Source organism: Suncus etruscus, chromosome 5, assembly GCF_024139225.1.
Source record: "Suncus etruscus isolate mSunEtr1 chromosome 5, mSunEtr1.pri.cur, whole genome shotgun sequence".
Classification (NCBI taxonomy): domain Eukaryota; kingdom Metazoa; phylum Chordata; class Mammalia; order Eulipotyphla; family Soricidae; genus Suncus; species Suncus etruscus.
In genome coordinates, this window is record NC_064852.1 from 12,975,276 (window position 1) to 13,097,171 (window position 121,896).

The window sequence follows — 121,896 nt, forward strand, 5'->3', positions numbered from 1 at the left end:
TGTCAGGAATCTTGTAAGAAGTTGTATTTCCTTTCTTGCTTTGTCGAAAAGCTCAAAGGCATATTAGAGGCTATTTTTAACAAGTGTATTGAGTCTCTTACTAGACTCTGGCTTCATTGTAGTTTTCTGCCTTTCATTTTATCCTGATCTTAATTTTTATTTTATTTTATTTTATTTTGTAAATTGCCATAGTATCTTTTCTACAGCAAGGTGACATCTGCTGAAATAAATGATCCAAAAATGGATTCTGAAGGTCTTTATGAAGCTCTGTGATCTGCACCCTGTCATAAAACATGCACTTAATAACAGAAAAAGAGTTTGTTAGGAGAGGTGCTAGAGAGAAAGCACAGCGGGTAGGATGCTTGCCTTCCATGTGGCTAACCCAGGTTCAATGCCTGGCATCCCATATGGTCCCTTGAGCCCATCAGGAGCAATTTCTAAGAGCAGAGCCAGGAGCCTGGGCATCATAGGTTGTGACCCAAAAACTTTAAAAAGTTTGTTAGGAGAATTGGCCTTGTCCCTGGAACCTGGTCAATGACCGAGAGCAGGAGACACCACCTGGAGCTCATCATCAGAGCCACCAGATGCAAGAAGTGGCACTCCCTACGGCGCTCAGACAAGGAATTCAGAAGTGAACCCTGTACCCCGCCTCACATGGTGACAGAGGGATTATGTTCACGTTTGCTATCTTCTGGATGGAGAGTGGAGGTGGTGGTGAAAAAAGAAAGCGCCTATCTATAATTAGGCACCCCCCTGAAGCAGCACTTGCCCTTCTCCCAGGCTGTAAAATAAAAATATAAAAATATAGCCACAAGTTGGGTGAGATTGCCCCAGGCACCATGTTTCTAATTCCTCATGTGGACAGGTCTGATGAAGCAGGGTAGTGGCAGAGAAACAATTCACCAAGCAGTCAGAAAAGTAATTGGAGTTAGTCTGCTTTACTTCATGGCCTCTCTCTGCCATGTCCTGCCTATCTGACATGTGCTTTCTCTAGAGCCCAAAGCCAGAGCCTTTAGTATCCAGAACCCCACCCGCCAGGGTGTGGGGAGGTCCTATAATCCAGATGGGTTTATACATACCAAAGAAGAGGTGAGGGGGGTCTGGAGTGGTGGCACAAGTGGTAGGACGTTTGGCTTGCACGCACTAGCCTAGGACGGACTGTGGTTCGCTCCTCCAATGTCCCATATGGTCCCCCAGGCCAGGAGAGATTTCTGAGCGCAGCCAGGAGTAACCCCTGAGGGTCATTGAGTGTGGCACCTCCCAAAAAAGGAGGTTAGGGAAAAAGGAAATTGGGGGAAGGGTTACATTTCCAGCTTTTCTGTTTTAAACAAAAAAAAAAAAATGAGAAAAGTTACAAAACGTTTATTCTACTCTTCTCCACTGTTATCTTCAGGCTGGAACCTCAGATCAGAACTCAAAGCATCAAAGTTTAAATTGTATACATCATTCTCAAAACAGTCAACTTTTTCCATATCTTATACATATCACTATTTTTTTCCTAGACTTCTCTGAACATAAACATTAGAACCTTTCTGCAGATACACATATATAGTTTGAAAATAAATTGCTAAACATTCTTTTTTTTTTTTGGTTTTTGGTTTTTGGGCCACATCCAGCGGTGCTCAGGGGTTACTCTTGGCTGTCTGCTCAGAAATAGCTCCTGGCAGGCACGGGGGACCATATGGGACACCGGGATTCGAACCAACCACCTTTGGTCCTGGATCAGCTGCTTGCATGGCAAACGCCTCTGTGCTATATCTCCGGGCCCTGCTAAACATTCTTACAATGAGCACTGTTAATAAGAGTCTATAGTATCCAGTTCCTTTTCCAGCCATGTCTGTGGACAAAGACATTAGAACATTTTTTGCAAACATAATTTGAGAATAAATCGCTACATAATAATACGCAATGAACACCATAGCAACTGGGGAAACATTCTCTAGAATAGCTGGGAATTTGTTTAAACTCTAACAACATATGCATTTCGCTAGAAGTGTGCAAATTAATATAAAGCCACAAAAGTTAGAGACAAATTTTTTGACTGATGCAAATAGGGTCAAGAGATTAACCTAAGAGAAAGTTACAAGGGGTTCTAAGAGCAGCTTATCTCTGATGGGTTTTGGCTGGGCTCAGATCCTCCATCTTCTGTGGTGGCTGCTGGGATCTCCTCGATAAACTGCTGCAGGTCAGGGGGCCGTGGTCCTGGCAAAAAGCACCTCCAGTAGAAGAAAGATGGTAGATATTGGCATCTGGGGCACTGCCCAGAGATTTCAGCTTTTTCCCCTTCACTGCCTGCTTCTCTGCATTTGTGCTATTTCCTTCCTGTACCATCAGTAGATGGTATATATTCTTTTTGTTTTGTTTTGTTTTGGGGTCACACCCAGCAGCGCTCAGGGGCTACTCCTGGCTCCATGCTCAGAAATCTCCCCCAGCAGACTCAGGGGACCATATGGGATGCAGGGATGCGAACCTCCATCCTTCTGCATTCAAAGCAACTGCCCTAACGCTGTGTTATCTCTCTGGCTCCATGATGGTATATTCTTTGTTCATTTCATCAAAATAGTTTGATTTCAAGAAGGAATGTTATAACCTGTTGGCTGTAAGCACAAGCTTAAAACAGTGCTAGAGGGACTGGAGAGATAGCATGGAGGTAAGGCATTTACCTTTCATGCGGAAGGTCATCGGTTCGAATCCCAGCATCCCATATGGTCCCCCGTGCCTGTCAGGAGCAATTTCTGAGCACAGAGCCAGGAACAACCCCTGAGCACTGCCGGGTGTGACCCAAAAACCACCAAAAAAAAAAAAAAAAAAAAAAAAAACCCAGTGCTAGAATTGGACCCAGGGCTCACACGTGTAAGTCAGTACATTGAGGCAGAGCCATTTCCCCCGTCTGGGAATTCATCACTGCTACTTTGCTATTTTACAGCATTTCTTTTTCGTTGTGATGATGAAAGCGGAGCTCACACTCAGGCATGTGGGGTGGGGCTGTCTCATGCTGACAAGTCAGGTGTTCTCCTAACTAAGTCCCATCCCTCAGCTCCTGAAAAATACTGTTTGGGTATCTGAGCAAGTTACATCTCTGGCATCCCGAATCCCAAGCACCACTAATAATAATTCCTTAGAGCAGAGCCAGGAGTAAGTCTTTTTTTTTTTTTTTTTTTTTTTTTTTTTTTTTGGTTTTTGGGCCACACCCGTTTGATGCTCAGGGGTTACTCCTGGCTATGTGCTCAGAAATCGCCCCTGGCTTGGGGGGACCATATGGGACGCCGGGGGATCGAACCGCGGTCCGTTCCTTGGTAGCGCTTACAAGGCAGACACCTTATCTCTAGCGCCACCTTCCCGGCCCCAGGAGTAAGTCTTAAGAACTGTTGGGTTTGGGGCTGAGAGATAGCATGGCTGTAGGGCATTTGCCTTGCAAGCAGCTGATCCAGGACAGATGGTGGTTCAAATCCCTGCATCCTATATGGTCCCCAGAGCCTGCCAGGAGTGATTTCTGAACACAGAGCCAGGAGTAATCCCCAGGTGTGACCCTAAAACAAAACAAAACAAAACAAAACAAAAAAATTTCTGGGTGTGGCCCCAAAATAAAAGACTGTTTTGGTGCTGTTTTGGTGTTCTGGTCCCTAGAAAGTGCTCGCAGAAAGAACACAACCATAAACAGAAAGCCAGAGAGCACAAATGCTTGATGGACAACAAGGTGGCACTGTGACAAGTTGCAGGCCTGACACACTGCAGGGCTGAGGCCACATAGTGACCCCTGTGTTAGGAAAAATCAGCAAAGGTCTGGGTTGAAAGGGGGCTGGCAGGAGCCCATGTGGTCAGAAGGTCCTTCCAAGGAGCCCAACATACAGACATACTCACACTCACATATGAGGTCCTACATGTGCACAGTGGCCAGAGGCTGCAGAGTCCTGAAAAGTGCAGCCCGGCTGCATCTCCCAGACTCTTCCCAGCTTCCTCAGCAGCCTTCAGAGCCAGCCTGCGACTATGGAGAGCTTAAGGCTACCAAAGGCTCAGGAAGGCCATGGAGGCCAGCTCCCAACCTTTCTCCAGGTCAGAGTGAAGGGCCTACCATCCTTACGTCTCAGTCAGAGCTTTTCAGATGCAATTTCCAGGGGCCGGAGCAGTGGCACAAGTGGTAGGGCCTTTATCTTAAACGTGCTATCCTAGGATGGACCACTGTTCGATCCCCTGGCATCCCATATGGTCCCCCAAACCAGGAGCAATTTCTGAGCGCATAGTCAGGAGTAACCCCTGAGCGTCACCAGATGTGACCCAAAAAGCAAAAATAAGCAAAAGAAAAACAATCAAATGGGACTTCCAATCCTAAATCTCACCTTGGCTGGAGATACAGGGAGGAAGAAATAGTATCAACTCTCCAGGGGCCCAGAGAGACAATATAGGTGCTTAGATCACCAGATTTGCAAGCATGTGGTCCTGAGTTCAAATCCTGGTGTTGCCTCATGCTCTGAGAGCTGACCTGGAGGCTCTGCTGTCAGTGATCCTGGCTCTACTACAACCCTGCAGCCGGGGATGCATGAGACAAAGAGGTATGATCAGAGCAAGCATGAAAACTAAAAAAACAGGTGCAGGAGGCCACAGAGATAGTACTGGAGGGCAGGGCACCTGCTACCCCAAATGATCCCTCGAGACCACCAGAAGTGATTCCTGAGCACAGAGCCAGGAGTAAGCCTAGGTATCACTGAGTATAACCTAAAAACTAGAGGGGAGGGGCCGGAGTGGTGGTGCAGTGGTAGGGTGTTTGCCTTGCATGTGGTCAATCCAGGATGTACCTTGGTTCAATTCCAGGCATCCCATATGGTCCCCCAAGCCAGGAGCAATTTCTGAGTACATACCCAGTAGTAAGTCCTGAGCATCAGTGGGTGTGGCCCAAAAACAAAACAAAAAGACCAGAGGGAAAAAGCTAGTAGTGAGTCCCACAGAAAAGAGAGTATGGCAAGAACCCCTGGTTAACACCACAAGCAGAACACTGCTACAGTGTGACCCCCGGGAGTACATGCACAAGTTCCTTGCAGCTGGAGGTTGTATCTCCCCACCCCATTTCCCAGTAAGCTCCACAGCCGGCAAGTGTGTAAAGTGCTCCTGGTGCATCCTTACACCAGGACATCAACAAGAAAAGGCAGAGGGGACCAGAATTACACACAGGATGATCCTACTGGTCTGTGGTACATAAAATAACCAGAAAAGGAGATGTACGGTATACAAGGGGGGAACCATGATCACCCTTGATCCCAAGAAGAAGAATAGAGAGGGAGAGAATTAGAAGGGGTGTAGCAAGAAAGGGAAGGGCAGCGGCTTACTTGGCCTCTTGACACCTCCATATTTTTCAATATTGACATCTAGTAGGAATGAACCAAAGTAGATGTGAAAATATCCTAGAAGCTACATAAGCTCAATAAACAAAACTGACAGCATCAAACTCAGCTAGCAACAAACAGCTTAGTAAACCTTCAGACAATGACATAAGACCCCATAGCACGATATGACAATTTTCACAAATTTTCTTTTAATGAAGTTTTTTTTTTTTGGGGGGGGGTTCACACCTGGCAGTGCTCAGAAGTTACTCCTGGCTCTGCGCTCAAGAATCCCGGCATCCCATATGGTTCCCCAAGCCTGCCAGGAGCAATTTCTGAGCACAGAGCAGGAGTAATCCCTGAGCCCCACCGGGTATGACCCCCCAAATTAAGTGATTTATTTTTTTAAAAAGTGGAGGGAAAGTAACAGGGGGCAGGGCTCCAGGGCTCAGGTATGCTGGTGTTGTAGAGGCTTGGCCTCACTCTATATCCAAACCCATAGTCAACAATGCTAAAAGCAGGAGATCCCAAACCACAACAGCCAGACTTTAAAATGTGCCTGTCAGGGGCTGGAATTATAGCACAGTGTGTAGGGCGTTTTCTGGCACATGACTAACAGAGTTGGATCCCAGGATCTCAGGTGATCCCCTGAGCCCACCAGGAGAGATCCCTGAGTGCAGAGCCAGAAGTCCTGAATAACACAGGTTGTGGCTCAAAATCAACAATCAAAGGAACAAAATGGGGGGAGCCGAGTAATAGCACAGCAAGGAGGGTGTTTGCCTGGCACGTGTCCTACCTGGGTTCAATTCCACGGCACCCCATATGGTCCCCTGAGTCTGCCAGGAATGATTCCTGAGTGCAGAGCCAGGATAACCCCTGAGCACCACTGGATGTGGCCAAAAAGAAAAAAAGAAAAAGAAAGAAAAATAGGGGCCAGAGCAGTGGTGCAAACAGTAAGTTGTCTCCCTTGCACACGCTAGCCTAGGACGGACTACAGTTTTATTCCCCGGCCTCCCATATGGTCCCCGAGCCAAAAGCAATTTCTGAGTGTATAGCTAGGAGTAACCCATGAGCATCACCGGGTGTCCCCCCCCAAATAAATAAATATAAAATAAAATAAAATGTGTCTGTCAATAAGGCAGGCTGGAAATAGGGAGGGAACTTAGGGACACTAATGGAAGGAAGTTGACAGCGATGGTGGGACTGGCACTGGAACACAGCATTCCTGAAACTCAGCTATGAATAACTTTATCGTTATTTGTAAATCACAATGCCTTCATAATAAACAATTTAAAAATTATCATAACCACTCACAAGATTCCCACATGTGCTCCAGGCCCACATCGCGCGGGGTCTCTCTGGCGGCATTTCCAGAATCCTCCCAGGGACTGTCGTAGTCCATATTTTGTACACAAATAAACAGACGCGTGGGTGCAACCTCACCCAGTCACCCAGCCAGCAGTGGCCAAGCCGGGGCGGCATCCTCTAAGAATGCCACGTTGACCTCCACCCCCAGAGGACCACCAGAAAGGGGCAGAGCGATAGCACAGTGAGGAGGGCATGTGTCTTGCATGTGGGCAACCTGGCTTTGACCCCCAGCATCCCATATTGTACCACAAAGCTGCCAGGAGTGATCCCTGAGTGCAGAGCCAGCAATAACCCCTGAGCACTACAGGATGTGAAAAAAAGAAACATTCACTGCAGAGATTGAAGAGCCGCCGCCCTGAGCCACAGCACCCAGGCACCACAGTACCTGGGGCGAGGACTGAGATGTATGGGGCCAGAGAGATAGGACAATGGGTAGGGCAATTGCCTTTCACAAAGTTCACTGAGTTCGATCCTGGCATCCCATAAAAAAAAAACTTCAGAGAGGGGGGCCCGGAGAGATAGCACAGCGGTGTTTGCCTTGCAAGCAGCCGATCCAGGACCAAAGGTGGTTGGTTCGAATCCCGGTGTCCCATATGGTCCCCCGTGCCTGCCAGGAGCTATTTCTGAGCAGACAGCCAGGAGTCACCCCTGAGCAACGCTGGGTGTGGCCCAAAAACCAAACCAAAACAAAACAAAACAAAACAAAAAAACTTCAGAGAGGGGCCAGAGTGATAGCACAGAAGTAGAGCATTTGCCTTGCATGCAGCCACTCCAGGACGAACGGTGGTTCGAATCCCGGCGTCCCATATGGTCCCCCGTGCCTGCCAGGAGCAACTTCTGAGTGCAGAGCCAGGAGTAACCCCTGAGCGCCGCTGGGTGTGATGCAAACAAACAAAAAATTTTAGAGATGCCAGAAAAATAGTACAATGAGTTTGGACATTTACGTTGCATGTAATGTACCCAGGTTTGAGCCACACACACACACACACACACACACACACACACACACACACATGTGATCTACCACATATGCCAGGAGTGAACCCTGGGTGCAGAGCCAGAAGCAAGTCGTGAGCATGGCCAGGTGTGGCCCCAAAACAAACAAACAAAAAAAAGCTTTTAGGAGACTGTGTCAAGAGAAAAGTCCCCTGCCCTCCCTTCCTGCCACTCAGAGCACCCTGGGCTGATGGGGCACATCTCTCAAACACCAACTTAGCCCCAGGAAAGCATCCTCTGCCAGGCTACCTAGAAACCAAGGCAGCGTCAGCCTGGCGAGCAGCTCTTCTCCCAGCCAGACACGGGGTTTCATGGGCACAGAGCACAAAGACTGCCTCAGCCCCCGAGCCGTGCCCAGCTGCTGCCATCTCCGACCCACGCTGTCTGACCTCTGCCCACACTTGGAGCCAGTCCCTCGACCCCCCACATTCCAGTAAGGACCCCCGGAGGCAGGAACAGACGGGGCTTTCAGGAAGTCGGCCAGCTGATGGGGGGGTGAATTATTTGCAAACACGATCTGCCAGGAGCACAGGGTGGCATTTCACGTGCCAGAGGTTGGCTGGCCCTGCCCTGCCCCTGGCAGCTTGGCTCCAGGGCCCTCATTCCAGATGGGCAAAGGACAGAACTTTATTCTGTTCCCTGGCAAGAGGCTGCCACTTGCACCATCCCAGCCCCACCCTCTCTTCCATCTCCACCCTGGGACCAGTGCTTGGCTTCTCTAGGGCCCAAAAACACCAGAGGGGAATCAGGAGGAAGACTCAAGAACTCGTGTCCCAGAACTTTGTAAGCCAGGAGTGTCACCAAGAGGGATAGTCATTGCCACCAGCACATGGCCCTTCCTTGCTTGTGCACCTGATGGATGTCTGCAGGTGTCTAGGGCCAGGAGCCTGGAGCCCAGACAGCCTTAGTGAGAATTCCTTAAGATTCCCTGGCCTTGGGGCGGAAAAATAGCATGGAGGTAGGGTATTTGCCTTGCATGCAGAAGGACGGTGGTTCAAATCCCAGTATCCCATATGGTTCCCTGAGCCTGCCAGGAATGATTTCTGAGCATAGAGCCAGGAGGAACCCCTGAGTGCTGCCGGGTGTGACCCAAAAACCAAAAAGAGAGAGAGAGAGAGAGAGAGAGAGAGAGAGAGAGAGAGAGATTCCCTTGTTATTATTATTTGCCTTGCACACAGCCAACCCAGGACGGACCTCGATTCAATTCTCGGCATCCCGTATGGTCCCCAAGCCTGTCAGACACAATTTCTGAAAGCAGAGCCAGGAGTAACCCCTGAGCACCACCAGGTTGACTCTAACCACCCCCCCCCAAGTAAAGATCCCTGGTCTCCATGTCCCCGTCAATAAAGTAGAGTGACAGCCATAATATTCCTGCAATATTGTGAGGTCCAAGAAATGAGGCCTAGGGGCCAGAGAGGCAGCACAGCAGTAGAGCGTTTGCCTTGCATTCAGCCTATTCAGGTGAGATGGTGATTCGATTCCTGGCATCTCAAATGGTCCCCTGAGCTTGCCAGGAGTGATTTCTGAGCTCAGAGCCAAGAGGAAGCCCTGAGCGCGAAGGAAGGAAAGAAGGAAGGAAGGAAGGAAGGAAGGAAGGAAGGAAGGAAGGAAGGAAGGAAGGAAGGAAGGAAGGAAGGAAGGAAGGAAGGAAGGAAGGAAGGAAGGAAAATAGGAAGGAAGGAAGGAAGGAAGGAAGGAAGGAAGGAAGGAAGGAAGGAAGGAAGGAAGGAAGGAAGGAAGGAAGGAAGGAAGGAAGAAGGGAAGGAAGGAAGGAAGAAAGAAAGAAAGAAAGAAAGAAAGAAAGAAAGAAAGAAAGAAAGAAAAGAAAGAAAGAAGAAAGAAGAAAGAAGAAAGAAAGAAAGAAAGAAAAAGAAAGAAAGAAAAGAAAGAAAGAAAAAAAAAAAAAAGAAAGAAAGAAAGAAAGAAAGAAAAGAAAGAAAGAAAGAAAGAAAGAAAGAAAGAAAGAGAAAGAAAGAAAAAAAAAGAAAGAAAGAAAGAAAGAAAGAAAGAAGAAAAGAAAGAAAGAAAAAGAAGAAAAGAAAGAAAGAGAAGAAGAAAAAAGAAAAAGAAAGAAAAGAAAGAAGAAGGAGAAAGAAAGAAGAGGAAGAAAGAAAGAAAGAAGAAAAAAAGAAAGAAAGAAAGAAAGAAGAGGAAGAAAGAAAGAAGAAGAAAAGAAAGAAAGAAAGAAAGAAAGAAAGAAAGAAAGAAAGAAGAAAGAAGAAAAAGAAGAAAGAAAGAAAGAAGAGAAGAAAGAAAGAAAGAAAGAGAAAGAAAGAAAAAGAAGAAAGAAAGAAAGAAGAAGAGAAAGAAAGAGAAGAAGAAAGAAAGAAAGAAGGAAGAAAGAAGAAAAGAAAGAAAAAGAAAGAAAGAAAGAAAGAAAGAAAGAAAGAAAGAAAGAAAGAAAAGAAGAAAGAAAGAAAGAAAGAAAGAAAAGAAAGAAGAAAGAAAGAAAGAAGAAAGAAAGAAAGAAAGAAGAAAGAAAGAAAGAAAGAAAGAAAGAAAAAGAAAGAGAAGAAAGAAAAAAGAAAGAAAGAAGAAAAAGAAAGAAAGAAAGAAGAAAAAAGATAAAGAAGAAGAAGAAGAAGAATAAGAAGAAAGAAAGAAAAAGAAAGAAAAAAAGAAAGAGAAAGAAAAGAAAGAAAGAAAGAAAGAAAGAAAGAAGAAAGAAAGAAAAGAAAGAAAGAAAGAAAAGAAAAGAAAGAAAGAAAGAAAGAAAGAAAAGAAGAAAGAAAGAAAGAAAGAAAAAAGAAAGAAGAGAAGAAAGAAAAGAAAGAAAAAAAGAAAGAAAGAAAGAAAGAGAAAGAAGAAAGAAAAAAGAAAGAAGAAAGAAAGAAAGAAAGAAGAAAGAAAGAAAGAAAGAAAGAAAGAAAGAAAGAAAGAAAGAAAGAAAAAGAAACGAGGCCTTTCAAGGAAATGCAAAGGCTCTGCAAAGGGGACCATGGATATTCCTAGTCTGGCTGTCACCAGATGTGAGCACAAGGAGGTCAGCTAGCAATAGAGACTTGCCTTGTGAATGTGTGATATCCTAGACTATATCCTTCATTCCACCCAAAAAATAAACGGACTAGAACGTCATCTCTAATATGACCAGAGCCTCAGGATGGGGGCAGGTGCAAATGAATGGTTAGTAAAGACCATGTCCTCAAACCTGATGGCAGAGAGAGCCAAGGTAAACATTTCCTGGGATCAGGCCCAGAGTGGGGGAGTGAGCAACGAGAGACAGATTAGCATTGCCCGCCAGGAGATACTCAGTTAAGGCAATGGAGGGCTGGAGAAAGTATTAGTGAGGGGGACACTTGCCTTACATGCAGCCAAACCTGGTTTGAAACCAGCCCCACGTATGGTCTCCCAGCACTGCCAGGAACAATCCCTGAGCCAGGATCATACACAGCCAGGAGCTAGTACTGAGCACCACCAGGCGTGGCCCTAAAATAAAAAGGGCAATGCTTTTGGTTTTGGGGTTGTTATTTTTGTCTGTTTTTGGTTTTTGGATCACACCTGGCAGCGCTCAGAAATCGCTCCAGGCAGGCTCGGGGGACCATATGGGATGCTGGAAATCGAACCACCGTCCTTCTGCATGCAAGGCAAATGCCTTATCTCCATGCTATCTCTTCAGCCCCAACGAATTTAGTCGGGGACGAATATAATTCCCCGAGCCCACCAGGAGCAATTTCTGAGCATAGAGCCAGGAGTAACCCCTGAGCGCTGCTGGGTGTGACCCAAAACCAAAAAAAAAAAAAAAAAGTTTTCTATAAAAATGTGGGATGGGGGCCTGGAGAGATGGTGCAGCGGTAGAGCGTTTGCCTTTCATGTAGCTGATCTAGGACAGACGTGGGCTCAATACCCGGCATCCCATATGGCCCCCTAAGCCAGGAGTGATTTCTGAGCACATAGCCAGGAATAACCCCTGAGCATCACCATTTTTGGATGTGGCCCAAAACAACAACAACAAAATGTGGGATGGGTACAGAGTGATAGCATAGTGGGTAGAGCATTTGCCTTGAATGTGGCTGACCCAGGTTCAATCCCTTGCATCTCATATGGTTCATATGGCCTGCCTGGAGTGATTTCTAAGCATAGAGTCAGGAGTAACCCTGAGTGCTGGGTGTGGTCCAAAAAGCAAAAACCAAAAAAAAAAAAAAAAAAGAAAGGAAATAAAAGAAATGTGGGAAACTGTTGACAAATCCAAAATAAGGATGACGCCAGTGACTCAGCAGAGCACCTTGGGAATTCTGGTGCCCAATCAAATAGCATTTTCCCCCAGTGGAAAAAGAAGATAAATCTTGGGAAAACTTGGACAAGTAGATACCCCCAGGCTACCAAGTGCCTCTAGGCACACAGATCATACCATAATTACTTCTGCTGTCTGTCTCTGGGCCCACACCCATTTAATTTTTTGATTTGTTTTGTTTGGGGGCCACACCCAGAGACACTCAAGGGTTACTCCTGGCTATGTGCTCAGAAAGTGCTCCTGGCTTAGGGGATCATAAGGGATGCCAGGGGATAGAACCAAGGTCCATCTTAGGTCAGACGCATGCAAGGCAGATGCCTTACCTCTTACACCGCTCTGGCCCCAAACTCCTTTAATTTATATTTGAGACCCAAGAGTCTAGGGTAAGCTTACTCCCTTTTGGGGAGTAACAAATGCCCTCCATAGGCAGAGAAATAGTTCAATGGGCAGAAGCATATGCTTTTCATGTGGAGGTCCAGTGTCAGCTCCTGGTACTACAGAGCACTATCAAGAGTGGGTCTGGGCCATAAAAAAATTAAAATAAATAAATAAATAAGTGGGTCTGAAAATTTCATGACTTCATCTCTCCTGATGGCTGCATTATATTCCATTATGTTTATGTACCATCATTTCTTTAGCCATTCATCTGTTGAAGGGCATCTTGATTGTTTCCAGAGTCTGGCTATTGTAAATAGTACTGCAATTAATATAGGTGTGAGGAAGGGATTTTTGTATTTCGTTTTAGTGTTCCTAGGGTATATCCCTAGACTGAGTAAAATAAGTCAGAGGGAGAGAGACACACACAAAATAGTCTGACTTATCTATGGATTTTAAGAAAAATAAAAGACATTATTGTAATAATGCCCAGAGATGAAGGCCAGAAGGACTGGCTCATGATATGAAGCTTGCTCACATCACAGAGGAAGAGTGCAGTTAGAACACTAACAACTACCATGACAATATTTTTTTTTTTTTTGGTTTTTGGGCCACACTCCTGGTTGTCTACTCAGAAATAGCTCCTGGCAGGCACGGAGGACCATATGGGACACCGGGATTCGAATCAACCACCTTTGGTCCTGGATCGGCTGCTTGCAAGGCAAACGCCACTGTGCTATCCATCCGGGCCCTACCATGACAATATTAATGAATTAATGAATTAATGAATTAATGCCTGTGTCAAATGCTGGCAGGGGTTGTGGGTGGAAGGATATGGGGTGAATTGATGGTGGGAATGTTGCACTGGTGAAGGAGGGCATTCTTTTTGTGACTAAAACCCAACTACAGTCATGTGTGTAGTCACGGTGTTTAAATAAAGATAAAAACATTTTTTTTAAAAAGTTAATTTGAGCCCAGAATCAGCAGAAGTTGCTCAGCATCAACAGATATGTCCCCCAAATAAAAAAGTGGCCCAGTTGATGATTGGGGGAGACTAAGGGATGTTGAGGATCAAAACCAGATGGGTCACATACAAGGCAAATGCCCTATTTCTTGGAGTCTAGCTTTCGCCCCACAAGTATAAATTTTATAAAGTCCAGGAATTGAATGATCACTTCTCATGTTCCTTACACATATAATGGGGCCGGCGAGATAGCATGGAGTTAAAGCGTTTGCCTTGCATGCAGAAGGACGGTGGTTCGAATCCCAGCATCCCATATGGTCCCCCGTGCCTGCCAGGGGCGATTTTTGAGCTTAGAGCCAGGAGTAACCCCTGAGTGCTACCAGGTGTGACTCAAAAAAACAAAACAAAACAAAAACAACTAACACAGTTTACTGCAATATGAATCTTCCTATCTGGAAGGGTTTGTATATCCACTGAAGCTCTTCCCATATATCTTCTTTCCAGTCTTTTTTTTTTTTTTTTTTTTTTTTTTTTGGTTTTTGGGTCACACCCGGCAGCGCTCAGGGGTTACTCCTGGCTCCAAACTCAGAAATCACTCCTGGCAGGCTCGGGGGACCATATGGGATGCCGGGATTCGAACCAATGACCTTCTGCATGAAAGGCAAACTCCTTACTTTCCCGTGCTATCTCTCCGTCCCCTTTCTTTCCAGTCTTGATGTTCTTTTTTTGGGGGGAAGGGTTGGGTCAGACCCAGCAATGCTCAGAGGTTGCTCCTGGCTCTGGGCTCAGAATTACTACTGGTTCTGGGGACCAAAGCACCATCCATCCTGGATCGGCTGCGAGCAAGGCAAACGCCCACGGCTGTGCTATCTCTCAGATCCTAGTCTTGATATTCTTAAAACAATAAATAGTAAGCAAAGTGCTGCTTGAAAAAAAAAAATGGCTCACAGAGCCAAGTGCTCATCTTCTGGGCAAGGCTCAGTTGACTAGGCAGAAAGAAAGCAGCTGGGAGGAATCAAATTTCCCAAATCTTTCCCTGGGCAGGTGGGTCCATTTCCAGCGATGTGCTGAGCATCCCTTACATTAGATCCTGGATCATTATTTTACAAAACAAGATCTTTGATTCCTGTGTTTGAACCAAGAAAACGTCATTCTCAACTCTGGGGTGAGGAGGGGCTCTGGATGCTCAGCGTCTACTCCCCACCTTGTATCTTTCCTTTCCAGCTGTCTCCCCTGACCACACCTCAGGAGTCCCTCCCAGGGCGTTTGCCCATCTCTATTTCTCTTTCTGTGATTGGTCTGACTTTGTCACAAAGGTCCAAGAGGCTATGATGGATTCGGGATGAAAAGTGAAGTGAAAAGGTAAACTTTGGATCAGGGAGATTAATCAGGGAGCTGGAATGAGATTTTGCATGCAGAAGGCTTGTGTTTGATCCCCAGCATCACATGGACCACCAAGCACTGCCATGAGTGACCCTCAAGCAAGGACCCAGGAACATTCCCCAGATACCACCAGTTGTAGCACAAAAGAAAAAAAACAAGGGAGCTGAAGTGATAGCACAGCAAGTTGGGCATTTGCCTTGCATGTAGCCAACCTGGGTTCGATCCCCGGCATCCCATATGATTCCCTGGACCTGCCAGGAGTGATTCCTGAGTACAAAGCCAGGAGTAACCCATGTAAGCTACTGAGTAAGGCCCCAAACCAAAAAATAAAATAAAATAAAGTCTTAGAATGAAGAAAAATTTGGAGCCGGCGAGGTGGCGCTAGAGGCAAGGTGTCTGCCTTGCAAGCGCTAGCCAAGGAAGGACCATGGTTCGATCCCCCGGCGTCCCATATGGTCCCCCCAAGCCAGGGGTAATTTCTGAGCACTTAGCCAGGAGTAACCCCTGAGCATCAAATGAGTGTGGCCCTAAAAAACAAACAAACAAAAAAGAATAAAGAAAAATTCGCACAAAAAAGAAAAGACACTAATTTTTGTATTTTGTTTTTGTTTTGTTTTCTTCAAACACAGGAATTTGAAGAATGGGAAATGGCTTCTCAGTTGGAATTGATTCCTGGGGCAGTCACTGAACATCGCCTGGGTGTGTCCCGGGGACTGGGTGGATGGAGACAGGCTGAGCAGCTGGGGAGCGGGTCATGCAGTCATCTTATTTTCCCGAGTCTTGCAGGGCAGTGGAACTTCATCATTTGCTCATTCCTTCCTTCGCTGATCTCTGTCTCCTGACCTACCCCTCCAGAGTGTGGGGAAGAGAGACAGACAGCTGGGATCTCCTGGTACCAGAGGAATAGAGATCATGAGAACTTTCCCTCTGAACTATGCTGGGTGCTCTATGATGATTCTGCTTGGGAAGGTGCATATCTGGCAGTGCTCTGGGCTGACTTTTTTTTTTTTTTGCATTGTTATTTTTTGGCTTTTTTTTTTAATTATTTTAAATAATATTTTTATTTAATCACCATGATTACTAACATGATTGCAGTTGTGTTTCGGTCATAAAAAGAACACCACCCGGGCCTGGAGAGATAGCACAGCGGTGTTTGCCTTGCAAGCAGCCGATCCAGGACCCAAGGTGGTTGGTTCGAATCCCGGTGTCCCATATGGCCCCCCGTGCCTGCCAGGAGCTATTTCTGAGCAGACAGCCAGGAGTAACCCCTGAGCACCGCTGGGTGTGGCCCAAAAACCAAAAACCAAAAAAAAAAAAAAAAAAAAAAGAACACCACCCCACTTCACCAGGCAATATTCCCACCACCATCTGGGCTTACTTTTGATTCTATGTTCAGGAATGACTCCTGGTTACACTCAGGGGACCATGCAGGGGACTGGACTGAGCCCAGGTTGACTTCATGCACAGCAGGCATGCTCCCTGGGATATTCTCTCTCTCTCTCTCTCTCTCTCTCTCTCTGTCTCTCTCTGTCTCTCTGTCTCTCTGTCTCTCTCTGTCTCTCTCTGTCTCTCTCTGTCTCTCTCTGTCTCTCTCTCTCTGTCTCTCTCTCTCTCTCTCTCTCTCTCTCTCTCTCTCAATGTTGGATGCATTAATGAGGACTGAGGGAGGGGAGTCCCTCCCTCATTTTCAACACAATGATTCCAAGACTCAGGTTGTGCCCCGGATAGACTGGGCTGGAGATGGGTGGGGGTTGCACTGAGCATTGAGGGCAGAGCCCCATCGTGAGTTCAGCTGCTTCTGAACATAGGAAAGGTAGAGGGCTGGAGAGTTTTTGAGGGGCTAAATTGTGTCCCCTCAAAAGTCCTCTTTTGAGACCTAGGACATAGCTGTAGTAGAGCATTCGCTTCAAAGGTTTAAGACTGGTGGCCAAAGTGATAGCACAGTGGTAGGGTGTTTGCCCTGCATGTGGCCAACCTGGGACGGACCTGGATTCGATCCCCCGGCATCCCACATGGTGTCCCCCGCCCCAAGCCAGGAGCGATTTCTGAGCGCATAGCCAGGAGTAACCCCTGAGTGCCACCGGGTGTGACCCCAAAACAAACAAACAAAACAAAAACAAATGTTTAAGACCTGGCTTTGGATCATGGGGACACCTCATCCCACTGAAAATAATCCTTGTATGCTTAAATCCAGCCCCCAGTGCCTGCAGTGGGACTGCTCTGGGAGGAGGGTCCTTACTGAATTTTGATTTGTTTTGTTTTGTTTTGTTTTGCAAGCGATTTTGTTGCTGAAACCACAACTCGTGGATTGTGTTACAGCAGCTTGAGAAAGGACTGAGAGGAGTGGAGAAACGTGGGGGCTGATGAGATGTGGGAACAGAGGAACAGAAAGGAGAGCACTCACTTCTGACTAAGACAGACGCAGGAGGTAGGCAGGTGTGGGGATTACAATGAGGACTGTGATTGTTCTGTCATTAGTGTGGAGACCACACTCCGTGACTACCAGGCAGTACCAGGGATTGAATTTAAGAGCTCAAACGTGCCAGGCATGTGTGTTTTACTACTTAAGCCATGTCCCTGGTCACCCAACAGTTGCCTGTGTCTCCTGGCTCCCCCGTCAACCCCGCATGGAGATTGCTGAGGACTGGAACTATAGTGCAGAGGAGAGGGCACTTGCCTCGCACATTGCCAACCTGACTTCCGTCCAAGCATCCCCTATGGTCCCTGAGCACCACCAGGAATGATCCCTGAGCATAGAGTCAGTGTCTGTAGGGATGGCCCCAAAACAAATAAAAAATGCTGATTCCCAGCCCCACCTTCAGCCACTCCCACCTCTTGCATCTGGACTGGAAGGCCCCTAGCATGACCACAGCTTCACCAGGTGCCTGAGCGTGCCAGTGCCACGTATGAGTGACAGAGACTGTCATACCCAGTCTGACGCATCCTGGGTGGAGTCATGCAGCTGGTGATCACCTCAGAGTGAGGAAGTGGATGTAAAGGACCCAGAAAACAATCTGGTCTCCAGGATATACAGCTGGCACACCCGCTGGCCTGCTGGAATAATCCAACGTCTGGGGCTGGAGAGATAGCATGGAGGTAAGGCGTTTGCCTTGCATGCAGAAGGACAGTGGTTTGAATCCTGGCATTTCATATGATTCCCCAAGCCTGCCAGGAGCGACTTCTGAGCGTAGAGCCAGGAGGAACCCCTGAGTGCTGCTGAATGTGAATCAAAAACCAAAAAATAAAAAAAAATCCAAAGTCTTTATCCTGGGAGAGCCAGACTGCTCACGGTCCCAGGCTGCCTCTCCACACTCGAGAGCTGAAGCATCTTGGTCTGGGAATAAAATTGGATGCACAGGGATCTTGTGCTGGGGTGCCATACCCAGCTATGTTCATGTGATCCAGAATTAGTGCTTGAAGGTCATTCAGGACATTGGGTGGTACCAGGGATTGAGTTGGACCTTTAGCATGCAAAGCACTCACCAGCCCATCAGGTTACTTCTCTGGTCCTGAAGCCCATACTATTTTTTTTATTTAATTTTTATTAACACACCATGATTGGAACCAGAGAGATAGCACAGCGGTAGAGTGTTTTTGCCTTGCATGTGGCCGACCAGGGAGGGACTCGGTTCGATTCCCGGCATCCCATTTGGTCCCCCGAGCCTGCCAGGGCCAATTTCTGAGCACAGAGCCAGGAGTAACCCCCGAGTGCTGCTGAATGTGGCCCAAAAACCAATCAATCAATCAATCAATAACTAAATAAAGTAAAAAAGAGAGAGAGAGAGGGCCCGGAGAGATAGCACAGCGGTGTTTGCCTTGCAAGCAGCCCATTCAGGACCAAAGGTGGTTGGTTCGAATCCCGGTGTCCCATATGGTCCCCCGTGCCTGCCAGGAGCTATTTCTGAGCAGACAGCCAGGAGTAACCCCTGAGCAACGCCGGGTGTGGCCCAAAAACCAAAAAAAAAGAGAGAGAGAGAGAGAGAGAGAGAGAGAGAGAGAGAGAGAGAAGACACCATGATTTACAAAGTTATTCATAACAGAGTTGTTTCAGGCATACAATGTTCTAACATCAATCACACCTCCAATATACACCAATATTGCCAGGTTCCCTCCCACTCAAAGTCTCCCTCTTTGTATTTATATTTTATAAATATAACATATTTTAAAACATATAAGCATTTTATTTATTTCATATTTATTTATGTCATATTACTTGTTCCAACAAAACTTATAAGGAATTATTACAAAACTGGGGCCAGAGTAGTGGCACAGTGGTAGGGTGTTTGCTTTGCATGCATCTGACCTAGGACGAACTACAGTTTGATCCCCAGCGCCCCATATGGTCCCCCGAGCCAGGAGCAATTTCTGAGCAAATAGTCAGGAGTAACCCCTAAGCGTCACTGGGTGACCCAAAAACCAAAAAAATAAAGGAATAATTATAAAATTAGTTGATAAACATCAATTTGTAATTGTTGATTTTAATCTATATAAATTAAAAAAAATCAAAGCATTGAGGCCAGAGTGAGCACAGCGATAGGGCATTTGCCTTGAATGCTCATGCTGCTGATCCAGGTGGACCCGAGTTCAATCCCCTGCATCCTATATGGTCCCCTGAGCCTGCCAGGAATGATTTCTGACCACAGAGCCAGGAGTAACCTCTGAGCACCATTCGATGTGGCCCAAGCCCCCGCCAAAAAGCATTAATACAATATAGCATACTACCTATTCTCATTTACATAACTAAGTTTTCACTCTGGTTTCTAATGATATTGCATTAAATTTTATTTTGCACTTGAATCTTATTATGGCATTTACCATGATTTTCTTATCATAAATAAAACTTTCTAAAAATTCTGTGCTTTGGGCTAGTAGTGATAGTACAATGGGTAGAGCACTTGCCTTTCACAAGGGTAAATTGGGTTTGATACCAGCACCCCACATGTTCTCCCATGCCTTGCAGGAGTGATCCCTAAGTATAGAGTGAGGAGTAAGCCCTAGCCACTGCTGATTGTGATCCAAAACAAAGAAAAAAAATCAAAATCCTTTTTGGGTCCAAACCAAGTGTGCTCAGGGGTTATTCTTGGGTCTGCACTCAGGAAATACTGCTGGTGATGCTCAGGGGCTATATGGGATGCCAAGGACCAAGCCAAGGTTGGTTTAATGCAAAGCAAATGCCTCCTGCCTAACCTACTATTTCTCCAGTCCCGATCATACAACTATATTGCTTATTTTTTTGGTTTTGGGTCCATGCCCAATTGTGCTCAGGGTTTACTCCTGGCTCTGTGCTCAGTGAGCACTCCTGGCAGGGTTCAGAGTTGCCAGAATCAAACCCAGCCCCCTGTGTTAGTAATATTTTAGTTTATATGAAATAGGCAAAACTTAAACATGTAAAGTTTATGGGACCAGAGAGATAGCATGTAGGTAAGGCTTTTGCCTTGCATACAGAAGGATGGTGGTTTGAATCCTGGCATCCTGAGCCTGCCCGGGGCGATTTCTGAGCATAGAGCCAGGAGTAACCCCTGAGCACTGCTGGTGTGACCTAAAAACAAAAACAAAAAAAAGGGCCCGGAGAGATAGCACAGCGGTGTTTGCCTTGCAAGCAGCCGATCCAGGACCAAAGGTGGTTGTTTCGAATCCCTGGACCAAAGGTGGTTGGTTCGAATCCCGGTGTCCCATATGGTCCCCCGTGCCTGCCAGGAGCTATTTCTGAGCAGACAGCCAGGAGGAACCCCTGAGCACCACTGGGTGTGACCCAAAAACCAACCAAAAAAAAAAAAAAAACAGGGCCCGGAGAGATAGCACAGCGGTGTTTGCCTTGCAAGCAGCTGATCCAGGACCAAAAGTGGTTGGTTCGAATCCGGTGTCCCATATGGTCCCCCGTGCCTGCCAGGAGCTATTTCTGAGCAGAGAGCCAGGAGTAACCCCTGAGCACCGCCGGGTGTGGCCCAAAAACAAAACAAAACAAAAACAAAAACAAAAAAAATGTAAAATTTAGTAAGATTGAAGAGGATTAGGGCTGGAGCAATAGCACAGCAGTAGGGTGTTTGCCTTGCACACAGTTGACCTGGGTTTGATCCCAGCATCCTATATGGTCTCCTGAGCCTGCAGGGGTGATTTCTGAGCACAGAGCCAAGAGAAACCCCTGAGCACCACCAGGTGTGGCCCTCCAAAAATAAAAGATTGGGGCCCGGAGAGATAGCACAGCGGCGTTTGCCTTGCAAGCAGCCGACCCAGGACCAAAAGGTGGTTGGTTCGAATCCCGGTGTCCCATATGGTCCCCCGTGCCTGCCAGGAGCTATTTCTGAGCAGACAGCCAGGAGTAACCCCTGAGCAATGCCGGGTGTGGCCCCAAAATCAAAAAAAAAAAAAAAAAAAAAGATTGAAGAGAACTAGAAAAAATTCAAATGAGAAAATGTGAACAAGCCTATAAAAGTAAAAGTTTTATTCTAAGAAAAAGAATATTAATTTTGGGCCCGGAGAGATAACACATCGGTGTTTGCCTTGCAAGCAGCCGATCCAGGACCAAAGGTGGTTGGTTCGAATCCGGTGTCCCATATGGTCCCCCGTGCCTGCCAGGAGCTATTTCTGAGCAGACAGCCAGGAGTTACCCCTGAGCACCGCCGGGTGTGACCAAAAAAAAAAAAAGAAGATTAATTTTATATCCAAAAATATTACATCACAGGAGTCCTTTCTTTTTTTTTTCTTTTTTTTTTTTTTTTTGGTTTTTGGGCCACACCCGGCGGTGCTCAGGGGTTACTCCTGGTTGTCTGCTCAGAAATAGCTCCTGGCAGGCACGGGGGACCATATGGGACACCGGGATTCGAACCAACCACCTTTGGTCCTGGATCGGCTGCTTGCAAGGCAAACGCCGCTGTGCTATCTCTCCGGGCCCAGGAGTCCTTTCTTTTAAGGGCTCATATTATAGGTTTGACTCCACATGTCCTTTAAAACGGATTTGAGTGGGGCTGGGGAGATGGAGCAGGGGTCAATAGCATATGACTTGCACGCCAAGATGCAAAGCTGGGTCCCCAGCACTATTCAGCACCTCCAGACCTCGATTCCTTCCCCAGAACTCCTGGGAATAATCAGTAGGTCCCTGAGCACCAGTGACTGTCCGCACCACTTGGCTTAAGCAGAGTTGCATGGCCCACGCAGCCTGGCTGGCTGAGAATCAAGTATCCCAAGCAGTACAAAGATGGGGAGACCCCATCTCAACAAAACGGCTTCAGGTGGTCCACGTGGGCTTGCCAGCAGAGCATAGTTACAGCATGGTTACACGGTTACACTGAGAGGTGAACTCGGAACATGTTTTCCTAAGTTCCATGCTGAAGAAGTTTGTTTATTATTTTTATAGAGGATGTTGCAAGCCTCATCTGCTAAAAATATTGAAGTGTAAGAACTTGGAAGCCTTGTGGGCCGGAAACAGTAATGACTACAAATGTCTGCCAAGTTCTGGGCCATCTGGGGAACCCAGGCCCTTAGGGACCCCCCACGCCCTCAGGAGTTCAGGCCAAAGCCACTTCCTCCAACTCGCCCGCTGAGTGCTGTCAGCTCCCCGCAATCCTGGAGCCATCCCAGGGGACAGCCAGAGGGAGCCGAGACGAAGCCTCCTGGACTAGAGGGTTGCAGAGAAACCAAACCAAGGTTAGAACTCAATAACTGGGGGGCCAGTGAGATAGCAGAGTGGTAGAGCGTTTGCCTTGCCACAGCTGACCCAGGATTGACCTGGGTTCAATTCCTGGCATCCCATAGGGTCCCCTGATCCTGCCAAGAGTCATTTCTGAGCACAGAGCCAGGAGTAACCTCTGAGCTCTGCAGGTTGGGGCCCAAAATACAAAACAAAACAAACAAACAAAAGAACTCAATAACTCCTGGCCTCTGCGCTGTCCTCACCACCCACCAAGACTTAGGCCTCAGGGGCTATCAGAGTGACACAGGAAGGATACAGCCTTGGGTACCTGGCAAAATTAGGTGCCCAAGAAATGTGTGGTGAAGCTCAAACTATCTCTGAAGAGCACCCCTACACGACCCCAGCCTCAGTTTCCCCATCTGTGAAATGCAAAGAATAGAGTGATCTATGAACTGCTGCCCAGAGTCCCATGGGCACAAACCCTGGCAATCAGGAGCGACCTCCTATGTCATCAGCAATCAATTCTCTGACCCCAAAGCCCTGTGCACAGCTCAGAATGAGAAAGTGGCCTGAGAAGGGTCCAAGGCTGAGTTACTGAGTCAGGAAAAGACACAGCTGTGCCACAGAGCCATGCCCTGAGATCCCAAGACACTGGGAGTCCTTGGATAAATGTCCCTGGTAGGCAGCTGACCCCATGAGGGGCCGGGGGCAAGGGAGCCTGTGGGTGTAGGACTTCGTGTGGCAACACCTAGGAGGGCTCCTTGCCCTTTTATTTTATTTTATTTTTGGCTTTTGGGTCACACCCTGCAGCGTTCAGGGTTTACTCTTGGCTCTACACTCAGAAATTGCTCCTGGCAGGCTCGGGTGACCATATGGGATGCCAGGTAAATGCCTTACCTCCATACTATCTCTCCGGCCCTATGTTTGTACCATTTTCAAGGCAAATGCCCTACCACTGTGCTGTTGCTGCAGCTCCTTCCTTCCTCCCTCCATCCCTTCCTTCCTTCCTTCCTTCCTTCCTTCCTTCCTTCCTTCCTTCCTTCCTTCCTTCCTTCCTTCCTCCCTTCCTTTGTTTTTGGGCCACATCCAGTGGCACTCAGGGGTTACTCCTGGCTCTACACTCAGAAATCACTCCTGGCAGGCTTAGGAGACCATATGGGATGCCAGGGATCGAACCTGGGTTCATCCTGAGTCAGCCTTGTGCAAGGCAAATACCCTGGCACTGTGCTATTGCTCTGGCCCCAATGGGTTTTGCACATATGAGACTCTGGGTTCATTCTGGCTCCAAGACAATAAAACAAATGAAAAATAATAAATAATAAACATGGGGCCTGAGCAATAGCGCAGCAGTAGGGCGCTGACCTAGAACAGACTGCGGTTTGATCCTCCCACGTCCCATATGGTCCCTCAAGTAAGGAGTGAGTTCTGAGCGCAGAGCCAGGAGTAACCCCTGAGAATCATTGGGTGTGGCTCAAAAAACAAAAACAAAACAATAATAATAATAATAATAATAATAATAATAATAATAATGATAATGATAAACAACTGACTTCCAGGGGCCAGAGAAATAGCACAGCAGTGGGACATTTGCCTTGCATGCAGCTGATCCAGGACAGACGTTGGTTTGAATCCTGGCATCCCACATGGTCCCCCAAGCCTGCCAGGAGCGATTTCTGAGTGCAGAGCCAGGAGTAACCCTTGAGCACCACCAGGTTTGACCCCAAAACAAACAAACAAAAAATAACAAAAAAAAAAATAAACTGACTTCCAGTACACCTAAATTTAGCTACACAGTGCAGAAGGCACTAAATTATGCGCTAAAATAGTGAACTTCCCTGGGGCCCGGAGATATAGCACAGCGGCGTTTGCCTTGCAAGCAGCCGATCCAGGACCAAAGGTGGTTGGTTCGAATCCCAGTGTCCCATATGGTCCCCCGTGCCTGCCAGGAGCTATTTCTGAGCAGACAGCCAAGAGTTACCCCTGAGCAACACTGGGTGTGGCCCAAAAACAAAATATATGTATACCAAATGGGGAGAAGATAGCATGGAGACAAGGCGTGCATGCAGAAGGACGGTGGTTCGAATCCCAGCATCCCATATGGTCCCCTGAGCCTGCCAGGAGCAATTTCTGAGCGTAGAGCCAGGAGTAATCCCTGAGCACTGCTGGGTGTGACCCAAAAACCAATAAATAAAATTATATATATACCAAAGGGATGTAGTTCAAGGGGTGAAGCAAATACAGAGCACACTGAAGACCATGGAGTCTATTCCTGCACCATTTGCTCCCATTTGTGCCGTGTGTGTAGAATAGGACAGCAAGTAAGGCGCTTTGCTTTACACGTGTGATTCCCAACATCCCATATGCTCCCCTGAGCTCCGCCAGGAGTGGTCACTGAATGCAGAGCTGGGAATAAGCCCTGAACACTGCCAGGTATGAACCCAGAACTAAAAGCAAAATGCAAAAAAAGATTAAAAAACAGGGGCCAGAGGGATAGCACAACAATAGGGTGTTTGCCTTGCAAGAAGCTGACCTAGGACAAACCCTGGTTCAATCCCAGGCATCCCATATGGTCCCCCGAGCCTGCCAGGAGCAATTTCTGAGTGCAAAGCCAGGAGTAACCCCTGAGTGACACCGGGTTAACCCAAAAATAAAAAAATAAAAAACAAAAGAACATCAGATGGATGGGAAGATGAGAAGTACAATGGGTAGGGTGTTTGCTGTTCATAAAATCAACTCTGACCCAATCCCAGCACCATATATGGCCCTCCAGGCACAGCAGAGAGACCACCAAGCACAGAACTGGGAATAAGCCCTGAGCACAGCTGGGTGTAACCAAAAAACAAAAAAAGATTTAAAAAAATTAAAGGATGGAAAAAGCTATACTGTGCAAACAATCAACCAAAGGAAACCCACAGAGCTGTGTCAATAGCAGGAAAAATAAGGTCCACATTATTACAAGCCTAAAGAAAATGTTTTATAAAGACTAGGCTTGACTTGTCAGGAAAATTCATAATATTGCGATTATGTGTGTTTATAAAGGAACCTCAAAATACAGAACAATACAAGGAAAAATAATAAAGAGATACAAGGGAGAGAGAGAAACAGTAATCTTAACAGGAGATTAGACCATGTTTTCCTGCTACTTCAAAGGGAAAGGCAGGGACGAATTCTCATGAGAGTCAAGGAAATAAGACTGAGCCACTGGAATGATAGCATAGTGGGAAGGGTGTTTGCCTTTCACATGGCCAAATGGGGTTTGATCCCTGGCATCCTGTATGGTCCCAGCCAGAAACGATTTGGGGGGGGGGGTTGGGTCACACCCAGCGACGCTCAGGGGTTAATCCTGGCTCTGCACTCAGAAATCATCCCTGGCAGGCTCGGGGGACCATATGGGATGCGGGGATTCAAACCACCTTTCGGCTGCATGCAAGGCAAACACCCTACTGCTGTGCTAGCTCTCCAGCCCCAGAAATGATTCTTTAGCATTGCAAGGTGTTGCCCCACCAAAACAAAACAAAGCAAAGTGAAACAGGACAAATCCTGATCAAATAGACTCTTCTAGAACCCTGGGACCCACACTTGGAGAATGCACAACTTTTGCAAGGATAGTGCAGTAGCTACAAAGAATGATTAATAATAGAGGCCAGAGCAATAGCACAGCGGTAGGGCATTTGCCTTGCAAGGGGTCAATCCAGCAAGGAAAACTTCTAGTTTGATTCCCAGTATCCCATATGGTCCCCCGATTCCCTGAGAAATTGCCAGGAGCCATTTCTGAGGGCAGAGTCAGGAATAACCCCTGAGCACAGCCAGGTGTGACCCCAAAAAACAAAAACTAAAAAAAAAAAAAAATCACAAACGAAACCTTAAAGCCCCAGATGGAGCTCCTAAAAAATCCTGCACTTTTGGGAATTAGAAAGTACAGTTCAGGGCCCGGAGAGATAGCACAGTGGCGTTTGCCTTGCAAGCAGCCGATCCAGGACCAAAGGTGGTTGGTTCAAATCCCGGTGTCCCATATGATCCCCCATGCTTGCCAGGAGCTATTTCTGAGCAGACAGCCAGGAGTAACCCCTGAGCACCGCCGGGTGTGGCCCAAAAACAAAAACAAAACAAAACAAAAGAAAGTACAGTTCAGGGGTCAGAGAGATAGCATAGAGGTAGCCTTGCATGCAGAAGGATGGTGGTTCAAATCCCGGCATCCCATATGGTCCCCCAAGCCAGCCAGGAGTGATTTCTGAGCTTAGAGCCAGGAGTAACCCCTGAGCACCGCTGGGTGTGGCCCAAAAAAAAAAATAAAATAAAAGTATACTTCAAAGATGAAATAAGATGAAAAAGTCAAAAGAGAGGGCTCTACTTAGGCCCTGAGGAGAAGGGGACAGTTTTCCCTGTCTGTGGGCCTGTTGCTTCATGCTCCTGAAGCTCTTCTTTGCAAGCATGTCCTAAGCTCCTGTTGTGTGTCTGCACTGCTCTGGGCTGTTGTCTGGGCCCCCAAGGTGATGCTGGGGGCTACCAGGGCTGCATCAGGCTCTGCTCTGGGGTCCATACAGTGATGGGGACAGAACCCAGCATGTTATGCAGCCAGACATGTGTGTCTCTCTGAATACCATCTCTCCACCCCATCTTCACCTGGGCAGAGCTTCAGTCATTTCCAAGGTCATGCAGCCCCTCAGTTCTTCCCTCTCTGGCCTAGAGGAAGAGGACCAGGTTGAAGGTCCCTTAAGGGGGTTAGTGAGCAGCTGAGCCCAGGAAGTCCCAAGTGGCTGAGGTTTGGCCATAAACCTCAGTACAGGGCCGGAGAGATAGCACAGCGGTAGGGCGTTTGCCTTGCATGTGGCCTACCCAGGAGGGATCTGGTTCGATTCCTGGCACCCATATCATCCCCCAGCCTGCCAGGGGTGATTTCTGAATACAGAGCCAGGAGTAACCCCTGAGCGCTGCTGGGTGTGGCCCAACAACCAACCAATCAATCAATCAATCAATAAAAATAAAGTTTAAAAAAAGAAAAGGAAAGAAACCTCAGTACAGCCCCGGCTCGGAGGAGCGCAGCCAGGTCACTCAAAGCTACAACTCCCTCCTTGACTGCCCCAGCTGCTCCCTCTTCCTGTTTGGAGTTCCTGTGGGTGGGCAGTGGGCAGAGTCCTGCTGGTGTATGTGGCACAGATGGGACAGCTGGGAGGCCAGGTGACAGAGGGGCCAGACTAGTGGCAGCTCCTGTGAGTCAGACATGGGCAGCTGCTGCTCTGTGCATGCTGCATGCTGCATGGTGCATCCCACAACTGCAGCTGCCCGCATTCTTCTCTCCCAGGCCTCGACATTATCCTCCAGTGCACAGCAGCACTGTCATGTGTGTGGTGCAGGGTCAGGCCCAAGAGGGAGGCCGGAGACCCCCTGCACAAGCCCACAGGATCTTATGAACCCCTGGAACCCGGCCCTCCTCCCCAGTCACAGGATCTGGGTGATACTTTACTCCCTGAAGACTCTCCATCATCCTTCACTAGTGGATCCAGGACCCCAAGCTCTCCACTTCTTCTGTCCACGATCCAGACATCCTAGGAAATTAGAGACTCATTCTCGGGGAGAATTTCCCCCACCTGATAGCTGTGATCCCCACTTCCTGCCACCTCCTCACCCTCCCTTTATTCAGGGGCCCAGTGCCCAGAATCAGGCTCTGCAACTTCACCCCTGCCCATGGCAATACCCTGCAGGGCTTAGGGGCCGGAGGGCAGGAGCTGGTCAGAACCAAGGGGAGGAATGCCAGAATGAAGGAGAGTTGGGTAGAGTGCAGGCGGCATGGACATCACCACTGGAACTCTGGGTTCTGCCCCTCTTTCTCTCAGGGTGAACTGCCCTCCTGGGCCACCTCTCAGAGTCCAGCAGGGCCCCTCGTTCCCAGGAGTAGGAGGTAGGGCCACCACATGCTGGACTGACTTTCCTAGATGCCCAGGACCTGGCCAGGCCTGCCTCTTCTTCCCCATAGGCCAGGCACTCAGCTCCTCAGCCCTTCTTTTTTTTTTTTTTTTTTTTTTGGGGGGGGGGGGTTAGGCCATACCCAGTGACGCTCAGGGGTTACTCCTGGCTATGTGCACAGAAATTGCTCCTGTCTCAGGGAACCATATGGGACACTAGGGATTGAACCGAAGTCTGTACTGGATCAGCTGTGTGAATGGCAAACGCCCAGTGCCACGCTATCGCTCTGACCCTCTCCCCAGCCCTTCTCTTAGGCCCTAGCAGTTGTGACAGTGCTGGTGGGGCGAGCAGGTGCTGCCTCAGAGGCTGGATCCAGAGGGGAAAGTTGCTCACCTGGGGGCCTTGGACAAGGACCTCTAGACTTTCCCTTTTTTGTTTTCTTTTTTTGGTTTTTGGGCCACACCCGGTAGCGCTCAGGGGTTCCTCCTGACTCTATGCTCAGAAATCGCTCCTGGCAGGCTCAGGGGACCATATGGAATGCTGGAATTCGAACCACTGACCTTCTGCATGAAAGGCAAACGCCTTACCTCCATGCTATCTCTCCAGTTTCGACTTTCCCATTTTTATTTTGAGAACACAAGCACTGCTGGCTTTTTCTGGACACCCTCCCCCATTTTACCCAAGCAAGCACCTACCATATGCCTCTCCCAGCTGGATTGAGAGGTCTCTAGAGCTGGCCCTGGGAACCAGGGAAAACGGGTCACAGGGGCCTCACTTTAGCCAGCTTGGGCTTGAGTCCAAGCCCTGCCTCTTCCTGAGATGGTGCTGGCCTGGAGCCAGTGAGACCTCAGAAGCCAGGGAGAAGGGAAGTAGCACCAGACCCACTCTTGAGAAAGGGAGAGTCTGGCAGCCTAGCTCAGTATCGATGGCTGTGCGATGCTGGCCAGATCTTCAGAATGCTCCGGAAAGGAAGGGCTGAACAGGAACTGGGTCACCCCCAAGTGGGGGCAACTGTGCCCTATTCAGACACGAATGCCTGGCTTCTCTAAGACATGAAAGTTTCTCTTCTATGGGCCAGAGCATTGGTGCAGTGGTAGGGTGTTTGCCTTGAACGGTTTGATCTCCCAGCATCCCGTATGGTCCCCCGAGCCAGGAGCAATTTCCAAGCGCATAGCCAGGAGTAACCCTGAGTATCACTGGTGTGGCTCCAAAACAAAAAGACAACAAAAACATACAAACAGGGGCCGGAGAGATAGCATGGAGGTAAGGCGTTTGCCTTTCATGCAGGAGGTCATCGGTTCGAATTCTGGTGTCCCATATGGTCCCCCGTGCCTGCCAGGAGCAATTTCTGAGCCTGGAGCCAGGAATAACTCCTGAGCACTGCCGGGTGTGACCCAAAAACCACAAAAAACAAACAAACAAAAAACAAAAAATTTAGAAAGTTTCTCTTCTAGGAGTGAGAAGTAGCTAGGGGTAGAATTAAAAAGATGGGAGTTCAGGGGCCAGAGAGATAGCATGGAGGTAAGGCGTTTGCCTTTCATGCAGAAGGTCATCGGTTCAGGAATTCCCGGCATCCCATATGGTCCCCGGTGCCTGCCAGGAGCAATTTCTGAGCATGGAGCTAGGAGTAACCCCTGAGCACTGCCGGGTGTGACCCAAAAGCCACCAAAAAAAAAAAAAAAGATGGGAGTTCAGGGGTTGGAGCAATAGCACAGCAGGTAAGGCATTTATTTGCCTTGCATACAGCTGACCCAGGTTAGATCTCTGACATCTCATATAGTCCTCTGAACCTATCAGGAGTAACTCCTGAGTGCCACCGGTGTGGCACAAAAAAAGGGGGGTCGGGGCCGGGAAGGTGGCGCTAGAGGTAAGGTGTCTGCCTTGCAAGCGCTAGCACAGGACGAACCGTGGTTCGATCCCCCGGCTTCCCATATGGCCCCCCCAAGCCAGGAGCGATTTCTGAGCACATAGCCAGGAGTAACCCTTGAGTGTCCAACGGGTGTGGCCCAAAAAACCAAAAAAAAGAAAGGGGGTCATATTGTGATTTTTGAGAGACATGTGTATCAAGTTGGCCCTTGGATCAAGCTCCAGCAGCTCCAGGAAGTATCAAGGTCTTTCTTTTTTGTTTGTTGTTGTTGTTGTTGTTGTTGTTGTTTTGGGTCACACCCAGCAGCGCTCAGGAGTTACTCCTGACTCTATGCTCAGAAATTGCTCCTGGCAGGTTTGGGGGACCATATAGGATGCCAGGATTCGAACCACCAACCTTCTGCATGCAAGGAAAATGCCCTACCTCCATGCTATCTCTCTGGCCCCATCATGGTCTTTCTTACACTCGATATGGGTAGCATCCCCAAGATTGCAGCTGATGGTGGCTGTTAAGGACTGAAATAAGCCCTTAAGTGAGAGCTGAACTCTGACCCCAACCCAGAAAACCCCTTAGGGCAGGGAAGAGTGCCCTTATTTTGATTTCCCCCAACCCCCTCATCCAAATCTTAGATCAGGGGCTAGAGAGATGGCTTAATAGACCGAGAGCAGGAGGCCTGGGTTCAGTCCCCAGCACAACGTGGTCCTTGAATACCACTGGAAATGACATCCTTCTATCCCTTACATAAGCCTGGTATAGCCCCTGAGCATCACTGAGTGTGGTCCTCAAACTCAAGTAAGTCCAAGAATGTCTGGCCTCTTATTCAGAAGTAGATATTTACTTGATTGCAGATACTGGGTGTTTCTTGGGGTTGTAGCCCATGAATGAATTTATTGCCCACTCTGGAGCCCACCAGCCTGCAGTATGCCTCAATAATGAGCTTTCATGTTTGTGTCATGTAAAAGCTGCTTCTTGGGGAGTATGTGGACAAGATGGCTCTCTAGGTTCGAGTCTGCCAACTTCTGGTCTGCTGGATGGCGCCATGCAACTTTTTCTTTCTTTTTATTTCACTTATTTTATATTATTATTATTATAATTATTATTATTATTATTATTATTATTTGTTTTGGGGTACATCCAGAGTCATTCAGCACTTACCCCTGGCTCTGCACTCAGAAATTACTCCTGGAAGGTTTGGGGGACCATATGGAATGGCTGACATACCTGACATTGAACCCAGGATGGCCACATGCAAGGAAAACACCCTACCCACTGTGCTATTGCTCCAGCCCTCAACTTTGTTTTTGTGTGTGTGTGTGTGTGTGTGTGTGTGTGTGTGTGTGTATGTGGTGCTCAGGGGCTACTTCTAGCTCTGCATTCAGAAATCAGTTCTGGCAGGCCACGGGACCATACAGGATGCTGGGGATCAAACCTGGGTCAGTCCCTAGTCAGCCACATGGAAGACAAACACCCTACCTGCAGTGCTATTGCTCCAGCCCCACAGCCCACAACTCTCTTTAGTGTTCAGATTGATGGGGTCTCCAGAGGCAATGGGATTGGACCACCTTCATTGTAGAATTCCCGTGCCCTGATATGGCTCCCCAATTCAGAGGCACAACTGGTTTGGCACCAACATGGAGGCCCTGGCTTCATGAACAGAGAGGGTGAGCCCAGGTGCCAAGTGGAATTCCAGTCTTACCCAGACTGCTAGTCAAGATGCCCAGCTAGCAAACACGTGACCAAAGTGGTCATTCTTCCTCCACAAGAACTCGGGGTGCCCAGGCACTCCTTGGGGTGTGCATACAGTTTCTTGATTTTCCATGGGCAGGCAGTGAAGCCAATCTTGACCATCTGAGTACCCTCAGCTCTTTCTCATAGGGTCCCAATCATTCTTTCTTTTCCTTCCTTCCTTCCTTCCTTCCTTCCTTCCTTCCTTCCTTCCTTCCTTCCTTCCTTCCTTCCTTCCTTCCTTCCTTCCTTCCTTCTCTCTTTCTTTTACTTTTTTTTTTTGGTTTTTGGGCCCACCCAGCGGTGCTCAGGGGTTACTCCTGGCTGTCTGCTCAGAAATAGTTCCTGGCAGGCACGGGGGACCATATGGGACACCGGGATTCGAACCAACCACCTTTGGTCCTGGATCGGCTGCTTGCAAGGCAAACGCCGCTGTGCTATCTCTCCGGGCCCTTCTCTTTCTTTCTTTTTTCTTTCTCTTTCTTTCTCTTTTTCTTTCTTCTTTCTCTCTTTCTCTCTCTTTCCCCCCTCTTTTTTTTCTTTTCTTTTCTTTTTTTTTTTTTTTGCTTTCTGAGCCACACCCGGTGGCTCTCAGTTGCTACTCCTGGCTCTTTGCTCAGAAATAGCTCCTGGCAGGCTGAGGGAACCATATGGGATGCCAGGAATTGAACCCGGGTCGGTCCCATGCAAGGCAAAAGCCTTACTGCTGTGCTATCTCTCTGGTGCCTTTCTTTTTTTTCTTTCTTCTTTCTTTTCTTTCTTCTTTTCTTTCTTTTCTTCTTTCTTTCCTTCCTTCCTTCCTTCCTTCCTTCCTTCCTTCCTTCCTTCCTTCCTTCCTTCCTTCCTTCCTTCCTTCCTTCCTTCCTTCCTTCCTTCCTTTCTTTTTGGTTTTTGGGCCACACCCAGTAACGCTCAGGGGTTACTCCTGGCTATGTGCTCAGAAGTTGCTCCTGGCTTGGGGGACCATATGGGACACCGGGGGATCGAACCGCGGTCCGTCCAAGGTTAGCGCAGGCAAAGCAGGCACCTTACCTTTAGCGCCACCGCCCGGCCCCTCTTTCTTTCTTTCTTTCTTTCTTTCTTTCTTTTTTCTTTCTTTCTTTCTTTCTTTCTTTCTTTCTTTCTTTCTTTCTTTCTTTCTTTCTTTCTTTCTTTCTTTCTTTCTTTCTTTCTTTCTTTCTTTCTTTTTCTTTCTTTCTTTCTTTCTTTCTTTCTTCCATTCTTTCTTTCTCTTTCTTTCTTCCTTCTTTCTTTCTTCCTTCCTTTCTTTCTTCCTTTCTTTTTTTTTTTTTGGGGGGGTCACACCCGGCAGTGCTCAGGGGTTATTCCTGGCTCCGTGCTCAGAAATTGCTCCTGGCAGGCACAGGGGACCATATGGGACGCCGGGATTCGAACCGATGACCTTCTGCATGAAAGGCAAACGCCTTACCTCCATGCTATCTCTCCGGCCCCCCCTTCTTTTCTTTCTCTTTCTCTCTCTCTTTCTTTTTCTTTCTTCTTTCTTTCTTTCTTCCTTTCTTCCTTCCTTCCTTCCTTTCTTTCTTTCTTTCTTTCTTTCTTCCTTCCTTCCTTCCTTCCTTCCTTCCTTCCTTCCTTTCTCTCTCTCTCTCTCTCTCTCTCTCTCTCTTTCTTTCTTTCTTTCTTTCTTTCTTTCTTTCTTTCTTTCTTTCTTTCTTTCTTTCTTTCTTTCTTTCTTTCAGTTTTTGGGCCACACCCGGCATTGCTCAGGGGTCACTCCTGGCTGTCTGCTCAGAAATAGCTCCTGGCAGGCACAGGGGACCATATGGGACACCGGGATTCAAACCAACCACCTTTGGTCCTGGATCGGCTGCTTGCAAGGCAAACGCCGCTGTGCTATCTCTCCGGGCCCTCTTTCTTAACTCTTTCTTTCTTTCTTTCTTTCTTTCTTTCTTTCTTTCTTTCTTTCTTTCTTTCTTTCTTTCTTTCTTTCTTTCTTTCTTTCTTTCTTTCTTCCTTCCTTCCTTCCTTCCTTCCTCTCTCTCTCTCTCTCTCTCTCTCTTTCTTTCTTTCTTTCTTTCTTTCTTTCTTTCTTTCTTTCTTTCTTTCTTTCTTTCTTTCTTTCTTTCTTTCTTTCAGTTTTTGGGCCACACCCGGCATTGCTCAGGGGTCACTCCTGGCTGTCTGCTCAGAAATAGCTCCTGGCAGGCACAGGGGACCATATGGGACACCGGGATTCAAACCAACCACCTTTGGTCCTGGATCGGCTGCTTGCAAGGCAAACGCCGCTGTGCTATCTCTCCGGGCCCTCTTTCTTAACTCTTTCTTTCTTTCTTTCTTTCTTTCTTTCTTTCTTTCTTTCTTTCTTTCTTTCTTTCTTTCTTTCTTTCTTTCTTTTCTTTCTTCTTTCTTTCTTTCTTTCTTTCTTTTTCCTTTCTTTTTCCTTTCTTTCATAGTATTTGGGATGAATCCCAAGTACTTACAAACAAGACACGAGAGCACAAGTCTGATTACTGTCATTTTTTCTTCTGCTCCATTCTGACACCGGTGGTTTCTGCTGTGAGTTTGGCTGCAGGGAGGCACTCATTGCATTCTTCCTCCACACCCATTTTTGGGACCCTGTCCTCACCCTACTAGATGCATGTAGGTGGATGTCAATCAGGGAGATTCATTGGGGCCTCTGTGCTGGGCTCTGGACTCAGTCCTTCTCCCCTGGCTGGTGGACTTCAGTTTTCATAATTTAGCCTGAGAACACACACGCTCTGCTCAGGAAATTTGCAGCTGCCATGGGGGCAGAATCCACACTTTGTTACTCGACACCGACTCACAGTGCTTTCAAGATTAGACAGCTGGGTGGGATCCAAACAGATGACATTTAACCCACCCAGCTTTTGCGTGTTCCCGAAGCCTGCATTGTGCTAGTGGCAGAAGGAAAGGGCCAGCTAGTGGGGCGGCATCCATGGGAAAAAGCTCTCACTGCAAACCCAATGAGTCACTGGAATAATGTGACTGTTGTCAACACAATGTCTCTAAGAAGGCGGGTTGAGGGACTGGGTTTGAGTTTTGAGGAAAAGGAATGACAGGATCTTATTTTGGAGTGGGGGGATTTGGCCACATTTGGCAGTGCTCAAGAGTGACCCCTGGTGGTGCTTGCCGGATCATTTGCGGTGCTGGGGACTGAACCAGTGTCAGCCACTTGCAAAGCAAGTGACTAACCAGAGGCTCAGGCCCCTCCTCTCCTCTCCTCTCTAAAGTGACTGTGCACCAGTGGCAGTTTCCCAGGGAACCAAGGGGCCTGGGAGGCAGCCAGGGCCCAGAGTAATAGATGCCCACAGGAGAGCATGATATTGGGCAAGGAGCATTGCCTCTGCCCGGACCACCCTACTCCTCCATAGGCATCTGTAGGAAGAAACAGGCCGCTGAGGATTTTCTTAGGGGAACTAGCACTGGCTCCCACAATCCCATGAGTAGAGGCTGAGCCTAGGAAGCAGGTCCCAGTCCCCATTCTTCTTTAAAAACTTATTGGGGTGCTGGAGAGATAGCATGGAGGTAGGGCATTTGACTTGCATGCAGAAAGACGGTGGTTTGAATCCTGGCATCCCATATGGTCCCCTGAGCCTGCCAGGAGCGATTTCTGAGCATAGAGCCAGGAGTAACACCTGGGAGCTGCTGCCAGATGTGATCCAAAAAAACAAACAAAATAAATAAAAGAAAACTTATTGGAAGCTTGGTGGGTCCATCTCTCCTGAGAGGAAACCCAGGTTTAGGGGCCAGGTGGCCCAACCAAGTTGGATTAAGTTAGTAATTGTCAGAACCTGGGTCTAATCCCCCGCTCCCGTACCACCACTTCCCCATTTCTGAGGCAGGAGCTCTTAGTCTGGGGCGAGACCCCTGAAGTCCACTCTCCTGCCAGAATTTTTTTGGTTTGTTTTTGGGTCACACTCGGCAGTACTCAGGGGTTACTCCTGGCTCTACACTCAGAAATCACTCCTGGCAGTTTCAGGGGACCATATAGGATACCTGGATTCGAACCACCGTCCTTCTGCATGCAAGGCAAACGCCCTACCTTCATGCTATCTCTCTGGCCCCACCTGCCAGGATTTTGAGCTAGATGAGAAGCAGCAGGCTGAGGGGTGCAAAAACAAACACAAGAATGAAGAAGAAGGTGGCAGACAGGCCCTGAGACTGCAGAAAGGGAAATAGGGGCATGATGTGGCAGGGGTGGGTGTGATGCTCTGGCCTCTGAGGACCCTGGAAATCTCAGGGGTGGTGTTCAATGGCCTCTTCCCCCACCCCAGTCTTGGAGTCAGCAGAAAGGCTGCAAATCCAGCTGGCCTCTTCTAAACAAGGAGTCACTGGGTTGTGGGCCCCAGTCTCATAGGTGCTAGGGGTACTGTTGGGCAGAGTGCTTTGGGTCTGTGGGACAGACAGGTGGCTGGGGACAATGCCAAGAGAGGGCATGGTCTGGGGGATGAAAACAGGGAAGGGGCGAATGCCAGGGGAGCCGTGTCTTGGAGGTGGTGAATCAGTCTGAAAGCTCATCTCAGAGGCCCTGGAATGGGGGAGTGGCCTTTTCAAAGCCACCATTGTTACCCCCTCGGCTGTCCAACTTTCTGGACTTAAAATAGAGCCCAGTCTAGTAGATCTCGTGAGAAGAGTTCTGGCCAAGGAACTGGGGGAAGAGTGTGAGTCACTGCTGAGAACCCTTAAGTTAGAAGCTCCCAAAACCCAGCTGTACCTGCCCCTCCCCCAGAAGCCCCTGGAGATGTGGGATGCAGTGAGGAGCCGAAGGGGAGTATCTCTGCTCTTGTCCCAACAGTCTTGGAGGGCATAGAAGACAAGCCCAACCCTGGGCCCTGAGCCACAGTTTTCTCAGATATGTCAGGAGCTATTCCAGGGGCCACTTAGAATTTGTCACTTGCCTTAATACTAGCCCCAAGGTAACATGGGATGAGCCCCAATGTTTTGCCTTTTTCCCCCACACCCAGAGGTGTTCAGGGCTTACTTCTGGCTCTGTGCTCAATGGAACATAATGGGGGGCTAGAGCAATAAAGCTGTGGTAAGGCGTTTGCTTATGTAGCCAACACAGGATGGACTCTGGTTCAAATTCCGACATCTCATATGGTTCCCCATGCCTGCCAGGAGCGACTTCTGAGCACAGAGCCAAGAGTAACTCCTGAACGCTGCAGGGTATGAAAATTAAAGGAACATATGGGGTGCCAGGAATGGAACTCATTCTGCTATGGGCAAGTTCTATCTCTGGTTGAAGCCCTCTTCCTTCCCCACTGACTAAAGGAATTTGGACAAATGATGCCTTCACCTTTTAGGACTTGTGTTTTTCCATCTGTAAAATAGATATTAAAACCAAGATCTACTCGTCCCATTTTATCTTCCTCTCTCTATCATCTTCTTTTGGGGGGGCCATATCCGAGGTGCAGGGTTGCTAACCATGTGGGTTCTTCCCAGCCCTCCCCACAATGCTGCATCAGCTTCTCAGGCTCCCTCTGTGGCCTCCATCACATCTCAAGGCTCAGGTGGTGCTGCCATGACATTTAACAGACCCCGTTATTCTATCGATACACCCAGCTGTGCTCAGGGCTCACTCCTGATGGGGTTCTGGGGACCAGATGGGTGCTGAGATGGACTCCAGGCCCGAAGCATGCATCCAAGGCAAGCTTCCTACTCGCTGCACAATTTGCTCCAGCCTAAGCCACCCCTCCACTAATCCTCTCTCTCTATTTATTTATTTATTTATTTATTTATTATTTTTGGGTCACACCGGGCTGCACTCAGGGTTTACTCCTGGCTCTATGCTCAGAAATCACTCCTGGCAGGCTCGGAAGACCATATGGAATGCTGGGATTCGAACCGGCAAGGCAAATGTCTTACCTCCATAATATCTCTCCGACCCCTATTTATTTTTTTGGTTTTTCTGTTTGTTTGTTTGTTTGTTTTTGGGTCACACCCAGCAGTGCTCAGGGGTTCCTCCTGGCTCTACTCAGAAATAGCTCCTGGCAGGCTCGGGGGACCATATGGGATGCTGGGATTTGAATCACCGTCCTTCTGCGTCCAAGGCAAATGCCCTATCTCCATGCTAGCTTTCTGGCCCCAGACTGGACCGTTTCTGCACGCTCCTCAGGAAGTTTTAGGGGAGCCTTTACAACAGGAGGTGCTGTGCTCGGTGGAACCATGCAGTAACAGCCTTTCGCCTTTGTGCAGAGGCTCCCTAAGCCTTGCGTGCATCCCTTGCATGCTTGGGCCCAGCAGGCCGAAAGTGGGGCTATTGCGTCCCCTAGCGACCACCGCGCGCTTGGGCTCCAGGATGCTGCGTGTCCTGCATCCGGTTGCCATGGAGACCACTGGTACACAAGGCCTGCTGCCGGGTGCGGGGACCGCGGCGGCCTAGGAGGGGGCCCTGGGCCTGCGACCCATGAACATCGGGGCCCCCGGGGGCCTGGCCGTGGAGAAGGTGAAGGTCTTCGGCAGGCACAGCGGGGAGGTGAGACTAGGCTGGGGTCCCAGATCAGCCGGAATGGTGGGGTTCCCTGCACCCTAGGTTCGAAGCTCTGGTTCCAGCGAGCTCTCGAGGACCCTGAAGGCTTCCCGGAAAGTTTCATCTCGAAGTAAACCCAAAATGTCTTTTTTTAGTTACTTTTTGAATTTGTATTTTTTTGGTTACCAGGCAACCACAGGCAGTGCAAGAGGGAGCATATGAAATACTGGGAATCAAACTGTGTGCAACTCCATTGCAAGCCCCAAATCTAGGGAATGGGCAGTGGGGGGGGGGGACCAACAGTACCCTGCTTGGTGCTGCTCCTGTGCGCTCTGCTCTCCTCCCAGGTCAACTCCTCAGCCTTCTCTCCTAACGGAGACACGCTGCTCACCGCCTCCGAGGACGGCTGTGTGTATGGCTGGGCCACGCAGAGTGGGAAGCTGCTCTGGAAACTGGACGGCCACACAGGTGAAGTGCCTGGAGGCAGGAGATGGCTTCTTGCAATAGGCTGACCAGTTACCACCCTTCAAGCTAGTCCTCTTAGGTGCCACAGGCAGGACTCGGCTCCTTAGGACCTGGGGTCCTCCTGACCTGCACCATTTGACCACCGTGAACTTTTTGGGTGGTTGGCTTTGGCCTGAATTGGTCACTTTTAAGACTGTTAAGTCTTTAGGAGTCCGAGATCCAGGGGGCACCTTATGCCTGTGAAGGACCTTCCCTGCTTCCTTCTAACTCCTGAGGGTGGCTGGCCCTCTGCCTGTAAGAGCAGAACCTTCTTGCTCACAGTGGCTTCTCCCACCCATGCTTAGGGATCGAATTCAGGGTCTGCTATGAGCCAGTTTTTTTCCCAACAGTGCTCAGGGATTACTCCTGGCTCTACACTCAGAAATCGCTCCTGGCAAGCTCGGGAGACCATATGAGATGTCGTTCTTCGGCATGCTCTCAGGCCCCAAGCCAAGTTTTTTCCTGCTTTCAAGTGCAATTCAGTTAACTAGCAGTTACACTAGTCCCAGAATGCTTTTTACTTTTCAGGGCTGTATTCCCAAGGCCCCCTTTTTTCCTGCCTCTGGCAGCCCCATATTCCCCTAAGCATAGGTTTAATTAATTGCCATGCTGCAGGAAAATTCCAAAGACCTAGCTATGGGGTAAGGATCACCTGAGATAAATCACAGAACTCTGGGCCTGAGGTATGGAAGCAGGCTAGGACCCTAGATTGGGCTGTCAAATTTCTGGGAGATGCATGTATGACTGGGTCTTTATTTTCCCAATGGGTAAGTATTGCTGTTTCAGGTGTGGCTAGGGTGTATTGAGAAGGTAGGGTGCTATACCAGACAATGCTCTGCTCTCTGACCTGCTTCAGGTCCTGTGAAGTTTTGCCGCTTCTCCCCTGATGGTCACCTTTTTGCCTCTACCTCCGGTGACCGGACCATCCGCCTGTGGGACACAGCTGAAGCCAAGTGCCTAAGAGTCCTAGAGGGTGAGTGGGCTGGGAGCTGAACCATCAGGCCTGGGTCTCTAAGATGGACTGCTACTTATCACCTCCTGTCCCTGCAGGTCACCAGCGCAGCGTGGAGACAGTCAGCTTCAGCCCAGACTCAAAGCAGCTGGCATCAGGTGGTTGGGACAAGCGGGTGACCCTCTGGGAGGTACAGGTATACTGAGGGGGGCTGAGAGCAAGCCCTACTGCACCCCACCCCATGCCCACTCCTGGCATCTCAGGGCACTCTCCTCCAGTCTGGCCAGGTGCTGCGACACTTGCTAGGGCACAGAGACTCCATCCGGAGCAGTGACTTTGCACCGAGCTCGAACCATTTGGTAAGTCTCACACCTCAGTTGGGGGAACAGCAGGTCTTGGGCTGAGTGGCCCAGGCTCACAATCCCAACCCACAGGCCACAGGTGCTTGGGACTCAACCATCTGCGTCTGGGACCTGAGAGCCCTAAGAGCCATTGCTCAAGAGCTTGAGGGTCACCACGGCAACATCAGCTGCCTTAACTACTCCCCCTCCAGCCTCCTGGTGAGCAGGGGCTGGTGTGGGGCCAAGACTGCTGAGGTGACAGGCCACTAGGGGGCAGACCTTGCCCAGGATCACATCCAGTGGCTTCATTCTCTCCATTCAGGCTTCAGGCTCCTGGGACAGGACCGTCTCCATCTGGAAAACTTCCACCCCACGTCCATCTGTTCAGCTCAAGGGCCACATCTCCTGGGTGACCAGTGTAGCTTTCTCCCCTGATGGGCTGCAGCTGGCCAGCGCAGACTCCCATAAGGTAAGCCCCCACCCCTGCAAATTCCTATACCAGACTCGGGTATGGGCAAGGCCCATGCCACCTATGACTGGTGGCAAATGGAGTTTTCCATCAAGTAACAAGAACCAGGCCCCATCCCCACTCTTGCTTACAGGTCAAAATCTGGGATTGCAACACAGGAAAGTGCCTTGACACAATAAAGGTAAGGCTGGCTGCAATGTCCTAAGACACAGCGGGAAGAAGGGCTGCAAGGTACGCAGTCCAGGCACCCAATGCCTGCTTTTATCCAGGCAGTGCTGGATGTGGCTCATGCCTTTGCCTTCACCCCAAACGGGAAAATCCTAGTGTCCGGGTCTGTCGATGGCTGATCAGGCAAAGCCCCATCCCACCAAGTACTGGGCCGTTCCAGGCCACCAGCCCCAAGCGACCATCAGGGAACCTGAGACTCCCCTGACCAAGACACCCCAAACCCACAGCAACATCTTCAACACAGGCCGACACCTAAAGAACCAGTCAATTGCTTTATTGTCGCCGGCTCAGGCCTTCACCGCGTACTTGCGCAGTGGATACAGCCGCTCCTTGCGCTGCTGTTTCTTGGTCTTCAGTCTCTCCTCATGCTTGTTGAGGCGGCGGCGCATGGCCCGAGTCTTCTTGGGCCGCAAGTCGAGGGGCTTGTACTTCTTACCCTAGGGAGAGAACAAGGGGACGCTAAGGCTGAGAAGACTTCCAGGGAGGGGTAGGAAAGCTGACCAAGGCACACTGAACTGGGGTGTGCACCCTCAGCAACAGGGCCCTACCAAAGGCATTGCAGCGTTGCCTGTCTCCAACCTGACTCCCAGTGTCACCAGAGCCCTGTGGCTCCACAAGCAACTCCCCCGGTGTTGCTTGTGATGTTTCCACTTAACAGCTCAAAGGAGAGCACAGCCCCATTTCTTTTTCTTTTTGGGCCACACCCGGCGGTGCTCAGGGGTTACTCCTGGCTGTCTGCTCAGAAATAGCTCCTGGCAGGCACGGGGGACCATATGGGACACCGGGATTCAAACCAGCCACCTTTGGTCCTGGATTGGCTGCTTGCAAGGCAAACTCCACTGTGCTATCTCTCCGTAGCTTGCCTTGGCACCAACCCCATGGCTTAACAGTGAGTGGTCACCTCCTCCTCCACTATTCTCTCCTACATGGACCAAGGTAGCAGCCGTGGTCATGCAAGGCCCCAGGAGCCGCCAGGCTAGGGGACCTACTCCTGCTCAGGAGTGCCCAGCACAGTGACTCATGGGTGCTTCTAGGAGAAAAGGGGACTCAGGAAGGTCCCACACAATCAGTCAATACCCTCAAAACCATATATAGAAAAGTAAACACCAAAACCCTGAGAGTCAACACAGCCTGAAGCAGAGGCAAGTTTAGGGGTATCTTGCCTCCCTTGCAAGACCCTAATTTTGTCCCTGGGCAACACATATCCAAGCATGGCCAGAAGCAACCTCCCAGGAGCCAGAGAGGTGGTGCTAGCGGTTAGGTCCGAGTCCCAGATGGTCTCCCCAAGCCAGGGGAGATTTCTGAGTGCATAGCCAGGAGTAATCCCTGTGACCTAACACCCCCTAAAATAACAAGCAACCTCTTAAGAGCTGGGAGTAGCCCTATGAAGCACCAAGTGTCCTCCCCCCATAATTAAATGAAAAAAAAAAAAAAAAAAAAAAAAAGGCCTGGGTAGCACAGCAGCGTTTGCCTTGCAAGCAGCCAATCCAGGACCAAAGGTGGTTGGTTCGAATTCCGGTGTCCCATATGGTCCCCCTGTGCCGGCCAGGAGCTATTTCTGAGCAGACAGCCAGGAGTGACCCCTGAGCAATGCCGGGTGTGGCCCAAAAACCAAAAAACCAAAAAGAAAAAAGAAAAAGGTGTGAATGGAGGTACAGCAGGTATGAGACTTGTCTTGCATGTGGGCAACTCAGGCTTAACATCCAGCACTGCCAGGAGTCAGTCCTGAATGCAAAGCCAGGAGTAAACCCTTAGCATAGCTGGATGTGGCTCCAAAACAAAGCAGCAGGAAATAGGCCAGAGCTGATAGCACAGTGGGTAGGAGACCTGAGCAACCCAAGGTGTGACCTGTGAACAACCACCCAACTCCCTCCAAAACCAAGAGGGTTGGGGGTGAATAACTCTCTTGGGAAATCTGTGCAGGATCTGATTCAACCAACTGCAAGTCCTAAAAGACAGAGGCCCAAAGTAGCAGCCACCTCTGTGCTCCACGGGCCTCCTTTTCCAAGACTAGCCTGACTTGAGACCTTAGGAGTCTGCTCCCAACATGCAACCACTTCCTTGTAATAATCCTCCTAGCTGTCATGCTTCTGCTTGAACCCCAATCACTTTCTGGGAGAAGTATATACCCAGTCCTGCAAGTGAGGCAGGTGCTTCAACTTGTCTTAGACTGGTAGCTGGAGTGATGGCACCCTGGGGAGGGCATTTGCCTTGTATGTGGCTGACCCAGGTTTAATCTCTGCCATCCCATATGGCCTGAGCCTGCCAGGAGTGCTACCACCGGTGGTCCTGAGGAATGCACAGTAGGGCATTTGCTTTCAGGTACTCTATATGGTCCCTAAGCACTATCTGGACTAATTCCGGAGTGTCCCAAAATAAAAACAAAGAGATTGAAGGGCTAGAAAGACACTAAGAGCTGGTATGGCGCTAGTCTTGCACACAGGTAATCTGAATTCAATCTCCAGCACCCCATATGGCTTTCTGAACACTGCCAAGTATAATTCTTGAGTCCTGATACAAGAGTAACCCCTGAGTATCAGCAGATGACCCACTCAATCCAAAATTAATAGACTGGAGAGCTGGAGTAATAGCACAAAGGGTAGGGCATTTGTCTCGATGCAGTACATGCCCTGATCATACACTGCAAGACAGAACTCATGTTTGATCCCTAGTGCTTGATTCTCTCTCCAGAGCTCCACCATGAGTGATCCCTCTTGAATGTAGGACAGGGAGTAAGCCCCAAGTCCAGGTGGATGACATCGAAATATAAATTTTTAAGTCCTAGGATAAAGAACAAAACACCTGAGAAAATCATCCTGTAGCTGTCAATCTGGTCCTGATTTACCCTTACCATTCCTTGCCAATTTCAAACCTACACTGGGCTATAAATTTGGTCCTAAGTCTGAGGCCCTCCTTAAAAAAAAAAAAAAAGTTGTCAGGTGCTCAGCAATGCTAATAGAACAAAACAAAAACACTAATCCTCAGTACACTCAGGTTGGAGTCTGGGCTGAAAACTCCATTGTTCAGCCAGACCTCACCCCATTGATGTCTTACTGTGGCTTGAGAAAACACCCCAAACCTATGATGAAAAGCCAAAATCGACCCACACATCAAATAGGTGAAACTCCTTGTGCCCAAATAAAGACTGGAACATTACGCCCTTTATCCAGACCCTTACTGAAGACATACCTTGTAGAATTTTCTGAGATTCTCCTTCTGAGTTTGGTTAATGACGGTGAGCACACGGGCGATAGATTTGCGAACAACTCGGCTACGAAACAAGAGATACCAGGCAAGATGAGTAAGACACACACAGAATAGGGGGGACTGATTCCTAGGAGTGAGGAATGAGGGCTCAGGAAACACCTCCACCCCAAAGGAGATATATGTTGTAGGCTGGGCATATGTAAACTTGCAAGTTGAATAAAGGTACCCAGTCGGGAATTCTGAAGGTTGACTCAGTAACAGGCTGGTAAAGACAGTTGTGGGAAGCATGTATTGCCTACATGTTCTCCAACACAGCAGTAAAGAGCCTGTTTTATGTAGAGTAGAAGATGGAGAAGAGGTTAAAAAAACCCAGACGGTAGGACATGGGGTCAGGGAAGCAACTAAATGCTAGAGCACTTGCTGGGCATGTAGAAAGCCCTGGGTTTGAATCCTATCACCACCACCATCACCACTGTAAGCAGGTGTAGCTTGATGCAAACACCTGATCAGGCCTTCTAGAAAAGAACAAAGCAGCCTGGGTCCTCAGGGGCTACTTTTTCTCCTGAGAATGAAATCAGGTCAAAGAACATAGCGTTGGAAACAGGTGTTTTAAAAGAAACAGGGGGTGCACACAAATAGAGCACAAAACCCAACAGGGTTAGATTCCCCAGCATCCCATAGGGTGCCACAGCTCCCGCAGGAGTGGATTCTTGGATGCAGAGCCAAAGAATAAAGATCCAGGAGTGGGAGCCACAGCCTCGCACGCGGAGGACCAGGGTTCGATCCCCAAGCGTCCCATGTGGTCCCCCAGGCCTGGCAGGAGTGATTCCTGAGCGCAGATAGGTGTGCATACTGCCAGATGTGTCCCCAAGACCCAAACCCAACCCAGAACACCCATATAGTGGGCACCACGTGGAGGTGGCACCCAGAAGGGATCAGCAAGCGCAGGCCCTTCCCAGCGGGGCGAGAGGGATCGTCGGAAAGAGGGGGCCCGACCCCCCGAGCACCCAGGCCCCGGGTGCTGTCACTGCCACTCACATCTTGGAGAGCTTGGAGGCGGCGCCGCCGGTGACTTTGGCGACGCGCAGCTGCGACAGCTCCACCTTGAGGTCGTCCAGCTGCTTGAGCAGCTCCTCCTTCTTCTTGCCGCGCAGGTCCCGGGCCTTGATCTTGGCCTGCGCGCGGCAAAGTCTCAGCGGGGCACCGGTCCCACCCCAGCCCTGGGGACCCTGAGCCCGGTCGAGGGAGAAGGCAGCACCGGCCCGGCAGGCAGGGTCCGCCGCGAGACGGGTAGCCCGAGCACCCCGAGTTCTTTAGGCTGGAAGGGACGGCGGCGCCGGGAAACTTCGGGCGCGCACAGCAAGAGGGGTCCCCTGGGCTCACCCCGCGCTCCCCATCCCGGCGCGCGAGCCCGACTAGAAGGCGGATGGACCCCGATTCCCCGCACGCACTCACCATGTCGGTTCGAGTTGCCGCCGCCGCCGAAGCCTGCGCCGAGAGAAAGAGGAAGGGGCGGGGTTGACCTCCAGCGATTACCTCCGGTGAGGGCGGAGCAGCCAATAGGAACGCGAAGCGCATCTTGGTCCCGCCCCTTCCAGTCTCGTCTCTTCTCGCGAGAAAAGTCTGGGGCCCGCCCGCCCGCTTTGCTCCGCCCAGGGATGTCTTCTGGTCTCCTTGTTGGTCCTGGTGTGACTCTGGCTCGCGGTTCCCTTGGCTCCTTCTACCCGGGCTCAGGAGACCTTAGGTGGCTGCAGGGAGCTCCCAGGGCTCTTATCCAAGAGTCCTAGCGAGGGTCTGAACATACCCGTTATTCCTGCCTTCATTCATTCATTCATTAATTTATTCATTCATGCCACAGATCTGATCGCAGTGGCTGAGAGGGGCCAGGATATCTAGTTCCAGGAGAGCGGGGAGAGGTGGGATCAGACTTCTGTAATTATTACCCTGGGCCGGGTTTGATTTTTTTCAGTGAAGCAAAATCATATTTATTGAAACAAAATGATTAGCATCATTAAAATGGCAATACTTGGGCCCGGAGAGATAGCACAGCGGTGTTTACCTTGCAAGCAGCTGATGCAGGACCAAAGGTAGTTGGTTCGAATCCCGGTGTCCCACATGGTCCCCCGTGCCTGCCAGGAGCTATTTCTGAGCAGACAGCCAGGAGTAACCCCTGAGCATCGCCGGGTGTGGCCCCCCCAAAAAATGGCAATACTCTCCCCCAAAGCATTGTACAGATTTAATGCAACCCCTCTCAGGATGCCCATGACCTTCTTCACCAAAGTGCATCAAACTCCTGAAATAAATGCCCCACTGATAGCTAAAGCAACCCTTAGGGAAAAGATGGGAGGCATCACTTTTCCAAACTTTAAATTGTATTACAAAGTAATAGACATTAAATCAGCACCCCAAAAAATTTCTTAGAGAAGAGAGAACACAGTTTCTCCAGAGTGGAAAAGCCAGTGCAGACTTTTTTTTTTTTTTTTTTTGGGGGGGTTACATCTGGTGACACTCAGGGGTTACTCCTGCTTTGTGCTCAGAAATCGCCCCTGGCAGACTCAGGGGACCATATAGGATGCCGGGATTCGAACCACTGTCCATCCTGGGTTGGCTGCATGCAAGGCAACGCCCTACGGCTGTACTATCTCTCTAGCCCCTAATGCAGACTTAAATCCTTGCTCTGTTTCCTGGTGCTAGCTGAGACTTTTGGCAAATCTCTTCCCCTACTCAAGTCTATTTTCTCATAAATGTCCTAGTTCAGTGGAGGCATTTATTAGACTTTGGAAGCTCAATACTGATGTATAATGATTGTTCAAAGTACCATCTTTTCCAGGGGAAAAGAGGACCAGTGGTTGGGACTGGAGAGAGATATGGTAGTCAGTAGGGTGCTTGCCTTGCTCTGGAGAATGGACCTCTCCCTGGAGCTACTTATAATCTCCAGAGCTCTGGTAGGAGTGGTCTCAGAGTAAGAACCAAGAATAGCTCCTGAACATTGCCAGATATGGCCCCAAACAGAAAAGAAAACAAACACGAATTTTATGAGAGTCATGGATGTAAATAAATGACCTATAGTGGATTTGACCCCAGGCATTGCATGGTCCCCTGAGTACCACTGGGAAGGATAGCCCTATCCAACCCAAAACACCAACTCAGCAGCATATCCTGATCACTGTGGTCTGGCTCAAGCTTCACCCACCAAGAAAAGAAAGGAGTTGGAGACTTGAGAATTGAATGGAAAGCCACATACCTAAGGTGTTACAGGCTCAGAGAGTGGGACTTGGAAATTTATATTCAGCAAAACACTGTCTTGAACCTAAAACAACAAAAAACATGAAGACCCATTTCAGGAGACCCAGAAAATCTACTGAGATGCAGAATTCCAGGCCAGAGCATGGTTGGACTTTCAGGGAGAAGAGGCTCCTTTGCTGGAATTAAGGGCATGCTAAGAATATTCAGGGACCAGAGCTAGAGAACAGCAGTGGGGAGGTTTATTTGTATGTTTGATCCCCCATATCGTATATGATATCCTGAACCCACCAGGAGTGACCCCCTTTGCACTGCTGAGTAAGGCCCCAAACAAAAAACATCCCAGGAATATCAAAAGAAGGGAAATGGAGAGAGTCAGTATAGTGGTAGGGTACTTGCCTTGCATGCTGCCAACCCGAATTGGATCCCCATCATCCCATATAGTTCCTGAGCACCACCAGGAGTAACTCCTGAGTACAGAAGCTCTGAACATCACTGGGTGTGGCCCATAGGATAAAAAAAAAAATCACCTTCAAGCTCTCCAAACTCTTTAAGCAACAGATTTTGGCATGTAGTAGGGAGTGGGGACAGTTTGGGAAAACAGTTTAAGTTGGCGATGGAAAAGGTACACATGCCTTATCTCTGTCTGTGGTATGTTTCCTTTTTCTCATGCTATAGCCTCTTTGGCCCTTATCTGCCTGAGATCTGAACTCTCTTACTTTCCAATCCATTTTCTCATTCTGGGGAAATGGTCTGCATGATCCTGCTTGAGATGAATGTTTTTTGCTCTTTCCACTCTGGAGAAGCCCCTGTTCCCTAGAGGACAGATATCTTATTTTCCAAATTATTCATCTTCTACAATTCTTTTCAGTGAATGAAATGAAACCAATGATGGACGTGGAAAGCCCGGATTAAATTTAGGACTGATTGGGCCCGAGAGATAGCACTGCAGTAGGACATTTGCCTTGCAAGCGGCTGACCCAAGACCAATGGTGGTTTGAGGGGCCAGAGCAGTGGCGCAAGCAATAGGGCATTTGCCTTGCATGTGCTAACCTAGAATGGACTGCAGTTCGATCCTCTGGCATCCCATATGGTTCCTCAAGCCAGGAGCAATTTCTGAGCGCATAGCCAGGAGTAACCCCTGAGCGTCACCGAGTGTGACCCAAAAACAAACCAAAAAAAAAAAGGGGAGGTGCTGGAGAGATGGTATGGAGGTAGGACATTTGCCTTGCATGCAGAAGGACGATGTTTCGAATCCCGGCATCCCATATGGTCCCCAAGCCTGCCAGGAGCAATTTCTGAGCAGAGAGCCAGGAGAAACCCCTGAGCACCGCTGGGTATGCCCCCCTCAAAAACAAAAAACAAAAAAATTTAGCACTACTTTCTAGTAAAAAACAGTTTTGCACTGGAGTATGAAGCAGCAAGAAATCGAGAGGGTCCAATCGAGAGGGTCCTTCTCTTTGATTAAGGGGGTCCAGGGCTTTCCTGCATCTGCCATGCTTGACTGGTTCCCCTGAACCACGTCGCATGGACTTGGGGTGTTTTCTGGGATCCTCAGCGCTGGAGTTCACCCAAGGACAAAAAAAAAAAAAAAAAAAAAAAAAAGCAGTTTTGGGGTCAGAGAGAAAGTATAAGTTGGGTAAGGTGTTTGTCTTGCATGTGGCTGGCCCGGGTTCAATCCTTGGCATCCCATATGGTCTCTGCCAGGAGTGACCCCTGAATGCAGAGCCAGGAGTAATCCCTGAAAACACAGCCAGGTGTAGCCTTTCCCCAAAAGAATCCTTGCTCCTGCCTAGGTTCCAGGCTTCTCAAGGCATCAGGTGACAGGGATCATGTCCCTTGTCAGGCAGAGCAAGTGGAACTCAGGTGGTTTGACCACCTCATGGGGCTGCTGAGACACGAGGTCTGTAGATGTCAGATGCTCAGACGTGTTACAACAGTCCTTGGTTTTCTCAAGCACCCCATGTGAGTGAGGCCAGAAAAGAGGGGAGTAGTAGATTCCCTTCATCTCTTTCCTATCTACTTCACATAAGCTATCCTGATGGTAGGACAGGGGTGGTCCTCAGGCCTTCCAACCTGGCACTTTCATTGCTGATTCAAGAAATTAGGATTGTTAGTCACTCCTTTGCAATTAAAGCCCAGTTAAAACTTGTGGGGAGCCTTGTTGGATGCTGGTTAAAGCCCTTTGCCCTCATTAGCAGGTGTCAAATTGGATGGCTTACTCCAGTGTCCCAAGCTTTCTGTGCAACCTCTTTTTAGTTCCATTACACAGGGTCAAAATATTTGTGTGCTTTGTCCGAGTCCATCTAGACGCTCTCTAGGGGGGAAAGCCAGGGCCAACTCCTAATTTTACTTAATTTCAAGGCCAAGTACATGGCCTCTATATGAATGAATTGTACCAGACCATGAAGAGGGAGGCTTCTAGGAAATGAGGGATATGGGGAAGAGTAACAGGTTTTTTTTTTGTTGTTGTTTGCTTGTTTTTGGGCCCACTCAGTGATGCTCAGGGTTTACTCCTGGCTATGCACTCAGAAATTGCTCATGGCTCGGGGGACCATATGGGACTCCAGGGATAGAACCTAGGCTGATCCATCCTGGGTCAGCCACATGCAAGGCAAAATGCGTTACTACTGTGCTATTGCTCCGGCCCCAGAGAAACAGTATTTTTGACATATTTTTCTCCCATGGAAGTTGACTGGTGCACAGGGTTTTTGTTATCACATTTGCCTTGGCTGACCCAGGTTCGATTCCCATCATCCCATATGGTTCCTTGAGCCTGCCAGAAATAATTTCTGAGTGCAGAACCAGGAGTAACCCGAGTACCGCCAGTGTGGCCTCCAAACCAAACCAAACTAAAATCAAATGTGCCTGTTAGAACTAAAGATGGGAAGGATTGTGCATTATATTCTCTGTGCATGAGGTCAGCTATGACTTGCTTACGTGCCACATCTAGTCCCACCTGTAAATTTGGCAGCCTGTCTTCAAAATGGACCAAGCCTCTTTCCATCTTCTTTAATGACCTGAACTCTAACACTGGCAGTCACCTGGATCATTGGTGTTCCCTCCCAAATCATTTGTTTTGCTTTTTGGTCCCAGAGTTTAGAAAGCCCTGGACCCTGCAATTGCTCTGCTCAGAATTTCTGAGCCAGTCCATTTCATGGTGACTGCGCCCCTTCCTCAGCTCACAATCCTAGAGCACTTCCTCATGTATCTCACAGATATGGTCTTCGTTTACTTGGAGCTTTCGTTTAGTTTTTTCCTTCAGGATTTTGTTCAGTGTCACCTCTTCAGAAACTCTCCTGCGAACTATTTTAAGGCACTTCCAGGCCCTGCAAGACTTTAACCCTCAGTGCTCGCTTCGGCAGCACATATACTAAAACTGGAATGAAACAGAGAAGATTAGCATGGCCCCTGTGCAAGGATGATATGCAAATTCCTGAAGTGTTTCCATATATTTTTTAAAAAATTCCCCTCATTACTTGGACCCTCCAGACTCAGAACACAGAAGCCCCAACATAAAATTATTTATTTTATTTTGGTTTTTGGGCCACACCCGGCAGTGCTCAGGGCTTACTCCTGGCTCTGTGCTCAGAAATTGCTCCTGACAGGCTCGGGGGACCATATGGGATGCCATAATTCAAACCATTGTCTGTCCTGGGTTGGCCGCATGCTAGGCAGACTCCCTATTGTTGTGCTATTTCTCTGGGCCCTGTATTTTAAATTTTTTTTGCATGTTTTGGTCACATCTAATGCAGTGGCAAGTATCAAGCCCAGAGCTCCCATATGAGGCCCAATTCTTTGAGTCATCTCCCAAACCTAGCCTTTATTTAAAAAGGCCCTTATTGGGTTTATTTTTGGCCACACCTGGCAGTGCTCAGGGTGTACTCCTAACTGCTCAGGAATCAATCATTGTGGTGCCAAGGGGTCAAAATTGGGGTGTGGATTGGGTGCCATGAGCTAGGCAAGTACTCTACCAGAAGCCATTACTACCTCTCCAGCCCCTAAAAAAATGATACTTTTACGTGAAAACAAAGACCCCTTTCCATCTGAGGTTAAGATCCATAAACAGAACCCTTCAAACAGTAGCCCTGGAACCGGAGTCCTTGACTCTGCCACACTGTGCTTGGTAGCTGATGGCTCACACCCTATCCTTGCCCTTGTGACTCAGGGAGTTAGTTCATTTCCGACCAAGACCTGCCTCTCCAATTGGATAGGCTGACTTCCTAAGCTGCAGGACCTTGCCCTTCCTGCTGCTAGGGTGGTGGCTTATCTCCCCTTCCCTGCACCCCCAAAAGGACCACACCCTAGCCTAGGCCATCAGGTGCTCTTGTCTGCTTTCTTCATGCACGCAAGTGAACCAACCTTCCTCCCTCCTTCCTTTCATTTCTGGGGTCACATCCAGAGGCGCTCAGGGGTTACTTCTGGCATCCTTCTTCCTTCCATTTTTGGGGTTACAGGGAGAGGAGGGGGACAAAACTCTTGCAAATGACTGAGCTGGTCCAATTCCTAAAGTCCAGCATGGTCCCTTGAAATCTGATGGGTTCATTTCTGAGAGCACTAAACCCTGAGCACCACTCATGAGGCTCCATGACCCCCTTCTGCAGTCTCCACAATCTCCATTCCACACAAGATCATGAGGTTGGACCCCGCAGGCTTTTGCACGCAGAGGGGAGGCCTTGGTTTCACCCCTGGGAAGCGAGCGCAGAGCCAGGAGCAGGCAGGCCCTGAGCATCCATCTCCATCCTCCCAAATCGGCCTCCCAGCCAGCCCCTTAAGGACACATGGGGCTTGGACCCCAAGGACTCAGGACCTCCCGCCTCTCCTCCTCATCCCTTCGGGCCAAAAACTATCCCGAGTAGCACACGAGACTAGGGAACGAGGAGGCGCTCGCTCAGGACTCGGAGTCTCCCTTAGCCGCGACCTCGCCCACTGCCACTTCCGCTTCCGGCGCTGACCGGAAGTGGGCGTGGCGACGCTGCGGCTGCTTCTGCGCCTGCGCGCGGAGGCGAGGCGGCGGTGGGTTGGGGCTCATTCACGAGGCCTCCTCCCGCTCAGGGGTGGGAGTCGCCCTTTGCCGCAGCGCAGCCCCGCCCACTGTCACTTCCGCTTCCGGTGCTGATCGGAAGTAGGCGTAGCGAGTGCTGCTGCGCCTGCGCGCGGAGGCGGTGTGGGCGGAGCTTAGCGCGCATCCCGCCCCCGAGCAGCCCCGAGCGGAGCCGAAGCGGAGCGCGGAGGAGAGGCGGACGGACGGACGGACGGGCGGCCGCCGAGCCCCCGCCATGGCCCGCAACACGCTGTCGTCACGCTTCCGCCGCGTGGACATCGACGAGTTCGACGAGAACAAGTTCGTGGACGAGCAGGAGGAGGCGTCGGCGGCCGCGCAGGCGGCGGGGGAGCCGGGCCCGGACCCCGGCGAGGTGGACGGGCTCCTGCGGCAATATCCTTGGCGGAGTCGGCGCCGGAGTCGGAGTCGGAACCGGGTCGGAACCAGAGCCGGAACCGGAGCAGGCCCAGGCCCGGTTCTCCCTTTCCCTGCCCATTCCCTCCCCTCAGCCCTGCCTCCGGCCCTGACACCCCCAGGCCAGGCCCCAGACCCCCTTTAGGGTCTCCCCGCAACCCCCCAGACCCAGTGCGGTCCCGGGTTCGGGCCGAACCTCCACCGAACCGAACCTCGGAGGACCCCAGGCCCCGGGGCCGCCCCCCGAGCTCCCTGATCACCCCCTGGGCCACCGCACCCCCGCCTGCCAGGCACGGGAACAGGTTCATTCCTGATCCTGGGGGCCCCCCTGGAAGGAAGCAGCTTGGCAAAGGGGACCCCAAGACCTGAGGGGTCAGGGCCGACCCTCATGGCCCTTCCCTGTCACCCTTCAGCTGCCCCTGACTCCCCTCTTGGCTTTCCATCACCTCTAGAAGGTTTAAACAGGTCCTACAAGTTGGGCCTGGCTTCTTGGGGGGGGGGCACTGCCTTCCTAGTCTTTCTAGTCCTCCACCTTGTTGTTGGACTCCTGGGCTGGAAGGGCTGGCCACCCCAAGTCTAGTAGTAGTTAGTTAGTTAGTTAGTTAGTTAGTTAGTTAGTTAAAGAGCTGAGAAAAATCCAGCTCTAAGTAGGGAAGGAAAGGCCTGCCTGTCCCTGGGAGTAGCAGTGGTGTTGGTGGCTGCAGAAAAGGATGAGCCTTTGGGGGGAGAAGAGGCTTAAAAATAGTGAGGCGACTGTCACAAGTTAGAGGTGTCTGTGACTCTGACTGTCACAGCCTCCCTTCAGGAAACCGACCTCGCAGGAAGAAGGCATTTTTCCTGATGACCTACCAGACCGAGAAGGCAGGAAGCAGCATGCCCTTCCTTCCTCCCTTCCTCACCAGCCAGCTCGGTGTCAATCAGTTTCTGGGGTTGAGTCAGCTCTGCCCGAGGGGTCATGGAGGGCTTGGGTGGGGGGACCCTCCTTTCGTGGGGTCAGGAGCTGACTTGGGTGGAACAGTAGTAGGTGGGGAGTCTGGGTTTCCTCTCCTCAGTGTCCCCCTGCCATGCTTCCCTTAGGTGGAGAAGCACCCCCCGAAGAGGCATTTGGGTTCAGTACATGGGGCATGGCTGAAGGGCATCATCTATTAGGGGCTCCTCCAGGTTTCTCAAAGGTGCCAGGGACTCGGTTGCCATGGGGAGTGCAGGTACCTCTTGGGATTGGGGGATGGCAGGTGAACAGGTGAGAGCTGCAGCGGTGGCAGCAAATGTGGGGCCCAGGGGGAGGAGCAGGGTGCTGAGACTCTCCCCACCATTGCCAGGCTTGGATTTGATCCCACAGATGTTGGCCCCACAGGCTCCTGAGTCCAGGGGCAGCGGGTGAGGAAGGGGTTGTTGGAAGGGGGGTTGATTTGAAGGGGGAAGGGGACCCCCTCCTAGTGCCTTGGAGGGAAATGAGTCACCTGGTGGCTGGCCTAGAGAAAATGTCTGGGCCTCACTCACAGATCATGTACTTGAAGCCCATTTCATTGTTTTTACTAAGAATAATTCTTTTATTTTGGAGGGGAAGGAGGTCACAGCTGACAGTGCTCAGGGTTTATTCCTAGCTCTGCACTCAGGAATCTCCTGGTGGTACTTAGGGAACTGTTTTGTGAGGCGGAGATCCAACCTGATGGCTTCGTGCAGGGCAAGAACCTTCCCCTGTTCTGTCACTCCAGCCCCTCCACAATAGTCCTTGTCACAAGGAGTGGGGTGCAGAAAGGCTTGGGAGCACGTGGCCTGGGGTCTGAGACTTGTCGCCGCCTCAAGTTTTGGTTCTGTGTGTCCTCACTGAAGTAGCTGCTAATAATTCTGCTGCAGAGGGTTGGAGTCATTTCGCATCCCTCCTCCCCAGAGGAAATCTCGCAGAGTTTGGAGATAGTTCTGTTCTGTCTTCAACGTGGGTGCTGCTGAAAACGAGTGGGGAGAAACCAGGGAGGCAGTACAGAAGTGTCTGGTCTGAAATGTGAGTGGTTTTGTGGCCGAGAAACCCTGATTTGGCTGGAGAAGGTCACCTCGCTACACAGTCTGCTTTTTGAAAGGCTCTGCAGTCCGCTTGCCATACTGCCTGATGGGGGGCCACCCTGTTAGCATTTGTGCTAATGGGTGGGGTTACCTTCCTCTAATGCCCTGAGAAGGCTCCAAGCAGTGGCCGCTGCCCTGAGCAGCGCTCTTGGCCCCTGGTGAGGGTGCGTGGCTCTGCTGATTGCAGCTGGGTCTCACATTATCTCGATCTGGAGATAGACGTTGCGGGTGGCTGATGCCAGGCTAGGAGAAGGTCCCAGACGAAAGCAAGAGGCAGTGGGCTGCTTCTCTAGTGGGCAGGTGAGGCTGTGGTCGGTACCGTCGGCTCTACCCACAGCGGAACCTTGGGTACCACTTCTATTTTTGTTCTATTTTTGAAGCCCTTTGGTTGAAGCCACTGTTTGAGACGAGGAAATGAAAGTTGGATGACGTAACTCGGTTTAAAATAGGTGGCACCTTTGGGGACTAACCCAGATTGTAACGTTTTAGAACTCAGTCAAGAATGGCAGTGAGGGCCCGGAGAGATAGCACAGCGGTGTTTGCCTTGCAAGCAGCCGATCCAGGACCAAAGGTGGTTGGTTCGAATCCCGGTGTCCCATATGGTCCCCCATGCCTGCCAGGAGCGATTTCTGAGCAGACAGCCAGGAGTAACCCCTGAGCATCGCTGGGTGTGGCCCAAAAACCAAAAAAAAAAAAAAAAAAAAAAAAAGAATGACAGTGAAACCTGGTGTGTGTGTGTGTGGAGGGGGCAAGCGGGGAGGGTTGCATCAGCTCAGGAAGCTTTTAGGTACTTGCATTCCCCTACTGAAAGTGGCGCGGGGCTCCCTGCCTGGCATGGGTAGGATGTGGTGGATTGACAGCACCGTCACTTCTTTAGGAGTCAAACAGAAAAGGAGAACATTGGAGGCAAGTCGGGATGCCTCTTTGCCCTCATCTCCTGGGGAGACTGAAGATGCCATCTGAGCTGCGGGCTTCATGAGGCAGGGGGTGTCCAGCAGGTGTGGGCAGGCCCGGTTTGGTTTTGCTTCTAGCTACCTGTGGGGCCACACGGGTTTGTTGTTGCCTTCCAGGGGTGAAGAGGTGACGGGAAGAGGGACTTGCAGGCGAGACAGGGGTGCCCTCCGCTCTCTATGCCTCAGGAGAGCAGGTGACCCGCTCACCAGACTCGCCCACCTGAAGCTGGCAGTGGGGCGGTGGTGTGGGGGAGGTGGAGTGGGTCGGGAGCATCCAACCGCTTTCGAGCCAAGCCGTCCTTAACCAGTGGCGATGCACAGGGGACATGCTCCGGGCATTCCACGCGGCCCTGCGGAACTCTCCCATCAACACCAAGAATCAAGCTGTGAAGGTAACGGGGTCGGGTGGCCTGTGTCAACCAGTGTGGCGGCAGCTGCTGCTTCTTGCCACCAGTGACCGGCTGCCAAGGCAGTGAGTTGGCACTGGGCAGCGCTTCTGCCAAAGCCATTGAAGCTGTCAGTGTGGACAGTCACAGCTCCTAAGGAACCCGCTGCTTCCCCCAGGCCTCAGGGTGAGAATCTGCCAGGCCCTTGGCAGTGGATCCAGATCTAGGGATGAGCTGGCCTGGGGGACTCAGCATGCGAGTCCTGGGCTATTGAATAGACTCGCTGTGCGGCAGGATTTTCTGCCTTCAGAGTCGAGGGGAGGGCTGGGGTGATGGTGCAAAGGGCTGAGGACATGTTTTGTGTGCAGAGAGAGGGTCTGTTTTTTGTTTGTTTGTTTGTTTGGTGTTTGGGTCACACCAAATGGCAGTGCTCAGGGCTTACTCCTGGCTTAGGCTAGGAGTCACTCTGGCTAGGCTCTGGGGGATGGATGCTAGGACCCAAGGAAAGTGTCCTAACCACTGTGCTATCTCTGGCTCCTGTCAGGTGGGGGCTGGGCTTGATTTCTAGCAGTGCATGGTCCTCCAGCACCCCCACTAAACAGAATATAGGATAGAGACGCCTCCAGCTATACAGACTGCTTCTAGGCTGCAACCTCTGTGAAAATTGCAATTTTTGTTCTATAGTATCTTTTTTTGGTAATATTTGGGGGGGGGCGTCATACCTGGTGGTGCTCAGGGGCTATTCCTGGCTTTTTGCTCAGAAGTCACTCCTGGCAGGCTCGGGGACCAAATGGGATGCCAGGATTCGGACTGGGGTCCATCCTTTGTTGTCCATATGCAAGGCAAATGCTTTACTGCTGTGCTATCGCTCTGGCTTCTGTAGTATTTCTTGATGGAATTGCTGACTGTGCCCCAAATGTGGAAGAGAATGGCCTTTCATTTTGGGTATGAATTACAGATGTGGCCACATACCAGTCAGTCAGCCTGACTTTGTTTTATATATACATACATATATATTTTTAATTATTTTGTGTATGTATATGTGTGTCTGTGTGGAGGAGGGCAGGAAGGAGTTGTGCTACATCAGGCAGTGCTCAGGGGTCACTCCTGGCCAGGCTCTGGGTAATTAAATGTGATGCTGGGAATCAAACTAGGGTTGGCCACATGCAAGGCAAGTGTCCTGCTAACTGCGTTGGAATCTCTCTCACCTCCTAATTTCTTTTTCTCAAAAATGTCCCCACCGTTGTGCTTTACTTACTGATGCTGAGTCTTGCGAAAGGGCTGGACATAGGCACTGTGTGCAGGAGGTTTCACTGTACTGCAGGTTCCCTGAGCACTACTGGGCGTCAGTGCTCCCCCCTATATAAAAAGCATTGGGGGCAGGAGTGACAGTACACTGTTGGGCTTCTGCCTTGAATGTGGCTGACGCAGGTTCTATCCCTGACATCTCATCTCATGTGGTCCTCTGAGCCTACCAGGAGTGATCCTTGAGTGCAGAGCAGGAGTAACTTAGCCCTCAGTGCCACATGTGTGGCCCCAAACAAATAACATAAAAAGGGTATTGGTGGGGCTGGAGAGATAGTACAGCACTAAGGCATTTGGCTTGCATGCAGAAGGACGGTGGTTTGAATCCCAGCATCCCATATGGTCCCCTGAACCTTCCAGGGGTGATTTCTGAGCCTAGAGCCATGAGTAATCCCTGAGCACTGCCGGGTGTGACCCCCCCCCCCCAAAAAAAAAAAGGTATTGGTACTGCTTTCCCTTCTCACCAAATCATCTGTTTTACCAGAATAACTAGCAATAATAAGGGAGACTTTCAAGTTTAAATCAGGAAGAATGTTGGCTTGATCTTTTGGATGTTGATTTTGAAATTGAGCAGTATCTCTACCGACCACTTGGCTGGTTATGTTGGGGATATGGAGAGACTTAGGGCCAGTGGTTTAGTTGTAGGTCTGAGGAGGTGGAACTGTGATGAGAGGCCCTTAGGGTTCTTTCTGGAGGACCATGTGATTTGGAGTGTCGGCTCTGTATCCCTGCTGTGGTGTTATGTACCCGCCTGGCCTGACTGGGCTTCATCCCTTCTCTTATCCATAGGAGCGAGCCCAGGGCGTGGTGCTAAAGGTGCTTACCAATTTTAAGAGCAGCGAGATCGAGCAGGCTGTGCAGTCCCTGGACAGAAATGGCATCGACCTGTTAATGAAGTACATTTATAAAGGGTTTGAGAAGCCCACAGAAAATAGCAGTGCAGTGTTACTCCAGTGGCACGAAAAGGTACGTGATGTGCTCGCTGCACCCGGGCTCAGACAGGCTTGCGAGTGGGGACGTAGACTGCTGATGGTTTGTAAGGGCGCCGTGGAGGCCAAGGTAAGTGGCAGGGAGGCTGGAAAGTCAAGCTTCATAGTTCAAGTTATTTTTTTTTATTTTTTTGGTTTTTGGGCCACACCCAGCGGTGCTCAGGGGTTACTCCTGGCTGTCTGCTCAGAAATAGCTCCTGGCAGGCACGGGGGACCATATGGGACACCGGGATTCGAACCAACCACCTTTGGTCCTGGATCGGCTGCTTGCAAGGCAAACGCCACTGTGCTATCTCTCTGGGCCCTCAAGTTATTTTTTTTAATACTACTTTGAATTGATGCTGGTGTTGATGAATTGATGCCATGTACAGGGGGCTAGTGACACTGCTCTTTAACAGGCCACTAATAAGGCCAGAAGCAGAAGCCGTGCCTGTTCCTTATGTGGCTTGTCTCACGAGTATGGCGTTTCCTCAACCAGGGTCCTGTGACACTACCAGAAGGGTGCTGCCTTTAAAGGAGACTGGGTAGTAGTAGCCTTTTTTCCTTTTATTTTGGTTCTTGGGTCACACCCTGGCTCTGCACTGGGAAATCGCTCCTGGCAGGCTCGGGGACCATATGGGATGCCAGGGATCGACCCTGATTGGAAGCATGCAAGGCAAACACCCTGTCGCTGTGCTATCACTCCAGCCCCCTGGGTAGCCTTTTGGAAAGGCTTTGACTTTTTAAGGGCCTGGTCCCCTGACTGAGGGGTCAGCCACTGGGCAGCCTTGTCCTTGCTGGTGGGTCTGCACTCTGCCCTGTCAGCTTGGGCTGCTGGTTTGCTCCAGGAAACAGAGCAAGCGTTCTGCATGGGGGTTGCCCAGTAACTAGACCCTCTGGCTCCTTAAAGACAAGGCGTTTGTCCTGGTTGGTATCTGGAGGTAGTTTTAATGGACCAGTGCCTGCAGACTGGAAACGGGAATTGGTAGGATGGAAAGTTAGGGCTCTGGTGTGCTTGGTGAGAAGCCCTGTCTTGGGGCCGGAGAGATAGCATGGAGGTAAGGTTTTTGCCTTGCATGCAGAAAGTCAGTGGTTCAAATCCCGGCATCCCATATGGTCCCCTGTGCCTACCAGGAGCGATTTCAGAGCATAGAGCCAGGAGTAACCCCCCCCCCAAAAAAAAATAAAAGAGAATTCCTGTCTTGTGGCCTCACCATCAGCAGATGTGGGAGCCATCTCTCAGACAGGATACTATCCTGGAACAGGGCCACCTCTGGAGTCCTCTGGCAAGGACCCTTTTCCAGAGGGCCGGTGATAAAGCGGGACCTTCCTTGCTCAAGGAGGACAAGGTCCCCCCTCTCCCAGGCTGGCCCGGTCTCATTTGACTTTGCTTCTCCTGCCCTACAGGCATTAGCAGTAGGAGGACTAGGATCCATTATAAGAGTTCTTACTGCAAGAAAGACTGTTTAAAGAACCAAAAGACTCATGTTACCTGGAGAAGAAGTTTCGATGCAGAGGCTGGTGAAGAAGGGACTGACAACTGACCGTCTTCCCAGGAACTCCTAATCCGTCTTTCAGGACATGCATCTGCTGAAGTGTTTCATTTTTAAGGTGGAGGGAGAAATTGTGTTTCTTAACCCTTTACAAGACCCGATAGTTTATGCCTTTGTCCGTGAGTCCGGCAGAACTGACCTTGTGACTGACGGAGCGATGGCCGGCGCTGATCAGGGGTACCTGCGTGCACTGCCGATTGAAAGGGGAGTGGGAAGAGCTGGGCTGGCACAGAGCCAAGGGCTGTGGGAGCGGGGGAGCTTGCTCTTTGGTAGTGAAGAAACTCTGGAGGGTTTTCTCTACTGTGTCCTGGCTTCCAGAGAAGGCGGGGCTCTCTTGGGTTCATTGTAAAGTGCCTGCTGCATCAATAAAGCTCTTGGCTTACTAGTTCATGCATGCATCGTGTTTGTGTCATGTATGCATGAAGCGGACAGTGAATGGGATGATGAGAGGTCAGTGGAAAATCAGGAGTGGGTGGGCATGTGTCTCCAGGAGCCAGTGTTGCCCGGGGTGTGGCTCAGTGGCAGAACATCTCATTTGCCCTCCGTGTGAGGCCCTGAGTTGGAGCCAGCACCGCCCAAATATGTACCTCCAGAGGCCACACCCACTGAGACCCTTAACACTAAAAGGACCGAAAGCTCACTTGTTGGTGGCAACCAGTTTGTTCTCTGGAACCGACATGCTCTTGGCTTCAGCTCCTAGAGCTGCTGATTTACCCCAGCTCAGTCTGGGCTAATCCCTTCTGAAAGACACATATAACTTTTTTTTTTTTTGGTTTTTGGGCCACACCCATTGATGCTCCTGGCTATGTGCTCAAAAATCACTCCTGGCTTGGGGGACCCTGTTGAATGCTGGGGAATCGAACTGTGGTCCATCCTAGGTTAGGATGCACAAGACAAATGCCCTACCACCTTTGCTACTGCTCCAGCCCCAAGACATGAATAATTCTTGAAGTTAGCCTTGAGTTAAGAGCTGGGCTAGAGAGCGTGCAGTGGGCCAGGTGCTTGCTTTGTCTGTGAGAGGCCCACCCAGGTTCAATCCTGTGGCACTGTGTGGTCCTCTGAGCACTGCTGGCATGACCCGAGAACAAAAGACAGTTCTAAAATTAACACGTGAATTTAGCGCACCAAGCTATCAAGTAAAATCCACTGTAGCTGCATCTGGATTGAAGAGCTTTAATCAAAAAGTTATTGCACCACAAATGAGTTTCTACAGTAGATATAGATAGTACATTTCTATGTACAACTGGGAAATCAAGGTCAGACGCCGTGGGAAGTTATATACCGCCACAAAATGCTTTATACAAGTAAAAGTGCATTCAATTACTTCAAATATTTATTCCACGCTTCCTCTTAAAGCTGAAGGAAATTCACCATGCAGGAAGAAAGCCTAATCAGCATGACTCCTCCCTAAGCAAGTAAGTCTTAGTGGGGGCCGTAGGAGTGTCTGAAACCAGCTCAGTGGCCACAAAGGCGGTGGCTGGAGCTGTGCTATGTTGCTGTGCCTTTGCCAAGCTCTGAATTCTGAAGCTCTTCGGGTCTGTCCTGGAAGGCGGAAGTCCTGATTTATAAAAGTCCACCTTACTGTCCAAAGAACAGAACTGTTCAGAAGACACCTTACTGTCCAAAGAACACGAACCCATGAGGAAACGAAAACTAGTGTTCTAAACGCAGACAAAGCTGCAGGGAGGGACCGTGGGAGGAGGTAGGTCACTGATGTTTGAGCCCTAAGCATAACTGAGATATATCACTTATGTCATGGGGTAACTGACAATACATTTAGGAGCTCTAGCTATTAACTCCGTTTCTTATTTAACCATGAAACGTATAAATATAAATAAAATGGTTTCCCTTTAGGTTTGAAACGATGACTTATCCAGGGCAAGCACATTCATTTCCCCTCATAATGAACAGACATTTGGCTTCATAATCCCACTTTCTGCAGCTGGACCCATATATGTATACAGGGAAGCCGGGGGATCGAACTGAGGTCCGTCCTAGGTTAGTACGTGCAAGGCAAATGCCCTACCGCTTGTGCCACTGCTCCGGCCTCGTGTCATTGGAAGTATATTGAGGTTGAAGCTCCATGTTCAAGGGAGAGTGCACCTAATGTCTTGGTCAAGGCTAGGGGGAAGGACAGCACTCTTCTGAACAGCAGGTGTGATTGGCATTTCTCCAGGTTAAAACACAGAATCAAGAGCAAAGCAAATGAAAAACCACAGAGTTCAGCAAAATTACAAAGGGCACTGGCATCCCCATCCCAGAAAATATTTCCTCTTGATGCTCTGAATTTCCTTTAAGAAAACCAGTTAATTTTATAATACAGAAGACATTTATAATAGTGAACAACTTCAGCTATAAAAAAATAGTTTAAAATGGTTTACCAGCAACCTATCCAAGACAAGGACATTCAGTAAAAAGGCATTTGAGTGTATTTGGTACCATTAGAGTTTTTACACATCTACTTTTCTTCCATAAAATGGGCTTCTGTCAGGGAATTGCATATTCAGGAGTCCAGGCTGGTCCCAGAGTACCAGCGAGATGGACAATACCGAAGGTCTCGGTGGTTGGGGAAGTAAAGGTCAAAGACTATTTTCTTGATAGGAAAAGTTAAGAAGCCTCTTCTACCTCAGCAGAAGCCAAGCATGCTCCTGGGGAGGGATCAGAAAAGCAGCCTGCGTCAAGCAGGTCCTTCGTGGCCTCAGCAGGTCTGGCTGCTGCGCTCCCTTCCCAAGGCTGTTGGGTCACGCCCAGCTTCACAGTAGCTGGCAGCAGGGCTGTGGCTCCTCTGACAGCTGCTGATGGCTTCCGCTTTAATGCTTTAATTGCCAACGTAAGATCAGTGGACTTGGGTGTGAGGGGCCTTGGCCAGTGCTGGAATCTTAACAGCATTGTGGAAATGAGCGGTGTGGCAGGTCCCCACAAGGTGATTAGAATGACACAGGAGACCCACTACCGCCTGAAGTGTCTTAACAGCCTACAGGGAAGGGGCCTCAGGTCTTGTAAACAATGTTTAGACGCTTGTACAAAATACTGCAGCTTCAGTGATAAAAACCCACCCTGCCTGCTGTGTTAGTGTTCTTCCAACAGAAAGTGTCCAGGGAGCCCCTTCCTGGGCTGGCTCCCCTAGGACCACGGGATCCGAGGGCTGGAGATGGATGGCCGAACACTGCCCTTGGGAGCCGGCTTGGACCCGAACCAGGACATCTGGGTTTGAAAGAGAAGAGACCGTGAGTGGGAAATCAAATCCAGGGAAGGGCAGCAGAAAGGATCCCCCCAACCTGGGCTGCCCACTCCTGACCTCCCCCTCAACCCTCCTGGAGATGAGAGGGCAGGTGAAGCCAAGGCCACCAGGGAGAAGCACTGACAGGAACAAGGTAGTGGAACTGGAGGTCATTTTACTGATAACATTTTCCCATTTCTTTTTTTGGGGGTGATCATGGTGGTGGTTTGGTCAATTCCCAGTAGTGCACAGAGTTTAAACCTGACTGCATTCAGGAATTATTCCTGGAAGTACTTGACGGACCGTATGGGATGCCAGGGATTGAATCCGGGTCGCCAAGTACAAGGCAAATGCCCTCCTATCACTGTGCTATCACTCTAGCCCTTTTCCTATTCTTTTTTTGTTTGTTTTTTGGGCCACACCATGTGATGCTCAGGGGTTACTCCTGGCTATGTGCTCAGAAATCACTCCTAGCTCAGGGGACCATATGGGACACCGGGGATTGAATCGTGGTCCATCCTGGGTCAGGCACGTGCAAGGCAAACACTCTACTTCTGTGCTATTTATCGCTCCGGCCTCACTTTTCCTATTCTTTTTTTTTTTTTTCGTTTTTTTTGGGTCTCACCCAGCAATGCTCAGGGGTTACTCCTGGCTCCATGCTCAGAAGTTGCTCCTGGAAAGCTCAGGGGACCATATGGGACGCCGGGATTAGAACCGATGACCTTCTGCATGAAAGGCAAACGCCTTACCTCCATGCTATCTCTCCGGCCCCACTTTTCCTATTCTTTAATGCAAATAGTTCCTGAATGCTTTTTTCATCATAATGGTACTGAACAAAGCATATCATCTCTGGTCTCTGAATATTTTTCTTGGTTTCCAGTGGTCCTCAAACTATGGCCCACGGGCCACATATTGTATTTGTATCTGTTTTATTTCTTCATTGCAAAATAAGATATATGCAGTGTGCATAAGAATTCGTTCATAAGTTTTGTTTTTACTATAGTCAGACCCTCCAGTGGTCTGAGGGACAGTGAACTGGCCCCCTGTTTAAAAAGTTTGAGGACCCCTGCATACTATGCCAATTGCTGAATAATTTTATTACTAAAATCTTTTTTTTTTGTTCCACACCAGGAGGCACTTACGGGTTACTCCTGACTCTGCACTCAGAAATCACTTCTGGCAGGCTCAGGGGACCATATGGAATGCCGGGAATAGAACCCAAGTCTGTCCTGGGTTGGCTGTGTGCAAGGCAAACACCCTATCATTGTACTATCATCCCGGCCCCTAAAAGTTTTTTTTTAAGTCTGGCTCAAGCTGAAACTGCTGACTAAGCAGGACCAGCAAAAGCATTGGAAAACAAGGCTCGGGAGTCAAGTTCACTATAGACCCTCTGCAGTAGAGGCTGTACAAAGCAGCCCTTTGTCAATGCTGCTGCCGGCCAATGAAACATCATATGGCTGCACTGGGCACAGTGCTCAGGACCTACCTTGTACTCCAAAGTCTCCTTGAGCATGTTCTCTTCCTCCTGTGAGAAGTTCAGCAACACTGACACAGCTTTTATAAGCTGGAAGGCCTGCAACACAGAGGTTAGGCTGCTAGGGGCCTGTGCAGGAAGCGGAGCTGACTCCTTCCCACCTGTCAGGGAGACCCTGCTGCAGGTCTTGGTGGATGGGAACAGCAGGAGGAGCAAAGCACAAGTGCTGGGTCACTGTGCCCTGGGCCTTAGCGGCAGCGCTTACCCACATCCACTCACTCACAAGGCCTCACTTCCCGCCGCTCCATCCGTGAGGTCGGTGAGAGAAGGGGATACGCTTAAGGCAAGTCAGAATATGGGAGGGCAAGAGGCAGACTTGAGCAAGGAAGGCCCAACTAGTTCCCGAGCTCCTTACCTCGGATTCGCGACAGGACATGAACTTTAAAACCACGTGCTTCAGGTACTCGAAGTTGATCTCCCGAGCGTCGGTCAGGTCAGCGGCACCGGTCACTGCGGGGGCCAGGCTGGGCAACTCGGCGCTCGGCTTCTCCCGGACTTCAAAGAGCTCGTTGTCAGGTCGAATTTTCTGGAAAGCCAACAGAAATACTCTGCTTAGATCCTTCAAGGCAGGTCCAGCTGCCTCCCGGGGGACAGGTTGGAAGGGATCCTGTCGAACCCCTGCCACAGAAGTACCAGAGATCGAGAAAGGCTTGGCCCTTTCCTGTGTCTCTGCTGGGGTGCCAGTACCCAAGTCCGGGTGTGTGACCTGGCACTCCGCCAGCTTCATGAACCTTGGAAAATGGACAGGTCGGAGCAGGCAAGGACAGGCCCAAGGTCAAGGCCGCTTTAAAGCTTGTTCATGCTGCAAAGCCATCGCCTCCCCCTGCCCCTGCATTCACCCTGGAGGAAGGGACCTAGGGCAAGTGGGGGAGCCCCACACTCACCAGCTCCTTCTGCAGCGTCTTCCGGAGTTCCAGCATCCTCTGTTGCATCTGTTTTATGGTCTGAGACAAATCCCCACCCCCCAAAAGGAGCTGTTCATGAACGGTACATTTAACTACACACATGAGGGTCTCTGTTGTTCAGGGATCACTTTTGGTGGGGTATTGGGGTTTGGGTACTGGGGATTGGACCTGGGATGGCTGTGTCCAAGACAAGAGCACTACTCTAGCTCCTGAGATTCACTTTTTTTTTTTTTTTTTTGTGGTTTTTGGGTCACACCCGGCAGTGCTCAGGGGTTTTTCCTGGCTCCGTGCTCAGAAATTGCTCCTGGCATGCACGGGGGACCATATGGGACGCCGGGATTCGAACCGATGACCTTCTGCATGAAAGGTAAATGCCTTACCTCCATGCTATCTCTCCGGCCCCCTGAGATTCACTTTTTTTTTTTTTTTTTTTGGTTTTTGGGCCACACCCGGCGGTGCTCAGGGGTTACTCCTGGCTGTCTGCTCAGAAATAGCTCCTGGCAGGCACAGGAGACCATATGGGACACCGGGATTCGAACCAACCACCTTTGGTCCTGGATGGGCTGCTTGCAAGGCAAACGCCGCTGTGCTATCTCTCCGGGCCCGAGATTCACTTTTATGTATATTTATTTTCGGGTTTGGGCCACATCTGGTGATGCTCATGGTTTACTATTGACTCTGCACTCAGGAATCAAACCAGGGTAAGATGTGTGCAAGGCAAGTGCCCCATACCCACTGTCCTATCTTTCTAACCCCTAGGTTCACTCTTTTTTTTTTTTTTTTTGCGCCACACCTGGAAGGTTCAGAGATTGTTCCTGGCTCAGCTCTCACAAATCACTCCAGGTTAGGGCTGGAGTGATAGAACCATGGGTAAAGCATTTACCTCGCACACAGTGGACCCACTTTCTATCTCCAGCATCCCATATGGTTCCCCAAGCACCCCCAAGAATGACTCTTGAAAGGCAGAACCAGGAGTTACTTCTAAGTATTGCGGGTTGTGGCCCCAAACCAAAACCAAACAAAAATCACTCCTGGGTCAACTATATGCGAGCAAGTACCCTACTCCTATACTATACTATTTCTGCCCTAGATTTACTTTTATTTATTTTTGGTTTTGGAGCCATACCCGGTGATGCTGAGGGGTTACTCGTGGCTATGCACTCAGAAACCACTCCTGGCTTGGGGGACCATCTGGGATGCTGGGGGATAGAATTGCAGTCCGTTCTAGGCTAGGGTACACAAGGCAGACAGATGCCTTACCCCCTGCACCACCGCATGGCCCTCCTAGGTTTACTTTTAAATACATATCAGTGAGCCTTTAAGCACTTCTTTTTTGTGTGTGTTTGTTTTGGGGCCACACCCAGAGGTGGGTCACTCCTGGCTCTGTGTTCAGAAATTGCCCCTGGCAGGCACAGGGGACCATATGTAATGCTGGGAATCAGGCAGTACTGTTGTGCCTGGCCCACCTTAAAGCACTTCTAGGTCAAAGGCCACATGGCCTCTCTCTAGGCCTATAGCAAAGGGGAAGCACTTTTTTTTTTTTTTCATATTTTTAAGCCAGATGCTGCATATACCCCTAAAAGCACATCTGTTCCTTTAATCTTGTCTCATTTGATCTTCTAAGCTTGTTCATGAATTGATTCTACAAATGCCTACTGAATCCCTCACTAAGCAACGCATCCTTGTCCCATGAGGCTGAGGAAGATGGAGACAAACTACTGGCAACTGGCAACCCCTCCCTCCACACAGATGGGCATTTGGGCTAAAGCAATAGGATAGCAGGGAGGTCCTGTGCCTTGCAAGGATCAATCCGGGTTTAATTCTTAGCATACCATAAGGTATGAGCACCACCGGGAGTAATTCCTGAATGCAGAGCAGGAGTAAGCTCTGCGCACTGCCAGGTGTGACCTCAAAACAAAATAATTAGTTCTTGACAGAAGCTTCACTGGCCACATGAAGTGAGGATGACTGAGGGAAGGGCCCAGTTGGTGTACGCAGGTACAAAAGTCCAGGGGCTGGGGTAGTCATAGGGCAGACACGCGTGCATGCGTGTGTGTGCGTGTATATTTGTCTTATACATGGTTGAACTGAGCTCAACCCCTGGCACTCCATTTGATCCCTAAGTCCCCCCAACAAGTAAATGTTCCAGAGAAGAACAGGCCCTAATGGGGAGCAAAGTCCTCAGTATGGAGGAAGTCTCAAGCTTCTCAGACACAGGAGGGGATGGGAGCCAAACCCGCTGGTGCACAGGGGATCTAGGGTCTTGGGGTGCCAGGGATCAAAAGCATGTATTCAGGGCACAGGAAGGGTGCTGAGAGGCAGCACAGGAATCGAGGGTGCCCCTCTGTGAGGGAAGGAACAAGAGGGAGACAGGGCAGGAGGCCACACCTTGTTCTTCTCCCGGAGCTGTTGCTCCAAGTCCCACTTCTCCTGCTGGAGCTGCCTGAGGTCTGTGTCACCCAGCTCGCCGTTGGGTATTCCTGCTGCTGGGAGTTGGTCCCCGGGGTCCTGCAGGGCCTCTGAGGTCACCTGCCCGGAGGGTTGGAAAGGTGAGCAGGGCACCGACAGCTCTGTGAGCTTCACACACCTCAGTCTGTTAAGTGTTCCCACTTTTAGGGAAGCAAAAGCCCCCAGACCAGGACCCATGTAAGCTGTCCTGGCTGGGCCTCAGTACCCCTCCCTCGCAGTGCTTCCCGAGGGACCTACCTGCGGTGCCACCCCCTGCTCCTGAGCTGGTAGCCCCAGCAGGTCGTCCTGGGCCTCCTCCGCCCGAAGGCTCTGCAAGGCCTCCAGCTCATCCTGTAGCCTGCGCATCTGCAGCAGGGCTTCGTCGTGACCTGGCCAGGCAGGGACACACATGAGCTCTGAGCCTCCATATCCGCTGTGCCCGCTGCTGTGCCTGCTGCCCCGCCCTTCACCTTGCTGCAGCTGCAGGAGCTCCTGTTCCGTCCTGAGCGCTGCTTCTGTCTTCTCCTGCAGACTCTGCTCCTTCTCACTGACAGCAGCCGTCAGGTGAGCCACCTTAGAGAACAAGGTGAGAGGAAGTTGGCGGCAGCTCCCTAGGAACCTGTGGTCTGTGAGGGCTGTCTGAGGTACAGGACCAAAGTCAAGTGCCAACTCTCTGGAGAGGTGGATCTGACACCGAGAGTCCTTAAAGGCAGGTTTTTTGTTTGTTTTTTGGGTCACACCTGGCAGCGCTCAGGGGTTACTTCTGTCTCTGTGCTCAGAAATTGTTCCTGGCAGGCACCAGGGAACCATATGGGATGCTGAGATTTGAACCACCGTCCATCCTGGATCGGCTGTGTGCAAGGCAAATGCCCTACCACTGTGCTATCTCTCTGGCCCCAAAGGCAGGGTTTTTGTTTGTTTTGGGCCCATACTCAGGGGTTACTCCTGGCTCTGTGCTCAGAAATTACCCCCTGGCAGGTTCAGGGGACCAAATAGGATGCAATGCAGGGGACTGAACCTGAGTCAACTGTGTACAAGGCAAACATGCTACCTGCTGTGCTATCCCAGGCCCACAAAGCAGGATCTACTCTCCTTCCTCTGCTGCTGCAGGGTCCTGGGCAGTGGTGGTCCAGATCTTCAGCACCAGAGATGCTTAGTTGTGGTCTGATCCCATCCTCGTGGACCCTCACATCCAGTCATTCTCCATGAGAGCTGGGGGGCTGCTTTGCATCCCTTCCTCTGCTTGCTAGGCCCTCAGATCCCCCCTCTGGGCTCACCTGCTCCTGGAGCTTTTCCCGCTGCTTCTGCACCTCATCCAGGGCTTGGGCCACAGCCATGTTCACCCGTTCCTTCTGGCTCCATTCTTCCTGCACCCAGAAAAGAGCAAGGCGGTGGAAACCCAAACCACAGTTCCCTTTGGGGACATACGTGGCAAGAACAGAGGCAGAAGCCTCCTGCAGTGTCCTCTTGCCTGCTGAGAATGAGCAGCCCCCAATGCTGCTCAGGAAAGGGGCAGAGGCCTAGGAGAAACCTGGCATCCAGGCACACAGGGCTGAGGAATGCAAGGAGATCCTCAAGTCGTGAGTGAATGGAGGCTGGAATAGCCCTGGGTAGCATCTGGTGTGGCCCAAAAATGAGAAACAAAACAAAACAAAAAAAAAGGTCAAGAAGCATCTACAAGGAGAAGATGGGCAAGTAGGAAGGGGAAGGATGTGGTGGTCAGTACACCTCCCTGCTGGGAAGAGCACTCTTCGCCCCGACAGACCTGAGGCCGAACCTCGGTGATGCTCTGTAGGTCACGGGCAATTGGCTTCAGTAACACAAGGAAACTGGATTCCCACAAGACAAAGCCAGTCAGGGGTGGGTGGCTCAGACTGTCCTGCCATGCTCAAGTGTGTGTCAATGCCAAAGAACCACTCTAAAACCAAAGCTAGCTTCCTGGCTGCCTGGCATAGTCAGGCTTGCTGCAGAAGCCACCAGACCATCTGGCCTAGAGATCCAAAAGGGCTCAGGAAATACTTGTTTTAGAAAAATATGAATGTCCATAATTCTTTTCTTTGGTCACACCCAGCAGCGCTCAGGAGTTACTCCTGATTCTGTGCTCAGAAATCACCCCTGGCAGGCTTGGGGGATGGAATGCCAGGAATCGAACCACTGTCCATCCTGGGTTGGCCTTGTGCCCTGAATGTCCATAATCTATCTGTATCTAAAAATGTAGGTTTTCAACATGTACTGGTGAGACTCTCAGGGGTAGAGGGAAGAGATGATCCCAACAGATGGGCCCACACAGGCCTCCAGGGAGAGCTGGAATCAGCAGCCACACAGGAGACAGGCAGAGATGATACTGTGACCCTCTCGCCACATCACCAGTTGGGACACAGATCAGGTCTCCATAAATGGCCCGAGGTGGAACCATTCAGCTTTATCAGCTGGCCACAGCGATACTGATCCAGAACCCCAAAATACTGAAAACATTCTCCCAAGGCTTGACAATGAACTACATCTCTAGTTTGTTTACGTGCAGGTCCAAAAGCAGTTCCTTGTCACACCCACCCCTACACAACCCCCGAGAAGCCTGCAAACCATCAGCCCCACAGCGCGCTCTGCCTAGAAGGGGCAAGAGGAGGGATGGAGGAGGAGGGAGACTTGCACCCGCAGGCGCCTGGCTCCTCCGACTGAAGCAGCTGCACCCACTTGCCAGTTTTCCTAACACTTGCAGTTGCAGCTATTCAGTGCCCCATCTCCAGATACTGATTGTGTTAGGGTGTCAAGTCTGTCGGGCTTCTCCCCTTGATTCCTAATTTTAGGAATTCCCACTTCTTCCCTTGGCCCCTTAAACCCAAGGATGGAAGTTGCTTCCTGCAGCTACCGCCTGTGATAGCTGTTCACCGTTTCTGCTTTAGCCACCAACTTGGCACAGGAACCAAAGGCCCTTTCAAATAAATGAGGCAAGTTCTTTGCCAGCCCCAAACCCTGATAGACTCCAGGGGTACACTCATGCAGCTGCTTCTGTGCACGGACCTGCTCTCTGACTGTTTCCCTACTTACATCTGGGAAGTTTTTTTATTTTTTTGCTTTTGGGCTATACTCAGTGATGCGTTCGGTGGTTACTTTGGGCTCTGCAGTGAGAAATTGGGTTCTATTCCTGTCATCTCATAGGGTCCCCTGAGCAACTCTAAGAGTGATTCCTGAGTACAGAGGCAGGAGTAACCACTGAACACCGCTGGGTGTGGCCCAAAAGCCAAAACAAACCACCCCCCTAAAGAAAACCCCCACTTTTAGCCAACTTTTACTTGGCTAATGCAAATGTAGAAGCACCTGCATCGTATAGGTGAAAGACACGGACACTTGGTGAACAGACTCAGTGAAATACATACCTTCAGCGTCGTTAGTTCAAGTTGGTGCTGGTGTAAAGAAAGCTCATATTCGTTCTTACTTTCTCTCAGCGCTGTATTTTCTTGCTCCAACTCTCTCTGCAAATTGAGAAAAGGATGTACAGAGAGTCAGTCTTGGGTTGGGAATATGGAGAGCACATACCCGGCATGTGTGAGGCTGTGGCAGTCCCCAGCTCCCAACCTGGGACCCAACCTACGATCACCAGGTGTGACCTGCTGGCCCCTAAATAGCCTCACTCAGGAGTGGAAGTGGCCAAGCCCCACCTCAGCACGCTGTGTCTGGTCCCCAGAAGAAATCAGTCATGATGGGAGAGATGAGGGGGGGCATTGCCTTGCATGCAGCTGATCTTGGATTGATCCCCAGCTCTACGTGGTCCTCTGCGCACTGCTCCCTAAGAGCTGGGAATAGCTCCAGAACACTGCCAAGCACAGACCTTGATCTCCCCTCAAATAATTAAAAAGTAAAGTGAAGGGACACTGAGAGATAGCACAGTGGCAGGGCATTTGCCTTGCAAGCAGCCGACCTAGGATCAAAGATGGTTTGAATCATGGCATCCCAGATGGTTCCCCCTGCCTGCCAGGAGCGATTTCTGAGCAGATAGCCAGGAGTAACCCTTGAGCGCCGCCGGGTGTGACCCAAAAACCAAAAAAAAAAAAAAAAAAAAAAAAAAGTAAAAGGGCTAGAAAGATAGTACAGTATTTGCTCTGTCCACTATATAGTCCAGTTCAAATCTCAGCAAATAATCCCCAGAGCAATTCCAGGAGTGATCCCCTGATCACAGAGCCAGGAGTAGCCCCTGAGCCCTGCTGGGTATTGCTATAAATCTCAAAACAAAAAATAAAATCAAGCAAAGTGCTATAGAGCTTTATATATTTTGAGACCAAGTACATGAATAACACCCACATATTCAGGTGCCCAAATACCACCAGGAGTGACCCCTGGGCACTGAGAACACAGTAGTCCCTAAGCACCATCAGATATGGCTCCCAAACTGAAATACAAAGAATGAATAGGGGTCCAGAGAAGCTCCTAGAGGCTGAGATGCCTTGTTCGGTGCTACCACCTGAGCAGGGCATAATCCTGGTGGATGTGCCATCTGAGCCCAGCACCACAGGGCCTCCAGCTGTACTGCAGTCGTGTGTGTGAGCAGGACTGATGGGGGGGCACCCCAGAGACTTGACAGAAATAAGAAGTGCAAGGACGGTGGAGAGAGTGTGACTCCACTGAGCACTGTGCGAACATCAGAACTAGAGAAGTGGGGCCTGGAGAGTTAGCATGGAGGTAGGGCATTTGCCTTGCATGCAGGACAGTGGTTTGAATCCTGGTATCCCATATGGTCCCCTGAGCCTGCCAGGAGCGATTTCTGAGCATAGAGCCAGGAGTAGCCCCACAGCGCTGCCAGGTGTGACCCCAAACAAAACAAAACAAAAGAACTAGAGAAGTGACGCTCCTGGCAAGCAGCACAAATGCACAAGGAGTCTGGCGGAGGGCGTGTGTGCCTCCCCGCCCCTCCCAGGTGATGATAGCAGGAAGGGAAGAGAACAGGCATGGATGAGGGAAATTAATGATGGGCTCAGACAGCTCAGAGAACTGGAGAGATGCCTGGCACTGCCTGAGGCCCAGACTTAGGCCCTGACTCGCTACCAAGGAGACAGCCCTGTTGGCCCTGGTGACCTTCAGCAGTCCTGGGTCTAAGCAGCGTCATCATGCTGGGCCTAAGTCCTGGCGGGGCCTGTCAAGCCTGAACAGTGGGTGAGTATTGCCAGGAGAGGACCAAAACATGCTGAGTACTACATAGAAGTTCCCCCAACAAACAGTAATTGATCCATAGGACCTCAAAAGCCTTTTTTTTGGGCGGAAAGGGGAGCCACACATGGCAGTGCTCAGGGGTTACTCCTGGTTCTGCACTCAGAAATAACTCCTTAGGGGCCAGAGCGGTGGGACATGAGATAAGGCATCTGCCTTGCCTGCGCTAGCCTAGGATGGAGCGAGGTTCTATCCCCTGGCATCCCATATGGTTCCCCCAAACTAGGAGTGATTTCTGAGCGCAGAGCCAGGAGTAACCCGAGCGTCACCAGGTATGGCCCCAAAACAAAAACAAACAAAAGGGCCCGGAGAGATAGCACAGCGGTGTTTGCCTTGCAAGCAGCCGATCCAGGACCAAAGGTGGTTGGTTCAAATCCCGGTGTCCCATATGGTCCCCCGTGCCTGCCAGGAACTACTTCTGAGCAGACAGCCAGGAGTAACCCCTGAGCACCACCGGGTGTGGCCCAAAAACCAAAAAAAAAAAAAACCAAAAAAAAAACAAAAAAAAAACAAAAAAAAAAACAAAAACAAACAAAAAGAAATTACTCCTGGCAGGCTCGGGGGACCAAACGGGATGCTGGGATTGAATCCGGGTTTGTTCCCAGATCACTCGCATGCAAGAGCCATACCTCTATGCTATCACTCTGGACCGGGGTCCTCAAATTTTTTAAACAGGGGTCCAGTTCACTGTCCCTCAGACCATTGGAGGGTCTGACTCTAGTAAAAACAAAACTTATGAACGAATTCTTATGCACACTGCATATATCTTATTTTGCAATGAAGAAACAAAACAGATACAAATACAATATGTGGCCCATGGGCCATAGTTTGAGGACCACTGCTCTGGACCCTCGAAAAAGTTTTTAAAACTTTATTTATTATTAATTGATTGATTGATTTTTGGGCCACACCTATCAGTGCTCAGGGGTTACTCCTGGCTCTGCATTCAAAAGTCACCCCTGGTAAGTTGGGGGACCATATGGGATGCTGGAAATCAAACCAGGCCCCTCCTGAATCAGCCACATGGAAGGCAAAAGCCCTACTGCTGCTGTGCTATCTCTCTGGCCCCTCAAAAAAGATTTTTTTTTTTTGGTTTTTGGGTCACACCTGGTAGTGCTCAGGGGTTACTCCTGCCTCTATGCTCAGAAATCGCTCCTGCAGGCTCAGGGGACCATATGGGATCTGGGATTCGAACCACCGACCTTCTACATGAAAGGCAAATGCCTTACCTTCATGCTATCTCTCTGGCCCCTCAAAAAACACTTATTTTTTTGTGGGGGGGGGTTTGGTTCACACCCGGCAGCACTCAGGGGATACTCCTGGCTCTATGCTCAGAAATCGCCCCTGGCAGGCACAGGGGACTATATGGGATGCAGGGATTTGAACCACCATCCTTCTGCATGAAAGGCAAATGCCTTACCTCCATGCTATCTCTGCGGTCCCTCAAAAAACATTTTTTTTTTTTGGGTTTTTGGGTCACACCCGGCAGCGCTCAGGGGTTACTCCTAGCTCTATGCCCAGAAATCACCCCTGGCAGGCACGGGGGACCATATGGAATGCTGGGATTTGAACCACCGTCCTTCTGCATGAAAGGCAAATGCCTTACCTCCATGCTATCTCTGCGGTCCCTCAAAAAACATTTTTTTTTTTTTTTTGGTTTTTGGGCCACACCCAGCGGTGCTCAGGGGTTACTCCTGGCTGTCTGCTCAGAAATAACTCCTGGCAGGCACGGGGGACCATATGGGACACCAGGATTCGAACCAACCACCTTTGGTCCTGGATCGGCTGCTTATGCTATCTCTCCGGGCCCTCAAAAAACATTTTTTAAAGAGGGTTAGGGAGATAGTGCAAAGAAGTGAAGTGTGTGCACCTATTTTAATTGTTGACACCAGCATCCCCCTCAACACTAAAGTGGTGTAGCCCTGGAGGCCCCCAGCACAGTTTGGCCTGAGCACTTCTAGGCCCCAAAGCAAGACCAAGAGAAAGTGGGGGGAGAGGAAGGGGAGAAAAAGGAGTGTGTGTGTGTGTGTGTGGGAGAGAGACAGATTAAAGAAAGAGAGGTAGGGAGAAAGGGCAGGAAGATGGGTGTGCAAGGTCTTTGCCAAAAATGCCCACAGCCCCAGCCTTTGTCTCTGCCCATCCCTGACTGGCCCTGCAGGTGGGAGCGAGTGGGGATGGCAGGAAGGACAGGAAGGACAGGCAGTGGACAAGTCTCAGCAGAGAGGCACTTTATTTCAGAAGCTGCAGGGAGGGGAGCATGGCTGGTGGAGAAGAAGGCAGTTCCTGTGTGGCCGAGGGAAGAGCCGAACCCTCTGGCTCTGGGCTCTATGAAAGGGCTGTGAGCAGGCAACTTAGTGGGAGAGAAAAATGGCCCCACAGAGGCTAGGCTGTTGTTCTTGATGTCAGACCACAGGCAGCCCCGCCTGCCCACGGCTCCCCGGCTCTCACCATGCCCTGCTGGGCAGCTGTCCGTTCAGTCTCCCGTGCTTGCTCCAGGGCTGCAAGCTGGGTCTCCAGTGCCTGGGTGCGTTCTCTGCACTGCTGCTCCAGGGCCAGGACCTGCTGCTGTGCGTGGCTCCTCTCCTGGTGGGCGCTGGCCTGCAGGCAGAGGACACAGTTTGGAAAAGCAGTCATACCGGGTCCCCTGGAAACCAAGGGTGAGCATCCAGCTGAAACAATGCTCCTTCCTACTCCTCCTGGCCTGGCTGCTGCCGCCCGTCCCCCACCTGCAGTGGCTCTGTCTAGGCTCCCTGCCCAGGAGTTAGTCAGGGACAGGAGAATTGGGGAATGGGAATGGATGCTGGGGATACCAGAGGTATCCCACCATAGGTCACACTGGCAGCCTGGGACAGAGTAAAATCAGGGCTTTGGCTGAGGACAGGTATATTTGATATTTGACCATTTACGGGGTGGGCGGCAAGGATGAATGCCTGAAAGTCAGCCCCTAGATCTGCTGTTTGGAAGCCATGATGTCTGCACAGGCATGCAGCACAGTGAGGTTTATTTTTCCAGTCCCTGGTACCACCCTTCTCTCCCTCCCTCAACACTGGTGGGCTGTGAAGGCTGCCAGGTCTTTGCCATCTTCTCCCCAGAGCCGGGCACTATTCTTTGGCATCCTGTATGCAAGATGTTGGCTGGCGGCTGTCTTGGAATGAGGTCAGTCCTCTGGCTGCTGTCAAGTAGAAGCCAGCAACTGAGAGAGCCCTCAGCTGGTTTGACTTGCAGGGCCCACCTACCTGCAGGCAACACAAGTGCAGCCTGAGTCAGACATGGAAGTGAGTCTGGGCATTGGGCAAGGCCTGAAGGAAAAGCAAGATGGACCAAGAACCCAGAGTCCCCAAGCACCACGTACCAGTTCTAGGATCTGAACTTCTTGCGCCACGACCAGGTTACTGCTCTGCTTCAGCTTCTCCTCAGATACTTGCAAGCTCTGCTCCAGTTCCTTCACCTGAGCAGGACATGGAAGCATTCTGTGCTCAAAGCATTCTTTGTACTGAATGAGAACAACTAACTGGTCTTAAGATAGAGATCTAGGGGCTGGAGTGATAGCACAGTGGTAGGGCATTTGTCTTGCACAGTGCCAACCTGGGATGGACCCAAATTTGATCCCTGGTATCCCATATGGTCCCCCGAGCCTGCCAGGAGCAATTTCTGAGCGCAGAGCCAGTGTAACCCTGAGTGCTGTTGGGTGTGACCCAAAACCAAACCAAACAAACAAAAGATAGGTGGCATAAACATATGATAAATAGGGGCTGGCGAGGTGGCGCTAGAGGTAAGGTGTCTGTCTGCCTTGCAAGTGCTAGCCAAGGAAAGATCACAGCAGCGGTTTGATCCCATATGGTCTGCCCAAGCCAGGGGCAATTTTTGAGTGCTTAGCCAGGAGTAACCCCTGAGCATCAAATGGGTATGGCCCGAAAAACCAAAAAAAAAAAAAAAAAAGAAAAAGAAAAAGATAAATGTTATTCAGCCTAAAAATAAAGCACAAATTTTACAATATGCAGCAATATAGGTGAACCTTTGAGACATGGACGACATGAAATAAGCTACCATAAAAGTACAGATTTTTGGGCCCGGAGAGATAGCACAGCGGTGTTTGCCTTGCAAGCGGCCGATCCAGGACCAAAGGTGGTTGGTTCGAATCCCGGTGTCCCATATGGTCCCCTGTGCCTGCCAGGAGCTATTTCTGAGCAGACAGCCAGGAGTAACCCCTGAGCATCGCCGGGTGTGGCCCAAAAAAAAACCAAAAAAAAAAAAAAAAAAGTACAGATTTTTGGGCCCGGAGAGATAGCACAGCGGTGTTTGCCTTGCAAGCAGCCGATCCAGGACCAAAGGTGGTTGGTTCGAATCCCGGTGTCCCATATGGTCCCCTGTGCCTGCCAGGAGCTATTTCTGAGCAGACAGCCAGGAGTAACCCCTGAGCACTGCTGGGTGTGGCCCAAAAACAACAACAAAAAAAAGTACAGATTTTTCGGGGGAGGGATCCCACACCTAGTGGTGCTTAGGGATCACTCTTGGTATACTCAGAGGACCTTATGAGAATCTGGGGATCACATCTGGGGATCAAACCCAGATTGGCCACATGTAAGGCAAGCATTCTATCCACTGTGCTATCTATCACTCTATCCCTTAAATGCCTTAAATGTCTTTTTAAAAAGAAGCCGGAGCAGTTGTACAGAGGGTAGGGTTTTTGCTTTGTTCAATGCAACAAGGCACCACACATGGTCCCTTGAGTCCCACCAGGAGTGACTACTGAGCACAAAGCCAGGAGTCAGCCCGAGCATAGCTGGGTGTGGCCCAAATCTCCCTTTCCCACAAGCCAACATTTAATAGTATTTTATTTCATTGAAGTAAAGCTGGCCGGAGAGATAGCATAGAAATAAGGTGTTTGCCTTGCATGCAAAAGGATGGTGATTAGAATCCTGGCATCCCATATGGTCCCCCGAGCCTGCCAGGAGTGATTTCTGAGTGTAGAGCCAGGAGTAACCCCTGAGCCCTACTGGGTGTGACCCAAAAACAAAAATAAAAATAAACAAACAAAAAAAGCAACAACAATAAAATAAAATAAAAAGTAATTAAAAAAAACAAGTTATAGATAAATGATCCAAAACTGCAGTGTAATGGTTTCACATCAGAATAAATATGTTAGGGGCAGGAGAGATAACATGGAGGTAGGGCGTTTGCCTTGCATGCAGAAGGACCGTGTTTCAAATCCCAGTATCCCATATGGTCCCCCGAGCCTGCCAGGAGTGATTTCTGAGCATAGAGCCGGGAGTAACCCCTGAGTGCTGCTGGGTGTGACTCAAAAACCAAAAACAACAACAACAACAACAAAAAAAACCACCCCCCCCCAAAAAAAAATCTAAGGGGGCTGGAGAGATAGCATGGAGGTAGGGTGTTTGCCTTGCGTGCAGAAGGACAGTGGTTCAATCCTGGCATCCCATATATTCCCTGAATGCTGCTGGATGTGACCCAAAAACCAAACCAAACCAAACCAACTAAGGTATCTTTAGCAATCAGAAAGGACTTCCCTTAATTCAGTAAATATCACACACAGCAAAACCACTGTAAATTTTTACCAAATGAAGAAACTTCAGAGACGTTTTCCCTAATATTGGGAACAAAACATGAGCACGCTAAGCCTTCCCCAAAGCCTGGAAGGTTTTTCTCCACATACCCAGAGTCAGTAACCCAGGATGGGCAGCTCAGTGCAGTAACCAAAGGTCCACTGAAGGCCTGAGGAAGCCTGTTACCATGACTTAGAATTGCTTATTATTTTTTGGGCCACACCGAGTCATGCACAGGTCTTACTCCTTATGCTGCACTCAGAATATCACACTTGGCAGGTTCGGGGAATACATGGCATCTGGGGATCAATCCTGAGTTGGCCGCATGTAAGGCATTTACTCTACCCACTGTACTATCACCTCACTCAGAACCTTCATCTATTTTCTTTTTGCAGTCTGAGGTCTGAATCCAGGTCAGGAGCTCCATTTTAAAGCATTTCTTCAGCCTCCAGAGATGATCTTTTTTTTGTTTGTTTTTGGGTCACACCCAGCAGCATTCAGGCGTTACTCCTGGCTCTACGCTCAGAAATCACTCCTGGCAGACTTGGGGACCCTATGAGATGCCGGGACTCGAACCACCGTCCTTCTGCATGCAAGGCAAATACCTTCATGCTATCTCTCCGGCCCCCAGAGATGATCTTTTATTGTTTGTGTTTTTTGGGGGGCCACACCTGGTGATGCTCAGGGGTTACTCCTGGCTCTGCACTAGAAAATAGTTCTGGCTCGGGGGACCATATGGGACACCAGGGATCGAACCCAGATCCGTTCTGGGTCAGCCGTGTGCAAGGCAAATGCCCTTCCATTATGCTATTGCTCCGGCCCCTCCAGAGATGATTTTAAGGCAGTGTTTCTCAAATAGGTTCCGTAAAGGGGGGCACGTTTGACCTCGGCAAACACTGTCATAACAAGCTAAGCCCCGTGTTTATGTCTCTGTATGTCTCTGGAGCTGAGAATTGCTGTGTCCTGCTTCAAACCCGCTTCGAAAAGCTATGCATTGCAAAACGTACTCATTGGAGCCATTCATCCAGACATCACTTCTGATTAAAAAATCAGCTCAAATTATTTTATATATTTTTATTTTGCAGGTTAAAGTCTTTTTTTTTTTTTTTTTTTTTGGTTTTTGGGTCACACCCGGCAGTGCTCAGGGGTTATTTCTGGCTCCAGGCTCAGAAATTGCTCCTGGCAGGCACAGGGAACCATATGGGGTGCCGGGATTTGAACCGATGACCTTCTGCATGAAAGGCAAACGCCTTACCTCCATGCTATCTCTCCGGCCCCTAAAGTCTTTTTTTTTTAATAAAGATACTATTTACAGTCACGTGGGGGCATAAAAAATGTTTTCTTCTTCCTGGGGGCATGACAGAAAATACTAAGAAGCACTATCTTTTTTTTTTTTTTGTGGTTTTTGGGTCACACCCGGCAGTGCTCAGGGGTTATTCCTGGCTCCAGGCTCAGAAATTGCTCCTGGCAGGCACGGAGGACCATATGGGGCGCCGGGATTCGAACCAATGACCTCCTGCATGAAGGGCAAACGCCTTGCCTCCATGCTATCTCTCCGGTGCCGAGAAGCACTATCTTAAGGTAAGGGCAGGAGGCACTATCTTAAGGTAAGGGCAGGGCAGATCCTATAGACAGAGCAGTTTCTTGTCCTGGTCTCAGCCCTTTGCCCTTTCCTGATAAGGACATAATTAATCTCTGCTCCCCTTTTTATTATTTAGTTGACAGTAGTGCTGGGGCTTTCACCAACGGGCAGTTTCATCAGGTGACAGTTCTTATCTGAAAAACCCAGCTTTTTACTCAGTGAATGGGTTACTTCCCCTCTTTGTCGGTGATGTCTCCCCCATCCCGATGTCTCAGGGCCTCTCACATGGAGCATTACCCCTAGTTTGCCCCACTAGAGATTATAACCAAGCAAATTCTCTATGGGGATGGCATTAAGTTGACCCTTCGTCACTAATTCTTTGCTTTTTTTGACTCATGTCACCAATAAAGATCCCATAGGTGTGGAGGTCTCCCTTAGCACCCCAACATCTGCTGAGTAGAGTCCTGGAGGGCCTGGCCAATGCTCTAAGGATACAAAAAAAGAGCTCGGGGGCCGAAGTGGTCGTGCTAGAGGTAAGGCTTCAGCCTTGTGCACGCTAGCCTAGGACCTAGGACGGACCATGGTTCGATCCCCGGTGTTCCATATGGTCCCCCAAACCAGGATGCTTTCTTTTCTTTCTTTCTTTTTTTTTTTTTTTTTGTTTTTTTGAGTCACACCCGGCTGGGCTTAGGGGTTATTCCTGGCTCTGCACTCAGAAATCGCTTCTGGCGGGGCCAGAGAGATAACATGGAGGCAGGGTGCTTGGATGGTGGTTAGAATCCCAGCATCCCATATGGTCCCCAAGCCTGCCAGGAGAGATTTCTGAGCATAGAGACAGAAGTAACCCCTGAGCACTGCTGGGTGTGACCCAAAGCGCCCCCCCACAGAAAAAAAAAGGGAATCACTCCTGGCAGGCTTGGGGGATCATATGGGATGCTGGGATTTGAACCACCATCCTTTTGCATGCAAGGCAAACACTCTACCTCCACGCTATCTCTCCGCCCCCAGGAGCATTTCTGAGTGTATAGCCAGGAGTAACCCCTGAGCATCACTGGGTGTGGCCCCAAAAATAAACAAAAAAAACCACAAACAAAATAAAAGAGCTCAATGTATAAAGAGCCTAAGGGACAAAATAAAGCTCTTATTATTCACAGGGGTTATGACTACTTGCCTCAGAAAGTGAAAGAAATGATTCAATGTTAGAAAAAGAGTTTGGTAGGGGTACAGAGTCTCAGAGCATCTGAAGAGAAAAAATTAAGTAAGCATTTCTTCTTTTTTTTTTTTTTTTAGTTTTTGGGTCATACCCGGTGTTGCTCAGGGGTTACTCCTGGCTGTCTGCTCAGAAATAGCTCCTGGCAGGCACGAGGGACCATATAAGACACCGGGATTCGAACCAACCACCTTTGGTCCTGGATTGGCTGCTTGCAAGGCAAACGCCGCTGTGCTATCTCTCCAGGCCCAAGTAAGCATTTCTCTATAGCAACTGATAAGATATCAATATCAGTCCATAGTCTGAAATGCCTACATATATCAAACAGGTACTGGGGAGAGAGAAATGGAACCTTTTAATAAAGGATACAAAAAGTGATAATATGAATAAATAAAATTTACCGATCGCCTTGCCTTGGAAGGAGGAAAGTACTTAATATGTGCTGGCAAGTGGCAAAAGATCAGGCACTGAATATATGATGAAATCCTGCAAGCCAAACAACCCCCAAAAGAAGAGCAAGGAAAGATATAAACGGGCAATTCCAAAAGTAGAAACCCCGAAGACTAACAGGCACAAGAAGAGCTGGTCAAACTCATTAGTAACTATAGCAATGCAAATGAAAACAATTAAATACCACTTCACACACATTAAACTGGCAAGAAAATTACAGGCCTGGTAAATAACAATGCTGGAGAGGCAGCTGAGGGAGGCTCCTGCGCAGGGGGAAGTGGTGGGGAGGAGGGCCAGGTGCAGCCCTTCAGGGAATGTGCTCCTCCTACTTAGCCCCATTAAGTCAGATGCAGTCTCTGCATCTGTCCTGAAGGTGATGGGCCAAGAATGTTCTACTGCAGAGGACTTTGGATGATAAGGAAGCTGGATGTCTGGCCCTTCGCAGATAATTAGTGTGTAAGTCCAGAGAGGTACGTACAGACCAAAGGCAGGGCAGCTGACTAAGTACTGACATAAACCAACACACATGCATACAAAGCCACATCACCATTTTAAGGTGATTGGAATGACTCCTATGGGAGGAAAGGGATTAGAGACAAAAGGGAGTAAATAAGAGAGCGACTTCCTGTGGAACAAAGATGGAACATGGCAGGAATGGAGAAAAAAACACTAACTCCCTCGGGTGATGGCTCTAAGGGCTGATCCCCCTGAACACCGCTGGGCATGGCCTAAATCCGACCCCCTTCACCAGATCCTGGAAATAAACAAAAGGTGAGAATTGAGTGCTTTGGATGTGGGAACCCCTTTGCATGTGATCCCCTGCATGGTGGTTCAGAACACAGAGGGTATGGCCACCACTTACCTACCCCTGGCCATATCCCCTAACCCTCCTGCGAAAAAGAAATTAAAGACAGTGACTAACTCAACCTGGCCTAAGTTAAGATCCAAAACCGTAGATCTGCAATGGGACACCTCAGGAGTCACCGAGCAGAGGGCCAAGGGTCTATTTCCTCTGCAGCTGACCCTGTTCAAGTCTGACCACACCCAGCAGCAACCCGAGAAGTGCCAGTCACAGTCCCGACAAACCTTGACTCTTGTAGAAGACAAACTCACTCCTAACAAGCATGTCACTTTACCAGTTTGTTCCACCCTGCCTTGTTCCCCCCGAGACTCAGAAACCCCCAGGAAGGAGTAAGGTAGGTACCCTCGTTTCCAGGAGCTCGATGGTCCGGGCCTGGCTGTTTCTGGCTGCCAAGAGCTGCTGTCTGGTATCTTCCAGATTCTGCTCAGCAACGGATTTCTAGAAGTGGAAAGAAGGGTCAAATAAAACAGTCATTTCGCCATTCAGTAGTTACTGCTATCTGTAACACATACTAGGATCTGTGTGGGAACAAGGGCTATAATTATATATATTTTATTTTATTTTATTTTATTTTTTTTTTGGTTTTTGGGCCACACCCATTTGATGCTCAGGGGTTACTCTTGGCTATGTGCTCAGAAATCGCCCCTGGCTTGGGGGGACCATATGGGACGCCGGGGGATCGAACCTCGGTCCTTCCTTGGCTAGCGCTTGCAAGGCAGACACCTTACCTCCAGCGCCACCTACCCGGCCCCAATTATATATATTTTAAAAGCCAACTAATCGAGGGGCCAGGGAGATCACTCAGGGTTGCATGTGGGAGGGCTGGGTATGACCCTTGGCACCACGTGGTCCCACCAGCCGCCCCCACCAGCAGTGCCAGGAGTGATTTGCAAGCAATGGGGCAGAGGCAGTCCCTAGCACTGCTGGGTGTGGTGCTCACATAAACACAGTTCCATAATAAATAGGCTGCACGATGGGGAAGCCACCCCTCTCCTCTGATGTGCAGCTTCCTCCCTTCCTTCTAATACACTTCACTAGCAGCAGGCCACATTCCAACTTGAGGTGTATACTTGATTTAAAAAAAAAAAAAAAATAGGGCCTTCTCTTCTTTCCCTCCTCTCTCAATTTCCCAAACTATTGCTTCCAAAAATTTGTCTTACATTTTCTAGTGTAGTAAGTTCCCATTAAGAAGAAGCACAGAGGTGAACAATTCACTGACTGTCAAACAGGAAGCTTCATGGGGGCACCCAGGCAACTACCAACTGCCAAAACCTAAAGTGATGATGAACTCAGGATAAGAAGCAAGAAACAAGATGGGGAGAGCATGGTGACGAGAGGCAAAAGCAATTGTTTTGCAAACATGAGGCTACAAGTCTGATTCCTAATACCACTCATATATGTGCTGAGTGTGGTCTTAGACTCTGCATGTGGGACCATCCGCAGATGTAAAGATGTAAGAAGTCATTTATTGGGGCTGGAGAGATAGCATGGAGGTAAGGCGTTTGCCTTTCATGCAGGAGGTCATCGGTTCGAATCCCGGCGTCCCATATGGTCCCCCGTGCCTGCCAGGAGCAATTTCTGAGCGTGGAGCCAGGAATAACCCCTGAGCACTGCCGGGTGTGACCCAAAAACCACAAAAAAAAAAAAAAAAGTCATTTATTGTCAAAGATGTAAAAATAGCAAATACTGGGGCCGGGAAGGTGGCGCTAGAGATAAGGTGTCTGCCTTGTAAGCGCTACCAAGGAACAGACCGCGGTTCGATCCCCCGGCGTCCCATATGGTCCCCCCAAGCCAGGGGCAATTTCTGAGCACATAGCCAGGAGTAACCCCTGAGCGTCAAACGGGTGTGGCCCAAAAACCAAAAAAAAAAAAAAAAAGCAAATACTATATTTCAGTTATTAATATAACATTATTAAGGTGACCCCATCCTGACTTTCAATGGAGACTGCAGAAGAGTTATGAAGATGCTTTAGGAAACGACGAGGTTAGAAATGCTGTTTAGAGGGTCAGTTTGGCAATTAACACAGGAGACTGTCAGGGGATATGGACTAACATTGGGTTAGCCAGTCACAGACCAGGCTAAAAGAGCAACAGCCCAGTCCAGAGGTACAATAGTGGCAGTGGAGATACCCAAGGGCCGTGGGGATAAACCTGACTGAAGACAGAGCGAGCGAGCGAAAGTCTGATCCAGCCCAAGGCCATGCTTAGTCACTGCTGTCAGAGGGATGCTGCAAAGAAGAGGGGCGGAATGGCAGTGGACAAGTAACTCAGGACTAATGAGAAAGCAGGAGTGTCCCTTCTATCTTGCTGGGAGAAAGTGGCGCAACTCCACTAGGAAGCTCCACAAGAAAATGATGTCGGTGGAGAGAGAGCAATAGCATAGCAGATAGGGTGCTCGTCTTGCATGCAGCTGACCCAGTTTAATACCTGGCATCCCATATGGCCCCCTCAGCTGGTCAAAGTGATCCCTGAATACAGAGCTAAGAGTCAGCCTTGAGCACCACTGGGTGTGGCCCCCAAACAGAGCAAAACAAAATGAAAATGACGGATGCCTACTCTTCCCTGGTAGAATGGTCTGTGCTAACTCCCTGTCGCCTTCTCAGACTTGGGGCAGGCAGATTCCCCTCTCTGCTGAAGGCACAACAGCACACAGCCACATCCGACAGCCTCCCACAGAAATGGCTCACCCAGCTTCGAAACTTCACCTTTTCATTTTTTTTTTTGTTTTGTTTTTGTATTGTTTTTGGGTGACACCCGGCAGCGCTCAGGGGTTACTCCTGGCTCTACACTCAGAAATCGCCCCCTGGCAGGCACGGGATATGGGATGCTGGGAATCAAGCCACCATCCTTCTGCACGCAAGGCAAAATGCTCTACCTCCATGCTATCTCTCTGGCCCCTAACTTTTCAAATTGCCAAGCCACCAATTTATTTATTTAGGGTTTTTTTTTTTTTTTTTTTTTTTGGTTTTTGGGCCACACCCAGCGGTGCTCAGGGGTTACTCCTGGCTGTCTGCTCAGAAATAGCTCCTGGCAGGCACGGGGGACCATATGGGACACCGGGATTCAAACTAACCACCTTTGGTCCTGGATCGGCTGCTTGCAAGGCAAACGCTGCTGTGCTATCTCTCCGGGCCCTTATTTAGGGTTTTTGGGTCACACCCAGTGACACTCAGGGGTTACTCCTAGCTCTGTGCTCAAAAATCGTTCCTGGCAGGTTCGGGGGACCATATGGGATGCCGGGAATCAAACTGGGTCTGTCCTGGGTTGGCTGTGTGCAAGACAAATGCCCTATTTATGTGCAATCACTCTGGCCCAAGCCACCGAATTTGTGAGGCTGCAAAACCTCAAAACTTTTTTTTTTTTTTTTTGGTTTTTGGCTTACACCCCACAGTGCTCAGGAGTTACTCTTGATGCTATGCTCAGAAATCACTCCTGGCAGGCTCGGGGGGCCATATGGGATGCTGGGATTTGAACCACCGACCTTCTGCATGCAAGGCAAATGCCTTACCTCCATGCTATCTCTCTGGCCCCCAAACCTCAAAACTTTATAGTAGTGTCTACCCCCTATGATCAGAGCCAATCTGATGGGAAAGATGCATTAGAAGACCACCACAGGGCCAGAGAGATAGTAAGGAGGTAAGGCATTTGCCTTTCATGCAGAAGGACAGTGGTTTGAATCCTGGCATCCTATATGGTCCCCCGAGCCTGCCAGGAGTAATTTCTGAGCGTAGAGTCAGGAGTAACCCCTGAGCGCTGCCAGGTGTGACCCAAAACAAAAACAAAAACAAAAACAAACAAAGAAGACCACCAGTGAGCCTAAACAGTAACACAGAAGGCTCAGCTAGCACCAACACAACCCAGTAAATCCTTACACAATGACTTTACTAACACCACTGAGAGATATAGTAACTATTAAATATTAACCTATACGTGACCTACACTTTGATAATTCCATTTGCCTTTGTGTTGTAATAAACAATATAAGTGAATTTATTTGTGACTGAAAGGCTAGGGTGGTGGTTGGGAAACTCGGAACACTGGTGAAGGGAAGGTCACACTGGTAGTGGTGGGATTGGTGTCTAAAAACTTAATGCCTGAAACAAGTGTATTATGAACAACTTAGTAAATCACAGTATTGTTTTTTTTTTTTTTTTTTTTTTTGGTTTTTGGGCCACACCCGTTTGACGCTCAGGGGTTACTCCTGGCTATGTGCTCAGAAATCGCCCCTGGCTTGGGGGGACCATATGGGACGCCGGGGGATCGAACCGCGGTCCTTCCTTGGCTAGTGCTTGCAAGGCAGACACCTTACCTCCAGCGCCACCTACCCGGCCCCAAATCACAGTATTGTTATTAAAAATAAAGGTTTAAAGGAAAGGGAAAAAAATAGAGCGTGATCCTCCTCTCCACCTATCACCACCCGGCCACAGGGCAGATGCTAGAACAATCCACAGCTCCTTCCACTCCAGGAGCTGGGGGCCACCTCAGGCAGTTCCCACTCACACCACAGATATATGTGATTCTTCCTGGCTAATGGAAGTGAAGCTGGGGAGGCAAGCAGAGTGGGGAGCTGAGATGGCTTGTGTGGTGCAAAGCACTAGGTGGGGTTTCCTGAGATCCAGGATGCAGCTGTTTTCACACACATCTCTGAACAGGCTCTCCCTTTCTCAGAGGAAAGGGTCGACACAGGTCTGCAAGCAGGACATCATGAAGCTGGAGAATGCACTCTGCCTCCTTAGTGTCTGCAAACTCTGCTGCTTGGAAACTCAGGAACTGAGATATCTCCATCACTGCCTTCCCCAAATCGGCTGGCCCAAGAGCGACACTCACCTCTCTCAGGAGCTCCTGCAGGTGCTCTTCCCCTGACAAGTTCTGCTCCAGTCTTTTCTCCAAACATGCGACCTTCTCCTGCAAATGGGTGATGAGCTGTTCTTTCTCCCGGGCTTCATCAGTGATCTGCAGGTGAAAGCAGATATCATGGGGAAACTGCTTCCATGACTTCCTGCCATCTTTGGGTCAACATGTTCTCCAAAATTTCACTCTAATGCTACTATCCTAGAAGAATGAATAGCCAGGGAATTGTTCCAAAGAACAGACCATAAAAGATGCAAAATCGGGGCCGGGTAGGTGGCGCTGGAGGTAAGGTGTCTGCCTTGCAAGCGCTAGCCAAGGAAGGACTGCGGTTCGATCCCCCGGCGTCCCATATGGTCCCCCCAAGCCAGGGGCGATTTCTGAGCATATAGCCAGGAGTAACCCCTGAGCGTCAAACGGGTGTGGCCCAAAAAACCAAAAAAAAAAAAAAAAAAAAAGATGCAAAATCAGAAGCCACATTGCACAGAAATCCATTCATTGAGACCAACTGGGGTAGGAGGCAAATGCTCACCCTGATTTAAGCAACTGCCAATCCCACTCAGCAAAGCAATGCTATTACCACTGTGGACTCTAGCCAGCAACCAGGGCCAATGTTACAATCCCTAAAAGTAATGGGAATAGGGCTGGAATATGGTTTGAGTGGCAGAGCATATGTCTAGCATGTTTGAAGCCCTGAGTTTGACTCCTGACACTGCACTGGCCTGGGTACTGCTGGTGTGCTCTTAAGAGGCCCCAAACACCACTGGGAGTGACCCTGTCTTTTCCACTGCCAGCATGTTTGGGACACGCTATAAAAATACAACTAGGGGCTGGAGTGGTGGTGCAAGCAGTAGGGCATTTGCCTGGCAAGCGATAACCTAAGACTGACCACGGTTCCATCCCCCGGTGTCCCATAGGGTCCCACAAGCCAGGGGCAATTTCTGAGCACGTAGCGAGGAGTAACCCCTGAGTGTCACCAGGTGTGGCCCCAAAACAACCTCCCCCCAAATACAACCAAACTAGAATCACACCCACAGATGTCATCACCATGTTCGAACTGGGCCAGCTCCATAGACTCAAATCTTTACTCTCATGAGATGTAAACAAACCATAAAAAATCATGGGCACACAGCAGAAAAGTTGCCATCTTGGGAGGAGAGGGTGGGCCAAGAACCAACTCTGCTGAAGCCAGGCCTGCTGTACCTGTCACCAGAATCACTGTTTTCCTTGAGGCTCTGCCTCATCACCTCTGTACAATTCCCTTGAGGGATACCAATCAGACCAAACTTCAGGTATTTGGGCTGATATCATCAGGGCTTCTTGGAACAAGGGAGGACACCCTCCCCCACATCTTCCTTCTTCTGGGAAGCCTGGTAGATGATAACATGCCCCTGAAAGCTGCAGTCTCAGTAACAGTGCTTTGAAATTCTGGACAACTTCATTTGTTTCATGCTGTCGTTCCTATAGGAACACACCAATTTATCAGGAAAGACAGCGAACACAAAAAGCTTACTAAACCTTCTGCCACTGTATTAACAACTTCCATTGGAGTACATATTTTTCACACATGTGCTTGCTACTATATATATATAGTAGCTCAAAAGTCACTCCTGGCAGGCTCGGGGGACCATATAGGATGCTGAGATTCAAACCAGGGTCTGTCCTGTATTGGCCACATGCAAGACAAAGGCCCTACCACTATGCTCTGGCCCCAGAGGTTGCACTCTTTTTTTTGGTTTTTGGGCCACATCCGTTTGATGCTCAGGGGTTACTCCTGGCTATGTGCTCAGAAATCGCCCCTGGCTTGGGGGGACCATATGGGACGCCGGGGGATCGAACCGCTGTCCGTTCCTTGGCTAGCGCTTGTAAGGCAGACACCTTACCTCTAGCGCCATCTTCCCGGCCCCAGAGGTTGCACTCTTAACATGCTATTATAGCCTATTCTTTAGCAGTGCTGGTAGTGGGCATTTGAGACTTGTCTTTCACTGTAAATTCCAATGCATGTCAGAGGACTGAGGAAACTCTGAATGCACACTTAGTTCTGAGTGGTCACCGCTTCTACTTGAGGATGACCCTTCTCCTCTCTAAAGACAGGAGGAATTGGGCCCGGAGAGATAGCACAGTGGCGTTTGCTTGCAAGCAGCCGATCCAGGACCAAAGGTGGTTGGTTCAAATCCCAGTGTCCCATATGGTCCCCTGTGCCTGCCAGGAGCTATTTCTGAGCAGACAGCCAGGAGTAACCCCTGAGCATCGCCGAGTGTGGCCCAAAAACCAAAAAAAAAAAAAAAAAAGACAGGAGGAGTCATAGTGCTTTCCTATGAAAACTGGTTCCTCCTCACATGTATCCTGCAGTTTCACATTCCTTCCCCTTATGCTTCTGCTTCTTCTTTTTTGTTTTTTGTTTTTTGTTTTTGGGTCATATCCGACAGCGCTCAGGGGTTACTCCTGGCTCTATGCTCAGAAATGGTTCCTGGCAGGCTTGGGGGACCATATGGGATGTCGGAATTCAAACCACCAACCTTCTACATGCAAGGCAAATGCCCTACCTCCATGATATCCCTCCGGTCCTGCTTCTGCTTCTTTTAGGTTTAGCTTACTACTCAATCTCTCCTCAGAACAGGATGTAACAATAAGAGTCAAGAATGTGGGGCCTCTGTTGCTCTGATTCGCATAGTGGTGACATTGGTAATAGAGAGAAAATCTGAAGAATAGATCAACATAACTCAACAGACTTTTATCAAGCCTATACTCTGTGTAGAGGTTGTGGCTCCATGGGACACGACCAGAAATAGCTCCTGACTCATAAACTCATGGGGGCTAAGCTGGTGGTAGTGAGAGATCCTGATGCAATGAATTCTAAAACAGTTGATCCATGCTGCAACAGAGGGGTCTCCAGGGAAGTGTAAGATTGACATATCAACTTTGTTAGGGGCAATCAGATCTGACCTCCCAAGTAGGACAGTCCAGGTGGAAGGAGAGGAGAGGAGAGGAGGAACATTCTGAGTAAGGATAGCGCGTGGGGGATGGGAGATTAATGGGGCAATGGTGATGATGGTGTTGGTAGTGGAAGTTCAACATGACCAGGAAGCTGAAAATGAGAGATAAAATAGGAGGAGAAGTAACTCCCATGTCTGTGGTATAGAGGTGCTTAGTGATCAAGGGTTAACATTATACAAGGCAGCAAAGTCAGGAGGGAACCAAAACAAAACACATTTTTGGCCTACTTAACTCATCCCCATTAGCCTCTGACTAATGTTAATAACAGCACAAGTAAGAACTGTAATAAAAAAAAAAAAACAACAGTACAGCAGAAACCCACTTTGCAGAGCATTTGCAAACATTTCCAGTGCCCTCCAGTTCTCTTACAACCATTTTTACATGTCTGCATAATGAAATTAACCTTTAGGACTAACATAAAAGCATATACCTAAGTGATTCTACAAACTGATTCAAAAAAATGCATACGAAGAATCCGAAGACTCAGAACAGAACTCAAGAACTCAGAACATGGTCTGGATTCTGGAAGATAGCTCAAAGAGCTAGAACACATGCTTTGCACAGGGTTAAAATGTGGTACCTAGAACTGACAGGCCCTTAGGGACCCACTGAGCCAACTTCCCAGCACTGATCTCTTAAAACACTGCCAGGTCTGGCCCCCAAACAAGAACAAGCAACAACAAAGAGCTAGAATAGCTAACATAACACTGAAGAAAGAAAACAACAGTAGTATACTGGCCCTATTTGGATTTTTTTGTTTGTTTATTGAATTTTGGATTACACCCGGTAGTGCTCAGGGGTTACTCCTGGTTCTATGCTCAGAAATCGATCCTGGCAGGCTCAGGGGAACATATGAGATGCCGGGATACAAACCACAGACCTTCTGCATAAAAGGCAAACACTCTACCTCCATGCTATCTCTCTGGCCCCCACTGGCGCTATTTGATTTCAAAACTTAATGCTGTCAGTCCAGGATTGATCCCTAGCAACACAATCCTCAGAATCCTGAAAGGAGTGATCTCTAAATTGGATAAGTCTGAACATGGCTTCGTGCAAACTAAAATCCAAATACCAAAACCAAAGTGCCATATTGGTGAAGGAAAGGATAAACAGATCAACAGAACAGAACAGGAAGCACAGAAATACAATTTCTATCTAATCAACTGGTTTTGACATAGGAGCAGAGCTCTTCAACAGAGATCTAGGCTGGCTAGTCTGGAACTAGGGCCATGTGGACAATGGTTGATTCAGTGAGGCGGATATCGCTGACAGAAATAGTTTCTATCTCTACTCACAAATACCAGGAACCCAGGTCCCTTGCTTGTACTCGCCTTACCTTTTGCAAATCGGTGGAAAGCTGCTGAACAAACGCTTGGAGCTCTTGTTCCTTTTGCTTCAGAGCTGTGATTGTACTTTCCGCACCTGAGTTTGAAGCTGTCATGTGGTCTCTTCATGGAAAGAAAGCAGAGAATGAACACGTTGGGACATCTCATCTAAGATACATTCTTGTGCAGGAAAATTGCACGTGGTTTCTCAATGTCAGGACTGCACACATCAGTCATGAGAAATCTATCAATGGAGAAGACTGCATGCATGGCTCTCAAGGAAGCAGACCGCTCTGCTTCCATGAGGAAAGCAAGAGCTTCTGAACAGCCTTTGGTTACTCAACATCTTAGAAACAGAAACGGAAAATTGCTGGGGAGGGCCTGGAGTGGCTGAGTCTGAAGAAATGAAGATGAGTAAAGGGTGGAGGTGACGAGTCCTAAGCCTGAGATCAGAAAGTATCGCAATGAACAATGCAGAAGGTAGTAAGGCAAAGTCAACGTTACCCTAGGATCACTTCCCACGGGCCCCACAGACCAAGCAAGAACCTCTGTTCTTCCAGCGTTGAGCATAGTCTCTGCAACTCTTCAAGCTTTTGGCGTAAGTCTAAAGTCTGTTGATTGGACATCACCAGCTCCTCCTGGGTGTGGCTAAGTTCTCTGATTCTTGCCTCCAACTCTTGTTCCATTTTCCCCAGAGATACTTCTTTTTTTAAGAGCTGATCCACAGATACAAAGTGTTAATACTAATACTTATACGAGCACACACAAAAACCTGGAATTGTGTATCAAACTTTTATACAAAACTCCAGGGTTTCAGGAACTTCGTGTGCTGAGTTGTTTAAGAAGGAAAATAGAAGTAAGATTTCATATAGAAGATTTTTTTTTCTTTTCTTTTTGGGACACACCTGCCTCTGCGTTTAGAAATGACTTCTGGCAGACTCAGAGACCATATGCTAGGTTTAGATTAAACTCAAGTCAGCCACCTGCCAGGCAAATGCCCTACCCACTGTGCTATTGCTCTGGCCCCAGAATATAACCATTTTTAATAACCTGAAAACATACAAGTATATTTAATATCAAGGGCTACTAGGGTATACTTATCAGTTACTAGAGCGATGGCAAAATCAGAGTAATGAATCATCTAGTAGCATTCAGCTTCTGAATTCAAAATGCGCACCATATGCTTGACTTTACTTAGTTCTTGCTGCTGGAATCCTTCTAATTCATCCATTTCATCTCTCCTTTGGAAAAGATTCAAACTCTGGCTTTGCATTTCCTGTAACTGAGCTGTCAGGAATCTTTTCTCCTAGGTGGAGGAAGAAAACATCAATGTAGGCAACTATGACATTAAACATCATCATTATTTCAGCAGAATTGTTTTCTCTTTTTGGGAGGAAGGAGGTGGTGGGTGGAGAATGGAGATCTATTCTAGGGTCCTGGCATGTGAAGCAAAGAAGCATGTTCTTTACCCTGACCTCCTGGCCTATTCTTTGCTTCTCCACACCCAGCTGTGCTCATGCTACCATGGTGTGGCAGAGGTCAGACCTGAATTTTCTGCATGCACAGTAGATTAGCCCTCTAGTCTCATGATTCAAGCTTTTTGGTAGGCTTTTTTTTTTCAATTTCAGAAATCAAAGCCAGGGCCTCATGTATAAGAGGACCTCATACACTGATCTGTATCATCAGCACTACTTAAAATCTTTATTTATTTATTTATTTTTATTTTTGGGTCACACCTGGCAGCGCTCAGAGGTTACTCCTGGCTCTACACTCAGAAATCGCTCTTGGCAGGCTCTGAGGACCATATGGGATGCCGAGATTCGAATGACTGTCCTTCTGTATTTGAGGCAAATGCCTTACCTCCATGCTATCTCTCCGGCCTCACATAAAATCTTTAAGAAAAAAAAGATGTGGGCCATTCTTAGAGCCCATGTTCTCACTTGAACATGTATCTCATTTGCTTGTCTCTATGTTTCTTTTTGTTTGTCTTTGGGCCACACTGGACATGTTCATGGCTTACTCCTGGTAGATTTGGGGGAACCGTATGGGGTGCTGAAGATGCTGGGGTGGCTGTGTGCAAGGCAAGCTCCTGCCTGTCATACTATCGATCTGGCCCCTACTGCCTGTTTCTTCACTTATTTCCACTCTGGAAAAACCTGTGCTCTCTTTGAGCAAATATTTCCTCTCACATCTTTTTAAGAAAGCTGCACTAAATCAAAAACAACTTTTTTTCTTCAAAAAAAAAAAATATGGGGGCCGGAGAGATAGCATGGAGGTAAGGCGGTTTGCCTTGCGTGCAGAAGGTCAGTGGTTCGAATCCCAGCATCCCATTTGGTCCCCAGAGCCTGCCAGGAGTGAATTTCTGAGCAAAGAGCCAGGAGGAACCCCTGAGCGCTGCTGGGTGTGACCCAAAAACCAAAAAAAAAAAAAAAAAAAAGATGTGGGGTTTCATAGAGATAACTCAACTGGCGGAATGCATGCTATGCATGCAGGAGGTCCAGGTTTGACCACAGGTACTTTACTGTGCCCCCACACAGTGCCCAGAGTGGTTCCAAAGCACCACGAGCTATGGGCCAAACAAACAAAAAAAAATGAAGACATCATTGATAGTTGTGAATTAGCAGAACAGAGCAACAACTACTCAATATTACTCAATATTCAGATGTTCTTTTTGTTTGTTTGTTTTTGTTTTTTGGGCCACACCCGTTTGATGCTCAGGGGTTACTCCTGGTTAAGCGCTCAGAAAATGCCCCTGGCTTGAGGGGACCATATGGGACGCCGGGGGATAGAACCGCTCCTAGCGCTTGCAAGACAGACACCTTAACTCTAGCGCTACCGTACCTCTAGCGCCACCTTGCCAAATTCCAGGTATGGAGCCGGAGCATAGAGGTACGGTACTTGCCTTGCACAAGGCCAACCCAAAACAGAGACACTGGTTCAATTCCCAGCATCCCATATTTGATCCCCTGAGCCTGCCAGGAGCAGTGTAGAGCCAGGAGGAACCTCCTTTTGCATGCAAGGCAAACACTCTACCCCCATGCTACCTCTTCGGCCTCAGATATGGAGATTATTAAGCTTAGTGAAATGAGTCAGAGAGAGAGGAATAGACATAGAATAATAATAATCTCAAACATTTGTGGGATAAAGAAAAAAGCGATATTAAGGTAATAATAACCAGAGACAATAGAGATGAGGGCCAGGAGGACTAGTTCATGGTAGGAAGCTTGCCACAAAGAATTGGGATTGCAGTAAGAGTAGAGAAGGGTCTACTATGACGATGATAGTTGGAACTGATCACTCTGGACAAGAACTAGATGCTGAAAGAAGATAAGGTGACATGCATGGTACTCCTTCATTAACAATGTGCAAACCACAGTGTTAAAAAGGAGAGGTGAGAGAGAGAGGAGAGTGAGAGAAGGGGAGGCAGGAAGGCAGGGATGGATGGGAGGGAAGTTGAGGCACTGGTGATGGGAAAAGTGCACTAGTGAGGGATGATATTCTATAACAGAAACTCAATCATGAACATGCTTAAGTAATTATAATTCAAAATTAATATTCCTCAGTTTCAATCAGAATCCAGCAGATGTAAGTAGAAGTCCTTTAAGGAACATGTGATAAAGGAACTTAGAGCAAGACAGTTGATAGGAGAAGAAAAATCCAAAGGAGTGGCTGGAGAGCATGCTCATAGGTCAGAGGCCAGATTTAATCCTCAGCTCTGCAGAATCCTCTGAGCACTCTTGGCAGTAACCAAAGGATGTGACCTAAGAACCAATCCAATACACACTTACTGTGTTAGTAATAGGTGGTCAAGATGGGGTAGAGATGAAGTTACAGGAAACCCAGGAGAGAAACTATATCAGAGACTATATCAGAGGATGAACCAAACATCCAAGAGAATCTATAACCTTCGACCATGAATCACTCAAAGATCCCATTGGGAAGAGGCTGGGGGGAATAAGGATCCAAATGACATTTTTTTTGTTTTTGTTTTTGGGCCACACCTGGTGGTGCTCAGGTATTACTCATGGCACTATGCTCAGAAATCACTCCTTATGGGCTTGGGGGGATCATATGGGATATCAGGAACTGAACTCAGGCCAGTCGCATGCAAGGCAAATGCCCTATCTCTTGTGCTATCACTCTGCCCCTCACCCCCATCACATTTTGGTTTTTTGTTAGTTTGTTTTCTTGGGTCACATCCGGCGGTGCACGGGGGACCATATGGGATGCTGGGATTTGAACCACCATTTGTCCTGGATGGTGCCTGGTGTGCAAGGCAAACGCCCTACCTCTGTGCTATCACTCTAGCCAACCATCACCTTTTTGCTCTTCATGTGCTAAACCTTCTAGAAAATACCAATCAGAGGCTGAGATATCAAATCCCAGCTGATGCAGAAGTGGGCCAGTAAAAGACCCAACCTAATCAATGAAAGGGAAACAATGGCCAGGACAATTCAGTGTCTAATCAGCCAGAGATGGCACAGCAACTGGGCATGAGGTACATGCATAGTACATGGTTTCCAAGCTCTAGAGTAGCAGTCAACTTAATAAAGCAAAAATAAAGATATAAAATGAACTGACCTTTTCAAGTTGATCCACCTTTTCTGACCATTCCTAAAATGAAACGACAAAAAAGGTATAGTTTTCAAGGAAAAAAAAAAAAACCCAACTTACTCTCCTCCCAAAACAACCAAGTCAAAACAGAAACAGCCCATCTGAGTTGGTTTGATATTAAGATAATTAATGGAACCAGCAGATGGAGAAAATCAACTTTAGATAGAATTCTAGAACACAAATGAACACCTTTTACTGAGTAGAACATCCAATCTAAGCTGTCTGTGAATGCCACACAATGTCTGTTTTTGCTGCCCTGTGATGCTCATGGAATGCTCATGGCGATGTTTGGGGCACCATGAGGGATGCCAGGCATCAAACCTGGGTTGGCTGTGTGCAAGACAAATGCTCTATGCTACGTACTATTTGTCAGGCCCTTCTCTTGAATTTTAAGCTAATCCTGAGTGTTGTGCCAAAGGTAAAGATGGCATCAGCCGAGTTTGTAACTCTCAATTGATGGCTAGATAATTGAAGAGTGGGCTGAGTTTTTAGGAGCCCCTGACATTTATTTTGCCTTCACCTTCACTTGACTCTTATGCTTTGTGCCACCAGGTCTAACTGGAAAAAAAAAAACAGCCCCTTTTCTACAAATCAAAGGAGGAAAATAACCCCACAATTAGAACCCACCAATGAGATCTTATGTATTCATTTAGATACATTCATGCCAGGATTATGCAGTAAATACTGGTAAGTAATTTTTCTGGTTACTAAATGTCCTTGATGACTAATAAATACTTTAAAGTCTATTGAAGATGGAATGAACTGCAAAGTTTCTTAAATAAAAAACAATAAATTGATCCTATCTTATAAATTGCCATTATAATTAATTGATGTTTATTCCAAATTTAAAAAGCCATTGAATAAAATATACCAAAATTATAGTAATAATCAGTAATAGTATTTATTATTCTCTATCCTTAATTGACACCTTGCCATGGAGGTTTTATTGAGATTATAGGAGTTCGCCTCTTTCTTGCTGGTTGGAATTGAACAAATTTGGGGAACAGAGATTCTATTTAATAAATATATCCTGAACGAAGTCTAGCTTGCTAGCATATTCTCTCTAAGAGGCAGATATTTAGGGTCTAGGTTTTGAGAATATAAAGAAACTTTTGCTTATTTGAGCTTATTTGGGGCTCTCTACTACCAGAATACAGACTCAGTATTTATTTGATCCATTTTCCAATGCCAGAGAGGAAAAAAATTTCTGGGAATATCTCATTATTATAACTCTAAGGTTTTTTTATTCCTCTATTCTTTAGATTGTAGATATTTTCTTTTAGGCTTATATTATCAATTTCTTGAATTGTGTCACTAACTGAAATCCTTCCATCAGTCTTGGTCTGGGTCACATGAAATACCTGGTCCTTTCTGGCTAGTGCCAAAGTCAGTCCTTCTGCCATTTTGGCCTTGTTGGCTTGGAATATCTCATTCTGCTCTTGAAATTTCCGCATGGAAGCTGTAAACAAAGAGGCTCTATTTGAGATATGGAAAAACTTCAAAACAGCATGACAAATAGCTCATGTTATTATTGTATAAAGGTCAGCTAACAAAAAAGGCCAAAGCCATAAAGTAGATTATGAGAATGGGAAAAATCTAACTGACTTCCCACAAAGAATCTTTTCACCTAAGCACTAGACCACATTTTTGGTTTGTTTCTGTTGTGCTTGCTTTTCTGCAATTGTCAGACGTGCACTTTCAAATCAAGAAGCCAAAAGGTAATTTTTTGAATGATACAATAGAACATGAAGTTACATAGGTTACTAGAACAAAACTATGCTATTACTAAATGTTGGCTACAACTTTATCAGAGTAAACATAAAAATCAAAACGTAGAAAAACAAAACACCTTTTTTTCACTTGTTTTCTTAAATGTTACATATATATTTAATAGAAAATAAATTTTTTTTTTTTGCTCTTTGGGCCACACCCGGTGATGCTCAGGGGTTAGGTTACTCCTGGCTATGCACTCAGAAATCGCTCCTGGCTTGGGGGACCAAAAGGAACGCTGGGGGATCCAACCACGGTCTGTCCTAGGTTAGCTCGTGCAAGGCAAACACCTTATTGCTTGTGCCACTGCTCCAGCCCCAGAAAATTATTTTCTACCATGTTAACATCTCTGTCTTAGATTGAACCCAAAGGAGAATGTAAGGTTTGAGTTTGTGCTGTTTTTGGTGGAATGAGAGAGATATTCCCTCAATCACTGAACACAGCAGCAATGAAGCTATGTCAGAATCAAACCACTATAAGCTTGGCTCCCAGATCAAACACAAGATGTTTCTAAAATCTAAGAGTGGCCAAGAAACTAGTCAAATGGATGAAGACAAATTGACACATAAAATGACACTCTCCTAAGAAACATACCCATACAGCAACAGAAGCATGAGTTGGACTGGATGCTTATAAATACCACACAAATGTGGTTGGGTTTTGTTTGATTTTGGTTTTGGTTTTGGGCCACACTTGGCAGTGCTCAGGGGTTAGTCCTGGCTCTGCACTTAAAAATTACTCCTGGCAGGCTCAGGGAACCTTATGGGATGTCATGGATTGAACCTGGATTGGCCACGTGCAAGGCAAAACTTACTCACTGTCTATTGTTCAGACCCCACAAATATGTTCTTGACTAGATTAAGAAGAACATTACTTTTTTTTTTTTTTTTTTTTTTTTTTGGTTTTTGGGCCACACCCAGCGGTGCTCAGGGGTTACTCCTGGCTGTCTGCTCAGAAATAGCTCCTGGCAGGCACGGGGGACCATATGGGACACCGGGATTCGAACCAACCACCTCTGGTCCTGGATCGGCTGCTTGCAAGGCAAACACCACTGTGCTATCTCTCCGGGCCCAGAAAAACATTACTTATAATGAAGTTCAGACTGGAGTTCTGAGAAGGAATCAACTTAACCATATGCTACTGTTTCATTAAAAAAACCCAAACAACTAAAGTAAAAAGATTTTTAAAAAAAGCAGGAGAAAAATACGTACAATCCTGGTGTTTTTCTAATGCAATTTCAAGCTTCTCTTTTATCTTCTGCAAGTTTCGGACCTGTTCAGCATAGTCTTGGGTGAGGAGGGTGATGCACAGACCAGAAATGGACAAACATCAGGAAAGGAAGTTAATTAAACAAAACAATGAGCAAAAATGATGATGATTTCTCAATTTAAAAACCAATCCTCTTAAGGAAAGGCAGGCAGATAACCTCTCACTAATAACGAACAAGACAAGCAAACAGGTATAATACAAATTCTCCATGATGCCAATGGTGACTATGAGTGGGGACGTTTGTCTAGCTTTGGCGAGGAGCAAGCATTGGTCTGATTATTAAAAATGCCCAACTAGGAATACCAGAATCATTACTATTTTTTCATACTTTAACTTTCTTTTTTGGGGGGTCTGGGTACATGGTTGCTTAGGGGTTACTTCTGGCAGTACTCAGGGGACCACACAGTGCCAGATATCAAAACTGGGGTCAGCTGCAGGTAAGGTAAGCAACTTAACACATTTATTATCTCTCTGACCCATGTTTCAATTTTCATGTCCTCACAATCTTGTGGTCGAATCGATGAGACAAAGAACTCACTAAATAGTGGTTCATAGTCCGTCCAACCCAGAAACACTTTTTGTTTTGTTTTGGTTTTGGTCATACCTGGAGGTGCTCAGAGGTTACCTTTGGCTCTGTGCTCAGAAATCGCTCCAGGCTGGCATGGAGGAACATATGGGATGCTGGGATTTGAACCAATGCTGGTCCTGGGTTGGCCGCTTGCAAGGCAAATGCCCTATCCCTGTGCTATCTCTCTGGCTCCCAGCAACAATTTCTCATGGTACTGTCTTTAAGACAAGTACACTTAACTCTCTAGAAAAGTTAGCTTACCCTTCCTTCCTCCCTTCCTTCCTCCCTCCCTTCCTTCCTCCCTCCCTCCCTTCCTTCCTCCCTCCCTCCCTCCCTCCCTCCCTCCCTCCCTCCCTCCCTCCCTTCCTTCCTTCCTTCCTTCCTTCCTTCCTTCCTTCCTTCCTTCCTTCCTTCCTTCCTTCTTTCCTTCTTTCTGCCTTCCTTTCCCTCCCTCCCTTCCTTCTTCCTTCCTTCCTTCCTTTTCCTCCCTCCCTCCCTCTTTCCTTCCTCCCTCCCTCCCTCCCTTCCTTCTTCCTGCCTTCCTCCCTCCTTCTCTCCTTCCCTCCCTCCTTCCCTTCTTCCTTCCTTCCTTCCTTCCTTCCTTCCTTCCTTCCTTCCTTCCTTCCTTCCTTCCTTCCTTCCTTCCTTCCTTCCTTCCATCCTTCCTTCCTTCCTTCCTCCCTTCCTTCTTCCTTCCTTCCTTCCTTTTCCTCCCTCCCTCCCTCTTTCCTTCCTCCCTCCCTCCCTCCCTTCCTTCTTCCTGCCTTCCTCCCTCCTTCTCTCCTTCCCTCCCTCCTTCCCTTCTTCCTTCCTTCCTTCCTTCCTTCCTTCCTTCCTTCCTTCCTTCCTTCCTTCCTTCCTCCCTCCCTCCATCCCTCCCCCCTCCCTCCCTCCCTCCCTCCCTCCCTCCCTCCTTCCTTCCTTCCTTCCTCCCTCCCTCCATCCCTCCCCCCTCCCTCCCTCCCTTCCTTCCTTCCTCCCTCCCTCCATCCCTCCCCCCTCCCTCCCTCCCTCCCTCCCTCCCTCCTTCCTTCCTTCCTTCCTCCCTCCCTCCATCCCTCCCCCCTCCCTCCCTCCCTCCCTCCCTCCTTCCTTCCCTCCTTCCTTCCTTCCTCCCTCCCTCCCTCCCTCCCTCCCTCCCTCCTTCCTTCCTTCCTTCCTTCCTTCCTTCCTTCCTTCCTTCCTTCCTTCCGCTTACTTTTTCATGAGAATTGTCAGCTGCATATTAAAGGTAAATATCAGAAATAATTTCCTGGCTCTGTGTTCAAGGATAACTCCTTGTGGGACTCAGAGTCCTTTATGTTTGCCAGAAATTGAACCAGAGTTCTCCATGTACAAGGCAAGAGCCTTACTCACTATTCTATTTCTCAGGCCCCAACAATTGTGTTTAAAGCAGACTGCAGCTCAGAGTATGGATAGCACCTAGCAAATCTGCTTTTCTTAAAAATTATTATTTGGGGGGGGGTTTGGATCACACCTGGTGATACTCAGGGGTTACTCCTGGCTCTGTGCTCAGAAATCGATCCTGGCAGGCTTGGGAGACCATCTGGGATACTGGGGATCGAACCCCTTGTCAGTCCTGGGTTGGCTACATGCAAGGCAAATGCTCTACCCACTGTGCTATCACTCTGGCCCCCTGGTTTGGGAACTTACCTACTACTAGTGTGACCCTACACTTGCTAGGCATAAGAAAGAAATTGGGAGGACAAATGAGATGGACTTATCTGGCAGTTACCTATGAGTTCCCCTATGAACCTTGGATAGCAACACAAACAAATGGTCACACAGAATCTGGTGAACTTGGTAGTTTTCCTTTCAATAATGGCTTAAGACTAAAGGACAAAGAGAAACATAGAAATAACTGATCACACAAAGAGAAACAAAAATAACTGACCACTTCAAATCAGAAGTTTTCAAAAATATAGCCAAGGGCAGAAACAAAGGTAAGATCTCACAACTGTATCAGCAACATACTCAGCACAGGCAAAGGCTTGTGTCAATTGTGTCAAAGGCTGGAGTCTTGTGTCCATTGTAAATCAGACACAAAAGACAAAAAGTAAAAGTTACAGCTTCAATATTAAAGCTGAAGTTAGAAATACTATTGAAAACCGGTGCCAAGATCCAGAGTGGTTCTAAATTGGTTATCTATCCCTATAACAAGTGGCAAAATACCACTTCCTCTCTCTGGTAAACATCTGGGGTTCGGTCGCCATAAATAATGTCCCTTAACAGTCTCTTGTAAAGGCAAACTGTGTTGATTGGTGGTAGATGGTGAAATCTATTCTACGCATACATTTTGTTCTGGGCCACTTTCAGCAATGCTCAAGGCTTCTTCCTGGTTTTGGGTCAGAAATCAATCGGGGGAATGCTGAGAGGATGATGTGCAGCACCAGGGATTCAAGCAAGGGTCAGCTGCATGCAAATCAAGCATCTTAAGTCCTGTACTATCTTTCACCAGCACTTCTTATGCCTTTTAAACATTCTATGTCCGAAGCTAGAAACCTTAGGAGTAGAAAGACACATTTGCTTTTCCTTTGGTGGTGGGGACTTGAGTCAAACCTAGCTGTGGTAGGGGCTTTGTATTGAGGATCTTACCAGCAGCACTTGGGGAACCAAGGTGTTGGAAGAGACCCAACCCAGGTCAATCACCTGCAAGGTAAGGACCTTATTCACTGTACTCTCTCTCACCTAGAGTTGCTTTTATTTTTCTTTTTAAGAAATTGCTTTTTTTGGGAGGGGGGCACACCCAGTAGTGCTTAGGGGTTACTCCTGGCTCTGTGCTCAAAAAGGTTCCTGGTAGGCTTGGGGGGACTGTATGGGATGCCGGGAATCAAACTTGGGTCCGTCCCGGGTCACCTGCATGCAAGGCAAAGGCCTTACCACTGTTCTATTTTCTGGTCCCAGAAATTGCTATTTTACACCCAGTGGTGCTTGTGGCTTACACCTGGCAGGCTCAGGATGTCAAGAATCGAATCAGGGTTGGCTACATGCAAGGCAAGCACCTTACCCACTGTCCTATCATTCCGACCCCTAGAAGTTGCTTTTTTTTTTTTTAATCTTTAAAACTCAAGTTTTTTGTTTTGTTTTGTTTTGTTTTGTTTTGTTTTGGGGTCACACCCGGCAGTGCTCAGGGGTTACTCCTGACATTATGCTCAGAAATTGCCCCTGGCAGGCACGGGGGACCATATGGAATACCGGGATTCGAACCACTGTCCTTCTGCATGAAAGGCAAATGCCTTACCTCCATGCTATCTCTCCGGCCCCAAAACTCAAGTTTTAAATTTACATTTATTATACTAAGAAGGAAGGTATATTGCTCTTTTTGTGATTAAGAAGATAAAAAAAAAAGCCAAATTATAACGTTACATAATTATAACTCTGTGAGTGCTTTATGGGGAGAGGGGGCCAGGTAAGCTTTCCTTGTTTTTTTTTTTAGTGAGTTCTTAGACATACCAGAAAGCCTGGCTTCTAATTTCCGTATCTGTTCATTCCTTCTCAAAAGCTGGGATGAAAGGTCTTCTCTGGAGCTGCTTCCATCGGAAGCCTATTGAGATAGACATAAGAGATTGTATTAAAACATGGTTTTTAGCTATGTGAAACAGTACTAAATTAGAAAGTGACAACTTATATTTGATATTTGGTTACATTTGAAAGAATTGTGATCCCAAAAAACTGCTTAACAAATCTGGGTCCAAGCTTTTTTTTATGACAAAGTACAAGTAACAACATCTCTGTTTATGATGTGAAAGAGATATACCACAGGTAAAAAGATCATTATGTGTGTACAGTCTCTTGTAATAAATAGTGGCAACCAATGACATCACATTGATATCTACTACAATTATATCAAGCACACAATACAAAATATATTTTCAGGGGCCGGGCGGTGGCGCTAGAGGTAAGGTGCCTGCCTTGGCTGTGCTAGCCTTGGATGGACCGAGGTTCGATCTCCCAGTGTCCCATATGGTCCCCCAAGCCAGGAGCGACTTCTGAGCGCATAGCCAGGAGTAACCCCTGAGCGTCACCGGGTGTGACCCAAAAACCAAAAAAAATAAAATAAAATAAAAAATAAAAAAGGGGCTGGAGAGATAGCATGGAGGTAAGACGTTTGCCTTTCATGCAGGAGGTCATTGGTTCAAATCCCAGCGTCCCATATGGTCCCCCGTGCCTGCCAGGAGCAATTTCTGAGCCTGGAGCCAGGAATAACCCCTGAGCACTGCCGGGTGTGACCCAAAAACCACAAAAAAAATAAATAAATAAATAAATAAATTTTTCAGTGATAAAAAAGAAAACTGGGGGCCGGAGAGATAGCATGGAGGTAAGGCGTTTGCCTTTCATGCAGAAGGATGGTGGTTTGAATCCTGGCATCCCATATGGTCCCCTGAGCCTGCCAGGAGTGATTTCTGAGTGTGGAGCCAGAAGTGACCCCTGAGTGCTGCCGGGTGTGATCCAAAAACAAAAAACAAAAAGAAAGAAAACTGGTTTATTTTTCCAAAGGTAAAGAAAGCCCTAAGATGAAAAGGAAAGGTTCTTTAGCAAAGGGTCAATGTTGTCCTTTTATGAAGACTGTCACTGACATCCACAAATTTTTCTTTTTTTGGGGGGTCACACTTGGCACCACTCAGGAGCTACTCCTGGGTCTATGCTCAGAAATTGCTCCTGGCAGGCTCTGGGGACCATATGGAATGCTGGGAGTCGAACCACCGTCCTTCTGCATGCAGGGCAAATGCTTTACCTCCATGCTATCTCTCTGGCCCCATCCACAAAGTTTTAATACCATTATCTATAAACCAACCAAAAGCTCCAGAAGGCAGAGGGGGTATTATAGTTCAGTGGTTAAACAGAGGTCTCACAAGAGAACTGGTTTGATCCCCAGCACTGCCCACAGCCAAGCTCTGTAATATAATGCATCTAACATAACTTGAATTCAATAAATCAGTATATGAGACATTAATTTTCTCCAACAGGCTAAGATAAACACATGAGGATTACTAGTGCTTAGGTACTGCACACTAGTGTTAATAAGTGACTTTCCTTATCCTTTTGCTTCTTGTATTTATAGGAAAGGGGTTCAGGCTACATCTAACGGTGCTCAGAAGCTACCATCGCTTAGGGATATTGCCAGCAGATCTCGGGGAATCACGGCTCAAAGCCAACGCATGCAATCTAGTTCTCTGACCTAGCCCTCAGCTACCACTTTTTTTTTTTTTTTTTTGGTTTTTGGGCCACACCCGGCATTGCTCAGGGGTTACTCCTGGCTGTCTGCTCAGAAATAGCTCCTGGCAGGCACGGGGGACCATATGGGACACCGGGATTCGAACCAACCACCTTTGGTCCTGGATCGGCTGCTTGCAAGGCAAACGCCACTGTGCTATCTCTCCAGGCCCACTTTTTTTTTTTTTTTTTTTTGGGGGGGGTCACACCTGGCAGTGCTCAGGGGTTCCTCCTGGCTCTACGCTCAGAAATCGCTCCTGGCAGGCTCAGGGGACCATGTGGGATGCTGTGATTCGAACCAATGACCTTCTGCATGCAAAGTAAATGCCTTACCTTCATGCTATCTCTCCAGCTCCAGCCACCACTTGTTTAACCTTTGATTGCAAAAATTTTATTTATTTAAATTTTACTTATCTTTAGATTTTGGACCATGTCTGGCTGTGCTATGGGTTGACTCCAGGCTCTGCATTCAGGGATCACTCCTAGTGGATTCAGGGAATCATTTGGGTACTGAATAAAACCTGGGTTGATTGTTTGCAAGGCAAGTGCTTTACCATCTGTACTATCACTCTGGCCTTGATGATAACATTTTTAAAAATATGTGCAGCAGTTGGGGGCCAGACCTTCATGCAGAAGGTCATCGGTTTGAATCCCGGCATCCCATATGGTCCCCCGTGCCTGCCAGGAGCAATTTCTGAGCATGGAGCCAGGAGTAACTCCTGAGCACTGCTGGGTGTGACCCAAAAACCACCAAAAAAAAAAAATATGGGCAGTTGGAAAAATGGTTTAATTAACATTCTTCATCCTCTTTAACTACTGCTAAATTCCTATATTTGATCAAGTTTTATTATAGAGGATTTTATTCATTTAGTTTGGTTTTGGGGTTACACCTGGCAACGCTCAGTGGTTACTGGCTCTCTGCTCAGAATTTGCTCCTGGCAGGCTCGGGGACCATATTGGATGCCAGGATTTTAGCCACCATCCTTCTTGCATCTACATGCAAGGCAAACACTCTACCTCCATGCTGTCTCTCTGGTTCCCTAAAGGAGGACTTTAAAAGAACAGACATTTATAACAGTTCATCCTAAATTCTTTAGAAAATATAAGATTATTGTTCCTTGTAACAATAAAGCTGTTATGGGCCTGGAGAGATAGCACAGTGGCGTTTGCCTTGCAAGCAGCCGATCCAGGACCAAAGGTGGTTGGTTCGAATCCCGGTGTCCCATATGGTCCCCCGTGCCTGCCAGGAGCTATTTCTGAGCAGACAGCCAGGAGTAACCCCTGAGCAATGCCGGGTGTGGCCCAAAAACCAAAAAAAAAAAAAAAAACCAAAACAAAACAAAACAAAAAAACAATAAAGCTGTTATTAAAACAAAATTAAAACTTTTTTTTTTTTTTTTTTTTTTTTTGTTTTTTGGACCATACCTGGCTGCGCTCAGGGGTTGCTCCTGGCTTTGTGCTCAGAATTTGCTCCTGGCAGGCTTGGGGACCATATGGGATGCCAGGAATCGAACTAAGGTCCGTCCTGGGTTGGCCACGTGCAAGGCAAACACACTACTTCTGTGCTATATCTCTGGCCCCACATTATCTAATTTTTGTTTGCTTATTTGTTTGTTCTCTGAGCCAAACCAGAGATGCTTACTCTTGAAACTGTGCTCAAGGATCATTCCTGGTGGGGTTCATGGACCCGTACGAGATGCCAGGGACTGAACCCAGGCCGGCTGCATAGCAAGTGCCCTACCACAGTACTATATCACTCAGTTCTTTAACATCTAATTGTTTTTTTTTTTTTTTTTTTTTTTTCATTTGTTTTGTGTTTGAGTCACACCCGGTGGCGGCACTCAGGGGTTACTCCTGGCTCTGTGCTCAGAAGTTGCTCCTGGCAGCCTCGGGAGACCACATGGGATACCGAGATTCAAACCAGGGTCCATCCTGTGTTGGCCGTATGCAAGGCAAACGCCTTACTGCTGTGCTATCTCTCTGGCCCCTAACATCTAATTGTTAATCATGTTTCTTCACTTAATCCCAAAAGGGCTTTGGAGGTGGTTGAATAATTCATGTAAATCTGCATTTACCTCCCTAATTGCCCATTTAGCATTTACCAAGACTTAGTAAAGTGTATATAGATAATTTTAGTCACTTAGGAGTGCTACACGTTGTACTAGGGAATACAGTACAGTGTGTAGGATGCTTGCATGTTGCTGATCTGGGTTTGAACCTTAGAACTGCATAATCGCTTGCTAAGCTTTGCTGGGAGTGATTCCTGACTGAAGAGTTAGGAGGAACACCAGATGTGGCCTGAAAACAAAACAACGAAACAGGGGCCGGAGAGACAGCACAGCGGTAAGGCATTTGTCTTGCATGCAGAAGGATGGTTGTTCGAATTCCAGCATCCCAGATGGTCCCCTGAGCCTGCCAGGACGATTTCTGAGCGTAGAGCCAGGAGGAACCCCTGCGCGATGCCGGGTGTGACCCCCCCCCCCCCCCCGCAAAAAAAAAAAAAAAAAAACTGAAACAAACAAAATCTGATATCTGATACAGGATCTACCTTTCTCATAAAGCTCTGACAGGAATGAAATAAATCAGTACTTGTTAACTTGTGTTAACACAGCCTCATAGTTTTAACTCACAGCATCTACCAGCAGTAGAAGCTGTGATTATCATGGGGAGACACCCTATTCGCAGTGGTGAGTCAAGGAGTCCTCACCTAAAACAGTGGCTGCAGCTGCAGCTACTAATTATGCTGTGAAGAGCCAAGAGCTTTGTGAAGTGTTTGACACACACCACAGAAGGGTTAACACTGGGGCCTGAGACTGCAGTTGTAACAAGGGTCCTTCTGAAAGGGTCTTTGGCTGGCCTACAGTAACTGAGATTTTGCAAGGGTTCCCATTATTCCTGACAAGTATGGCTCAGTGTACACAAACAGTGCAAAAGACATGATATGGGGCTGGAGAGATAGCATGGAAGCAGGGCTTGCATGCCTTGCATGCAGAAGGACAGTGGTTCGAATCCCAGCATCCCAGATGGTCTCCTGAGCCTGCCAGGAGCGGTTTCTGAGCGTAGAGCCAGGAGGAACCCCTGAGCGCTGCCGGGTGTGACCCAAACACCAACCCAGAGTATTGGCACTGAGAGAGATACTACAGAGATTAAAGTACTTGCCTGTACGCGACCAACCCTAGACTAATGTCCACCTCCACCAGCACATACGCCTGGTATCCAGAACACAAAATCAGGAGTAGTCCCTGAGCACCTTCAGTGTGGTCCCTAAACCAAAAAATGAATAAAAGAAAAAAATTCCTAGGCAATGAGTCTTGGCTGAGATTCCTTAGTGTGACATTTCATGCGTGCTTTCTTTCTTTTTGGGGGGATGACATAGGTCCTCTATAAACTCAGTAGGAGAAAAGTGACTGACTCTTGAAAACTGATGCCTGCTTCCCTCCAGGCTTTGCTCCATGCACCATTTTGCTTTCACTCTTTATTTATTTATTTATTTATTTATTTATTTATTTATTTATTTATTTATTTATTTATTTATTTATTTATTTATTTATTTTTGTTTGTTTGTTTTAAGGCCGTGCCCAGCACTGTTCATGGCTTACTCCTGGCTCTCAGGAGTAATGTGCTCAGGGATCATTCCGACGTGCTCAGGGGACTTTAAGAAGTGTTGGGGATTGAACATGGGTTGGCTTGTGTGCAAGGCAAAAGCCCTACTCATTCTGACCCCAATTTCCCTTTCATTTTATTTATTTTTTATTTCATTATTTTTTTGGGGGTCACACCTAGCAGCGCTCAGATTTCTACGTTTAGAAATCACTCCTGGCAGGCTCGGAGGACCATATGGGATGCCAGGATACCAATCACTGTCCTTCTGCATGCAAGGAAAATGCCTTACCTCCACACTATCTTTCCGGCCCTATTTTTTACTTTTTGATTTTTGGGCCATTCCCAGTGATGTTACGAGGTTATTCCTTGGGGCCGGAGAAATAGCATGGAGGTAAAACATTTGCCTTGCATGCAGAAGATCGGTGGTTCTAATCCCGGCATCCCATATGGTCCCCTGAGCCTGTCAGGAGCAATTTCTGAGCATAAAGCCAGGAGTAACCCCTGAGCGCTGCCGGGTGTGACCCAAAAACCAAAAAAAAAAAAAAAAAAAAAAAAGGTTATTCCTTGAGGCTGGAGTGGTGGCGCAACAGTAGGGCATTTGCCTTGCTTGTGGCTGACCTAGGACTGACCGTGGTTCTATTCCCCCCTCCCCCACACATCCCAAATGGTCCTCCCAAGCCAGGAGCAATTTCTGAGAGCGCATAGCCAGGAGTAACCCTGAGATTCACCGTGTGTGGCCCAAAAACAAAAACAAAACAACAAAAAAAGAGGTTATTCCTTGCTATGGACTCAAGAATCACTTCTGGTGATATGATGGGGTCATATTGGATGCTAGGGATCAAACCCGGGTCAACTATGTGCAAGGCAAGCAGCTACTGCTATATGCTCTGGTCCTCCTTTTTATATTAATAGAGACCAGTGAGTGAAACTAAATGTCAGGTCCTCCCACTGAATAACAGCACTTAGGGGTGAACCCTGAGGGCCCTATCACAACATACTTTAATAAAGACAGGTACAATTTCTTTCCCATTTTATAGATGTGTCAACTAAGCTGCAGAAAATGAAAAAAAACTTGCCCTAAGTCATAAGGAAGCAGGAAATCAAATTAGGTCCAACCCATGACTCGAGTTCCTAACTGCCACACTATCGCTACTTATAAAGCTCCCTGTTTAGTGAGACAAACAAGGATACATCAACAACAAGGAAGTGGACTAGGTGCTAGGAGGAAAAAGGAGGAGAAAAGAGACCAAAGTCAGCCAGGAGGGAAGAAAGGCAGAAAGGGTGAGAGGAGCAGGTCGGGCCACTGAAGCTGTCCTGTATGTAGTATGTGAGCCAGCTTGATGCACAGAAATCTTTTAGAGAAACAGAGTGAGAGGAGAGAGGAGACATTCAAAACAAGGGAGACAGGGGCCAGGAAGAGAGCACAATAGGTAGACATACGGTTTCCCAAGTTCCACCAGGAGACCAGTAATCCTTGAGCATTGCTGGGTGTGGCCCCAAAACCAAAACAAACAAAAACAGAGAAGGAAATAGCAAATACAAACATTTGTAGAAGGGAGAAATATTTCTATTTCAAAAAGTTTAGTAACGGGCCTGAGAGATAGCATGGAGGTAAGGCGTTTGCCTTGCATGCAGAAGGACAGTGGTTCTAATCCTGGCATCCCATATGGTACCCCGAACCTGCCAGGAGAGAATTCTGAGTGTAGAGCCAGGAGGAACCCCTGAGCGTTGCTGGGTGTGACACAAAGACAAAAAAACAAACAAACAAACAAACAAACAGTTTTGTAAATTCAAGATGGTTAGAGCACTAGGTGTAAGAAAGTAGAGGGAGGGCCCGGAGAGATAGCACAGAGGCGTTTGCCTTGCAAGCAGCCGATCCAGGACCAAAGGTGGTTGGTTCGAATCCCGGTGTCCCATCTGGTCCCCCGTGCCTGCCAGGAGCTATTTCTGAGCAGACAGCCAGGAGTAACCCCTGAGCACTGCCGGGTGTAGCCCAAAAACCAAAACAAAAAAAAAAAAAAAAAAAAAGAAAGAAAAAGAAAGTAGAGGGAGAGGCCGCAGGAGGTCATCCATTCGAATGTCCCATATGGTCCCCTGTGCCTGCCAGGAGCAATTTCTGAGCATGGAGCCAGGAGTAACCTGAGCACTGCCGGGTGTGACCAAAAAAAAGAAAGAAAGTAGAGGGAAAGGAGAGGCTGGATGAATAAGCTGGGGTAAGATCACAAGAGATGACCTCTGAACTACTGAAGTGAACTTGCACTTCACTGTGAGGAAACAAGATGATGGGGAACCACAGAGGCAGTTTAAGAACTGAAGAAATATAAACAGGTCTGTTTGACAAGCAGCTGAAAGTAGGGAGCTCCATAGACCACCACATTCGTCCAAGGAACAAAGACCAAAATGGAAATGAATGAACAATAAAATATGGAGTAGGGGGCTGGAGCAATAGCACAGCATAGGGCCTTTGCCTTGCACACAGCTGATTCCAACAGACAGTGGTTCGAATCCTGGCATCCCATATGGTGGCCCCATGCTTGTTAGGAGTAACCTCTGAATGCCACCAGATGTAACCCAAAAAAGCAAAAAAAAAAAAAAAAAAAAAAAGGAGTAGGAAGGGCAAGTTTCAGACATTTAGAACTAGAAGTCAAAATACCTGTGGACACCAGAAAATGAAGGAGGAAAAGATAATGAGATGTTTACAAAGGTTTCTTGCAGATGCACATTTGGAAAGAGTTCATGAGTTCAGTTTTGTGTATTTTTAAAACTGAGTTACCAGGTAAAGGCATATATTTAGAAAAATATATGCAGTCAGGTATAATTATCTCAAGATAGGGAGTGAGTTGAGTTTCAGAATCTAAATATATATAGCAAGTTCAAATGGATTACTTTGGAAGTCTCAAAGCAGGGCCCCCCACCCAAAAAAAAAAGAAGTCTCGAAGCAAAGCATTTCCTGAATACAGGCCACCTTCTCTATCTGGAAATATTTGAGATGAGAGACTGCATTAGGCATATCAGCATGAAGGCAAAGCAGGTACTTCTGCCACAGAACTCAGTATTAAAACTACATCTTTTAGCCTGATGATAAAAAATAATCACTTTATATCCTTTTAAATAGAGCAGTCAATGATAACTTAGATCTGGTCATCTTACTGTTCTACTCCAATATTCTAATAGTGTCTGTCATGTAATCTGACCAGGACAAATGGTGTAAGGAGAGGAGCCAAACTCATCTGTCATGGAAACAATTCAAGGATCTATCATCAGAAGAAAACAAACTGTGACCTTTTCAAATGCTGGAAGCTTATAAGTAGAATAAATGAGCAACAGCTTCATAGAACACTGATGAAATCTAGAAATATGTTGAATTAAAAATATATAGAAAATTCCAGACTTCCCTGATTATAGCAAACCATTTTTATGTGGTTAAAAATCAGCAACATTAAAAAGAATTTTAGAAATATATAAACATACATGGTAGACTACTTTGGAGGGTCAAGGAAATACAAGGGGTAAGGTGTTTGCCTTGCATATAGCCTACCCCAGCAAGACATATTGTCCCCAAGCACATTTGTATAGTACTCAGGGAGCACAAATTCAAGAATAGATCCTCAGCACTACTAGACATGGCCCAAACTACAACATACCTACCACCAAAAACTTTTATTTTTATTTTTTGGTCACACTGGAGGCACTCAGGGGTCACTCTTGGCTCTGCACTCAGAAGTCACTCCTGGCAGGCTTGGGGGACCATATGGGAAACTGGGAATTGAACCACCATATGTCCTGGGTTCGCTGTGTTATCTCTCCGGTCCCATCATCAAACACTTTTTTAAAAAAATAAGGTAATAAAAAAATAAAAATAAGGTAATGATGAATACTAGATTCAGAATAGTGGTTAATTGGAGGGCAGGGAGGGAGAAAGGGAATTGGGAAGGAGTATAAAAGTCACTTCAATACTATCAATTATATTCTAGCTCTTTGGTCTTTTATTTATTTATTTATTTATTGTTTACTTTTTGGTCACACCCTGTTGATGTTTGGGAGTTACTTCTATTTTTTTTTGTTTTGTTTGTTTTTGTTTTTTGGGCCACATCCGTTGAGGCTCACGGGTTACTCCTGGCTATGTGCTCAGAAATTGCTCCTGGCTTGGGGACCATATGGGAAGCAGGGGATCGAACCTTGGTCCATCCTAGGCTAGCACGGGCATGGCAGGCGGCTTACCACTAGCGCCACTGCTCTGGCCTCGGAAGTTACTACCGACTCTGCATTCAGGGGTCATTACTGGTGATGCTTGGGAGACCAAACCCCGATGCTGGGGATCAAACCCAGGTAGGCCAAATGGAAGGGTAACAATCTACTCGCTGGATTATCACTCAGCCCCTTTTGATATTTTTTTTTCCCCCGGTGTTTGGGACACACCTGGTGATGCTCATTGGTTACTCCTTACTATGTGTTCAGAAATCACTTCTAGCTTGGGGGACCATATGGGACACTGGGGGATACAACCGTAGTCCAGCTGCATGCAAGGCAAATGTCCTACCACTGCACCACCACTCCCGCACCCTTTTGATTTTTTGGGGGGGGGGGCACCTAGTAATGTTGGGGAGTGAATCAGTTTCCCATATGCAAAGTATGTACACAACCTAATTTTTTGGGAAGGGAATGCATTAAATATCATTCATTTTACATCACATTTTACATCACATCAGGCAATGCTTGGGCTACTCCTAAATCTGCCTGGGGTAGCTCCTGGGTATGCCAGAGACTGAACTAGGCCTCCCACATGTAAAGCAAGTCCTCACTCAGACTGTTGAGCTATGTCTCAAGCCCACGATTATGTTATGTTTTATATTTACACCATATTTTCTGACATATATCAAACATGATATCTTTTAAAAAAACATTAAGTGATCATAAGAGGATATCATCATATGCCAAAGATAAACCTTTTGTTCATTTTTAGGACATACCAGCCATGCTTAAACTGTCTCTTGTTCTGCACTCAGAGAGCACTCTTGATTGGCTTGGGGGACCTTATAAAGGCAGAGATTGAAACTGCAAAGTCCACATGCAAGGCAAGCACCCTAGCCATTGTACTAACTGTCGTTCCAGACCCCAAAAGACAAACTTTTAATCTTGGCATAAATTTTACTTACCATAGCAGTAGCGTCAAATTCTGAAACCTTCCAAAACCAAAAGTATGTTTAAGATAAGGATCATTGCAGTCATTAATAATATTTTTCCAGGGGCACAGAGGTAGGGCATTTGCCTTAAATGTGGCTGATCCAGGATGGACCTGGATTCAATCCCTGGCGTCCCATATGGAGCGATTTCTGAGCACAGAACCAGGAGTAACCCTTAAGAGTCACTGGTGTGGCCCCAAAACAAAAATCTTTCAACAAATCTTCCACAAAATAGTTTGCTCTAAATCCACATTGCAACCATACCTTGTTAAGCAAAAATGGCTTTGACAGGGGCCGGGAAGGTGGCGCTAGAGTTAAGGTGTCTGCCTTGCAAGCGCTAGCGTAGGACGGACCTCGGTTCGATCCCCATATGTCCCATATGGTCCCCCCAAGCCAGGAGCGATTTCTGAGCGCATAGCCAGGAGTAACCCCTGAGCATCAAACGGGTGTGGCCCAAAAATCAAAAAAAAAAAAATGGCTTTGACAGTACAAATGTCCACAGAGATAAATAAAATGTACAAAATATAGATAGATGGTATAAAGTACAGGAAAGCAGTGTGAAGAGTATAGACAGAAAAGATAAGGAGAAAAGCACTACAGAGGGGCCAGAGAGAAAGTATAACGAGTAGAGTGCTTGTCTTGAATGTGGCTGACCTTGGTTGGATCCCCGGTACCATATAGGTACCAAATACTGCCAGGAATGATCTCAGAGTATAGAGCTAGGAGTAAGTCCTGAGCATTGTCAGATAAGGTTCACTCCTCCCCCTAATTTCCCCTCCCCAAAGTTTTTGTGCCTTACCCAGCAATGCTTGGAGGACCAAGTGGTGCTTAGAAGAGAACCCAGGCCGACCATTTACAAAGCATGTATGTGTTTAGCCCACTGAGCTATCTTTCTGACCCTTAAACTTTATAATTTTGGTTTTTGGGTATATTTTGTGGTGTTTAGGGGTCATTCCTGGTGGGGAATGGAGCATTATGTGATGTCGGGGACTTAATCCAGGTCAGCAGCATGTAGGACATGGATTCCTGTATGTGTACTAAGTCTCTGGCCCCTAATAATTTAAGAAAAAAAAATGGGGCCAGAGCAGTGGCGCAAGCAGTAGGGCATCTGCCCTGTACTCGCTAACCTACAAAGGACAGAGGTTCGATCCCCCAGCGTCTCATATGGTCCCCCAAGCTAGGAGCAATTTCTGAGCACATAGGCAAGAGTAACCCCTGAGCATCACTGGGTGTGGCCCCAAAACAAACAAACAAACAAACAAACAAGAGGGGCCAGAGCAATAGCACAGCGGTAGGGCATTTGCCTTGTATACACTGACCCAGGACAGACCCGGGTCTGATCTCCAGTATTCTATATGGTCTCCCGAGCCTGCCAGGAGTGATTTCTGAGCACAAAGCCAGAAGTAACCTAAGTGCCGCCGGTGGCCCAGAAACAAACAAACAAACAAACAAACAAACAAACAAACAGAAAATCCTTGGGCAGTTTTGAGCACTGAACTGGGACTGCCCCCCCAAACAAAACAAAAGCAAACAAAAATTATTGTATGGATTCCCTGGAAATTTACTTAAAAACATGAAGATGGAGGGCAGGAGCATTTGCCTTGTACACGGGTTCAATCCTTGGCATTCCATATGGTCCTGCAAGCCTGCTAGGAGAAATTACTGGGCACAGAGCCAGGAGTCACCCCTGGCAGTGCTGGGTGTGGATGGCCCAAATACCCAAAGAAAACAAACAAAACATAGAGACTATATAAAATATTAAAAACTAGAAAAGATATTATGGGTTAGGGTATAGTGTATGCCTAGTAAGCGTAAGGCCCTGAGTTTGATCCCCTGCACAACAGTGTAGTCCCAACGCAAATAACAAACCAAAACTACTAGAAAAGGTACTTACAAAGTCATCTCCTGAGTCAGCTCCCACAGAGGCAACCGATTCCTTGCTCACCGACCTTGGGATCCGAGCCGCACCTCCAGGCCTCTGGGCAACAGCTGTCTCTTCTGCAATTTTCTTCTTTAGTTTTGCAAACATTTTTGCTGTGTGGATATCAGGCACCAACTAGCGGGCTCTTTAGTCCAGGAACCAGGAATTCAGAGACAGGGGCCTAGAAAGTTCCAGATATCCACATCTGATGTATTCCCACTTAAATGTAGGCCAAGGGTTAGTGGAAACATATAATCTGTAAGTCAAAAGACAGAGTTAAGTTAAACACGGGAGAGATTTCACATCTGAGTTACTGCTTTCAGTTTCAGGTTTCAAATGGCTGCATTATTGTGCACGTGCCTTAAATAGAATAAAAATCACTGACATTCACAAACAAGAGTTTGTGTTTCCTTTGCATATCAGGTAAGGCAATGCAGGCTGCAGAAGGTGACGTAAACCAAACAGTGTGCAGGGAAGTGGCAGTGCTGCTTTTTGAACCTACGGCTCTGACTCACAAGTTCCTCCGTTTATTGATATCATATTGGAGAAAGTATAAATACATCTAGTAAAATTTCCCAAGGCAAACATTAACATCCTAGAATGCTTCTAAATCCTTGTCCTAATACTAAGCGCTTAATTGCTGCTTTGTGTTTTTATTAAAATGTAAACAAAACCATGCAACTCAATATGGGGAAAGGGCTAATGTTCTGGACCAGAATGGTTTGTAGTCAATTTATCAGGAAAAAAAACCCCAACGACCTGACAACGGGCTGGGAATGGGAGACAGATTATTTACTTTGCAAATGTGAGGCCCAGGGTTCAATTCTTGGCACCTGCTCAAGGAGTGGGATTTGGTAATGGAAAAAAAAAATAGGCAGGTAAATCAGAACACGAGATATGGCATCACCTTAAACATTCCTTGGAGATGCTGTGGTTCTCACTAAGGCTTCAAAACAGTTTCTTCAGAAAGGCTGACGTCATACCTGAAAATACCCATATGCCTTTTCCTCCCAAGTCTAATCTTCCATATGTAGAGGACACCTAAGCACTGCTCTAAGACCTACAAAGGGCTTTTCATCACTTTTCATCACTCATCTAGGAATAGCACGAATTCTCCACCTTTCTCCAGGCATCGACTCACCTGTACTAGTCATTAAGACTTAAAACAGCTTGGCCAGGGAATGGGAAGGGGTGTGTGTGTGTGTGTGTGTGTGTGTGTGTGTGTGTGTGTGTGTGTGTGTGTGTGTGTGTGTGTGTGTGTGTGTGTGTGTGTGTGTGTGTGTGTGTGAAACCCTGTCACTGTGTGTGTGTGTGTGTGTGTGTGTGTGTGTGAAACCCTGTCACTGGGGCAACCACAGTGAGACCCCCAGGGAATGGGAAGGTGTGTGTGTGTGTGTGAAACCCTGTCACTGGGACAACCACAGAGAGACCCCCACTTCATCCCCCATCTAAGTTGCTTTTGCATTGGGCAACTTGCCCCGGGGGGGGGGGGTCTCCCTTAGATGCACCAATCCAGGCTCCAAAAATGGCAGGGAGAAGAAACTTCCTGGAGGGTTGGTGGTGGTGGGTGGTGATGGTAATGATGGGGGGGGGAACAATTCCTGGGGTGGTGGAAGTGGGGGGCAACCAACCTGAATGAGACCCAAAGTTTCTGGGGCCAGAATGTGTTGTTTCTCAGTGGCTTCCAACTGTCACACACAGTTTACCCGGCCAGACGCTGGGCTGGCGAGCCCTGGGAGGAGAAAAAAAAAAGTGGGGCAAAGTTGGGTCAAAGACAGTTGGTGGGCTGGACTAGAAATGGGGGTGTAGTTTGGGTCCCCCCAAAACCTCTGGCTCCTTGCAGCTCTGCCCAGTCAAGGCAGGTGGGGTGGGGACACCCACCGGCTCTCCCTTCTGACAGCCGAGTCCCCGAGCCCCACAACAGCAGGGTCCCATGTCTCTGGGTCACCCGCAGAGGATTGGGGACCCCTGGCCCTGCACCCCCACCTGGGCCCTGGCCTCCACCTGGGTGGGGGGTTCGGTATAGACCAGACCCTTCCCGGCCACCCCTGGAGGCCCGACAGCGGCGCCCGAGAGCCGGAGAGGGGGTTCCGATCGCGTCTTCGCGCCCCCGGCCTGCGCACCTGCCGCTCTCGGGGCGCCCCGGCCGGAGGGCCCTGAGCTCAGGCGGCCCCTGTCACCGGTGAGTCTCAGCGCGCGGAGACCCGGAAGCGCACCTGCCCGGCGCGCCGGAAGTGGCCGTGCGTAGGGCGGGGTTAAACGCGCCGCGCATGCGCCCGAGCGCCACCCGGAAGGCCACTTGGCGGTGCACCCAGATGGCCGTTGGATCACGGGCGGTCCGAGGGTTGCGAGTTCGAGGCCCGTCTCTGTCTCTTTCTCTCTCTGGCTGTTGGCTGTTCCGCCAGGGCAGCGCGCGCTCCGACCCGGAGAGGCCCAAGTCCTTTCTTTTGCACATTCTTCTATTTGGTTTTGGAGCTACACCCCCGGAGGTCTTCTGGGGTGGCTCCTGGCAGGCAGGCAAGAGGGAGTATATGGGACGCCGAGGATCGAACTCGGGTTGGCTGGTCTACCTGCGGATCCTCTCCACTCCAGGCCCTGGCTTTGGAATCTAGTCCCCCAACCCTGGCTGGGTCTTGGCTTCTGCATCGCAGGTGACCTCAAGGCCCCAACCCAGGATCTTAAAGGATAAGACAAGGGAAAGCAACACTTTCCATGTCTGCAAGGGTGCACTGGCACCTCGTGTTTCGCTTAGATGCACCTGATGGGCGTTATCCCCTCACCACACTCCCTTGGGATTTTTGGCCCACACATGGCAGCAGCAGCAAGTGCAGGGGAGTGGGAGTGGGAGTGTCGAGCAAAGTCAGCTTGGAGCTGGGGAGTGGTAATTGGTCCAGCCTAAGGGTAGGTAGGCTCAGCTCCCCAGCCCCATGCTCCTAGTGATCCAGCTCTGACCCTTAGGAGAGAGCCTGGGAGAGAAGCCCAAGGAGACATGTTAACCTTTTATCAGATGGGTTGAATGCAAATATTTGCTCCCACTTAAGAATAAGCCTCAGACCATAACTCTTGTTGTCTGTGGTGCTATTAGAAAGTGCAAATGGTCAGCCCAGAACACAGCGGCGATTCCAAAGAAATGCGCAAAACTTTAAGCAAATAATTGTTTATTTTATATTGGTGATACACTTAATATATACGTGGATTCAAGATACAAAATTCATTTACAAGAGTTCACACCTGATGGATGGAGTCACATTCCTAGAGAACATTTATCAATGCAGAAATGTCTTCAATACACTGACAACAGAAGTCAAATGTTCGGTTAACTATGTAATTCGATTAACATCAAAACAAAGCTGAAACTGTCTGTCCTCTAGTATTGAGTGCCCTCATGGTGGTGGTACCGTGTAACAGAGGAAAACATTGGAAAGACCAGGGCCTACTGATCTCTGCAGAATCACAGTGTTTACTCTTAAGTTCATTGAAGTGAAGTAGTGGAAAGCTCGCTCTCCTTTTGGACAAATTACAAGATTCAGAAATGATGAACTCAAGAAAAAGAAGTCTCAAGAATTTCTCAACTTCTAAAATCTAAAGTATCGACCAGAAAGCAGGAGAAGGCTGCTTTTTGAAAAAGGAACAAAACAGGAAAACATCCTTAAGACTATGTATGGCTTAAGCAATTTAGAAACACAACAGACAAGACTTTTACAATACCACAGATGTTCAAGCCAAAAGATACTGACGACAGAATTTTCCCCCTTAGTCATTGGTAGTGAACAGCCCCTTCAAAATTTTTTCTATTGATAACATACATACAAAACTAATGAATCCAAATGGCTTGTTGTCTCAGAGTTAGGTTGACGGGTTCTGTTCTAATGTATTAACCCACAATACCCAAAATTCAACACAAATGAACAACAAGACTATGTTTCAAAGACTACAGTGATCTGTGAGTAGCTAGATAAGCGATCAAAGAGCGTCATCATTTGCGCAACTGGTTAGCAGCACTTGGATAAGAACTGTTACATGAAAATTATTGTGCTTCAATCTCTTGTGGAGAGCTAAAAGATAGAACTCTATTAATCCCTATAGTATTACAATTCTATAACATTTCAGTTACAGACGAGCACAATTTTTAAAAAGCATTTCACATCACTAGAAACTCAAGTAATTATATTCTCCAAATGTAATTTCTGCTATGATTGAGACAAGTGCATTTCTACCTTAATACCCATATAGACAATAGGCTCATCATTGTTTCCAGGGAAAAAGGTCAAACTTACTTGAATTCCTATCAGATGATGCTAATTGTTAGTAATGAATTGAATGAAGGGGAGGGTTATCCAACCTTACAATGGAAACTACTCATAGAAAATAATTGACTTGAAATGATAACTAAAGCAAAATAAGGAATGATTTATAACTGCTTCCTCTGATTTAATTAAAACCACTATATACGGGTGCTATACAATGAAGATAACCTATTTAGATAACTCCTTTCAATTGCGTTTCATATTTCTACTATAAAATATTAGGACATTGTATCTGCCTTTTCTATTATCTAAGACCTTTCTACCTCAACTAAAAGAAGCCCTCAGATCTGATTTTCTGGTTGTTTAATGTCACAGTATATTAAAAACAAACCAGCTAATAAGGAATGTAGTCTATCTTTAGAGTACAGACCTTTCGTGAGTGAGTCTCTGGGTTTGATTTCCAGCACCACAAAACCAAACCAAATCAGAGGGACTAAGGACCAGACCCAATTCAGCCAATAGGACAAAAGGAATGTCTTCAGGTACCTACCTAAAAGTCATGAATGCAAAGACCTAAAATATTACTGAACCATTAAAACTTTTTCCAAAAAAAAATAAATAAACAAAACAAAAAACTTTTTCAAAATAAGATAAAAGAAATGAGTTAAAACTAAAACACTCATTCTTTAGAAAATAATACAAATTCTTAGTACCCTAAACATTTTAAGTACCATTTCCTGTAGATTTTAATCAATACAATATATACTTACAATCTATAACAAAAATAATCATTGAGTAATATGCAAAGGAAAACAAAAAGCAAGATATTTTAAATTTCTCTACAGCTTAGAAATGTTTGGGATTTTCATTTAATATTTTATAATGGTTGGTACTAATTTGATGTTTGAAAACACTGATGGCTCAAATTATAATGGCTCAAATCTTAATTTCAATCATAAGCAACTATATGGTCATCACAACCTTAAAAGAATAGAGAATATTACTGGTATACAATTTTAATTATTCGTTGTACACCGATTGGAAGGCTATCATTCTGTTTCTGAAATTGATATCAGTCTATTTTTCATTCCAGAAGGCCATCAGAAAAGTAAAAATCCAGACCCTGAAATTACCAATGTCTTATAAACAATATTATACCTAAAAATATGATTGTCTTAGGATATATATAGACTAACACTGTCTATCAAAATAGGAAAATATTCCCAATTTATAGTCTTTTCTGTGACCAAATTCAGGTTTGAGTAAATGAATCTGCAGTACAGAATATGTATTTCAAACTTTTTTCAGTCTGTTCAAATATGCTTTAAAAATCACACTGCTTGACACCTAATTTGAAAAATCATCTTAAAAAACAAAATTACTGCCCAAAAACAAAAAAAAAATTATTTAAAAATGAAAGATGATGATGCTTCAGTGATCAGGTAACAATGTTATGCAGAAATGTGATTCTCAAAAATCAATATTACAGCAAGTGAAACACTGTTTTGCTTAAGAAATGCATA

The 121,896-nt window shown here is 48.1% G+C and overlaps 4 protein-coding genes, 1 long non-coding RNA gene and 1 other non-coding gene across 6 annotated transcripts; 3 read left to right on the forward strand and 3 right to left on the reverse strand.

Annotated features, from left to right (window-relative positions):
- Nucleotides 1–38,146: 38,146 nt before the first annotated feature.
- On the forward strand, nucleotides 38,147–40,839 carry WDR38 (WD repeat domain 38). The gene is made up of 9 exons (XM_049774214.1): nucleotides 38,147–38,215; nucleotides 38,557–38,677; nucleotides 39,570–39,686; nucleotides 39,764–39,861; nucleotides 39,944–40,024; nucleotides 40,100–40,225; nucleotides 40,329–40,475; nucleotides 40,609–40,656; nucleotides 40,745–40,839. The coding sequence occupies exons 1-9, from the start codon at nucleotides 38,147–38,149 to the stop codon at nucleotides 40,820–40,822; spliced, it is 885 nt and encodes a 294-aa protein (XP_049630171.1). The 3' UTR covers nucleotides 40,823–40,839.
- Nucleotides 40,840–40,956: 117 nt separating this feature from the next.
- RPL35 (ribosomal protein L35) lies at nucleotides 40,957–45,419 on the reverse strand. The gene is made up of 4 exons (XM_049774225.1): nucleotides 45,366–45,419; nucleotides 44,949–45,085; nucleotides 43,893–43,974; nucleotides 40,957–41,140 (listed from the first exon to the last, which is right to left on the reverse strand). Exons 1-4 carry the CDS (start codon nucleotides 45,366–45,368, stop codon nucleotides 40,991–40,993), a joined length of 372 nt encoding a protein of 123 aa, XP_049630182.1. The 5' UTR covers nucleotides 45,369–45,419; the 3' UTR covers nucleotides 40,957–40,990.
- Nucleotides 45,420–50,502: 5,083 nt separating this feature from the next.
- LOC126010671 (U6 spliceosomal RNA) lies at nucleotides 50,503–50,610 on the forward strand. The gene has a single exon (XR_007496687.1). It is a non-coding gene; the product is annotated as a U6 spliceosomal RNA (small nuclear RNA).
- A 1,723-nt stretch (nucleotides 50,611–52,333) lies between these two features.
- Nucleotides 52,334–60,231, forward strand: ARPC5L (actin related protein 2/3 complex subunit 5 like). The gene is made up of 4 exons (XM_049774222.1): nucleotides 52,334–52,590; nucleotides 55,945–56,017; nucleotides 58,106–58,282; nucleotides 59,692–60,231. Exons 1-4 carry the CDS (start codon nucleotides 52,433–52,435, stop codon nucleotides 59,752–59,754), a joined length of 471 nt encoding a protein of 156 aa, XP_049630179.1. The 5' UTR covers nucleotides 52,334–52,432; the 3' UTR covers nucleotides 59,755–60,231.
- A 763-nt stretch (nucleotides 60,232–60,994) lies between these two features.
- Nucleotides 60,995–117,305, reverse strand: GOLGA1 (golgin A1). The gene is made up of 22 exons (XM_049774137.1): nucleotides 117,268–117,305; nucleotides 116,100–116,382; nucleotides 103,659–103,749; nucleotides 99,580–99,654; nucleotides 97,960–98,057; nucleotides 96,566–96,598; nucleotides 93,162–93,290; nucleotides 92,531–92,700; nucleotides 91,996–92,107; nucleotides 87,642–87,767; nucleotides 83,157–83,252; nucleotides 76,499–76,594; nucleotides 75,595–75,744; nucleotides 71,322–71,417; nucleotides 69,222–69,311; nucleotides 68,415–68,517; nucleotides 68,203–68,333; nucleotides 67,885–68,025; nucleotides 65,476–65,535; nucleotides 64,947–65,117; nucleotides 64,544–64,630; nucleotides 60,995–63,041 (listed from the first exon to the last, which is right to left on the reverse strand). The coding sequence occupies exons 2-22, from the start codon at nucleotides 116,232–116,234 to the stop codon at nucleotides 62,961–62,963; spliced, it is 2,271 nt and encodes a 756-aa protein (XP_049630094.1). The 5' UTR covers nucleotides 116,235–116,382; nucleotides 117,268–117,305; the 3' UTR covers nucleotides 60,995–62,960.
- A 1,962-nt stretch (nucleotides 117,306–119,267) lies between these two features.
- On the reverse strand, nucleotides 119,268–121,185 carry LOC126009689 (uncharacterized). Its single transcript, XR_007495909.1, has 2 exons — nucleotides 121,010–121,185; nucleotides 119,268–120,971 (listed from the first exon to the last, which is right to left on the reverse strand). It is a non-coding gene; the product is annotated as an uncharacterized LOC126009689 (long non-coding RNA).
- Between the last annotated feature and the right edge of the window lie 711 nt (nucleotides 121,186–121,896).

What these genes read in the sequence shown, in the direction of transcription:
- WDR38 (XM_049774214.1), top strand. Translation starts at nt 38,147, where the DNA reads ATGAACATCGGGGCCCCCGGGGGCCTGGCCGTGGAGAAGGTGAAGGTC. An exon ending in GAAACTGGACGGCCACACAG is followed by an intron (nt 38,678 to 39,569) that starts GTGAAGTGCCTG and finishes GACCTGCTTCAG; the next exon opens with GTCCTGTGAAGTTTTGCCGC. An exon ending in AGTGCCTTGACACAATAAAG is followed by an intron (nt 40,657 to 40,744) that starts GTAAGGCTGGCT and finishes GCTTTTATCCAG; the next exon opens with GCAGTGCTGGATGTGGCTCA.
- RPL35 (XM_049774225.1), bottom strand. An exon ending in GCCTCCAAGCTCTCCAAGAT is followed by an intron (nt 43,975 to 44,948) that starts GTGAGTGGCAGT and finishes CTTGTTTCGTAG; the next exon opens with CCGAGTTGTTCGCAAATCTA. An exon ending in ATCTCAGAAAATTCTACAAG is followed by an intron (nt 41,141 to 43,892) that starts GTATGTCTTCAG and finishes TTCTCTCCCTAG; the next exon opens with GGTAAGAAGTACAAGCCCCT.
- ARPC5L (XM_049774222.1), top strand. Translation starts at nt 52,433, where the DNA reads ATGGCCCGCAACACGCTGTCGTCACGCTTCCGCCGCGTGGACATCGAC. An exon ending in GTGGACGGGCTCCTGCGGCA is followed by an intron (nt 52,591 to 55,944) that starts ATATCCTTGGCG and finishes GTGGCGATGCAC; the next exon opens with AGGGGACATGCTCCGGGCAT. An exon ending in TACTCCAGTGGCACGAAAAG is followed by an intron (nt 58,283 to 59,691) that starts GTACGTGATGTG and finishes CCTGCCCTACAG; the next exon opens with GCATTAGCAGTAGGAGGACT.
- GOLGA1 (XM_049774137.1), bottom strand. Translation starts at nt 116,234, where the DNA reads ATGTTTGCAAAACTAAAGAAGAAAATTGCAGAAGAGACAGCTGTTGCC. An exon ending in CTGACTCAGGAGATGACTTT is followed by an intron (nt 103,750 to 116,099) that starts GTAAGTACCTTT and finishes CTATCTCAATAG; the next exon opens with GCTTCCGATGGAAGCAGCTC. An exon ending in AGACGCTGCAGAAGGAGCTG is followed by an intron (nt 65,118 to 65,475) that starts GTGAGTGTGGGG and finishes TTGGCTTTCCAG; the next exon opens with AAAATTCGACCTGACAACGA.